Genomic DNA, 144179 nt, shown 5'->3' with positions numbered 1-144179 from the left:
AGAAACCAAACAAAAAAAGAATATGATTTCATTTACAGGAAATTCAAAAACAAGCAAACTAATTTATAATCATAGAAATGAGCAAAATGGTGGTTTCTCTTGGAGGGTAGGCAAGTGATTGGCTGGAAAGGAGCATGCTTTAGTTTGTTCAAAGTGCTATAACAAAATACTTTAGACTGAGTAATTCATAAATGACATAAATGTACTGCTCTTAGCTCTGACAGCTGGAAGTCTGAGATGACAGTACCAGCAGATTTGGTGTCTGGTGAAGGCCTGATCTCTGCTTGTTAAGATGGCAACTTCTTACTCCATTCTCTCATGGAAGTATGGGCAAAGAGCTGCGTTCTAGTTTTGCTTATAAGGGTACCAATGCCATCCTTAACCCTTCCCCAAAGACCCCCCATCTCTCAGTATCACCACAGTGAGGATTAGTTTTCCACATGAATTTTGGAAAGACACAAACATTCAAACCATAGCATAGCATAAAAGAACTTTCTGGAGAGATGGGAATGTTTAGGGCATCGGTTACATGGGAGTATACACTTGTCAAAACTCACTGGCCTGGATGGGGGAAATCTATGCATTTCATTGTACACAGATTGTAAAAAATTAAAAAATTCATGAACTTTATAAAAAGTGGAAATAAACTGAGACTAAAATAATTATATATTCACCACTAGTACTGCCACTTTCATATTAGATTGAGAATACTGAAGGTAAATAAGTCACAGAGGAGTCTGTAAAATCCTAGGTAGTTTCTGTATTTCTGCCTCTTCTAGGAAAACAATAAATATTGTTATTTGTTTCCTTGTTTTTCCAAGAAGGAGGATATTCTTAAGTGCAGTTGTCTACCAAGGTTCAAGCAGGAGCTCATCTTTTCCTTCAAGTGGTCAGACCCTGGCAAAGGTTTCAGGCAACATGGAGACATAATTATCATTTGTGGCATTAATGTTGACTTTTCCAGGATATAATAATAAACCACTCCACTAACTCCTGGATCCTATTAAAGGGGTAGGGAAAACATCCTGCCACCCCCGTACCAGAACTCTGTGTGTGTGTGTGTGTGTGTGTGTGTGTGTGTGTGTACACCTTCAGTGTAGCATTATAGGTGATGTTTTAATGGCTTTAAAACACTGAATTCACAGATGCAAACCTGAAAATATTATTTCAAGTTCAGAAAACAGGCACTGTGCACTACTTCCTATATCTGTAATTGCTTTTGTTTCTTTGACATCACGTAAGATTACTGACTACAATTACCAGAACGTACTAGTAAAAGTTACCACTGTTTCTATCATGAAACTTCTCTTAGAAAGATTACAGCCTTCCATGGGTGGAGAAATCATTTGGTAAATCTTTGTAGAATCTATTTTTTTGTCTGCCAAACTTGTTTAAAATTCTTCTTTTTCTCAGTTTTGATTTAGTAACTTTAGATTTCTGCATTATGTTGTATTTTGCAGGGAGTTATTGACTGTAGCTAAGGAACCGTGAACAGTAATTATTTTGCATGACTAAGCCCTGGTTCACCATTGTCAGACAGGCACTTTACAGTACCACTAGTTTCAAAATTTAGAACAGAACTGTCAAACAAGCAAATGCCTACACCAAAGACTTCTATTTTCAAGCTACAGGCATGAGTTCTATGATGTGCAATAATAGAGTGAATCTTTGTGTTTTTGTGAAAGCTCCTGGTTTGACAGTCCTGGAAACAAAGCCTGTTTCTTTCTGGAACAGATACATCAGTGGTAGCAACAGCACAGATTTTCAAGTACAGCTGAGGTAAGGCATTAGTACTTGGAAAGGGTAACATGGGCACTGAGATTATTAAATATTATTAAAAAGAATTGTTTTGTGGTGAGCAAAGAACAACTTGCCCCAAACTGAGAGCTTCTGAGATGGCTCATCTCAGTTGGACAAGTTTCCAACCTTTAAAGAAATGAAGCTACCAATGTACACTCAGTTAAAATTTTTATGCTAGAAAGATTACATATTAAATTCCAGGATTTCTCAACATTTTACAAAGTCTACGATTGCAACACATTAGAGCAAACATTATTATTTATACGTTAAATATCTTTTTTCAGCACCTGGTACAGCCCACCCAGGAACATAGGGTTAAACAATTTCTATTTCCAAAGTTGACCTTTTATCCTGTTAGAAATTTTTAAAATTACATTTTTTTCAAGTGTTTTCCCTTCTATTGATAACTTGAGCCTCAAAACAACACTTCAGAACAAATATTATCTTGTTTTCATAGATTAGGAAACTAAAGAGCAGAGATTAAATGACATTGAACCCCATGTATGAGGCCAGCCTATGAGAACCAATCCAAAGATGCTATGAAATTAAAGAGGCAGACATATCCAAGATTATACAGAATACAGTTTAGTGGGGACTTGATGGAAGTGCGATTCTGAGAGGCAACAAGACCAGGAGGATGCATGCAACACATATCAGAGGATGGGGGTATATAAAGTGGTCAGGACAAAAGTTATTCCCCCCAAGTCAGAATATACCTGCTTTATCTCAAGAGTCAGTCACACCTCTAGTGCCAGGGTCAGGTATAGGGCTCTACATATGATCTGTTGGTTTAGTCTATCTATAGTATCCTAGAAAACTGTGTGAAAAAAACCAACCAGGTAACTTAGGGGCCGTCATGGTGGTTATGATGCAACATGACTGCAGTCATATCAAGGTGAATCCATACAGTTGGGTGGGATGCCAGTGCTGAATCTCACAGATGGCTCTACCTTTAAACATTAAAATATCTTAAATATTTGAAACATTTCCTTTTTATGGCCCAAGCAATTGTTTCATCTTTCTAGAATGAATGAATAGTAACATTTATGATTACTGATTTGCAAATCAGAATTCCAATTTAATAAATAAAAGAGGTGGGTTCTGTCTTTCCGTTCATCAGACTATGCATATCTACTTAGTAAAGTAAATCCCGTCTTAGGTCAGAAAACCAAATGAGAAATAGCAAATTTTCCAGTACAAAACAAGTGCTTTATCTAAGCTATAGAAGAATTTGGATAATTATCTCACCTTCTGGAAGATACCTGTCAAGTAACCACATAATTACCTCAGTTTCCTAACTGGATTCTCCCAATTTTAACCTCTCTCCCTATCAATATACCCTGCCTCCTGTCCCAGCACTGCCTGTTTAGTTTCCTGAAGCACAGCTCTGGTCAAGCCACTCCTTCACCAAAATCCCTTAGTGGAATCTAAGCAACTTAATGATTTCTATCCTTTCTACCTTCCCAATCCTCTCTCTAGAATGTGTCACTTTGTAGTATAAGATCAAATATTGGGGAACTGGATCATCTTCCTACACGATTTGGTCAACTTCTGGGTTGTCAAAGTCTTGACTATAATAATCAAGATCCACCTGTACTAAGTTACAACAGAACTGGAAAGAGTGATGTTTCTCTTTGAAGGAGTATGAAGGATTTGCAGAGCACCATTAAGCAGACATTTTGAAAATAAACATTATTTTTCTGTAACCTTATAGAAAATTTAAAAAATTCTATCTGGAACACTTAGTAATTTGCAAGTTGGCACCTTTGAAAAAAAAGTAGCTATTAAAATAGAATTTAAAGGGCTGTGGCTGGGGCTCAGTGGTAGAGGGCTTGCCTCACACGTGTGAGGCAGTGGGTTCAATCCTCAGCACCACATAAAAGTAAATAATAAAGATATTAAAAATATAATTTAAATCATTCTACAAGAGATTGAAGGACAAAAACAGATTGGAGGGTTACTAGAGCCAAAATTTTACCAAAAAGAGCCAGAAAACCTTTAGGAATAATTGGGCAGAGGGATAGGAAAGATGAAATTGCTGGTGAATAAGATGAACTTCAAAGGAAGAACAGATGTGACTAATGGAGATTTTCATTGAGTTTTCAGGCATGGTGTGTAATGAAACCCTCCTCCTCTTTTCCCATAGTCTTCAGTAAAGTATACAGTTCTCTAAAGACTTAGGGAATTGATTTGTCTTTGGTGAATTGTGAGAGGTATTGAGTTGGGCTTCAACCAACATGTTGAGAATAGAGAGGGGCTCTCAGGCACAGCCACATCTTGGTTAAACAACTAAATAGAATAAGCACTCAACAGGCTCTGATCACAGTTCCAACTCCTCCTTGGAAAGAAGCTAGCAATAATTCAATTCAGTAACTCAGTAATTGGTGATAACTTGATTCAAAGTGGATTTTTCTCTTGTGCATTTCTCTACTCTATTTTGTCCTGCAAAACCCATGCTGCATTTTGCTGTAGAATCTTTATTGGGAAATCTAAATCTTTACCTGGACACTTGTTCATGGTGCAGTCTATGTATGGAAGTCTACATGTGACTTCTATGAAAAGGTTTTCTTTTCAATATGATCTTAAATGCTGTCTGGCTACAGATGATGTTCTCCATGTCTACCATCTCTTTGTAAGATCAACATCCTTCTGTTCTCTTACTCACAGGGGATGTAGTTTAAAACCCTTATTCTTGGCTGGGGATGTGGCTCAAGTGGTAGCGCAATCGCCTGGAGTGTGTGCGGCCCCAGTTCGATCCTCAGCACCACATACAAAGATGTTGTGTCCGCCGAAAACTAAAAAATAAATATTAAAATTCTCTCTCTCTCACTCTCTTTAAAAAAAAACAAAAACAAAAACAAAACCTTATTCTGACCGGAAGAGTTACTTCCTGCTTCAAAGGAGATCCAAAAATAGATTGTTCAGTTAACAGAGAAGGACACTTTCTTTAACACCACAAAACCTACCTCTCTCACGTTACTATCAGCAATTGCTTAGAAATGGCAAAATAGTTTTTAGTTTATGGGGCCAATAAGAAAACTGTTGGTGTCTTGACTGCATATGGAATTCCTGATGAGTCAGAGAAAGTGAAAGAGGAGGGTCAGAGTCTCAATGTGTTGCTTAGTCTGGAGGTGGTTAATTGACATATTTCCACCAGCTTCCATTGCTATACTGCTCCTCTGACAGTCCTATCTTAAAGTATATTCTTTCTCACATCAGTCTAAAGTCTGTACAATCTAATTGAGCTCCTATTTCTTCTTAATTCTGAAGCTCTTCCCCAATTAAAAGATAATTCATTCTCTGCTAAATTTTTGCAGCAAATATTATTTATCTCTTTTACTCCATGTTTATATATCACCTTGCAATTTGGTTTCTTGTATAATTCAAAATTTCTACTGTACCATCCTAACTCAACATTTAAATATGCAGTATGGCCTTAAGTGGGTTGAAAAACTCTATTTATATATACAACAAAGGACTAAAGGCTCATGAACAGAACAAGCAATATCATCTTCAATGGTTCAGAAAAAGGCAAGAGCTATACTGGTGAAAATAAACAAGAAAATGCTTCTGAAAAACAGCCCTTCTCTGCACCATTGGATAGACAGTTAGAAGGAAGCTGATATGCAAAAAATAATAATCAGAAATACAAGGAGATTGACCTGCATCAAGAAAAAAGTGAAATGCTTATATAGGGAATTCTTCCAAGATTATTTTTCACTGGAGCATGGGATTAATTATTTTGTAGAGTATATTAACATAACTTTAGTCATAAATCCTTCAAGATTTCTAGTTTTGATTTAATTGATTATGACTGCATCCTTCTCTTTGTTAGTCATTAGGTGAGCCTTAGGCAAAGTCATGAAGCAGGCAATAATTTATATGGCAGAAAAGGTCAGCCAGGCTTTTCTCTCACCTATGAAAATATGAAAATGTCTGCAAAGTTACCCTAGATCTGTGTAATAGTCAACAGCTATGAGAGAGCATGGCAGCTACCTGGAACTTGAAGTTGAGCTCAAGAGTCTGGGCTCCTTCCCTGCCTAACTTCTCTTTATGTATTTGTTTAGAACTTTTGAATGTGGCACATATGAGACTAGCCACCCCAAATCCAACCAACAGGGTTTTATTGACTGATGTAACTGCATCTAAAAGAGCTTGAATGGAATTTCATAAAATGGTATTGGGACTGCTCTCCTGTTCTCTTATTTGCTCCCTTGTTGTAGGCTGCATTCCAAGCAACCCTTCCCCTCACCTTTGTGAGATACATCTGTCCTAAAGCACATTACATCACCAGAGTAAGTCTCCCTGACCCCACTTTATTTTAATTAGGTCAGGTATCCATATCTGCAATCAGTGAGATGAAATACATTTGCATGTCTTCCACTGGATGGTTCTATCCCCAGAGTTGAGGATGGCAGGCAACATCATCTAAACACCAATGGGGAAAATTGGGAACAGTCTTAGAAATGGAGTAGGGATCCTTGGCTCCTAACAAGACCATGAACAAATGCCCAGTAAAACCTACTACTTTTCTATGACTCTTTCTTTTCTTCTCTCCTTTCCTTTATTGCTCATTTCTGAACCTGTGTGACTTAGTTCATTTCTGGTATTATTATATGTAGGACCTTTAGTAAGTTATATGGCTTTTCCATATATCACTTTCCCTTTCTCTAAACTAGAAACAGAGATGATAGCTATCTCATGGGGTTGTTGTGATGATGAAATAAATAAACCTGCACATACTAGAAAAAAAGGTAGTCCAACACTCTAACATATTAGTACAAGAACTGACTTCCTTAATAAGACCCCTAAAGCACAAAAAATAAAATCAATTATCAATAAATGGAATGGCATCAAACTAAAGTTTCTTCACAGCAAAGGAAACCATCAAGACCATGAAGAGAAAGCCAACAGAATAAGAGAAAATCTTTGCCACTTGCACCTCAGATATAGCATTAACTTCCAGGATAAATAAAGAACTCAAAAAACTTAACATCAAAAGAAAACCAAATTTCCCAATTAATAAATGGGCAAAGGAACTGAACAGAACTTCACAGAAGAAGAAATACAAGTATATGAAAAAATGTTCAACATCTCTAGCAATTAAATAACTGCAAATTAAAACTACAATAAGATTTCATCTCACTCCAATCAGAATGACAATTATCAAGAATACAAGTTACAATAATTGTTTGTGAGGATGTATGGGAAAAGGTACTCTCCTACATTGCTGGTGGGACTGCAAATTGGTGCAGCCACTCTGGAAAACAGTATGGAGATTCCTCAAAAAACTTGGAATGAAACCACCATTTGACCCAGTTATCCCACTTCTCGTTATATATCCAAAGGAGTTAAAATCAACATACTACAGTGACTCAGCCACATCAATGTTTATAGCAGCTCAATTCACAATAGCTAAGCTATAGAACCAACTGAGGTACCTGTCAACAGATGAATAGATAAAGTAATGTGGTATGTATACACAATGAAGAAATGTATATACATACATATATATATATATATATGTATATATATATATATATATATATATATATATATATATATATATAGAGAGAGAGAGAGAGAGAGAGAGAGAGAGAGAGATATGAATGACTATGACATTTACTGGCAAATGGATGGAAATGGAGACTATCATGCTAAGTGAACTGAGCCAGTCCTAAGAAACTGAAGGCCTAATGTTTTCTCTGAAATGTGGAGGTTAACCCACAATAAGGGCAAGAGAGTGGGATATAAGTGCAGTTCATTAGACAATGGAGAATGGAGAGAATGGAATGAGGAATAAGGAAAGGAAAGAGTAGAATGAGTCTGACATAGTTTTCCCATGTATGTACCTGAAAACAACACAGTGAATCCCACCACGAGGTACATCTATAATTATATCAAAATGGGTTCTGCTGTCATATATAACTAAAAAGAACAAATTAAAAAGGAGATTAAATAAAAGAAAAGAATATTAAAAAAGAAGAGGAAACAAAAAAATATGAATGATATGATGCTAAGGACTTGTTTTAAAGTAATCCTGTGGAGGAATGTGGATGAAACAAGGGTGGCAATAATGGCCTTATCTGAGAAATGGGTACACTGGGGTTTGTTATAGTAAATAAATATGTCAGGTTTAGTATATATACAATAGATAAACATTTATTATAGTATTCACTCTAAAAAAAAAATAAGTCTGGCACAAAGAACTTATTCCATTGTGTTTTATGCACTTCTTTTGAGTTGAGTCCTCCTTCTTTGTCATTTTTTGAATTCCCAGTTTCTCTAAATTATCTTCCTCGGAGTTCACCACTAAACTTTTCCTAATCTAACTTTTCCAGGTTTCTCTGACTTCTTTATTAAAATTAACTCATGCCGATGCAATTTTTATTGGTGCATTCTTTCTGTGATTTACAAAGCTTACCAAAAACAAATAAACAAAAAACAACTCTTGACTCAGATTTCTAGAACTTGTAGGAACTATTGTGAGAAACATAAAAGTCCAGTGGTCCATTTTCAGAATATAGTTTTTAGCCTTAATTGGGATGTAATCAAATTGTAGCCATTTTAACGATAGCCCTTCCCTTTGCTGGTCCCAATTTTAAAATTAGTTAATCGTCTAGATTGTAACTCTGAGCTTCTCCTATTAGAGCCAGGGGCAGAACAGAGTAAGGTATGAAAGCAGGCAGACGGCCCGCCCAGGTGCTCTTGCATGCCCGATTTTCTTTGGTAGCATACTCTTCTGCAGAAATAAAGTCTGCCTTGCCATGCTACTTCTGAGTATGTTTTTGATTCCTTGAGGCATGCCAATATTTCTAACACTATGAAGGTCATCTAATTTAGTACTTTCCAAAGTAGGATACACTGGAAACTTTATTCATTCAGTTAAAGAGAAAATATATTAAAATTGGTTTTTATACTATAAGAAATGAGATGACTACTAGATGAATGGATTAAAATAGTATGTAAACATGATTTAAAATAAGTATATATTAGAGGATACATGATTAAAAAATAACTAAAATAAAAGCATAATCAAAAATGTTGGGAGGCCTATGATGTCATGTACTCCTCTTGCTTTACAGAGGAGGGAAGGGACCCAGAGAAGAGAAACAATTCACCCAAGATCTCAACTGAGAGTGGAAGAACCTGGCTCTCAGTCAATGTGACATGACTTCAGGAAGGTTATATGAATCCACTGGATCCCAGTGTTCTCCTCTTTAAGGAGGAAATAATAAGCCTATTAAATAGGATTGTTATGAGTATTAAGTTAAATGGGAGCATATTTTAAAAGGGTAATAGAGGGCTTGGCACAATGGCTCAATTAGTGTTATTTCTGCTTCACTCATGCCTCAGAGTCAATATCTTTCCACCGAATGATATGTCTTTCAAAAACTGGAGACAGATGTAGTGGCGCATGTCTGTAATCCCAGTAGCTCCTGAGGTTGAGGCAGGAGGATCTCGAGTTCAAAGCTCAGCTTCAGCAATAGCAAGGTGCTAAGGCAAGACAGTGAGACCCTTGTCTCTAAATAAACTACAAAATAGGGCTGGTGATGTGGTTCAGTGGCCAAGTGCCCCTGAATTCAATCCCCATACCAAAAAAAAAAAAAAAAAAAAAGACAAAGAAAAAATAAAAACTGGAATAAATAGTACTGTACTATTTGGTGTGAACAAAGTGATGTGTTACTAGGTAAGATTTTTGCAATTTAGAACAGCTTTTAAAGGATACAGACTTAAGAATAAAACAAACTCAAATGTCAATGTCACAGTATAGTGGTACCTGAGACATGTAGGGGTGAGGGGCTTCTTTGCCACTCCCCCCCCAATCAGTACTAGTGGGTCAAGATTACGGTAAATCCCACCATTCTCTATTACAGGAATTTAGGGGTAGTGATCTATTTAAAAAGAAAAAAGCAGGGACTTTTCCTAAAGATACTGTTTACTTTGTTGCATGTTTATTTAGAGTAATATTTTTAAAGGGGTATTTCCGTTACACTCCCCACATCATCACTGGTTACTGCCACTGATTGTCATACGCATCTGCATTCCTAGCCCTGTAGTCTTTCCATTTCTTCTCAAAAGCCTATGCAAACAATAATAAATCTCCTTTCATATTCATGTGTTCTCTAAATAGCCACTATACCATGTGAACGGTTTGCTTTCAACTTAGTAAGTCTTCCCATCCCTAAATCAAAACTAATTAGCTTTGTTTTTCAAATTGCTGACACTGAGGTTCTTCACTATAACAAACCTGTGTGTGATTAGTGATATAACGGCTGGTGCTGAGCTTGGGCAAATATTTATAGAGTAATCATATTGGATAGGGTTGAATAACCTCTTGGATTAAGCGTGAGCCTCTGCCAGGCAATGCTGCAAAATTGTGCTAATTTAATGGTACAGTCCATTGTTCCGTCTGCTGATACAACCTCTGTAGACACTGATACAAATATAATCAGGGATATTAGGGCACAGTATGGCTCCTTTATTGGCACTCCTGGCAGCAATGCGCCAGAAGAATCCAAATATCACTTTGTAAATATAAATTATGTGATAGGTAAATGGAAGCTCATACAGGGAGAAGATCAAATAGACACACAGGGATGAGCCTAAAGTAAGTAGTCGCTGGATAAATAGTTGTTAGGTTATTAGTATATTAGATATGAGAGGAACCATTTTGCTTTTATTTACTTTCAGAAACAGTAAACAGATTTTAATTAGGCAAGTCAGTTTTAGTGTTAAGGAAGAAATTCTTCTATATAAAGCTGTATTGATATTAGCTCCGGCTTCTGACAGAAATACTCCAAATAAATCAGAAAATATACAGTTAATTCTTCATTTTTGTTCTGTTGGTTTTTTCGTTGCTGGAGACCTAACTCCAGACTTTCACAGGTCAAGCAAGCTCTCTACCATTGAGCCATATCCCCAGCCCCAGCTGATTCTTCATATTTAGTTTTTAACCTGTAATCTGAAAGGAGACTCAGACCTTGGGGAGGAAGAGATGAAGGCCAAAGTTTTTCCAGATGATGCAGTTAAGCAATGGCCGAATGGAGACTCGAAATCCCATTTTTCACACAGCCAGCCCTGCACTTTCTCAATCAGGGTTTAGAGATCTATGAAAGAAAATATCTAAAAGTATAACATTGATATATTAATAACTTTAAGAACCTGGGTCATTTCCTTACAAGTAGTCCTTACCTGTATTGTTATACAATTTCTAATTTAATAAAGTTTATGTATTTGATATGTTTAGATAAAAAAGACCTTGAGCTTTTTATTTGCATTGATTAGTTGCAATTGCACCATTTTTTTAAGAGCAGCTTAGCTATCTTTCTTAGACACTCCAACCAGTTAGCTATATTTAGATGTGAGGAGGAGGCAGAGTAATTCTTAAAGAGTTTTATGTTTCTTACAACTGACTTGACTGACAGTCCTTAAGTGCTATTTCTTTCAAAGCAAATATGACTCACAGCCCTTAGGTACAGTGTGTGCACAGGCTAGAAATATTGATCGGTCCACATCCTAGAAACATTGAAACACAATAAAAAAGAATTTTAATCTAATTCTGAATAATGCAATAGCAAAAACATGAAGAGTACACAATTGACAATGGTAATGTACCTGTAATATTTTATGTCAAGGTTTTAATTTAAACTCCAGAAACAGAAACTGTCTTTCCAGTGCAAACTCACCTTCTTCAGTTTTGCTGTGACAGTTCTAAGAACAGAAGATGCCTAAGAAACTTATGTAAAGATAGAAATAAATATGCATTAGTTAAGTCATTGAGTACAAGTTAACCACTTTGGAACTCTAGGTACTAGCTCAAAATTTAGAAATGAGAGCAACCAGGAAGCAGTTTGGTAGGACTTCCTTTTGGAATTTACTGATAATAGAATGCAATGTTCCTCATTATACCAACACTGGCCACAGTATATGGAAAAAGAGGCAAGTTGCAGAAGGCAGTCTGTAACTCCCAGTCGATAGACTCCCCTTCTCTTGTGCTTGGAACTACTAGGAAGCCCCTTTTTCTATTGCTCCTGGCCAGCCCTCTTTCTGCAATTATTTCTGGTTCCCACAGGAGGAGGCAGAGAATAATCAATACTGCTGTGGGTTACAAAACAGAGTTTCTAGATTTGAGCTCTGGTGGCTCTCACAGCCCCCCAGAGGTGCCAGGAGCTGGATTCTTCTACCTTCCAGCAGTAGTTCAAAATGCTGTCACCACCTTAAAAGTAGTATTTTCCATTTTTTTCCCCCAAAAGTTTAGTTTTCTACAATTAGCTCTGTTACCATTTAATAAATGTATAAAATCCTTTCCTAGGGCCATGCAGATATACATCTACATGATTACATTACAGGGGAGCAGATGTCAATGGATGAGAAAGACATGGGCTACTGGCAGAAAGAGCTGGGGAGTAGGAAGGATGAGACTGACATGTCACCCCAGGGCTTTTTCCGTGGCTGCTGAGTTCTATTTCCCCAGCCTGCCCCCTGTAAATCATTGCCTTAGTCTCTCACCCACACCTTTCCCAGTATCTCTCTAGAGTTTGCTTGGTTTCCCCTGTGTAGATCAGAATATTGATTAGAAAAATGTCTGCTTAGCCTTCCTCTGTAGGCTAAGACTTGCCCCATATGGTGAAATCAGACCAGTTCATAGTCACAGGTAATTTAAGCATTCATATCTAAGAAATTTTATCTCCGTATTAAATCATTTTTTTTTATCATGACAGCATAAGTTCTTTTGAGGCTGGGTTCCTGGTCCCAAGTCATCTCTATTACCTGGGATCTCATGTGATCATATGAACTGTGCTGGCACGGACTCCCCCCGGCCCCCAGGGCTTGGATCCAGCCCTGGTTTCTTGTTGTGCACGTCAAAGAGGCCAGCTCCCAAGGCCTTGAAAGATTTGTGGTGTCTGTTTTCATATTCAGCCTATAACAGTCATGTGGGAACGTCCTGACCTGCTTGGGTCTGATAAGGTTCCTGGTTGAAGGCTTAGTATGAGTCGACAAGGACCACCTGCCCCCCTCCGTCCTTGCTCCCGCCTACTAGTGACTTTCCATTCTATCTGAAAGAAATATATAAGTATGAGCTGAGATAATAAAGTCAGACTCTCCCTGGATGAAGAACCTTGGTGTCCTGTGAATTCTTTTAACCCCGACGTCTCCCGCCGGACTCGGTCCTTTTCGCCGGACGCGGCAGAACTGAATGTTGGTGTCCCACCAAAATTTAAACACTGAAATATATTCAGGATGAAAATAATTAGGTCAAGAAGGTAGAGCTCTCATGATGGGATTAGGGTCCTTATAAGAAGAGACATCAGAGATATGACTTCTTGTTTCACCATGTAATAACAAAGTATCCATCTGCAAACCAGGAAGAGGAACCTGGCCATGAACCAGATTGGCTAGCACCTTGATCTTAGACTTCTCGGCCTCTGAAACTGCAAGAAATAAATGTTTGTTGTTTAAGCCACCCAGTCCATAATATTTATAATAGAACATTAAACTGACCAAGACTTCTAATTTGTGCCCATCCCTACATCTGGTTTCTTGACACCAACTACTGAATATCTATCTGAATACACTCCTCTTTGCATCTCTGCCGGTTGTGCCTTCAACATGCCCCCACAATGACTACCTGCTCCTTCTCTGCTTAAGGTGATTTATATCCTATGAGTTTTTTCTCCCTTTAAGTAATCTTTCAATTTTAGAGTCCCTTTCCGTAATCACGTCCATGTTTTCCCACAGCTAGATTAATACTCTGGTCAGTATTCTATCTTAGAAGCCCTGGGGGGTATCTATGTACACTTGTTCTGTCTTTCTTTGCTCTGTTTAGCTCTATACCCCAGGTAAAACAAGTGCCATATTGAGTAATAAAAATTATGAATGATAATAGTAGCTTCTACTTGTTGACTACCTGCAAGGTATTAAACACTGTGATTTCAAGCATGATTTTAATATGAACAACAACCTTTTCATTTTTGCAGGGCTGATAGCTGATGGACATATGGGTATCCTAGTTGGTTAAATACACCTCCTCATGGGTTGGTAAACAGCCACTGAACCCAGTGTTCCAAGTGCCCCTCCGCTGAATCTCCAGTTTCCTAGGCTTTCTTGCCACCACCTGTCCCACTACCCCATGATCTAGCAATTAAAAGCTTGGCAGTACTCTGGCCAGTATTGATTCTGATTGGTTGCTGCTGTGCTATACTCACTGTCAGTTAGTTTTAATGTTAGCTCCTCACTATCAGTATTATACATCTGAGAATTGGCATTCAAAGAAGTTTACTTACCCATGGTCACATAATTAGTAAATGATAAAGCAGCGTCTCAAATCCATGTCTGCCCGTCTTCATAGACCATTCTCTTTCCCCTATAGTAGATAGTCCATGGACACAGAGAAATGTTTCCCAAACTTATTGATAGTAAGAGTAAGCATTTTGTCAAAATTACCAATTCCCGCACCCCTCCCTCTGGAGATTCTGATTCAACCCAGCCTAGTTCAAGATTAGAATCAATATTTTCAATAGGGTGAATTATATAGTTAGACAAACTTTGGAAACACTACCCTAGGGTGTTTTATCTGGCTCAGAATTTGAAACAGACTAGAAATACTATAATATCTCCAAATAAACATGTAAAGAATTTATCACAATTTCCACATTGTAGGAGAGATTTTCTAAGCAGAATGGAACATATGTCAGGCGGTAGGCCACTCGCTGGCTATTTTAGGTGTGATGGCGAAATTCAAAAGTAGAATCACTGTTTGACAGGTCTGGAAACATCATTAGTAACAATTGATGATCAGAATGAAGCACAACTGCAGTCTACAAATAGGTCAAATGAAAAGGACATAGGATGAGGGCTAAAATGAAAGCCATTCCACAAAACCTAGAAAGGAGGCACTGACTTGGCTAAGAAAATTTTTTTTACTAAAAATGATAACTTTATCTGAATAATACTCATAGATTTGCAAATAATAACCCATGAATAAAGGACCTAAATGTATGGTGCTATCTGGGAAGGCCACTAGTTCTTTCTGCCTAGCACGTCACTGCTGGTCTGCAGCAGTGTTTTTTCTGTTAATGCCTGACAATATGGTCTGACACATAAAGCCTTCTCAGCCACTTTTCTCTCCTGACATTTCCCTCCCATTTCTGATGTTAACAAAGCTAATCATGAAACATAAAAAAATGTGTCCAGGAAAAGGCAAGCATCACATAGTAATTACATATAGCGGGTTTATGATGCAATTCTCTTTCAAATGAAAGGGCTTAGGAAAACAAACAAACAAACAAACAAAAAACAGGGAGAAAGAGAGCAAGATAGAGAAGCCATTATCTCTAGACAGGTTTTACAATGGAAACGGACTCATTAAATATTTCTGAGGACAGCAGAGTCATCTAACTCAACAGAACCTCCTAGATGTTCTTCCTGACATGTAAGTCATCAACGAGCAGGAGAAACCTAGCGTGGAGCTGAAATTTACTACCACAGGACACAGCCCAAGCTGGGTTGGTTCTCTTCCAAGTGACAGACCCTGCCAAAGGCTTAAACACCTGCTGCCGTTATCAGTACACATATTCCCTTAGACAACAGAGAATCAACTCACTGGGTAAACCAATAAGTAAAATAAAGTGCCAAACACACCCTCAGCAGAGACTGATAAAATGAAACATTTAAGTAAATTTAGCTGAATACTTCCAAATGGCACACCTGACAATGTAGAGAATGCACAGTAGTGGGAGCCGTAGGGAGGAAAAAATGTGAGGCTTTTTCTCCATAATTCTAAAAATTCAAACCCATATCTCTCTGCACCTTGATCATTTACAAATTATATAACTTCCTAACCTGAAATGAAGAAAAATAAAACAGAATACAAAGATAGTAATAATGACAATAGCAAGCCTTAGAATTACTTGGTACAAAGGACTGTGAATAAGGAACACTGTCCTCCCCTATTTATTTGGATGAAGCCTGAAGCTTTTCTTCATTTACTTGTTAGGTGGCTTTCCGCGCCCCCCCCCCCACACCTTTCTGGTGCTTAACACATATATGAAAGTCCCTGACTTAAAAGGTAGGGCTTAGCTAATGAGGTGTGTCAACACAATTGGAAGCCCATTTCTAAATGAAAATTGCCCTGTGCTGTGAGCACAATCCCTTCAGGTTGAAGAGAGCATTCATAAAGCAGCAGGGGTAGTTGCCAGTGCTTTCTCTTTGAGAAGGGGCCTGTAGGGTTACCACAGCTGGGGGACAGAGAGGCTGACCTAGAGCTATGGGATAACGTGATAATTCTCCTCAAAATTAGTCATATTTCTCCAGGTTACCTTCCTAGATAGTGAGTAAAGGCAGATATAATCCCTTTCCTAATTGTAAACCAGCACCAGCCTAATTATATTCCCATTTACCCCAGATACTCTAAAATCATAGGCTTTCTGTTTGCTAATTCCTCTTATTCATGGTTTTATGACTCCAGAGGAGGCTTTGGGGAGTAGGAATTGAAAAACAGCACAGTGAGTTAGTTCCACATAGACATTAACTATGAAAAAGTAATGACATGGAGGAAAAAAGAGTGTGGGAAGAAAACAGTCTCGTATTTAGTTTGGACTGATTGCAGTCAAGGCCTTGCTTAGCAAGCACAGAGTCAAACCACAGCTTCAAGAGTACACGGCAGGTGATCGCCACCCAGTCTGCTTTTCTTATCTATTAAATAAAGCCATCTGCCATAAATTCACTCCCCCTTTGTCTTAGAATGTGTCTTATCTTTATCCTAGTTAATATTTAAGATCCATATAATTTTTTAGTGCTTTTATATCAACCTATTCATACTGGCCTAGGGAGAGACCCATGCACTGGAGGTTACTGGGTAATGCTGAAGGTAACCTGGTGTTAGGAGACAGGACGTTAGGACAAAGGGTGAAGATCATGGTGGCAAACAAGTCCGTTCAAGTCCTTTCAGATAATGTTAATTCCAGGCTCCTGTCACTCATTCTTGCTCCAGATGATGTGTGTGGTTTCTGACCACATTAGGGGAAAGATCATATGAAAGAATATATAATGACATGCTCAGAGAAGGTAGCATGTGGTCATGTGTGTGCGTGTATGCGTGTGTGCATGTAGGCGTGTGTGCATGTGTGAGACAGAGTAAAAGAGAGATAACAAACTTAATTCTTGATTGAGAATGAATTCTCCTAAGATAGGTTTAAAGGGCTTTTTTTCTTCTGTGACTTTTGGTGTAAGAAAACAATAAATATCATCCACATTATTGCCAAGATCCTACAACCTTTGTTTCTAGCTTTCCCAAGATCACAACTAATAAAGGGGGTTATGGTACCAATATTAGAATTCGATATCATGAAAGGCCAGGCATAGCTCTTAGTCTTTAGTTGGAGAAATATGTCCAAATATGTCCGTAGCTAGCTCACCAGGTCAGTGCCAGCTCACAAATAGAGGAGGAGTAGGATTTAAAGTTCAACAGGTGCCCAGTGAGCAAGTGCACTGAGAAAGAAAATTCATGCCTTTCCTAGAAATGTGGACATTTCAGATGGAGATGCTTTGGATGATGCCAGAATTTGATCCTCCTCTGCTACCAGTTAGGAATTCAATGGTCAGCTCTTTCACAGGAGGTCCACATTTTACTAAAAACCAACTTCATAAGCAAGCTGAGAACTGGAATGCTGTTCTACTCATTTTTTCCTCCACCCTCACAGCCTGGAAGAGCTCTTTGCATAGATTAAGTACTCGAGCAGCATTGCTTGAATTGGTAATAGAGAGCAAATATAATAATTTTCTATGAAAATTCTTGCTTTAAAGCAGACAGATTGTTTGTATTTTGGTTTTTGTTTCTAGTGCTTCCTTATCCAGGTCATGAAACATTGAGAAATTGAATTTAAATTTGAAAGTTGCTTGGTAAATATGGAATCAGAGAAATGGAAATTGCATGGCCTCAAGAGATGATATTTTCATCAAGCTGTGAGACCTGGTGAGTCATTGCTCTCCACTGAAGGGTTATGTTTGCCAATTTAATCATATATTTGTGTTCCCTTGTCAAGTTACCCTCTTGCTTTTGAAAGCTACTCTTTCCCTGGAAACACATTCATTCTTACCTTACTTTTTATTTCTACAATTTTAAAAATATATATTATTTGCATTTATCACCACACTCCCCCTTTTTAATCTGCATCATTTTTTTTTCTGCCAATCTCTAGAACATTCTCTCAACTAAGTTCTTAATTTTAATGTCTAACTTAGAACTTTTCTTTCTTCCCCTGTTGATGCTCTCAGGACTTGTATATCTCATATACTTAGATACACAACCATCCCAGGAAAGCAATGGATGAAGGGCTAAGTGGACACAAACAGTCTTAGGATATGGTCTTTGTTTTTTTCATCTAGTATCCAGGGCCACCCCCATGAGAGTTAGGCAACTCAGGAGTAAGGTGGACAAGTGCACAGGCTCTGAACACCTACCACTTGGATCACGCCTGCACTGACATTTGTGATCTTGAACAACAACTTATTCAACTCCTTTGGGACTGCTTCTTTATTTACAAAATAAGAATGCTAAAAATTGCCTTTACTTTGGAGAATGGTAGTAAGAATTAAGTGAACTAATATGTTAAATTTCTTTGAATAATCCTTGTCAAACAAAACCCAGTGTTTTTGCTCTTTTTTATACATGACTTTTACAGCTGTTCAATTTCTTATACTTATTTCTCACCCGGCCCAGCCCCCTAATTTTCTACAGGCACAGAGACATCTTATGTACTATCATTATGTGAGTGGTCTTTGTCACCTAATTCTCTAACTCTGTTAATCATGGAAGTGTGGATGTGCAATAATTCTTACTTAGACTCATTTATTTATTCAATAAGTAAATATTCTTGAGTGCCTACTCTGTGTCAGGCTCTGTTAGCATTGCAGATACAAACATAAACAAATAAAAACATGAACAGGAAGATGGCATCTGGCCTCATGAAGCTCACAGAAGAGAGAAGCATATACAGAAACAATGATTTTAAATGGTAGTTAAAAATTGTGATACCATAAGCTAAGTGCCTTCATTTTCTCATTTAATTCCCAAAACAGCCCCATTGGCATTTATTATGATTCTGCCCAATTTTATAGATGTGGTGAAACTAAATCTCAGTAAACTAGCTTTTGCAAGGGGCTGGAGCTGAAGCAGAGAGCACAGTGCTAGGATCGAATCCAGGCCAGTGATACAAGAGGCTCAATACTGAACCACTATAAAGAACTATTCTGTGTTGTACTATGGAGGCATCCCCTAACTCACTCTCTCTGTCTCTGCCTCACTCTCTCTGAAACACACACACACACACACACACACACACACACACACACACACACACACATATACGCATGCACACACAGACACATACATCCACCCCTCCTTACAATCAAATTCTTCCCTCAGGGGGAATATCACCCTCAGTCCCTCCAAAATCACTAATGATCTATAGAGTTTTGGTGAATTACATCTTCCGTTTCAACTGCAGACCCACTAATTGTGAAAGTTAAGCTTAAACAATGCAGTAGAAGAGATGCTTCCCGAGACACAGCAGCCTTACTGGTGCCTTTGATAGCACATCACAGCCAGGCCTGTGGATATATGTGGCCTTAGCCAGGAACGGATAAATGATAGATGATTTGGAGGAAATAAATGACAGGAGTGTTAAAATGTTTTAGAGCAAGGGACATTCAAATAAATGCTATTGGATGATTTATTTTCCAAAAGGTGTTATATTCGCTGCTGAAACACACCTACATGTCTGCCAGAAATGTGGCCGTAAAAAATCTGTGTATAAAAAATGTATACTGTAGTGAGCTGACCTCAACCTTTCATTTACTAAAGCCACCACCTTAGCTCCAAGCACACATTTCCAACTTCCTCCGAGACTTCAACACCTGGATGTCCCACAGCTACCCCAAGCACAATGTGTTCAAACTTCAGCTCATTACCTTCTCTGCAAACGTTTAATATTTGAAAATTTTCAGTTAATGCATCATTTCAACAGTTGCCAATGCTATAAACTTCAAACTTTTCCTAATTGCCTCTGTTACCCCTATGCAGCTTTCCAATTCCAATTCCTTTCAATAGCAAATATGAAAAATTATCCTCTCTATTTCCCACATCTACCTACCCCTCTTTACCATCTGCATTGTGACTCCTGTAGCTCAAATCTTTAACAGGACTCAGTATCATAGCCCACATGTTCTTTTAAAAAAAAATCAGAGTTTAAGGTAAAGGCTAACACTTAATTGAAGGGAAGAGGGAAAGGAAAGAAAAGTGAGGCAGAAAAGGAGGAAAACAAATGTAAGATGATTGACCACTGAACCAGTCACAGCTTTGCAAGGAAACCCAGGCAGTGACTTGCACAAGGCAGAGTAAAGGTACTGCTAGGAAAATCCCATGGGAGAGGAAATGTAAGCAGATCTACTGATCCTGTCTCCCATCTCTTACTGGTACAATAAAGCCATTGGGGTTTTATTTTCCCACACTTCCATCTTACCGTGTGTCCCCAACTAGACAGCCACTGGAGAAGCTGGAGGCTCATGGTATCCACTCAAGTAAGACACGAACACTGAGCTACTGTGGCTTTCCCAAGCCATTACAGAGGATATGATGAAGGTTATCCTGAAGCCTAGACCTAAACAACAGGACATGGAAACAATTAAAGGTATGAAACAGGTGGCTTAAACAGCAGCCCAGCACAGTGTCCGCAGCTGCTGGAGCAATCTGGATACAGGGCAAAACCAATGGTTGAGTGTGGGGTGGAGAAACAAGGGAGACCAGGTTGATCTGCAATGACACAGAGACTGAGTCTAATCAAGATCACTCTGAGCCTCTCAGTTCTGTTCACATCTTCTAATAGTATATGGCCCTTATGAGTGAGCAAGATGCCTTCACTTCTTCTCCAGAGGGGACTCACCAATCCAATCTTTCAAGATTTTGCCAGTTGTCATCTTCAAAAAAGAAGTAAAGCAGGTTAGCAACTATTTGCCAACTTCTTTAACTGATCCTGTAGTAATATTGACACTTATCATCTCTCTCTTTTTCTACACAATCCAGATTTTCCCCACCCTTGTTCAGAACTCCAGCAGATCAGGATTTCTAACCTAGTAGGATGACACAGATCTTCACTCTGAATAGGTCTGAGCTCTTAGTTTCCTTGTCTTTATCAACCTAACTGCTACAATTTTCTATTCACAGTTCCCATAGCATCAAGGGAGGATCCACTGAATCCCCCCCTTTTTTTCAGACTTGTTCCTCCCTTTCCCCACTGTGTAACAGAAGCACAAGTCCCTGAGAGTACCTAGGATCAACTACCCTCCTTTAGAGAAATTCCTTTTTGCCTGCTGATCTACTGGCACGAAATCCCAAAGAAGCAAAGCAATATTCACAGATTTCAGTTCCAAGCTGGGAAAGCTTAAGTTTTCTAGGTAAGAGGCAACTGGAAGTTTAGTGAGAATTGACCAATCTACTTCTATCCCTTCACTCTTTGTCTTACATATTCTTTCTATCAGCACAACATCTCCATATACTGCTTGTAGGTATAGCACATAGATTGTGCTAACTTCTCAGAGGTTGGCCTCATGCTGGTCCCTCAGATGAGCTTTCAAGAAGTTCTCACATCTTTTCAAGCTGATTCTTATGAGTTATGAGGGACACTTAGGAATTCCAGAGGAATAAGCCTGATATTGCACCTCCTTTACCAAATAATGATTCTCCTGGCCCAAAGCTATTTTTCATGGGATACCACATGAAGGGATAGATAGGTTGTATATAAGTTCTGGACTATAAAAGTAGCATGGCCATTAAAAGCAGGAAAGACAAAAACATTTTATTTGTTTTTCTATCGCAGCTATGACAAATTGCTACAATTTAGTATTTTGAAACAATACAAATTAATTAATTATTTTATAGTTCTACAGATTAGAAATCCAACACAGATTTCACTGAGTTTATATCAAGGTGTTAGCAGGGTATGTTCCTTTCTGAAATTTCTAGGAGAAAATCTGTTTATGTTCCCCCTTAAAGCTTCTAAAGGCTACCCACATTCCTTGGCTCATGGCCTCCTTCCTCCATCTTCAAAGTCATCGGTATTAAGCTGTACCCTTCTCACACTGCCATCTCTTTGTTTCTGTCTTTCAATTCTCTCTTTTGGTTTTAAGGACTCCAATATTGACATTGGGCCCAGCTAAAAAAATCCAAGATATTCTATCTTATAGCCAGCTGATTAGCAACTTTAATTCCATGTAAATTTGATTCCCTGTGCCATGTATCCTGACATTGTCTCAGAGCTCAGGAATTGGACGCAGGCATGTATGCGAGAGAGAGGGGAGCATTATTCTGTCAGCCACACTCACACCCAGAATAATGTGTTTGGTTTAACCACATAAAATTGTCATTTATGTAGGATTAAAATGTTCAAACATTGACACATTTGTGCACTTAATTCTAATTTTGGTTCTGATAAGAATGAATTACTGTCCCCCCAAGATGGAAGGGGTTCAAGGTGATTGACCTGCCACCATATAATTGGTTATTCTCTTCAGAAAAAAAATGCTGCTAATCCAAACTAAGTGAATCATTGCTGCTGGAAAATTATATTCCACATCACCAGCAGGTAGATTAGCTACTAATAGGAAGGCCTTGCTCCAGAACCCTAAAGATCTGCCCAGAGATCCTCCTCCTGAGACATCTTTGTTCATCATGATGGTTACCTGCAACACTTCTGTAACTGCTGGGTCATTTGGTCCAAATGGCAGGTGGCTTGTGCTACAGCCTAGGCCTATTGATAGAAGCCATTCATTTACTGTACATGATTATAATCAGGAAATTTTCCAAAATACCTGAATGGATAGATGATATTTGTGATCTTCCAGAGCCAGAAAGGACCATCAAGTAGTGGGTTTCTTTCTTTATTATAAGAGATAGAAGGTGCCTCCTTCTTAGTGATCAGAAGTGAAAGTCCTTTACCAAAGGTTTTCTGACCATGCTCCAGAATGCTGGGCTTCAAGACACTCCACTGATGTAACAGGCCATGAATCTTCTCAGAATTTTTCTTTTCTCTGCTTTGTCAGATATTTTATGACAGCATCTATATTACTTGTGGCCTCTTACTCACTAAGTCCAGTTCATGTGATACCACAAACAGATAAGCAGTGTGACAGTCTGAAGAATGGAAAGATTAGCCAGGTCCCTATATTATTACAGGAAGCAGGAAAACTAAATTTGCCCTGTGCAAAACAGTGAGGGGTATATTTCATTGTGGATCTAAAAGAAAGCATTCACCAAATAGAGTCGCATACCAAGTACCAGAGGTTATGTTGACCTAGCAATGAAGATTCTACATACGACACAGCCACTGTGATTAGGGATCCAAACTTAATCAGTCTCCCCTTTAATCAACGAGATCTTGATCCACAAACTGACTTCAATTTGTAAATTGAGTAAGAGGCCTCAATTTTCCAACATAGCAACTAACTTGTACTTGCCAACAAGTACAACTTGAGATGATTATCCATACAAAAATAGAGTAACACTGTCATGAGCTATTCCCATATCTTACTTTTAGGAATACCATGACTTATGAGCACTACCACAGATTCCTGCAACGTAAAGGAAACCTATCAAAATTGCTTTGCTGCTTTTATTTCCAGTGCTATGATTAATTCCACCTTATCTCTGATTGCTAAGCACTATCAACTTGCTCTTGAAGTTGTGGAATCCCAATATTCTGACAAGAGAAAGCTTAATTCTATGACATACCCTACTGCTAATCACAGTCAGCAGAGAACAACCACCTGTAAGCTTCTCAAAGATTTTCAAGTCATTCTTTATTGCCTGAGTGAAGAACAGGCTCTCTCCTCACCTTGTGCGTTCTCTCTCTCTCTCTCTCTCTCTCTCTCTCTCTCTCTCTCTCTCTCTCTCTCTCTTATTTTTCCTGAAACCCTCTAAGGGACCATAATCAGCTGGTGGGTCCTACCTAAAAAAAAAAATCACTTTACCATTTCCACCTCTATGACCCTTCTCTCACCTTTCTCAATAAGATTTCAAGGAAGTTCTGGCATCTCCAATTTACTTATTATAATGTCCATTCTCATATCAAGCTTCAAAGAGTCATTTCTACAAAATATCACAAACCTAAATAGTACCAACACATTGAGTCAGGAGTTCTGTTGAGTACCTGCCAATGGATTTTTGTCATATTCAGATACTATTCTTCAAACCCCAGGCAAATATCTCAAAATCTATTCCCATATGTACTCTCCCAAAATTCCTGTTGGTACATAACAAGTCCTATAATCTATTTGTCTTATAGGCTTGTCTTTCTGAAATAGGGCTTTTAAGCTTTTACCACTGAGGCTGTGTTGCTGCACTAGACTAATATTGGGAGTCAGGAACTGAAGGGGTGAAATGGCACATCTCCAGAAGAGCAAGCGTCACCTTACATGTCATCTACAAGGCAGCTGAGATCACTGAATGGTGTTCAGGTGGTATGGTCTGAATGTTTTCCCCACAAAACTGACATCTGAAACATAAGCAATAAAGTGTTATTATTAGGGGATGGAGTCTTTGACGACTAGGTCATGGGGGCAGAGTCCTTATGAATGGGATTAGTACCCTTATTAAAGGATCTCAGAGACCTACCTTGTGCTTCCACCATGAAACAACTTAGCTATAAGGTGCCCTCTGTGAACCAGAAAGAGAGCCCTTGCCAGGACCCAAACATCCCAGCATCCTGACCTCAGATTTTCCAGCCTTCAGAACTGTGAGAAAAGAATTTATAATATTTATAATCACCCAGTTTATCATATTTTGTTACAGTATCCCGAATAGACTAAGACATCCGATAAATGAAGACTCTTCTTCTTTAACAAAGGAGAAAGGGTTTCTTCTGCCACTCAGGAGCATTCCAAGGAGCTGTGGAGTTTGCTAATTCTCGGATTTGTCTGCTTAAATGTGCAAGGGTCCTATTTTTTTTTTTCCTATGAGGCATAGGAAACTTTGACATAGGACATCTGACAAGGCTGTCTATTTTGTTTCCTCTGCTGCATTGCTTTATAATAAGATCCTAACCCTGATTTCCAGCACAATCTGCCATGTGTCTGCATGTGATAAGAATCTTCTTTAAAGCTGCCTGTGGCTTTAACAGAGTGCCTTCACTTGGCAAGTTCTCCATTACTGTCAAAAGTAGCTATCCTACAGCAAAATCCTTAGAATTACCAATGCTCTCATATTGGGCTAGTCACCATTTCTTTTCACAGTATCTTGCTTTGCATATACATCTTTTCTCCAATTACATAACAGAAAAAGTTTTTTTCCTAATCACTTTATTAAAGTAATATTGACAGGTAAAATGCTGGACACATTTAGTTTATATAACTCCATGAGTATGGGGATACGGATACACCCATGAAACCATCATCATCAACAAGGACATAGACATAATCATCCCTCCATAGGAGTATGCTTTAAATATTGGGATGTTGCTGCATGCTGTGCAGTATTATACCTTCAGACTAGTGGGAAAGTCAACTTCAAAATACTATCCTGAGATCCTGATTTCTAGACTAACCCTTAATACAGTTGTCTTATTCTATCCCACAGATTGGGGCAACCATGCAAACTAGTGTTCTACTCTGTTGGGAGATAAAGAAAGATAATTCTGTTAAGTAGGAGTGAAGAGAGAGAAAAGTGAAGCAGGAAAGAAAGACAAAGCAAAACTAAGGTGAACTGATTACAATATCCAACAACAACAACAAAAACCCACAGTAAATGGGCAAGACTATATAGTACATCTACTCATAACTTGTCAAAAAGAGGAAGCTATGCATCTGTTGATTCCTCCCTGCCTTCTGTCTCTGACCAAAATTCTATTTGTTAACTCCTCTATGCTTCTGTAATAGATTACTCATCCCTGGGGGAATGGCTAGACAAGACAAAGTTTTCATATACACATGGTTGGTTTACACTATTTAAAGTGCTATGTAGGTTGTGCCAAAGAACCTTGCTCCAGAGAAGGCTGAGCCAATCGGTGATATTGGGAGATATAGTGGTGCTTCTAACAAATGATCATTTCCAATAGAACCTTCTATAACACCACTAACTTTGCATGAAGGGCCCAGGCCTTAAGACCCCAGTCAAAGTTACATCCATTGGGAACATGCGAATGTGATGTAGTAGAAAGAGCACAGAACTTGTGTAATCCAACTTGGAATCGATTGTTTTGCTAGGGTTGTCACAGCAAAGCACCACAAATATGGTCGCTTAAATAAGAGAAACTTGTTTTCTGACAATTCTGGAAACTAAGAATTCAAGATCTAGGTGTTGGCAAGTTTTGAGAGGTATAAAGATGAATCTGTTCCATGCCTCTTCCCCAACTCCTGGTAGTTGAGTGGCAATCATTAATATTCCTTGCCACATAGAAGCATTACCTTGATCTCTGCCTTCACCTTCATGTGGCTTTTTCCCTGTGGTACATACATCTATCTCAAAAATTTCCGCTATATAAGGGGAATACCCACATATTGTATTAAGGGACTGTCCTACTCCAGTATGACCTCATCTAAATTAATTATATCTATAATGACACTGTTTCCAAGTATGATCACAAGCTGAGGTCCTGGGTTTTAGGACTTTAAGCTAAGAATGAGGATGAAGAATTAAATCTATAACAGAATCCCAATGTCTTTGGACACATCTCATAAATTTCTAGGGTCTCATTCTCCTAATGAGAAAAACAACAGTAGTAATAGTACTGATTAAAACAAAAGGAAATATGTCCAAATATAAGATTTGGCCAACTGGCTATGTCAGAGTAGGATCTTGGGTTAAATGTTTGGTCAAAAAACAGAACAGAGCAAGAGAACAAGTGCATGAAATTAGAAAGAAGTAATAAGTTCCTCATTTTACTAAGTATTTCTTTAAAGGGTTAGAGAGCAAAAGCTACAGCAAGCAAGAAAGAAAATAAGTGCCTATTACATAATCTTTCAGGGCCTCATTTTCCACATCTGAAGAATGCTTACGTCCTATGGGTATAAGGAAAACACCTTGAGTGGTAAACTAGCTGTAACTGGAAATACATTAGCAAACGGAGATTAGCAACATTGATTCAAAGTACTTGCAGTTTTATTCCATGCACATCTTTGATTTTACTTTCTTTTGTGTGTGTGTGCTTCTCTTTCATTATACTAGTACCAAATTCAAATTTTTACCTGAATCCATAGGTATTCTGTTCCACTCCAAAGCAATGTAATTTTTTTTAAATGTAGTATATTTTTATAAAAGTTTTATTATGCAAGTAGGGAACAAAAATCTTTAGGATCAAACTCATTCTTGAGAGTACTGGCATTGTACAAACTTTGTATTCATTGGAATAACTGCTAGAAAAATTGTATATTAGAATCCCCAACAAAAGCATTTGCATTATTCACAGTGTTTAAATGAGGCTGCAAATCTCATTACACAATAAATAAGGGGGTTATAATTGTTTTGCATAGTCATTGCTATTAATACTTTTAGCAGAGACTTCCTAAACTTCATTTGAATATTAATAAGGTCCTCAAACACACACACACATGAAAATAAAAGCTCGAAAGAAGACAGATTCTTCAGCCAGTCCTGTGCTCAGATAAATCACAACTCAATACTTCAGCATTTCTACCCTGGATCTATAAGTTTCTCACTATCAACTCCGTCATGGTTTCAATTCTTTCATCATACCAATCATGTATAGTCTTACATTATGTTAGTTGCTATGAGTAAAAAGAGTAAGAAGAAAGACCAAAGGTTGAGTGCATAAGAATCTCTTACAATCAAGGAGGTTGGGAACAACGTGTGCATAAATAATTGCAATGTAAAGCACACTACAGCATAGAAAGAAGGAGATGATGGTGTGGTTAGGTGAGAAAGAAATCACATACTCTGGGTGGAATTGAAAGAGGACCAGCAGAAGTTTGATATAGAAACAGAAAGCCCTTCAAAAAGGGCTTTCAGCAATTAGCAACAGTTTTTGGAAAAGGATCCAGAGACATTGAAGATTGACTAAAGTTGGATATATTTGTGGAGGAAGAAGGAAAGATAAAGTTGCATGTTTGAAACATAAAAATGGTATTTTTTGAGGTCAAAATTTCATTGGAACCAAATTGTGGAAGATCTTGAGTGTCAGAGAAAGGAACCTTAACAATTGAGAGACCTTAGAGAAAAGAGCAGAGATGTGCTCTGTTCTAAAGAAGATTCATTTACTAATTATGAGTCAGATGGAAAATAGGAATAACGGTTGGAAGCTCTTGCAATATTGGGTACAAACCAAGTCCCCAAATCTCTACTAGACTTCAGGCCACTCAACAAATATCTCTTCTTCCATGCATCGATCTCCTATCATCTCTTGCACATTCTTATTTATTCAGCATCCTTTACTAGTTCCTTTGATTTCACCTGTTATCCCTATCTAGTCATAGGGATTCTTACCTTTCCACCAAGAAGGGCAAAGCCTAGCTCAGCAGGTAGGTGGAATCAGTCAAGCTAAACTTGTATCACCATTATGAAGCAAATGCCATTTTCTATTTGTTTGCATATCTCTCCCCACCCCTGCCCAATTCCCCCTCTGATGATGCTCTTCTGAAGGGGAGTCATAATGTTTATCTCTGTGCCTAGGTCCTAGCAAGGCACCTGGCACATCCCAAATGTTCAATAAAAATCAGTTTGATGAGAAAAATTCTTGCCATAGAGACTCAGAAAAAAACTGTATTAAAATCTTTCCTGACCTCCCACTCAGCCTCCTGATAGCATGCAATTAGTGAGGTTGTGGCCTGGGTTTTCCAGAATAGTTACAATGTAAAATAGCTTAAAATTATCTAATCCCTATGATATTTGTTTCATAGAGCCATATTTAACACATCTTTTCAGTTTTCCTTAGGACTTAACCATTCATATTTCTGGGCATATACAAGTGCTTGGGAAATATGTTTATTGATTTATTAGATAAATGTTTTACAAATTTTAATCATCAATGAAACCAAAGAAAACCCTGAGTCAACCCTCTAGCTTCACTTGCTTTTCTCACTAATTTTAGACTCACCTAGCTAAGCAGTGTACTCCCATTCGCTTTATTTAGACAACAAGTCTGACATACCTATGTTGTTCTTATTTAGGAAGGTAGTTTAGACCTGTTTGAAACCCCAACTCTTCAGTTGTACAAGTGTTTAATGGATGACATTTTGATGTCATAAAGCCTAAATTCCACTCCCAGAGCCCATTAGTGCTGCCATTTTCTGAACATGTATTCTATGAAGAGGCATGAAGTTTGGTTAATCATGCACTAACTTCTCTTTACTTCCAATATAATTTCCCTACATGTCAGAACGTCCTGTTATTTTATCCTATGAGTACCCTTCAACCCTATCCTTAGGGAGGCAGATTTGAACCTCTCTCTCTCTAGTATGGGGTGATTGGCCACTCATGAACAAAGCCTCCTTTGCAAAACTTGCCATTTCAGTAATTAGCATAATGGGCAAAACGGGGCTGGTTCAGTAACACCAGATACCTAGAAGTACTTTGCCACATTTATCCAACATAATCACTGGATGCCTGCTATGTATGACACTATATTAGATGCCAAGGGAGCTGCAAGCCTTGGACAGGATGAGGAGTGGGCCAGAATCTAAAAGGAGTTCGTTCCTATTGCATTTGTCCATTTGCATATCCAAATAAAACTTGAAACTTGACCTGATGAGGTGATCTAAATGTCTCTTAAGGCTCATAATTTTCCAAGGCTCATTATACAATTTCACATTAGAGTTTCCAGCTCTTTCAATCAAAAAGTAATAGACCAAAAACAAACTAAGAATATAAGCAATATTTAGATCACCATAGGAAGACTCATCCCCCTCTCAGCTAATTGACTGAACCAGAAAGCCTAATTAGTGCAACAATCACTTCCTGGTGGAAAGCATTCACTGCACATTAGAACAATCTAATGTTAACTAACACTGTACATTAAACCTAGATCATGTTCACTAGCAAGGAAATCATTTTTAATGGAAAGAATTCCGTTTTAATGCTCTGTAATGGGCCATTTATTAGTATACAAGAGGGTCAGAAGAACTAATTAGAGACTATTTGAGCAAGTGTAAGTAATACCGTTTTCCCAGGTTGCCAATTGGGATTCCAAATCCCAGAGCAGAATACTTAGATGCAGATATAGTATCAGATTTTACATGCCTGTGGGATTATTTGACTGCCCCAAAGCTCAATTTAAATACCAGGTTGTGAAAATTTGCTTCAGTAAAGCAAGTTTAAGTCACATTTGTCCTTTTGATTTTTATGGGAACTGAGCAGCTATAAGCCTCCTTAGTTTTTAAAAAATTAGCTCCATGGCATTCTTTTTTTTTTTTTTTTCATTTTATGTACTCAGTATAAACACTGAAAAGCAAAATCTTTCCTCTTCTTCACACTATCTAGTATTCATGACAGTAATTATCTGGATTGCTTAATTTCTGCTTTCTTTCTGTTTGCCTGTAACAAACTTTACCAAAATTCCCTCAATGCGAGACCATTCTAACAGTTTCTTTTTTCAGCAGTTGTGAGGAAAGCTGGGGGGGGGGGGTAATTTTGGAATTTGATAGCAAGGCCCCTGGGGATATGAAAACTAGCTCAAAATGCAAAATGCTTTGTACAACTGCCTCAGGCAAGTAAGGTATACCCCAGCTATGAACATCTGGCTTGCAACTATTATTTACATAATGAACTCATTCTTTCCTACCCTCAGTATTTATTTACCTCAAGATCCCCTGCTGTCTTCCTCAGGGAATGCTCCAGAGTGGAGCTGAGCCACCCAAGCCAATCTAGGCCAGCTGGGAGCCAGAATGACCTCCACTTCCTTATCTGACTCTTCAAAGATCAGGTATATGCTTGCTGCTCACTTCCATCTTTTATGACTTTCTCTCTCACTGTTTCCATTTAAAATTCCTTCTTTTCCTCAATGTACAGACCTGTCCTTTAAGCAAAAATAAAAACTCTTCTTTTCTAGAACCAATCCACTATAAATAGACAAGTGACAAGAAATCAGTAGAGGAAGGAGAGCGGGGGAAAAGGGAATCATGAACTGAAATCAAATTCCACACATGTATGAGTCTGTCAGGATGAACCCAATTGCCATGTATTACTAAAAAGCTTCAATAAAAAAACAATAACAAAAAAGGACCTCACAGAGACAAAAGCTCTAGTGCTCTATCACGAAGCCACCATACTTTCAGTCTTCTTTCTTAAACAGTTTGTTCCTGATTACCTCTTTCTTTCACTTTCTCTGTTTAATTTTGAATCAAAATTGAAACCCATGTAAAAACAGACGATAAAGTCAGACAGATGATAAACCTATATAAAAGGAGTGAGTTTAAGTAAATTTAAAATCTGATAAAGCTAACTTTCTTCCCCTGATTAATCTACAAATAAATAAATACGGTAGAACAACATGACAGTGTGGTTCTGAAATTAAAATAAGAGTGACAAAGCAATATTCATCTAGGACAATCTTCAATAAGAAGAACAAGGCGTGGAAGATTTGTCCTACTGACTCTGACTTTTTATTAGAGCTATAATAGGACAATGTGGTATTTGCATGGGGTTAGCCCAGCAGAATAATGCACAAAAACAATGCCTTGGAATAATCCTATACAAATAATCAGAAACAGAAATTATAGATGAGTAGGGAAGGGCAGATAACGGCAATTCAATTAACAAACCTGGAATAATTAGTTATCCACAATAAGATAAATAGGTTTGATTCTTAATCCATATAGCTTTCAAAAATCAGTTACTAGTTATAGATTTAAGATAAGTATGAAAGGTAAAAATTATAGAAACTCTAGGATAAGATATAGAATATCTTTATGATGGCAAAGTGCAGAGATATTTACCAATAATAAAACCCGCACACCATGAAGCCAAAGGTATATCCCTACATTAACTAAAAATTGTATTTATCACAATATGTTAGGAGTTAAAAAGACAAATCACAGAATGAGAGCATTTTGCTATAGATATTTCTGACAAAGGATTCAATTTCATGGCAAGACAGCACAAATGGCCCTATGTGTGTGAAAAGATGTCCATCCCGATGGGTAATCAGAAAAAAGAAAAGATGCTCATCCTGATGGGTAGTCAGGAAAAATGAAATTTAAAGCCACAGAGATAAAGAGTTAGTTTTTATGAAAATTAAAATGATAAATTTTTAAACTAAAATTCAAGCTCCAAAAGTGAGGGACTCTGACACAAGGCTGGTGATGGAGTAAGTTGTTACTGTCACATGGAAACAAAGTATATCCTGATGTTACTAAGGAAAATTGAACATAGGCATAGCCTATGATCCAACAAGTCCATTCCTAAATATATATCATAGAGAATCTAACTATGAGGAAAGGGGTTTTATACAAAGATGTTCTCAGTAAACAGTAATGATTTCATTGTCCATCAGTAGGACAATGAATGAACTGTGATGCAGTCTCACAATAAAATAAGACATGGGAATGAAAATGAATGCATTACTATTACATGCATTTATACGTGCATGTAACAATATATTAATATAAAGGTATATGCTGCTTGGGAGGGTGAGGGATGAGGATAACACAGTAAAGAGGAGGGCTTAGGGGGCTTCCAAGGCATTCCTAACATGTTGCTCTTAAACTGGGGGCTCATGTGTGTTCACTGTATTATTATTTTTAAAACTACTCAGAAGGGCTTCATATACTTTTATGCATATCATTTGTTTCACAATAATCAAATACCTTTTAAAAGAATCAGAATAGTCAAATTTTATTTTTTATTTATTTATTTTAAAATGATTTTATTTATTTATTTATTTTGCATTACAATTCTTAACCATTATACAATAATTTATCATATTTCTGATCAGAATAGTCAAATTTTAAAACTCAGAAGTTCTTTTCAAACCTTTGTTCAAATTGTTTTAGTTAGGTGGAGAATCATTAGAAATCAGTACCTCTCTGCAGTATTCTTTCAACTCAAATGAGTTGTAGAGCAGAAATAGAGGCCACTCATTGGCAAGTTCAGATCCAGAAATTTTATGAGCGAAAACATGCTCCTTCAGGGTCTCTGCAACATCAGTTTTGCTTACCACTGCATCCCTGATACTTGACCTAGGATGTGACACAGAGTAGCTACTCAATGAATGAAAGTGACATATAATGAAACTGTAGAAAATTGGATACATAATGGGCCCTTAAATTCTATTTGGGCAACCCCCACAAGATGAGGGCTGACTGGACCACCAGCAGTATGGTACTTCTGTATCCAAGCACAAAGAAGAGGAAAGTGAAAAGATGTGCAGAAAATCAACTTCCTCTGAGGAAGCAAGCAGAAAGTCCATACATCACTTTTAATTACATTACTTTGGTAAGTATTTAATCGTGTAATATTGCATTGCTGCAAGGGAAAATGAAAAACCTAATCTCTAGCTAGGTAGTCATTCGCCCTTCTAAACTCATGTGAAAGTTTCTATTTCCACAGAGAAGAAATGGAATAATACAAGACTACACACAGAAATGCAGCCTTCTCTGTCCACCTCTAGCCAAGTCCATCCCTTCACTGCCTCCCTGAAGACACCCTCTATCCTGAATTTGTTGATTATCATTCCTATTCACATGTATTTTTCCATATTAATTATTGGTTATTTTAGCTTTTAACCATGGTTAAAACCATGTTAGATGTATCATTCTGAAAATTCCTTTTATCATTTGACCTTATGTGTTTGAGATTTTTTTCTTATTTTTCTAATCCATGCAACTCTACTCAGCTTACCTACTATATAGTGCTCATTATGTGAATGTCATATAAGCTATTTATATATTCTCCATAAAACTGATAAACGGTGAAAATGAGGTTGCTTCCAAGTTTTCTCCAAAGTCCTGGGTTAAGAGAGAAGCTGTCAGTGATAGTCTAGAATGGGGACAACTGTATTCTGAGCCAAGGTCTGTGATGTGAAAATTCAGCAAACAGCAGATTTGGGAGAAGGAAAACTCATTTTTAACCTCCCTTACTGGAATGTCACTTTTTCATCTTACATTTTAATTTTCCCCAAAGTTTTGTCCTTCTCATGTTCTGTGATTTCCCCCTAAAAAATATTATCTGCATCAGTGAATCAAAATATGTGGTGGGCCGCTATAGGGATTCAGGCTTCAGTCTTCCTTCGCTTGTCAGTTCTCTTTTCTCCCTCTTCTTTCCCTTCTCCGTGGATCTCTATCAAAACCAAACTCCACCATTTACTCACAGGAGCAATTCAACTCTTTCTACCCACGACCTCCACATTTAGCTTTGTGTCTTATCTTTTGAGAGTGGGGCATATCCAAAACCTGAGCAGAAAATTTGAAAAACAATATACAGGATTTGATTAAGCTCTTGCTAAATCTGTTTCCAAAATCTGTGTCTGTTTGTGATGGAATTTTAGGGGTGATAGCAGATGGGAATGTCAGGTTTCCAGTCACAAATGTGAGGGTATCTCTAGGTGTGTGTCTGAATAATTTCCTGGTGTGTCTCCTCTAAGCACGAATAATCACTGATGGATTTAAGTACTTGAGTGTTTCAGTCACTTTCATGCTTTGAATCTCAGGCTTGAGTATAGTTGCCAGAGATAGCACTAATTAATTAATGATATTTAATTTTGCATACCTGGAGTAGGGCCTCATGGATATTAATGCAGATTTATGTAAAAATAAGCAAATTAATACTCCTCTCCACTTCTTTTAATGGGACCAGAGCCCAGTTCTAGATTGAAATGAGCTAAAGTAGACACCTGCCCTTAGGAACTATTTTCTTCAACCAGAGTTGATTTTGATTTGTCTCATAGAGTTAAAAAAAAAATACAACATTCAATGAAAATGCTAAGGCAGTGCGAATCTTTTTTTTTTTTTTTTTTTGGAGGTGGGTACAAAGGGTACAAATTAATTAAAAAGGGTTGGATTCTTCTTACTAAATCATAACTTAGTGTGAAACACAGTCTAGAAATCCTTGTTGCTTCCAGCTTTCTTACAGGTAATCGGCACAAGACTATACTTCAGGCAGTACTCCACTTCTCCTGGGTTTTCTGCAGGATGTTGCTCAAGCTGACTGCCCACTGGCTTGACCAGTACCAGCCAGAAATCCATCCAGTTGTGTGCGGTTGGGACCCTCCTATCCATACCACATAACCATAAAGCCCTTTAAACATTTTAAATATACCACATCTATATCCTAAATCTTAAGACTCCATTGCCTTTTATTATTTGGGAAATAAAGAAGGATATAAAATAATACAAAGCAAATAGTCAATCTCTGGAGACCTTAAAAATAAACTTGAAGCATAACAAGCTTTTGGATTCAGTCAAATGGTATCATGCTTCAGTCACTTTTTGCTCATACACATACCCTTTGCTTTCTCTGAAAATTTAATTAATATTATTGATCAATTAATTATAAATAAGATAGGGGAAGGCCTCTAGAATGTCTGAAATGACTTTTTAGTATAAAACATTTACATTCTATTGATATGAACAGGCAAGATTGAGATGCCCCAAATAACATTTGCAAATATAGTTAGAAAGATTGGAAAAAAGTTGAAAGGGCTTTATAGATCAAGAAGGAGTCATTGAGGGGATGTGATCAGTAAGTGGATTATGAATTAGCAGTAGCAGTCGCATCTTGAACTTATATGGAACTTTCTATTTAATATCAATCATGGAAATTCATTAATAATTAAATATAAAGTATACCTTGGTTTCCTATCTCTGTGAAATGCATGTTAAATTCATCCCAGATGTTCATCTACATTTGCCAACATGCTCTCGTCGATTTGTGCAATAGAATAGTCTTCTTAGCAAAAAGGTAAAGGAAAAAGAAATCTAAATTTTATTGAGTATCTACCCTGTGCCAAGACATACTATATACACTGCATCATTTAATCCCCACAACAATCATATGAGCACTATGTTACTATTCCCAATTTATAAATGAGAAATCAGAGATTTGGAAATGCCAAATATCGTTTTAATGCCTCACAATTGGAAGGTGGGAAAATCTGTATTTGAATTGTAGTCCATCTGGCTTCAAATCCCAGCAAGCTTTCTTTCCTTTGTGTTAAGCCCTCCCTAATGAAAGTTGTATGTAATGGTGAAGAAGTAGGAAGGGGAAATTTTTCCTTATGGCCCTAATCTAACTTTGAGGATTATCTTAATGGGGAATGCTGACATCTATCCTGATAGCAAGACCCATTGGTAATGAAAGCCTTGGGGGAAACTTCTTGGAATTCCAGTCCCTATGTGTAGTTAGGCAACCTGGCTTTGTCTCTTACTACTAAGTTATTCACAGGCAAAGCCTTTCACTAAAATGCTTCTGATTACAAGTGACTTCCAAATGCAAACAAACATTTTAAGTCTATTTAATAGATCAATACAGTAATTCGCTCATGGGCCTCTGAAATCATTTGTTTGGACCTGATGTCTATGTAGTCAGATTGAGGTGTATACATTAGCATGTGCAGGGAATTACACAAATAACTTGCATTGAAAGATGTTAAACCAATTTAAATCGTGCAAAGGAGGGAATAGTTAACTCATTTCTAAGTGACTGGGATTAAATGGGTCATTATAAAGGCATTGCCTTCGATGAACATCACAAAGGAAAATAAACCTTTCAGCCCTAGGATACCCTCCATCACTTATAGATGCTCCAAAATTCAACTGAGCAGAGACTAGGAGGATACCAGTAAAGAAAATCTAATATAAGTTGTAGGATTTTTTTCTTCTTCTTCTTCTTTTTTAATCACTTCTACTTGACAGTGAAAACTCTCCCAAGGGAAATAGCAGAGAACCTGTTGCTTAATTCACTTAAACTCAGTGGACAAAACACCAGAGGGAAACAATTTTGCCTTAATTCCCCAGAGGAGTAGACTCTATGTGAAACTAATAATAATTTTTCATCTCTAATTTTGATGACACAAAAACCAAAGTTACGTACTTATTTGATCCAGTGTTGGATTGGATTCTAGCAGCAACATTTCATACCAAGTGAAGTCTGCTAATTATGTGTACTGGGACACCAGCCAAGAGACCATTACAATAGTCCAAAGGGAATAAAATAAAAAGTTTTAGCATGGATTCTTCCATCAGGAGCAGAGACTTGGCAGTATAAGGAAAATTTCATTACAGTTGAGGTATGACTCATTTGTCAGGTTTCAAATAGAATTCTCTGTTAAAAAAATAAAAGTGCCTTTGAAAAGAGTAAAAAGAAGTCCTTTGCTGATGGATGAATGACTGCAGTATGTCCATAGATACAATGCTGATCACAGAGAAGTCCCATAAACAGTCATTCATTCGTGAATTCAATCATTCAACCAACAGTTGTTTTATCACCAAGCATTTTGCCAGATGCTGTTGATGCAAAGAGGAATAAGACTCAGTTCACACTATATGAAACAGGAGGTAGGGAGAAGAGATACAGATAGATCTTCATAATCTAGTATCATGAAGCACAACGTTATAGCAATGTAATTTCACCTGCCATGGACTGAGGCATGGGAACATCTTTCTGGAGGCCAGAATGCTGGAAATTAATCTTGAAATACAAATAAAACTTAGCCAACTGGGGAGGGCAGTATACAGCAAGTAGGAGGCAGTACCCTGCAGGGGAAGGAAACTAACACCACGTTGTCATGAAATGCAAGTAGTTGGGTGTTGGTGAAGCAGAGGATGCCGAAGAGGACAAAACGGGAAGAAGGCAGATCACGGTGAGCAATGTGAGTCTATTCCAGGAGCAGAGCGAATGAGGAATGGAAGACAGCTGAGTAGAGAAGATATTGTGATGACACAAAAGTGGAGGCAGGAAGAACAGTAGGAAGTGGCTTCTAGTAATTATGGCAAGTATGATAAGGGCCTGAATAAGGAGCGCTGAGGGTAGAAAAGAGGTTATAGTCTGAAAATATTTAAAAATAAAATGTATAGAGCCTATGATTGATGGAATGTAGGAGATGGTGGGGGAGGAAAAATACCTGATCTTCAGACTTTTAAATGAGAAAAGAGAAGAGGGATAATGAAAAGCAACAGAGCCAGGACATAATTTGGAAGAAACCGTGATTATGACATGGAAAGAGAGAGACACTATCTGAGTCATCCTGAGTAAATCATGTCACTTCCCTGGCCTCGTGTTCTCATTTTTACTTTATTAGATGTCATGTAATAACATACCCAGTCTATTACATTTGTTTTCTGGTTTTTACTTTTTCACTAGATAACATATATCTGTTTGCTATACATGAAAGTACCTAAGTACGTTTCGGTTGATTGAATTTCAATCTCAATCTGCTAGCACTGGCTGTGCCATAACTACTTTAAAGTCACATGCCAAGCTAGTTCTATAATGCTCTTTCAGGCCCATCATTTCCCTCTCTTTATTTTTCTATCAGTGTCTAACATACTGAGGCACAACTGAAAGTTTCTGTCCAATCTGATCATCCTGCAACACAATTCTGATATGAATCAGCATTTTCATTACATAAATCTCAATTTTCAGCTCAAATCACTAGGATGTAAGGCATTACATTTCCTGCCATTTGGAATCTTTGACTCAGTCGCAGTTTACCTGAAAGTATGAGTTAGGAGAATGATAAAAATCAAAACATAATTTTGGTAGCTGTTTGTACAGATGGAACAATGTCAACATGGTCTTTCTACTCTCGTTTTTACTATTATGCCCTGACATATGTATTTTTCATTCATTTTACAAATATTCATTGAGAACTGTTTTGGAGCCCTGGGAATGTGTCTATGGTGGAATAGCAAAATCTCCTACCATTATGGAACTTAATCTAGTACAAGGAAGTATTCAATTAAATGTATGTGTGACAATAAGGCAGGGGGCACTAGGGAAGAATAGCATTACCTTAGATTAGGTAGAGGGAAGTGATGGGAGGGAATGGGAGGGGATGTGAGGATTGGAAAGATAGTAGAATGAGACAGACATTATTACTGTGTGTATATATGTTAACTGCATGACCAATATGATTCTACAACATGAACACTCAGAAAAATGAGAAATTATATCCCATCTATGTATGACATATCAAAGTACATAAATACATTCTATTGTCATGTATAACTAATTAAAACAAAAAAAAAGATGTATGTGTGAGAAGGGAAGGTGGATTGGTAGGTATAGAAGGATGGATGGAGAGACAGATAGAAAGAAACAAACTTTGGATATAGTAGGAAATATTGGAATGAGTTCAATGAAGTTCCTGGGATGTGGGACTTTCAGTTCTAAACCCAGAAAATTCCCAGGCAAATTAGATCATCCTCACATGTGGAGTGGGGATATTTAAGACAGGAAGTTCAGTGTAGACCTGATTAAGAAGAAGGTATCTGAGTAAACTCTAAGGGAAGTAAGGAAGTTGGATGTGTGGATATCTGTGAGAAAAGCATTATGGACAGAGGAAAAGAGCTAAGGATAAGTTCTCAGGTGGGGGATGCATGTACATGGCACGAATACACATAGTGAAGGCCTCTATTACAGATGGACAATCTATAAGGTACAAAACAAAAAGGCAAGGTGCAAATCAGAGCAAGAGTCAAAACTAGCATCTTCTACTTCCTGCTTCTCAGAAATTGGACGATTTCAAACTCTTTAGTACTAGCATTATAAATTATGGGAAATCATAAAAAGGACAGGTTTAAATAGTGAAAAGAGAAGGATAAGATAAAACTATTTGTAGTGAATCAACAAACCAGATGAACTTGAACCCAAAACTTATTGGAATTTTTCTTTACTATTGTTTGAGTTGTTTAGACTTTTTCAATATAAATAAATCCAACATGAAACCAATTGATATAATTTACTTTATACATATTTCTGGCACTTAGTTTCTTTCTTGCCTTAATGATAAAATACAGGCCTAAGGAAGACTAAAATACACAATAAATATTTGTTATGACCTTAATGACCCTAGGTTTAATCTATACCAAGACTAGGTCAGCATTTCATAGGAAAAATAGAAACTTGCATTTCCTTGTTATTTTAATTCTTATTGACAGCTTATCTGGATAATTCACACCAAAGAAAATCTTCAGCTGAAAAGGACTCTGTAAAAATTAAAACGATTTCTTCAATAAACTATGCAACTGTATTGAATTTCGTTTTCATTTCATTGTGGACAGAGCTTATCTATTTGGCTAGAATGACTACTTTTTTAAAACCAGACTTACAAAGCCCAAATCTTTTTTTCCTGGTCATTTTTTATTCAAGGATACATTTTGGCCTAACATGCACCAAATCACAACAGAAGTCCCTTTCTTTTCATTTTTTACCACATCCTAAGCAATTCCTCCAAGGACTTCCTCAGAGTTATCTGCAGATGGGAAAGGCAATTCACAATGCAATAAAATTTATAGCTCATAAAATTATGAATAAGCCAAACGTTAAAAAAGAAAAGTTAAACTAGGTTTAAAATGATTTTTATAATATCAACCACATGAATTGACACAGAAAATGAATTGCAAATGTAAGGGAGTGCAACAACTAAATGCTCCGTGTTCTCTGGGTGTTAAATGGAGACTGTCAGCACAGCACAAAGAGATTCAGGAAATAGTCATTGATTTCTCTCAGTAGAGGTGGCCAAAGGAAGTGCCAAAGATATAGTTTGTTTTTTTTTAAGCAGATAAACAGGTTATAACTGTAAGTACAAAGTCAAAAAAAGGAGGAATCAGGAAACATAATGGAAAGATATAAGTCAACCTAAATCAGATCATCACTGTAGGAAGGGATTGAAACCAGAGATGCTTAACCACTGAGCCACATCCCCAACCATTTTTATTTTTTATTTTGAGATAGTCTTACTCATTTGCTCAGGGCCTCGTTAAGTTGTTAAGTGGCTGAGGCTGGCTTTGAACTCACAATCCTCCTTCCTTAGCCTCCTGAGCCACTGGGATTATAGGCATGTATCAGGCCCAGCAAAAAAAAAAAAAAAAAAAAAAAAGGTCGACAGCCAGGAAGGGTTCAAAGCCAGCCTCAGCAACTTACTGAGGCCCTAAGCAATTTAGTGAAAACCTGTCTCAAAATTGACAAAAAGAAAAAAAAGAACTGGGGATGTGATGTGGCTCAGTGGTTAAGCACCCCTGGCTTTAATCTCTGGTACAAAAAAAAAACCCTAAAAAAAGGCAAAAATTCATAATAAAAAGATGATCAAAATATTTTTAAAAAATAAAAAAGCTACAAAGAATTGAACAATCTAAATTGTTCTTTCTCTTTTAAAACTTACAGGAGTTCTTCTTAGAAAGAACTCTTAAAATACATAATATTATTTGAACAGTTTCTATTTCACTTACTTACTTACCATAAATACCTTCAGCCACAATGTCATCAGAACCTGGAAGGGTGAATAAGGAAAACAAATATATGACTACCCCATCCAGAACTTTTGGAGTTCCCACAGGGTTTGTCCTGGGTGATCTCATCTGTTCTATTGGTTGTAATGAGCATTAGTGATTCCCATGTAAACATCCTTATTGCTCAAATTCTTGTGTTCCAGACCCATATTTCTTTCCATCATTATCTGAATGATCCCCAGTCATTTTGACCAGTATGCCCAAATTCAAACAAACTATCAACCACAACCTGCTTTTTCTCTAAATTCTCCATTCCATATCACTCACCCAAATGTGTACGGAGTCTAAGTACCGCACAGCAAGGAAATGAAGTCATCATTTATACAATTCTCTGGGCCCAATATCTCTAGCCCACTCCAGTCAATTAACATATTTAGATATCAGTACTTATGACACCTCAATGGAGTCTCTTTCTGCATTTTCAGTATTATTTTCTTTTGGGTCCATTCCCAGCCTTGCCATACTCTGCTTCCTGTGTCTGGGGTGGAGGAGAGGGCTGACCTCTGCAAACTCTACTTCTGAATCTCCCTTACAAATTGACTCCTATCTCACTGTGATCAATGGGTAGGTCTGGAGAAGGGAGAGAGGTTATCTCCAGCCATATTGCATATTAATTTCTCTCAGTAGAGGTGGCCAAAGGAGACCCAAAGGTTTTATTTTCCATGTTTATCAGGCCCCTATGATTTTCCCCATTATGTTTCTGTAGATGGAGTTCACTTTTTTATCTTTTCCATGTGACAGATTACCTCTTTATTCATGCCCACCTCCAATATCGCCCAAGTCCTCATCTCAGTGGAAGTATCTCAGTGGAATCCCTCCTTCTTCCTGAGCCACTTTGAAAACACCTTTGGTATATTACTTAATGTATCAATGAAACTGATCCCCACCGAAGATATCAATATCTGAATTATTATTAAATCAGATAGGTACATTTTAGTTCTTATCAATTTGACACTTCACTATTTAGTTCTTCCTAAATCTATCAGGCAATCCCACACCTCTCATTTTAAGTTTTTCCTATGATACCACAGAAATAACTTTTTCTTTCTTAAATATTGAAATCCTCCAAGATGCTTTGTTTTGCCCTTGTTTTCACCTCCCAATTAAATAGCCTCAACCACTCCTTCAGTTTCCTCTGCTATCAGTAAACATTCAACTAACTATTCATCTAAATCTTTGGTCACATTTTGCCTCTTCAACATCAGATGTGAATATTCTGAGCATCTGTTTCTGTATCTTCCATGGCTTCTCAAAAGCAATACATGGGAACCCACCAGTTCATCTCTCACTTCCATGCAATCTGCTGTTGCCAATCCCGTCCACTAATCTGTCTCAGGGAATAACACTGTGTGATTTCACCAGTCAAAACTCTAGAAGCCAACTGATTTCTCCTCCTCTACCACAGATATTTAAATCAATCATAAACTTTAGTAAATTTTTCCTCCTTTTAATCTGTACCTTGTTTCCATCCCCAAAATAATGCCCATTAATAGGCCCTCATCACTTCTATGATTAGTTCTATACAACCCATTTTCTATGAATTCCTGTCCATTCTTCCAATTGCTACTAGGAACATTTTTTTTTCTCTCTAGAATGTATTTCAGAACAAAATCTAAAGTCCTCATCATGCCATAAAAGGTCATTCATAATTTTGTTCCATCTAACTCATCTCCCACCACTCCTCCTCTTCACCTTATTCTTGAGTATTATCAAAAAGTGCCTGAAGGCCAGGCATGGTGGTGCACACCTATAATCTCAGCAGCTTGGGAGATTGACATGGAGAATTGCAAGTTTAAATTCAGTGTCATCAACTTAGCTAGGCTGTAAGCAACCTAATAAGACCCTGTCTCAAAATTAAAAAAAAATTTTTTAAAGGACTGGGAATGTGACTCAGTGGTAAAAAAAAAAAATCCCTGGGTTCAATCCCTGGTACAAAGAAAAGTGCCTGAAGTTCTAAACTTCATTTGGTTTCACATAGTGATGACCCTTTTCCTGCTTTTCCCAAATTACACTTCCCTACCTTCCTGGCCCTATCAACCCGTCATCCCTAAGATATCACTTTCTCCAGGAAGTGTTGCACAGTCTTATTAAGGTTACTACATCTATTATCCCAAATCCCCTGTGTGTGTACCTCTAGGAGAACAATTGTCACTGTTTTCTAATTGTTTTTGTACATGTATATTTTTGTACATCCAGACTGTATATTCCTTGAAGGTCAAATCTGAGCCTTTTCCTTTGTGTCCTCCCTACTTTATACAGTATGTGTTAAATAAAATTTCTTGAATAAATGAAGTTAATTATATATCACAGCCATGTGTGTATATGTGGCACATCTGAAATACATAGTACTTATTAGACTAGACTGAAAGTTAAATATCAGGCCTTATTTACTTTTAAGTCTTTACCATCAGGCAGATTACCTGTCATAACAGGTGCTCAATAAATGTTAAAATTTTGATTGCTTCTAATAGGTCTAATTTGAATGACTTGGTGCCCCAGCTTATTGGATAATCATACCAGCTTTCCACTTTTTTTGTCCTAGGTCAAACTATTGTGTAACTCAGTCTATTATTCATTGGAGGACCTATTCTACGTGGGCCCTATAAAACACTTAAAAGTGGGATAAGACTAAGTCTTTATTCTCCTAGAATTTTACACTCTAAATATACACATAAATTCATATGCAAACTTATTATGAGAATCCATTATGTGAACCAGACAATTAGGACCTTACTAGTTCTATGAAATAGTTCACCACCACCCCCCAACCCTTCCTGGATTTAGAGATAACATTTCTTCCATTTGTATATGTTGCTTTATTATACAAAAACTTTTCAAGTCAGGAGCTAGGAAATGAATTAGCAAAAGGTATCTCACTCTATGAGATAACTTGCTCTAATTTCCTCATTAGTGAAAACGACATCATCATAAAGAATATCTGCCAACAATCTGATATAAAAATGTACATGCATCATGAAAAATAATTGCTGTTCAATTACTACTGAATTATAAAGCCGTCGTACAGGTGCAATAATGCCAGAGCCTTGAAAGTATGAAAAACTGCTTAGCTTAGGTAATTACAAGTCTTTGAATAAAGTCCCTAGAATAAAATTTGCAGAGTTTGAAGAAACAATAAAATCAGAACCAAAGAGCTATTTATAACCATATTTTAAAATTTTCTGTTTTTTTCTCCTGTATAATTTTGAAAAGCCAGGGATAATTTTTTAACTTTGGGGTCCAGGAGGAGAGAGGCAGTGGCTCTTCCTCCATTTTCCACTATCCCTCCCTCTCAAATCGGATCCACAGGGACAGTATTACAAAGATAAAAAATTAACCATAGCCATGGTGATTGCATCTTTTAAAATAATTAAAGCTTACTTATACCCTGTGCATAGTTTACATATATGAAAAGTAAAATTTATAGGAAGATGATTCCTTGTAAATTTCCAGAGTCTTTAGCAAGGGAAATGAGACTCAGAGAACTAGAAAGAGTCTTAAATATCATTAAATCCAAAGCCCTTTGTCACTACATAAGACACTGACATCCCAAGAAGCTAAGTTTATTGTGCAAATTTGTGTAGATAAGAACAGGGTCTAAAAGCATTTCTACTACATTATGAATCTGAATAGGCATAAGTTCTACTGGTCCAGCTCAATTTCTACTTTCAAGATACTCAAACTTCAAAGCTCCAGGGTAGATTTTCACCCAGTTGCAATGTTGCAGAAATAACACTGGACTGGCAGCAAAGAGGCATGGATTTTATTGCAGGATGAGCTTTAATTTGTCAGGTTGCCTTAGACCAACCACTTGACTGCTCAGATCTTTAATTAAAATAAGAAGCTTGTCCAAAATCGTCGGTTTCAAAACCAAAACTGTATACACTTGAAATCAGAGGACAGCTGGTCTAAAATGATGAACTTTCAAAATCAGATGCCACCAGTCCTAACTGCATCTAGTATCACCAATCTCCCTCCTTCACATGGAAAGATGACTTCCTTTCAGGGAGACACGATGTCCTCAGAACGTGTCTTAATTATTTTCTAAGCAAATGATGAGCTTAAAAGTGAGGGCTTTGACACTCATCAATACTTTAAATGTATCGTGTTAGGGTATGTCACATGGCACTGCCACCGTAAGCCATTAGTCTTATACTAAAATAACTAGCACAACCTAGGCACAGTGCTAAGCAAAGGAGAAATACATATGAAATTGCACCCACTCTCCAAGAACTCATAGTCAGCAACAAAAATAGGCATACAAACTCATTAATATAATATGCATTAAAAGGGATGTACACAGTGTTTTAAAAGCACAAAGAAGAGTCTAGGTTGATGCAATTCTTATACTGAGGTTTAAAGAATGAAGAGAAGTCCCCAAAGTGAGTGAAAAACCAAACGTTCACAGCAAAAGAAACAGTGTATGATATAGCAGAGAAGCAAGAGCCTGGCACAGCCACAAGACTGTGAGCATGTGGTCCAGCCCAGGCAGGTGGCAGGGGAAGTGCCACCAGTCAGGAACTTGGTCTTAGAGGGCCTGATGCTCCAGGATCCAGCAAAACTTGAACCCATAGTCGTCCAAAAGAACTATTTGCAGACTTTAAGCAGGGGAACACATTGAAAAATTAACATGTAAAAAACAATCTGGAGGTTTAAAAAGGATTAAATAGAAGAGTATCTACCACTGTCTTAGAAATTGAATTGCCTCTAGGTGACATGTGGCATGGGTATTATGTAATGTGGAATCTAGCAGTGAAAGTGGTTGTTTGTCCATCATCTTTCAATCACTTTTATCATGTAAAAGAAAAAGCATCTGTTGAGCATAGGTTTGGCATCAGCCTCCTAAGTGTCAGTCCCTGCTCTGCTACTTATTACTGGTGTTAAGTTCTTTAACTGTAAGAGCCTCAGTTCCTATGATGTTCAAATGTGATCATAAAAGTAATATCTTCTTCATAAGATGGTTTCTAAGATAAATGAATTCATACTTGAGAAAGAGCCTCACCCACCAAGAAAAAAGTACTTAATGTTAAGTATTCTTCTTAATTCATGTTATATTTGTTTTACCTTCTATTTATGGCAAATGGTTTCATTTACAGTAGTAACTTAAAGTTTCCTTGTTAAACCTACTAATTGATTTTTAAAAATCAAAGCATTTTAAATATAACTATAAGAGATGACAAAAATCAGGACAGTCAGAGGGAAAGGAGGACATACAACTATGGAAAATTGATGAAAATGATATGCAAACGACTGAGGTTTGATAAAGAAGCACAACTGGAGATAAAAATGCAAGCCAGAAATGTCACACAGCTCAACCTAAGATGGTAACACAGAGGTGAAGAAAAAGAATGAATTTATGAAATATTTAGAAATTTTAATTGACACTCCTCCCCAACCCCAAAATCTAAAATAGTGGCTGGAACATGTTAGGGACTCTATAAATATTTCCTGGGACAGTATAGAGATACCTCAAAAAAAAAAAAAAAAACTAGGAATGAAACCACCAGCTGAGCCAGCTGTACCACTCCTTGGTATTTATCCTAAAGACCTAAAGTCAGCACACTGTAGAAATGCATGCATACCCATGTTTATAGCAGCACAATTCATAATAGCCAAACTATGGGACCAGCCTATTTATCTGTCAGTGGATGAATGGATAAAGAAAACATGGTATATATACAAAATGGAGTTTTATTCAGGCATAAAGAAGAATGAAATTATGTCATCTGCAGGAAAATGGATGGAACTTGAGACCATTATGCAAAGTGAAATAAGCCAAACTCAGAAAATCAAGAATCATATGCTTTCTCTCATATGTGGAAGTGAGAGAGGAAAAATCACAAGAAAGATGGGGGAAAGGATATCATGAAAATCAAAGGGAGACCAGTAAAATAGAGCAAGGGGTTTAAGGGGAAGGAGGAAGAGAGGGAAAGGGAAAATAATGGGGAACAAATAATTGGCCAAATTATATTGTTTCACTATGTGCATGTATTAATATGTAATAATGAATGCTACCATTATGTATAGTTATAATGCATCAATAAAATATGGAAAAAGAATTTTTTCCTGGGAAAACGTAGATATAATAAACCAGGAAGAAACAAAGAGACATTTCTTCTAACCTGAATATTTAAGTAAGGGGTGAAGTTGTAAACCACACAGAAAACAAGGCAAAGGGAACAGAATGTGAAAGAAGGTAACAAGCTAAGCTTAGAACACCTATTTTATTTTCAGTGAGAAAGCTAGGGGAAGATGTCCATCAGTTTATTGGGAACTCAGGAGATGTGTCTCAGTTAAATATATAAATTTGGAAGCTATGAATTCCATACTCTTAAGCTCTTTATTTTTCCTTCATGATAAAAGAGAAAGAAAAGGGGGGGCCTTAATATAGATGGTATCTATATTGGTAAGGGTTCTCCAGAGAAACAATCAGTAGGATGTGCATTACAGGAAATAATTTATTCAGAGGATTGATTCACGTGATTGTGGAGGTTTGGTGAGCCCACATTCTAACAGGAGAGGCTGACAGAGTGGAGGTTCAGAAAAGAGTGGAGGTTTGAGTCCAAGGAAGATTGCTGGAAAATCAGGAAGAGCCCCTTTTGCAGATGAACTCCACAGGCAGTCTGCTAGAGAAATCCCCCTTGCTCCACAAAGGTGGATCTTCTGTTATATTCAGCCCTCTGATTGGATGAGTCAATCTACTTTACTCAAAATCCAAAAACACCCTCACAGAAACATCCAGAACACTTGGCAAAATATAGGAACACTGTTGCCCAACCAAATTGACACTAAAATTAACCATCATAATGGTTAATTCATCTTACTTACATTGTATAGATACACTTCTACGAAGAATTCAACACAATAGCAAGGTCCAGAATGGTCACTGTATGGTGTGGAAGAAAAACCCTGCAAAAGTACAACAACCTTCAATTTTTTTTCTTCTAGAAATTGAAATCAGGATGCTTTACCACTGAGCTTTTTATTTATTTATTTATTTTATTTTTGAGACAGATTATCACCAAATTGCCTAAACCGGCCTTGAATTTGTAATCCTCCTGCCTCAGCCTTCAGAGTTTCTGGGATTACAGGCACATGCAACCACACCCAGTCAGCTTTTCCTTTTAGTCATCCTCAGAAAAAGGAACATATATATCAAACTGGAGGATTATGAGATTGGAACTCTACGAGGTATTATCATCTAGGGTTAAAATAATTCTCTCTCACACTGGGCACAAGGACAAATGTATAGATACTGCATAATTTTCAGAACCTCTTTATAATAGAAGAATAGGGGTTTACACAGAGAATGTCTTTTCACAAAACAAAAATTAAAGCATGGGTGATGCTGGGACATCCACTGTGGTACCTTCAGGTCTGAAGGACCCCATAACCACCATCACCACCAATTTCTAACATGCAGCTGGTCCCAGGATGAGATGGAGCAGGAGGCTGAGGAGCTGAGCCTATGGCATGTTGCCCACTGGCCCATACTAGTGGAGTTCTGAAGATGGCAGGTGGAAAACTTGTACATGGTTCCTCTTCTATTCTGATAAGCTTGGATGACATATGAAAGTACATACCAGATATACACCACCTAGATGTGATCAGTGCTGCTGACAATTCCTGAGATCTGACCATCCCAAGCAACAGCAAAGGATTCATCAGTGTCTGCAGAATCTCTAGATCCACAGAGCCACGGTGGATGGACTCAAGGTCTTCTTTCTCCTGGTCTTTAGTTCCAACTCCTTTTCCAACCTCGTTTTGGCCTCTACCCAGCACATATTCTTTGGAAGATATAGTCTTAGATGAGGACAGAAAAAGATTGGGAGGTAATGCTGAAACCCAAATAAAACTCTGGACTCAGTTGAGGATTCCTAAAAAAGGCTCAAACACTTTCCTGAAGACCTTGACCTCTCTAAATTGATTTCCTTTTACAGAAGGGCAACCTTTTCCTGCCTCCTAAAGGATAAGAACCAGAGAGGGCTGAGTTTCAGGGCAATTTCATATGGTACTGCTTTATGAATGGTTCAACTTCTAACATGTTCTTTCTTGAGTCATTTCACACATGACTACAACTGCTAAGGGGAGAAGTACAAAGAATCTCTTAGGCCATGCATTGATCCCCTTGGTGGGAAAAACAGTGACACTATGATTGACAGCCCCACCATGAATTCATGTATTAAATGGACATTATTCCCCAAAAGTAAGTTGACACCATGTTGGAGTTGGCCCTGGACAATCTTAGTTGACACCAGTTTTTCAGTAGTAACTACAGGTAATGTACGTTTCACTCACAAAAGTGCCCAAATTTGCGTACTAAATTGCCTGATCACTCTACACAAAGGAAAAATAGAACATGATTGATAAAGTGGGAAAAAGTGATGCTGAGCAGATAAAAATAGCTACTGGTGCAATAAGACTATTAGAAGGAATCAAAAGAAAGTGCTTTGCTCCAATCTCTCAGGACAAAAACTTATCATATAAGAGTCTAAAATCTTCATTCGTCTTTTGGTTTTTGTTTTGTTTTGTGTAGTTTTGATACCAGGGATTGAACCCAGGGGGGCTTAACTGAGTCATATCCCTAGCTCCCTAACTTTTTAAATATCAACATAGGCTCTCACTAAGTTGCTTAGAGCCTTGATAAGTTGCTGAGTCTGGCCTTGAACAATCCTCCTGTCTCAGCCTTGCAGATCTCTGGAATTATAGGCATGTGTCACCATGCCCAGTGGTCTTTTGGCTTTGACTCCAATAAGAAAATAACATTCCTATACTCATGTTCTGAATCATTATGACTTTAACCCAATAGTTCCATCCTCTTGTCTTCCTATGTCCTTGTAGCTAAACCCTAAATGATAAGGTGGTGTTTTGATGCCACTTCTTTAGCTTAATTGGTACCCTCCTGCTTTCCAAAGTAGAATGCTAATATCCACTCACCCAGCTGGAAGGTCAGGGTGAGACCAGATCCAATATTCCCCAAAGCATGTGGAAGCTGGTTGCTATATCCCTAACTGCTGATTAATAATAAGGAAGTCAAATGTTGCCTTTTGATTCTGATTTCCTCTGAGAGTCTGTTCTACAAGCATGGGGTCAACTAAAAGGAAGTGGGGTTTTGTTTAATATTTTCTCCTTTCATTAATACACTTAAATTACTTTCTTGTAAACTCTGCTTGTTACCTAAATGTACTAGCACTTTTGTTACCTAATTAACTTTCTTATCAGAATCCCAACCAAAAATAACAAGAAATGTAATAATGATAAGGTATCCTGCCCCCTCAAAACAGATTTCCTTTTCCATTTTATCTCTTGGTAATGTTCTGGCTTGTTTAATTAAAATATCAGAAATTATTAGACTCAAATTATTTCTTGATCTCTGCTCAAATTCTCCTGAAAAACTGCTTCTTCTGCCTCAGTATTTAAACCTTTATCAGTGTGAGGCAGACGAGTTTCCATACATAGGCAACTGGATTCATGTAATTCAATATAATTTTGGAGGAAGAGCCTAATTTAGTCTCTAAGTAATTAAACAAACAAATCAGATTTGGCTACACTGAACCATGAATGTTCAAATACTCAAGTCTCCTTTCTTGTGCTTCTGGATCATGAAAACGAACAACATTAATGTGCAAAAGCCTTAAAAAAATTTTGCATAGGTATGTGAAATTCAGAGCAACAATCTTACTTATTTTCTCATTAGAGAGATGGGGGTAAAAATCACCAAGTCCAAACCACTAACACAAGTTGTTTTTGAGGAGGGTGGTCATGTCTGTTACACACTTTACAATAACAGATGAGGAAGTGGCCTTACATCTCAGCATTGAGAGGGAGAAAATTGTGAGACATATTGGTTATTTTTCATCGCCAAACTCTGTGAAAAAAATTCAGGTTGGAATCTGCTTGCTTCTGGTGGAGCTGTGTGAGAGATTCACCTTCTTTGAAGTCGTCTGCAACATGATCCCCTTTTGCACCGTCAAACTGGGCTACCACAATTACCAGGCAGCCATTTTGAACTTGTGTTTTATTGGAACTTCGATACTTACTCCTGTGCTTGTGGGGTGGCTGGCTGACATCTTCCTAGGAAGAAATAAACTGGTGTATATCTGCTTATTTCTACACTTCCTAGGTAAGTGCTCCCCTGCTGACTGGGCTGTTTTGCAATTTAACTGAAGAGATTTTGGTTAGACTTTTTGGTTTATGTTACTCTTATCCTGCTCTTAGCACAAAGTGTGATAAATGAAGTAAGAATGCTGTTTCAGTCTATTTCATTCTGTATTTTATTTAAGATGCTGATAAATATGAGTGTGTTAAAGGATGCTTTGATACGTATAGCACAGCATTTATTATATAACAACTATTTCTTTACATGTCTATCTTCTGTTCTTCTTAGAATGTCTTTGTTTCCCACTTAATATTCCAAACACAATTTTTTTTTTACAAATCCTATGTGAAACATGAAATTAATTCACCTCACAAAAAGGATGAAATGTGATGGAAAGTTTTTTGTAGTTCATGTAGAATAATTGGAAGAATTGAGGAATGTTTGCATCAAAAGATAGCCTTTTTTATTTTTGGTACCAGGGATTGAACCCAGGGGGTCTTAACCACTGAGCCACATCCTCAGTCCTTTTTATTTTGAGACAGGATCTCACTAAGTTGCTTAGGGCCTTGCTAAGTTGTTGAGATTGGTCTTAAACTTGCAATTTTCTTGTCTCAGTATTCTTGCCTGTATTTAAGCCAGGTCCAGTGGCCCATACCTATAATCCCACCTACTCAGGAGACTGAGGCAGGAGGATCCCAAGTTTGAGGTCAGCCTGGACAATTTAGTGAGACCCTGTCTCAAAATAAAAAATAAAAAGGGCTGGGATGTAGCTCAGTGGAAGAGTACCCTGGGTTCAATCCCCAGTACCAGCCCCTCCCCTGCCAAAAAAAAAAAAGTCTGTCAATTAACCATAGGGTAATTAAGAAAGCACAGGAAATTATAACTTCTATATTTTTAACTATGGTTATATGCTTTTGAAAATGTGTGCATTGAAGCACTACACTGTGCTTCATTACACAGAGAAACAAATATACCTAAAAAGCTTGTGGATCTTGTGAGAAGTGCTGGGGAAATATCAAGTTGATGAACAGTCTAGAATTTTAAGCTGGAATATTCAAGTTCTTCTTCTTAGACAAGAGTCACTGAAGATATGATGGGCATAACTTTTGAGAAAATGGTTTTCATCAATAAACAGGGTAGCAAACCACAGTTAGAGATTAAATAGAGACCAAAAAAAAAAAAAAGTCTCAGGATGATGCTTTAAGCAATAGAGAAGTATCAAGTCAGGAAAGAACATGTGAAAAGCTATAAAAACTTGGAAACTAAATATAGATACAAAACAATGGGGAAGCCAAATTCATCTCCACAGTTCTGAGCAGAGGAACTTGAGAAGGTGGTTTACTGTTCACTATTTAGCAAGAAGTGCAACTGAAATGCATGTGTCAGGGAGAAAAAGGAAGAAAGGATAACAGATACCAGGTGCTCTACCTATCACAAAATTTCAGACAGTAGCAAATTACCATTCAAAAAACTGATTAGAGCGTGATTCGAACTTGTAAATGTCACTGCTTAAGTTCTGCAAAATAAAAGCCAAGTTGCTGCATGGCAAATATAGACTCAACATTCAGCAAATACTTCTCGTTGACCACTCTGTACCAGTGATGGTCCCAGGTCTGGGAACGTAACAGAGGGAAAAACCGTCAGTTTCTGCTAAAGCTGATTTTCAGGTAAGGGGAGAGAAAATAAACACACAAATAGATATTATGTCAGGTGGTAATAAGTGTTACAGTGAAAAATAGAGCCCCATAAGGGTATGGAATGAAATAGACAGTGACAGAGTTGCTATTTTCTATCAGGGAATGCTTTCTGATAAAGAAACATTTAAACAAAAACATGAATAATTTATTCTGCTTGACTCCATAACAGTCCACTTCAGCAGCATTTGGTAACTTCTTCTTGCTTAACCTGATAATTCCTATCAGTCTAAATTCCAGGGAAAGTCACCAGACCAGAACAAAAAACTTTACTTTTGAATTTGGCAAACAGAAAGCCTATGTCAACTTCATATCCATTCACTTCCTTACTACAAGTTATTTCCTTGTCTTCCCACTCTCAAGTACCATTAGGTTCCAACCTGTCACTAAATATCAGAGGTTCTATCAGAAATGTGTCTTCTGTCTGAATTGCTATAAACTTAGCTCAAAAATTCAGTTTTCTTCTTCTTGACCATGGCCAACTTACTATACAACCAGTTGTCAGTCTGATTCCAGTCCATATGCCATTCTACCAATGACATTGATTTTTAAAAAAGAAAAAATATATATATATATATATATGTACACACACACAGGATCTAATAACCTAAAAAATAAAACCCAAATTTATTAAAGTGTACAAGAAACTTTACAATTATACAAAATTTATCTATGCAAACTTCTTTCTCGATGTGCAACTCCAACATGCTGAACTTGTCCTTAACTTCCCTACTATTCTCTTCTTTGCCTGAAATTATGACCTTCCTTTATCTTTCCACCCCACATTCAACATTCAAAAACTTCTGCTGATCTCTAAGGTCCACGTAGTGTTGCTTACCAGCTTCTCTGTATTCAACTACATGCTGACCATCCCCATTTGATTACATTTACTTCTTTATCATACAATGACTTCTGAATTGCTACCAACCACCACCATTGTGGCGACACACTACTAAATCAGTCAGCATCACTCCAGGCAAACTGGGTTGGCACAAATAACCACACTGAGAGAAAATATGTTTTTCTTGGGGTTCTTCAGCTCCCTCAAGAGAGGCAAGGGAGGCAGACAAAATAGAGAGGAGCATGTTGTGAAGCCCTTTTTATTGAGCGGAAGACACTGGAGAAAGTTCCACCCCAATGAGGCAAGGGGTCAGGTTTCAGGGGGTTGAGTCTAGCTTCATGATGTCTTTTGGTCAGCAGATTGACTGACATCTTGGAAGGCCATGCCCTTTTCATGGGCTGTGTGGGGACCGTGGGCAGAGCGAGCCAAAAGGACACCTACGTCGCCAGCCCAAACAGAGAGGCAACGTCAGTCCAGTCCCCTCCTGTACTCAGGATCATAGTTCACACACACACAGCCCATGGCCGGCCTGTGACACACCATGACTTCTCTGATGGACTTACTTGCTCCTAGAGGAAAGAGCCAGGGACCCCTACCATCTAATGAGATATGGCACATCTTGGTGCTTTAAACAAGACTGTCAAATACATACATGACGAATGTGTGGGACGTGATAGCACATTCCAAAAACGAGAATTTTAGTCAAATGTGTTATAGATTTGTACTTTTGTTATGTCAATTTTATAGCAGATAGAAATAAAATTTTGATCTAACAAAATATACTATGACGTTTTCTCAAAAGATGAAAATAAAGTGCCTTTTTAACCTACACAAAGTACCATATGGACTAAAATGTCTTGTCCTTAAACAAGTGGTTGTTGCATGAAATAATTGATTTTATTATTATATTTGGTTAACTCTTTGCCTACCTGGCCTCATACTGTTCCTCAGAGAAAAAAGAACAATTAGTTGTACATCTGGCTAACCTTGAGAGGAAACATTTCAAACCCAATAAATTAAGGGATCCACCCTTGAAGTAAATCAGTCTGTTACTGAATGATACCTGAGTCCATATGTTCTTCACATTGTAAAAGCCATTGTAAGAAGACAGAAGCATGATACGTCATTTTTGTCTATATGAGAAAACTAAGCACATTAAACAGCTCATAAAATAATTCATACCAAAAATGCTAATGCCAAATTAATTTTTAAAAAAGAGAGAACAAAACTAACATGGACAAGCCATTCTTCACTCATCAAATTGCCAAAAAAAAAATGATGATGATAACTAGTATTAATGCAAGCCATCTCATAAAATAATGGTGGGAGGTAAATTGGTTATATTTCTAAAGAACATTTGTTAGTGGTATTAAAAATCATAAAAATATGAATGCTATGGATAAGAACTTAGGCTAAGGAAATAATCAAAGATGTCTAAAACATTTACATGTCACAATATTTGTGCAGTATTCATTCACAATTACTAAAAAGGGATTTTAAAACAAATAATGACTTAGAAATCATATTGAAAAATATATAAAGTCATTTAAATTTGTTCATATATGAATCAACAGTATAATCTCAAATTTGTTATTTATATAAAACATAACTATAAATATAGCTTATAAAAATATAGTTAATGGTAAAGATTATTTCCAAGTCATGAGAGTATGGGCTTTTGGGGGGGGGGAGATGGTTTCCTGTATTTCTCAAATTTTCTGAAATAAGAATTATTACATTTACAATCTAGTGGGGGGGAGGGGATGCTATTTCAGAAAACCTGATAATTTGACCACTTGCTGATAGGAAGCACAAGAAGAGGGAGATTACATCTGGGCTGCTCTATAACATTGAGCAAGTCACTTAACCTCACTGAACCTATTTTTTTTATTGAAATAAGAAAATCTATTCTCTGACATCACAAAGTTTTTCCAAGAGGAAACAATATAGTATATTAAAATTAATATAAATAAATTGTAAATAAATATAAATTGTAAATAAAACAATATAGTATATTAATATATTAACATAATATATTAAAATTCTTTGCAAAACATAAATGGTTAAACAAATGCCTGTTCATTAAAAAAGAAAAACCATCTATTATGTCACCTATACATGGAAGTGAGGAGGATGCTCAAACCCTCCTTGGCCACTTTATGTCTTCCCCCTCTCCAGCAGGTACCACATCACCCAAGTCCCACTCCTGTCTCTTCAGGTTTCTCACCTCTGTGTGTCAGGAGTTCCATTTTGTAGCTGTGTGAGAAAAAGTAAGAAGAGCATTGAAGGAAGAAAGAGACATAGAAATGGAAACAACAGATTGTGCTTTCCTCTATTATAATATTCTTCTCAAAAGTTTTTAACAAGTTTCTGAGCTATCTGAGATCATCATGTTTCCTATCACTCTATTAAGAACAAATAGCATGTTACAGTGATTTTCTCTTACATGGTGGGTGGAGTGGGGGGTGATACAGACATCCTAATTTTTGACATGATGTTTTTCTAAATTGCTTTAATTTTGTTAAAATCGACACAATTTGCTTACACAGTCTGAGATGTAAAGATAGTTTAAGTTTGGGGTAGGGACAGGAAACAAAAACACAAGAACTCTGGTTAATACACGCAATAGAGGAAAATTTTACACTTACGAAAATCAGGCTATCTCTGAAATTGCAATGATTAACATAAATATCTTAATAAGACAATTATATAATGATGCCACTTTCAGAGGAAAAACCTTATTTGTGCTGAGATTGGTGATTCCATGTTTTTGTTTTTGTTTTTTCTCTCCATACAGGCACTGCCTTGTTATCTGGGGTTGCTTTCCCCTCAGAAGATTCCTACATAGGCTCTTACCACGTGATTAACCACATACCCACCAAGGAGCAGAACAGGCTGTTTCACGTAGCACTGCTAGCCATCTCCCTTGGCACAGGAGGAATAAGAGCCATTGTCTGTCCACAGGCTGCTTATGGTCTTCAGGAGCACAAATCAAAGAAACGAACATCTCTTTTTAACTGGTAGGTAGCACTGGTTAAGAAAAAAAAAAAAATTATGACAATCCTCTCCCTTTTAGGTTTTCTCATTGTTCAATCCTGGTCTCATGTTCGCAGCAACCAGCTGGTATTTGTCCCTGGTTGAACTGGGTACGTGATGGATGATGTCTGGAACAATGCTTCAGTCAATAATCATGGGAACATATGGGTCAGACCAGCCCAGCTAATCCGCCCACTCCCATGACATGTTGATAAATTTATCCTCCAAGTAAAAAGATGTAGAGTGGCTTGATGTGCTGAATAGAATACAGCTTTGGAGCCACAACAGGCCTGTTGGAAGTCTCAACTGCACTTGGTACATACTTACTGACCTTGAACAAATCATTTGTTCTCTAGTTCAGTTTACTCATTTCTGAAGGGAGATAATAATATTTCTCAGGTTTTATTAAAGGCAATATTATGCACATCACCTGCAGAAAGCTTGGCACATAGCAAGTGATCAAAAAATGGTAGCTGTTATATTATTAGTTATATCTACATTGTAATAGACTAATTTGGCAGGGATTATAAATTCACGGGCCAATGCACAGAGGAGATGACAAAATATGGAAGTATTTTATAATTCATTAACATCAACCAGCACCTGTTTCTAACCCAATTCACCCCAAAATTTAAGTGTTTGTATTTCATGAAAAACCAAAATACTTTTCTGTGAATCTTTGTCTTTTCCATTGCATTCATACATAGTTCATTATTTTATGTGTTTTTAAAGGAACCACTTTCTATAATTAAATAGAAACTCAAGAAAAAAAATTGAAATTTGGAACTTAAAGAAGATGAGTTCAGAATTTAGCATAGAATATTTTTGGGTTTTGTTAATCATCATCAGATGTCAAATAGATGGGAGATGCTGCTATAGTTTGGACCTGGAAAGCCCATGTATTGAAGTCTTAGTCCCTAGACCATAATGGAAGGCAGGGGAACCTTTAGGAGGTGGCGCCTTGCAGGGGAAGCAGGTCACTGCAGGTGTGCCCATTAAGGGGACAATGGGACCTCAGCCCTTTCCACTCACTCTCTTTGCTGCCTGGACACCAAGATGTGAGCAGCTTTACTCCCCAGGTGTTCCCTGTCACCACGCCCTGCCCAGAGACTGAAAGCTAACACAGATACATTAAGTCTTTTATTCCCTCTGTTTTTGTGAAATGAATTGCCAACATTTTTCTAAAATATTTTGTCTTTCCATCAGTGTTTGCAATGGTTGATAGCAATGCACAGATAGCATCAAACAAAAATGCTTAAAATTTTCATTTTAAAAGCATCAAATGAGAAACATTTAAAGTAAATATTGTCTTGGTATATGTAGTCATCCAAGCAGTTCCCCTTCTCTTTCTCTCCCTCCCCCACCCGCAATATATTAATATTACAAAGCACTCAGGCCTATTTTGGATTAAGTCCTAATGTCAGAGAAAAATGCCGTTTACTGAAGGTGGAAGGGACTCTTTACTTCCTTATGGCAAATTCTGCCTCCTTGACCTGCCCAAAGGAGAAAGAAAAATCCTTCTTTTTTATTCTATTCGGAGGTTTTAATCCTTAATTAGCAACATCATTTTGATTAAATAAGACTCTGGAGGATTAAGACCGGAGAGCAATCAGTTGTTCTGAAAGATAGCTCTGGAGAATTTATTGTACTGTGGTCTTAGTCATTCAGAGTTGTGTTTAATCAAAGTGACATTTCTCAGTGTTGATTACAAAGGAGACATTATATGAATGAAATATTTCCTTTGGGAAATAGAGGGGACTCCCAATGGGATTATGCTTTAGGGCTTTGAGAAGGAGGACAGGGAAGGGAGTGAAATTGAATTTCTGCCTCTGTGAGGAGCCAGGCCAAATTTAAGATGAACACATCCAGATTTGCTTCTTATTATTTTGTAATTTCATTAGCGTCTCTGATAAAAAGCAATCATGTAGTGTTTTAAAGACTTAAAGTTAAAGCCTCTATACATGTATATAAAGAATGAGAATGTTATTCTTTAATGAGTTAAAAGCCTGGACACGAAGCTCCTTGAAGGTTGAATCCAGTTGCTTTAGCTTTTCTTCTTCTTCTTCTTGGTTTTAACACTAAACTAAAAGACAACCAACGTCTATAGACATCCACTTTCTGCACTTTACAGAAATGCATGCTAAGGCTGTTCCAGGACAAACTGCAGGAGTTGGTGGCAAGATGAACAGAGTCCTTGCTGGGGAGCTGGCAGAATACTAGCTCTACTACTTAGGAGTTGTATGGCCTCCAGCAAGTTCCTTAATCTCTTAGAGCCCCAGGTTCCTCAACCACAAAAAACGAATCGCCTTGGAGGGCCATTGTATTGCCTCCACATACAGTATCATAACAGATCTTAGGTATTAAATTATGATCATTATAATTATTAAGTGATAAATAAGTCATCAGCTAAAATCATTATCTTAACGCTGGGAAAGAGAGAACCTATTTAACAGAAGACCATATTTAAAATGGGCAGTCCATTAGATCATTATCCATGTCTCCAAATCCAAAATGCCCCTAGAAATTACCAGCCTGGAAAATATGATGAATTTCAGTAGTGCCTTTAAAGGACAACACGCCACTTGCATCTATAACCACTGAAAGCTGCATTCAGTCCTATTTCCAGCACAGATGTCAGATGTTCATAGCTGCGAGACCTTTAATGAGATGTGTCATTGCATCCGTACCACCCAACGCTTCCCCGCGATCATGATAAGCAGCCTAGACTGGAAGTCTCAGGCACTGAAAGCACCACTTCCGAGTAAGGCTGCCAAATGTAGGTGAGAAAACCACTCCTAGCCAACATCACCATCTGGTACTGGATCTTCCTCAACTGTGTACCTCATTGAAAGAATAAAGCTGAACTCCCTGAAATCAAGAAGCATAATAACCTGCCAACATCCTCGTGCTCTTATCCAGATCAGAACCTGGCTCTTTCAGCATTTTCCAAAGTCTTAAGTGTACAATTATGAGCCACCACACTGGCAATAATCTAGGTAAATATACCCGCGCAGATTCTTTTCTGGAAGCAAAACAATGGTGTGGATAATTAAGTCTGTTCTTGGCCACAATTTAAATTCTATCACAATTAACCTCCACTCACTTCACATTATTTACTTCACCTGATAATTTGCTTCCTATCTGTACATACAGTCTGTTGCTAAAGGTGCACCAGAGCAAAGCATATATGATTAAAAGCCCAAATAAAATATTGGTGAAGTTCTTGAAGAAGTCTAAGGAATTTATTCATGTCAGAAATCATTAATATCTGATACTCAAATTGGCCCTATATGATATCTGTCCCATACAGAAATCATCGAATTTTAATACTTTAATACTCAAATGCAATATCTTTTATTTTAAGGAGATGACGGAAGTAAAAATGTATTATCCCACAGCATTTTTCCAGAATTCATTTCAATAGTTGCCTGAGCATTATCTAAGAACAGTGATTCTCAGCCCTAGGTGTACATTAGAGCTACCTGAGGATTCTTAAAAAATGTTAAAAAGTCTTTTGATCCATGTATGTGTGATATCTTTACATCCATTCAGATATACTATAATTTCCTTCTTCAGTATTTCACACTTTTCAGTGTATAAATCTTGCCCTTCTTTTGTAAAAAAATTTTTAATATTTTATTATTTTTACACTATTATAAATGGAATTATTAATGAAATTATTTTCTTTAAAAATTATACACACACACACACACACACACACACAGTGCCTAGGCCCAGCCACCAGAGGTCATGATGGTGTTGTTTTGAGGTGGAAACCCGGGGAGCAGGATGGTTTTGGATTTTTAAGTTGCCATGAGACCCAACCTAACTCTCCTGGATCAGAATTTCCTAGGATAGTTGAGGAAATATGTTTTTAATATGTACTATCTTAGTGTGTTCTGGCAACTGTAACGAATTTTCATAGACTTGATGGCTTATAAACAATAAAAATCCATTTCTTAAAGTTCTAGAGACCAGGATGAGATCCCTAAGCCAGCAGGGGTTGCAAATTCGCAGCTTCTTGTGTCTTCACCTGGTAGAAGGAGCAAAAGAGCTCTCTTGGGCCTTTTTGTTTTGTTTTTACATATAAAAGCACATTTAATAGACCCAAATATATTGTCTTATAGAATTTAAAAAGTCAGTAGTTTTTAAAAGTTGACATTTTAATATTTTCACTTTGCAAATTAACCAGATGTTCCTTTTAAACATTTATGAAGATTAATACCACTTATGTTGAATTCAACATACTCATTTTTAACTGTTAACTTGGGCCTCCTTGTTGATGGACTTTTTTTTATTAATTTGTTTGTATGCGATACTGAGAATCAAAGCCAGTGCCTCACACATGCTGGGCAAGCTCTCTACCACTGAGCCACAACCCCAGCCCTTGAGCCTCCTTCTTAAAGAAACTAATCCCATTCAAGTGAGTTCCATTCTATGACCAAAGCCGCACCTCTAAATACCATTACCTTGTGGGGTAAGCGTTCAACATATGAATGTGAAAATAAACAAACATTTCAAGTAAAGCAAGTTCTTCAGGTAATTAAGAAGATGGAGCAGATTTTGAAACCAATTCCATAGCCATAAGGAAAAGGGATTTGCAAACTGGTTCTTGAAATAACTTTGAAAAGAAATGGAACTAAACATTGAGCACAACTACATGCCAGACTACTTTGAAAAGTGCTGATGATTCATAGCATTTAGAAATCTACCTGATAGAGAAATTCTGCATAATCTTGGAGAAGAAAGAGAAACAAAACATAAACCTATGTATATATTCTTCAATAGTAAAGTAGCAATTTATAAGGTACGTGTTAGCCAACAAGATGGAAGTGGTGCATAGAATGATTTTATTAATACTAAAATATCCTGTGACTTGCAAACTCCTGAGTAACCTCTAAATAGCTTTGAAAAAAAATCACTACACCTTCTAAAATTTTTTTGCACTTGTGTTAGCTACCTTTAACAAATGCTACCCTCTCAACTGGAACTTCTTTCTCTGCCTACACCAAACCATAAGCTTTCAGGAAATACACTCAGAACTCCTCTATAAACATAAATAATTTTGGAAACTAAAGAATATTGAGAATAAAAAGACAAAGTCTTTGCATTTCTTATTTCTCTTGTTGCGGCCTATTTTTTTCTTAGCCCTTGTGGATCCTTTTAGTCTTGGTAGGTATGTAAGTCAGGATTTATTATTGTCCATCAATCAGTAAACATGTGGTGGTTAAAAGGTCTTAAATGTAGGAAGTAAGAAAATGATACACCAAAATTGGGGTGTTGGCAAAAGAAGAGGGAGGAAAGGTATAAAAGCAGGTCCAAAGAGTGAGAGAGGTAGGAAGAGTGCCCAACATTTCTCAATTTAAAATATGACTTCTGTTTTTATCTTGCTGCCTATTCATCAAGATCAATAATCATCTTTTATTAAACTGATTTTTCTTTCAAAGCTCTGCTAAAAAAATTCACAGGTAAAAACAAAGAAGTAAAAAAAAAATTCTATTTGCTCCTTGTTTCTCCAAATACATGGCTGCCAGAATATTCTTTGAAGTACAGTGGGCTCAGGGTTTTGCTAAAAGAAGCAATCACCATGAAATCAGTGCACAGGTGTGTCACTGACTCTTCTAAACAGTTCAGTTTTATCCCACTGAAGAGTCACAAATGCCCAGAGAATTATCTCAGTGTTGTTCAACGTAGAACTAAAATACTCGCTCTGAAGTCTTTAAATTGTCCAGTAATACCATGAAGACCAAAAATTTGCAGGAAGTTTTCCCTACTCCTGGATATTTTCTCAGATTAGAAAAGACCACCTTAAATCACTTCTCCTAAAATCACTTAAAATCAATCCAAAGCATGTCAAAGTTATTCAGTCCAGGAAATGACAAAAATATTCATGTGACTGTAAAATTATCACTAAATAAATTAAGTGAATATTTAAAATAAGTTATCTCAAAAGGATGGCTGAGCTTTCTACAACAAATTTTTTTCTTATTTGTATTCAACAACATAAAATCATGAAGACAAGAAAAAATTGCTACTTATATACTACCAGTTATTTGCAGTTTCCAGACTGTATTTAAAAGTAGAGTAAATAAACATATTTTTACTGATGCTTTCAATTTTCCTTAATCACCGGTATTTGTTTTGCTTTAGTGCTTTGCTCTCTGACTTTCTGTGTGAGAGGTGCTTTATACATTCAATTTGCTAGTGAGCTATGAGATGAAAGGCATCTTAATGGTGAGTTGGAAGACAGTGGATTTTTATTTCTTTTCTTTCTTTTCTTTCTCTTTACTGATGACACATATATAATCTCACCCTTAATTATCTGGGGCTTGTCCTGTCCATGGATCAACAAAGACATATATAAAACATGCCCATACTAGGTAATTCTTTCAGAAAATTACACAATCAAATAGGTGGGATGGCATTTGTTAAAATACATTTAATACTTTATGTGAATTCACTCCTTATACATAGATATGCAGCACTATAATTCTTTGGTTTCTAACTACCTTTCCCAAGTCTTAAGTTTTAGAATAATTGTAATTTTTCTTTGACCTTCTTTAAAGCAATTCTGTTTACATCACCGCATGGTGTATAGAAAAGTCACATAGTGTCATCTTGGATTTTCTCAACAGTGCTGAGCTTTAAAAGGTGGGGAGGGGTTCCTAAAGACCAAAAGAACTATAACAATGCTCTCAGCTCCAGCATCTCATTCTCTGCAGCAGAATTCAGCTGCACAGCTTGCAACAGCTTGAAAGGATACCCTGAGGCTGAGCCTCAGGACTCCATCCAGTTGTCCTAGAAAATTCTGACTTTGTACCTCACCTGTATTGGGATAAATAAATTTCCATTAGTACACTACCATAAACCAGTTATCTCGGCATGACCGTATTCAATATTATGTTATGTTCCTATGTCAATTATTCAGAGGAATTTTTAATGTTATGTGTTTGATTTAGTCATTTTTATAACAGATGGCTCATCAGTAATCAATTAGTTATTTAATAGCCATTTATTGTGGACCTAGTTCTGTGCTAGGTCCTATGGAGACAAAGAATAAGGTGTTGTCATCAGCCATCTTGATAATCTACAAATGAGGATCAAAACTGACAAAAGTGAAATAATTGGAGAATGAACATTTGCTTTAGAAGTTCAGAGATGAAAACAAGTAGAATTCAAGAGAGTGTAGAATGAAAGACAAGAGACTTGATATAGAGACATGGAAAGCCAAGAAACACGAAAAGTCATAGAGACAAAAATAAGTGGCTATGTTTCTGGAACAATGAGGAAACTAGTCCAGTTTGACATATCTCCTTTCCAAACATCAACCATGTGTCTGTCCACTTTCAACCCTTTCCTCTGCTGTCACTTTGGTTCAGTTTTCTCCTCATCATTCAGGCTACCATGCCTCTTCTACAACTCATAGAACTCACACAATGATATTTTTTTTCCACTTAAATTCAGATTTTACAGGCCCCCTGCTCAGTTCCCTTCCAATGGCTTATCAATGCACTGAGAATAAAATCCAAACTCCTTTCCATGGCCACCAGGTCTTAAACGACAGAGACCACAATTACCTGTGTGATCTTCTCTTCTGACATTCTATCCCTTGCTCACTAACTCCAACTTCACTGCTTTTTTTTATTCCAAATCAGGATTGAAGAAAAATGAATAGCAACAACACTTGCTTAGCACTACACAGCTTCAGTCTGTATTCTTCACTCAATTCTTTACACAAACCTTGTTTAGACAGTGTGATCCTCATTTTAAAAAGTACCCTGAATCTCAGAGGGCATGAGGTCACCATTCATGTGATTATCAGCATTGTGGCTCAAACCCATGTCTTCTGACCAACATTTCAAAGAGGAAGGACAATATTTATAACTAATGGTATATAAAATGTGATGAGAAGGTTGAATGAAAGGTAATTTCAAATGTTAAAGCCTGTATTAATAAGGAAATTATAGTGTCATAAAACTGTAACTGCAAAGACCAGGAAAGATGTACAAAAAGGACATCCAGCCCAATTACCCCCTCCTTAAGAGGCTACACCAGGACAGATGGCTTTTGCATACCATAGCATGAATTTCCAAAAGTCACTTTAGTTCTCCAAGTCTCAGATGTCTTTTCTAGAAAAGAGGGGAAAAAACTTTTGTGATCTTGGGTTAGGCAAACATTTCTTAGAAACAACCCAAAGCATGATCCATGAAAAAAAAAAACCTAAATAATTACATTTCATCAAATTTAAGAACCTTTGCTCTTCAGGAGGCAATGTTTAGAGAATGAAAAGACAATTCACAGACTGGAAGAAAACATTTGCAAGTCACATGTTTGATAAAGGACTTATATCCTTATATGTATAAAGAACTCTTAAAACTGAATAACAAAAAAGTAAACCACCCAATTTTTTGATGGGCAAAATATTTGAACAGAAAACATCATCAAAGAAGATGCACCGATAACCAATCAGCACTTGAAAAGATGTCCAATGTCACTAGGGAAATGCACAGTACAACCACAAGACACGAATGTAAATTTGCCATACCCAGCATAGAAGGATAAGAACTCTCACATACATGTGCATTACAACTACTTGAAACCACTTTGAAACTTCCTAAAATGAGTCAGGTATGGTGATGCATGCCTGCAATCCCAGCTGCTCAGGAGACTGAGACAGGAAGATGGTAGTTCAAAGCCAGCCTTCACAATTTAGCAAGGCCCTAAATAACTCATATCCTGATGCTAAATAAAAAATACAAAAAAGGGCTTAGGATGTGGCTCAGTGAGTGCTAAGCACCTCTGGATTCAATTCCTGGTATGTAAAAAAAATAAAGAAACAAACAAAACTTCCTAAAATGTTAAATATGTATCTACATAATTCCAGCTATTCTACTTTGAGGTATCTAATCCCCCCAAAATGAATGTCTATGTCTGTACTAAGAATTGCCCATGAAAGTTCATGATAGCATTACTCTTATAATCCATGAGCTAACCAGGAGCAGTGGCACATGCCAGTAATCCCAGGAGCTCAGGAAGCTGAGGCAGGAGGATCTCAAGTTCAAAGCCAGCCTCAGCAAAAGCAAGGTGGTAAGCAACTCAGTGTGACCCTGTCTCTAAATAAAATACAAAATAGGGCTAGGGATGTGGCTCAGTGATCCAGTGCCCCTGAGTTCAATCCTTGGTACAAAAAAAAAAAAAAAGCCATGAGCTAGAAAAGATGTCTATCAACATATGAATTAATAGAAAGTACTATATTTACACAATAGAATACTACTTATCAATAAAAAAGAATGGCCTATTCATAAATACAACAACTAAGAGAATCACCTTTGTGATTCTCAAAATAAACATGCTAAGTAAAAGAAGCCAAATAGTAAATATGGAAAAGGACAATTCAATTCACCTCTCCACCACACTCCCTCCACCACAAAATGTCTCTAAATTGCAATCTCATTGGTGATGACAGAAAAAATATCAGTGGAGATGGGGACACGGTGGTAAGAAGAGGCAGAAGCAGATTAAAAAGTGTATTGATTTTAATTCTTTTTTTTTTAAAGAGAGAGTGAGAGAGGAGAGAGAGAGAGAGAGAGAGAGAGAGAGAGAATTTTTAATATTTATTTTTTAGTTCTCGGCGGACACAACATCTTTGTTGGCATGTGGTGCTGAGGATCGAACCCGGGCCACACGCATGCCAGGCGAGCGCGCTACCGCTTGAGCCACATCCCCAGCCCTTGATTTTAATTCTTGCACTACAGGAGTTTTGTTAAGAAAGTTGAGTCCTAATCTGACATAATGGAGATTTGGGCCTACTTTTTCTTCCATTAGGTACAAGGTCTCTGGTTTAATTCTCAGGTCCTTGATCCACTTTGAGTTGAGTTTTATGCATGGTGAGAGATAGAGGTTTAATTTCGTTTTGTTGAATGTGTATTTCCAGTTTTCCCAGCACCATTTGTTGAAGAGGCTATCTTTTCTCCAATGTACATTTTTGGCACCTATGTCTAATATAAAGTAACTGAAGTTATGTGGATTAGACTCTGTGTCCTCTATTCTGTACCAAATGGAATGGATTTGAACTAAAAAGCTTCTTATCAGCAAAATAAACAATTAGTGAGGTGAATAGAGAGCCTACAGAATGGGAGCAAATCTTTACCACAAGCACATCAGATAGAGCATGAATCTCTGGGATATATAAAGCACTAAAAAACCTTAACACTAAAAAAATAAACCTAACCAATAAATGGGCCCAGGAACTGAACAGACACTTCTCAGAAGAAGTTATACAACCAATCAACAAACATGAAAAAATGTTCAACATCTCTAGCAATTAAAGAAATGCAAATCAAAACTACTCTAAGATTTCATCTCACTCCAGTCAGAATGGCAGCTATCAAGAATACAAACAACAATAAGTCTGGGCGAGGATGTAGGGGAAAAGGCAAACTCATACATTGCTGGTGGGACTACAAATTGGTGCAGCCAATCTGGAAAGCAGTATGGAAATTCCATGGAAAACTTGGAATGGAAACACAATTTGACCCAGCTATCCCACTCCTCAGTTTATACCCAAAGGACTTAAAACAGCATATTACAGAGACACAGTCATATCAATGTTTATAGTAGCACAATTCACAATAGCTAAATTATGGAACCAACCTAGATGCCCTTCAGTAGATGGATGGATAGGGAATCTTTGGTATATACACACAATGGAACATTACTCAGCATTAAAAGAGAATCGAATCATAGCATTTGCAGGTAAATGGATGAAGTTGGAGAATATAATGCTAAGTGAAGCTAGCCAATCCCCAAAAACCAAAGGCGAATATTTTCTTTGATATGAGGATATATATGATTCATACTGGCAATAGGGAAGCATGGGAGGAATAAAGGAACTTCAGATAGGATAAAGAGGAAGGAAGGGAAGGGAGGGGGTCAGGAGGTAGGAATGATGGTGGAATGAGTTAGACATCATTACCCTGAGTACATTTATGAAGACATGAATGGTGTGAAAATACTTTGTGTACAATCAGTGACTTGAAAAAATTGTGCTCTATATGTGTAATATGAAATGAATTGCATTCAAAAGTGTTGAAGAATTTTTAGGAGTGATAGATATGTTCCTTATATTGAATGAGGTAATGATTTCATGGGTACATAATGTCAATACTTATCAAATTATACCTTTATATAAAATATACATATCTGTATATACAATTATATATAATATAATTATATATAGAATAAAACTAATCTATTTTTGTGCCAATACTATACTATTTTGATTACTGTTGTTTTCTCTCTCTCTTTTTTTGTTTTAAGAGCTTTATTGAGATATAAAATTGAACTGCTTTATTTAAAAATATTTATATACATACATATATATAATTGTATATACATATATAAATATATAAATATTTTTAAATAAAGCAATAATTGTATATACATATATAAATATATAAATATTTTTAAATAAAGCAATAATTGTATATACATATATAAATATATAAATATTTTTAAATAAAGCAGTTCAATTTTATATCTCAATAAAGCTCTTAAAACAAAAAAAGAGAGAGAGAAAACAACAGTAATCAAAATAGTATAGTATTGGTACAAAAATAGATTAGTAGAATAGAATTGAATCAGAAAATAGATCTACATTTATATTATCAATTGATTTTTAATGAAGATGTCAAAAAAATCAATGAAGTAAAGACCATCTCTTCAATAAATTGTTCCAGAATAACTGAAATTCCATATAGGAAACAAATTACTCATATCACCGTACTGAAAAAATTCAAAGTGGATCATTAAGTTGATGTAAGTTCTAAAACCGAAAAACTAATTTTAAAATTTGTAATGGAAAATATTTATAACCCAGGTGTAAACTGTATTGTTTACATAGGACACAAAAAGTATGAACCAAAGACCAAAAAAAAAAAATCAAATTGGATTATTTTTAATTAAAAGTTTTGCTTATCCAAAGTTGTCATTGAGAAAATGAAAAGGCAATTTGTGATTATAAGAAAATATTTGTAGAACATATATATAATGAAATATTTGCATCCAGAATATATGAAAAACTTTTACACATCAATAATAGGAAGACAGATTGTACAATTCAACAAAGTGGAAGATTCCATTATGGCTCCATTTTTTCTTGGTATTCCTTTTCACAGAGAAAAGGAAAAAAAATATATTACATGTAACAGAGAAAACAAATATAGGAAGATTCTGGAAGGTAGAAAGAGGACAGATGCTGCCTAGGAACCTTGGAACTTGAGCAAAGATGGCAGTGAGTTTCATGGGATTTTTTTTTTCCTTTTAGCTGGGGCAATGGAGAAGGCTGGACCAGGAGCAACGAACCAGCTGAGACGGACAAGAGCCAGAGGAGAGGGAGAGGGAACTCCCAGAAAAGCCTGTTCCCCTTAGTCAAAGAAAGGGTCCCTGACATAGGAGAAACTTTTTTTTTTGCAATACTTGTCCTGCTCTAGCAAAATACTCTGAAATAAACTGCCCATCCTTCACTGTCCCTTATACTTTAAGCAAAGATGAGGGGGATTCTAGTATTCTACACACACACCTGCAAAAGCCAGGGGGCCGCTGATTTCCCACCAAGGAGGTGTTGGTGGGCAAGTGAGGAGCTGCTCTTCCACCCTCGCCCAGTGGAGGCGCTCTAATGCACCCGCGTGGTGATGGCAGCTGGTTGCAGCAGAGGGGCTGTCTCCATTCCCAACCACCAGGTGAAAGAGAATGTATAAGGTTGGACTGATCTTCAGTCAGCCAGCCATCGGATTCCTCATCTTCCATCCCTTGGTTCCTCTCCTCCCATTGCGTGATACTCTCCTGTGTGGTCGAGGAGACAGTCTTGGTTGAATCCACCTCCCCGCTGTTTCACAGCTGGGCTCACACAGCCCCAGACACAGCACAGAATGCAAGGTCGCATGCACTATGCTCACGTTAAGTTCATGACCACCAAGGCCACCCCTCACCACTGCTCTGTCTCCTTGTGCTGTGAAAACCAGAAGATACAGGAACGTTCATCTCTAAGCTTTAGACATTTTCCAGGCTCCTGAGGGGTATTCCAGTGACTGGGCATCGTCTAAGCTTCTTCAGTTCCTCAGTTAATTCATGTATTTTCTCTCTAAAAAGCACTTTACAGAAAAAGTTTTTTGAGCTCCAATTTAGATACAAGGGTGTATACTCTTATTATATCTATTCTAAAGAGAAATAAAGCAAGGATAATGAAACAGATAAGACAGGTTGATATGTATACACTTCTTAAAAAATCTAAAAAAAACAATATTTGCAAAATCTGGTTCATGCTAACATGCCACCAGTTAATACTTACATTTTAATAAAAGCATTAAAATCAGCAACTGTAATCTGAAGTAACTCAATGCTGTTTTATTTGTGCCTCTCTGTGTCTCCCAGGTTTTATTGGCTCATGAACCTAAATGCAACTGTTGTCTTCCTGGGAATATCTTACATCCAGCACTCAGGGGCCTGGACCCTTGTTTTACTTATTCCTATTATGTCTACACTCATGGCTCTGATAACTCTTCATATGATGTACTGTAACCTCATTTATCAACCAGAAAAATGTAAGTAAATCACAGTCTGCATTGAACTTTTGTTGTTGTTGTTCTTCTCACTATAGCTCCTTAATCTTTAATTTCCTGTAACTTGTTTCAACTTATTGAATTTGAAGATTCTGCTAATTATTAAAATTGATAGCCATAGAGTTTGCAAGAACATCTATAATTTCTCTCTTCTTTTTTTCCTTGTTGAAACAATTTCAGTTTATTGGAATATTTCAAATATAAATAAAAGTAGAAAAGAATCATGTATGAACCCCACCCACCTTGCTCTCAGCTTCAGCAATGATCTCCTCATCTCCATTCACCCTTGTTCTATCCAACCCTGTAATTTGAAGCAAAACTAAGTGTTATAGAATTTTATTGGTGTACTTTAATTATATATGAGGTATATAATACCTCATATATAATTAAAGTACAATAATATATTATTACATATTATATATAATATATATTACATATTATAGGAATGTATATATACATAAAAGTAAAATACACTTTAAAAACAATCACAAAGTCCTTATTATTTGAACACACATACCCACATAAGTATTTGTGGACAGAGGAAATTTCTTTTTTTAATTTTTAACTGATACATCAAACAATAAAAATTGTACATATTTGTGGATACCATGTGATGTTTGATATAGGCCTATATTGAGTAATGTTTAAATTTGTGTTAAATGTACTTGTCTCCTCAAACATTCATCACTTCTTTATGGCAAAAACATTAAAGTCATTTCTTCTAGTTTTTAGAAATGGTCAGTAATTGCTGCTATCTATAGTCACCCTACTCTGCAATAGAGCAACAGAACTTTTTAGTCCTAAGTGTAAATTATTCCCGTTGATCAACCTTCTCCAATCCTCCTTTCCCCTCAGCTCCCCCCAGACTCTGGTACCGTCGACTCTCAACTTCTATGAGGTTGACTTTTTTTTTTTTTTTTTTTTTTTTAGATTCTGCATATAACTGAGCTTGTGGGGTATTTGTCTTTTTGTGCCTGGCTTACTTCACTGGAAATAATCTCCAGTTCCATCTGTGTTGTCACGGATGACAGGGTTTCATTCTTTTCTTTTGCTGCATGGTATTCCATGATATTTGTGTTTCATATTTTCTTTATCTATTCATTAATTGATGGGCACTTAGGTTACTTCCATTCCTTGGCTGTCAAGAAAACAGCTGAAATGAACAAGGGAGTGCAGAAAGAATTTAACACCATCAACTATCTATCTATCTCATCATTACTAAAATCTCTCAGCTTGTTTTAATATTTTTATTAAATATGTTAAATATTTATTAAATGATAAACAATATAAGTATTGGGTTTTTTGTTTGTTTCAAGGTTTGTTCAAATAAAATCCAAATAAAGCTCATACATTCCAAATGGCAAATATGTCCCTTGAGCTATATGTACTATCCATGCATCCCTGTGTCTTAATTTATTTATTTTTTTTAAGAAAACTGAACATTCTGTAGAACCTTTTCTACAGAGTGGATTTTGATGATCACATCCACAGGTGTCATTAAACAAAATTTTCCTCTCCGTATTTCTTGTAAATTTTCTAATAGAACCAGATACTTGATCAGATTCTAGTGTAGTTGTTGTTGTTGTTGTTGACGAAATACTCTAATGATGTCATTACCTACTTCAATCCAGAGACAAAATAATGTCTTTGCTTTTGCAGTATGAGCACAGCGAATAATGACAGCTTTTCCCTAAATCCACTAGTCCATTCAGGAAAAAATATTAGATCTATACTGAATATTAGATCCTTAAACAATACAGTGTAAAAATTCCTTAGAAATTTTCATCTAACAGCACCGAATTTCTGTATCCACTAGATAGAATTTCCCCTCCTCCTCCCAACCCTTGACAATAGCCTTTCTACTTTTTGTTTCTATGATTTTTTAACTACTTTAAATATTTCCTATAATTTTATAGTATTTTTCCCTTTATGACTGAATTATTTTGTCTAGTCTTATATCTTCAAGTTTCATCTGTTTTGTAGCATGTGACTGTATTTCCTTCTTTTTAAGGCTATATAATATTCCATGTATGTATATACCTCGATTTTCTTTATGCATTCATCAATGTCAGTGGACGCCTGGATTGCTTTCACCTCTTGGGTAATGTAAATAATGCTGTCAGGAACATCAGTGTACAAATACTTCAAGATCCTGCTTTGAATTTTGGGGGCTATATACTCACAAGTGGATAGAATTCCTAGATCATGTGGTAATTCTGCTTTTAGTTTTTCAAGGAATCATAACACCATTTTCCAAAATGGCTGCACCATTTTACATTCCCATTAACAGTTCTCCACAATTTCTCTGCATCTTCACTGACACTTGGTATTTCATGTTCATTTAATGGTAGCCATCCTGACAGTGTGAGGTGTATCTCATTGTGCTTTTGATTTGATTTTCCCTAATGGTTAGTGTTGTTGAACATCTTTGCATATACTTATTAGCCACCTATATCTTCTTTGATGAAATGTCTATTCAAGTACTTTGTTAATTTTTTAAACTCAGACTATATGGGGGTTTATTTTTTTTCTATCTTTACACATACCTCTGACCCAATAGAAATTACATAATAGCCTACAGGATGGGAGAGAAATCTTTGCCACATGCACCTCAGATAGATCATTAATTTCTGGGATAAAGAACTCAAAAAAACTTAACACCAAAAAATTAAATAACCCAATCAATAAATGGGCTAAGGAACTGAACAGACATTTAACAGAAGAAGATACAAAATCGATCAACAAACATATGAAAAAATGTACAACATCTCTAGCAATTAGAGAAATGCAAATAAAAACTACTCCAAGATTCCGTCTCACTCCAGTCAGAATATCAATTATCAAGAATACAAGCAACAATAAATGTTGGTGAGGATGTGGAGATAAAGGTAACTCATACATCACAGGCGAGACTACAAATTGGTGCAGCCAATCTGGAAAGCAGTATAGAGATTTCTCAGAAAACCTGGAATGGAACCACCATTTGACACAGTTATCCCACTCCTTTGTTTATACTCAAAGGGCTTAAAATCAGCATACTACAATGATGTAGCCAAATCAATGTTTATAGCAGCTCAATTAACAGTAGCTAAACTGTGGAACCAACCTAGATGCCCTTCAACAGATGAATGGATAAAGAAATTGTGGTATATATACACAATGGAATATCACTCAGCCATAAAGAAGAATGAAATTTGGCATTTGCAGGTAAATGGATGGAACTGGAGAATATCATGCTAAGCGAATGCTAATTCACAATAAGGGCAGAGGGGCAGGGCTGCTAGGGAAGAACAGAGGTACTCTGAATTACACAGAGGGGAGGGAAAGGAGGGAAGGTGTAGGGGGTTAAGAATGATAGTAGAATGAATTGAATATCATTACCTTGTGTGCATATATGATTATAGGACCCCGTAACTCTACATTATGTACAATCAGAAGAATGAGAAGTTATACTCCATTTATGTATAATGGGTCAAAATGCATTCTATTGTCATGTATAACTAATTAGAACAAATACAAAAATTTTTTAAAGAATAGGTTTTAAGAATAAACCCAATTGCCTCTCTTTTTCCAAATCACTATCAAGTTACACAATTTCATTTATCAAGTCTGTGTGTTTCCCAGAGATTTCAGATGTTTTCTTGGTTCCACATTTGCACTTGCATTTCTGGAATTTCCATTGACAATTTGTTAGTCTTTCCATTCATTTTAACTATCCTCTTAATTTATGACTTATTTCTCTTTCACTGTTACCATTATCTCTACTACTTACCTGCACAACTACCACCAAGAGCAATGCAGCACTTCAGAGCTTTCGTGAGTGCCATTCACCAGTGTCACATTGTTTCTGCCACACACCTGGGAGGCAGGTGGGAAAGGCAGCACTGTGTCCTCTTTCAGAGAGACTCCATAGACTATAACAGACTAGCGAGAAACAGGGTGATAGGCCTCAGCTCCTATAGCACCCTGAGCCTATATTGCCATTTTATTTACCATATAATGCTGAAATTGCCTCTTTAGGAATTAGAAATCCTGTGTCTCATAAATAGTTGGAATACAGAAATAGCTCAATCAGTGTTTGTGTTTGTTAAACTGAGTGCATAAATTCAATTAAATGACTTACTCATAGAAAATAGTGGAATTAGAACTCCAGCCTAATTTTTCCTGGGCTTGAACTCATTCTGTTACACTACCTATTGAGGCAGTGAAGCACTGGAAAATATTATCCACAGAAGCCCCTGCCCAATTCTCAGAGCCCTGTGCTCCAGGCCATCACCTAGCCATACGTGTCCTCTCACTAATCTACAAACGGGGGTCAATATGCAAAAAGGTGTCTCTGCCTGTCACGAACAGCAAAAATAGAGAAAACTGTAAAACATTTTTTTTCTTTGGCTAAAAAATCACTTACGCATTCTCCAGAGTGTCTAATTATCAAGTAGTTTAGGTTTTTTGTGAATATAGATGCATACACACACACATTTATACATATACATTGCTTTTAGGTTATAATTTTCAAAAGCACTATTTACATCCATCCATTTGCTTCCCAATACCTTATTTGAAAATATAGTCATCTGAATAAATAAATCTAATTCTTGTTCAAACAGTACATATCTATATAACCAATTATGTTTATCGCCAGTCTATTATAGTCTATATATTACATTTTTATCATATGATAAGGTAAACATCCTTTGCATCTTAACAAGAAAAAAAATTTATTAGCTGTGGGAATAATTAGCATAGAAGTTGTTCATCCATGGTTTTTGTTCCACAAGTCTCTCTACCCGATGAATTTTTGGGATGACTATTTTTGGTTTTTTGTTTTGTTTTGTTGACTATTTCCAAATTATTAGATCATCCAACTATGATGAAGTAAAACTCTATCCTCCCTCTGGCAAAGTATCTGATCCTTATTTTGGCTTCTTCTTTTCTGATGACTAAATTGGAAATTCCTCAAAGCTGTAATTCAAAGCCATAGGTGACCTTAAAGAAATGATTTTTTATATGCTACCTTTTATTTTAAGGTAACTTTTCAAATGTGGACCATGCATTCCATTATGTTTAGCTGTCAAGCACGGCCTTCATTTGCATTTCTTCCCACTGCTATAATTTTGAGAACTGGCAGGTGACCAAAGGAGAAAAAATGTGCATCTACCATCTAGAGTGCAATGTAGGCTTTTTTATTATAATTAAGTAGCATAGATATTCATGATTAGATCAAGGTCAGAGGAGCAGAACATCAGAGCCAAGGACTTAAAGGTACAAAGAATAGAAAAATGGCTTTCTAAAAGTTTTTTTAAATAGTAATAGCTACAATCTTTAAGTTTCGCAATAAAACATTTAAAATAGCTCATCTGTTTTATTTTAAAATGTGCATGCCTGGTGTGTTTGTCGTGCATATTTAAACCAGGGTTTGAAGTCTCAGTTGAATTTTTCATTCCAGTTTTTTTTTTCCGACTTCCCATTTCTGCTCCTGATGCACAAAAGTAATTTGAGATTTATAATGACAGTGGATTTTTTTAAGGCTGAGTCTATATGACACCCAAAATTATTTGTATAAAGGCATGATTTTCTCTTAAGTCTAATGGATTAATCCAAGGAGGTGGTGCAATGCTTAGATGTAGGTGATTTCAACAGAATATCCATCCTGACATTCAGTGGTAACTACAGTTACACATGACAGCTGTCACTCCACTTGGCAGACAGATGACTGTCTCCTCCCTTTCTTGCACTCTCTGGCTGGCTTATTGGTTCCCTCTCAGTCTAGCTGATCAATTTAGATTTATCACTTCACTGATCCCTTTCCCTGATATGACACATCCGGCACATTGTCTATCTCTTCTCAGTCTCTTGACTCATCTTCCTCCTTTGATAAATTCCTAACTGATATGGGCACCTAGTATTCATTTCAGGGATCTTGTCTCTTTTACACACCCGAGTCAGATGGCATTTGGTGTCATCTGTACACCAAATGTTCTGTTTCGTATTGACCTCTCTCGTCACCTTGACAAACATATGTTCTACATTTGATTTGACATTTTGACTTGGTTATCTAATAATTTCACAAACTGAACCAAAACCAAACTCCTGACTTACCCTACTGCAAACTGGCACCATTTTGGTTTACTCCTTAATACCCACTTGATAAGGAGAAAAAAGGAGTCAGCCTCAAATAGTCTCATTTCTCCAACCACTTCCCGCATCAGAAAATTCCACCGATGGTTCACCAGTGCCTCCCCTTCTGCCCATTTCTCTTCATTGTCACCACTGCACTTGTCTATGTCACCTCCATCCCTTACCTATCTCCAGGTTTCTTCTCTTGTCCACTAAAATCCAACATCCACATGGCTACCAGAGTTCCAGAGTAACTGTTAAAAAGTATATGTTAAGACATCTCTATTCTGATTGCACCTTCATAATGGCTTCCCATAATACTGAGGGTGAACTTCAAGCTCCTTCCTTTGGCCTGTATGGCCTAACCCCTAACCCCCTCTTAGACCTCATCTTTTCCCAGTCTTCTTCTATCTCAGCTACTACCCCATTCACTTTCACTGTTCCAGAACCTCTTCCAGATACTTTCTCCTTCATGATGTGCCTGACACATGTCCCTCCAGACCTTTTGACTGCTTTTAGTCATACAGTCCTCAGTTCAAGTGTCATTTACCTAGAGGTTTCCTCTATCCTTACCCCACAGGAGGTCTTTCCTATCAGCCCATTTTATTTTCATCCTAGAACTAGCCTAATATCTTCCTGTTTATAGTGTCTCTCCCACCACAGAGGAGACCAGCAGTTTACACATTTTGTTCACTGCTATATTCCCAGGGCCTAGAATAGTCCCTGGCTCATAGTAGATGCTCAATAACTCTGTTGAACAATTGAGCTATCACACTCACATTTCCTTGGCATCTATCATGTGTAGTTGCTGTGCCAACTGGAGTTTCAAATCTCATCCATACTTAATAATTTCCTTTTTCTTGACATATTATTTTTGTTCCTTCATGACACTACATCAGATATATTTTGTTTAAATAAGTATTTTAAAAGTGTATAGTGAGTTAATGCCAGTGCTACTCAAAACCTGGTCAATGGATCAGGGCTGATCTATAAACTCGTAAATAACAAACATTGAAAGAAAATACATAGAAATACTTATGGAAAGTTACATTTTATGTCTGCTAAATCTCAAAATAAAATATAAGGTATTTCATTCTAATTGTATTTCACAAATATATTGATTAAAGCTTGAATTTTTTAAAAAACTTATTATTTATTTGTTTGTTTGTTTGTTTTGCAGTACTGGGGATTGAACTCAGGGCTGTGCACATGCTAGGCAAGCACTCTACCTCTAAACTATATTCCTAGTCCAATATCTTATTTTTAACATGCTTAAGAAGCACTAATCTAGGCTACCTCTCTTTAGAAATAACTTTAGTAATATTTAATTATTTTTAATAAATTATATTGATTCAGCATGTATTAGGATTAGATCCAAATTGGAGGGGGAGGTGGTACCAGGGATTGAATCAAGGGCACTCAACCACTGAGCTCCATCTCCAGCGCTATTTTGTATCTTATTTAGAGACAGGGTCTCACTGAGTTGCTTAGCACCTCGCCATTGCTGAGGCTGGCTTTGAACTCATGATCCTCCAGCTGCTGGGATTACAGGTGTGTGCCACCATGCCTGGATAAATCCAAATTTAACTTGCAAAAATAGTGATTTTTTTTAAAACACAAAACAAGAAAATGTATGGTTAAAACATTATAGTCAATACAAATCACTGAATTGGTGGCGGGGGCGGGGCTGGGGGCAGGGGTACTGGAGATTTAACACAGTAGTGCTTTATCACTGAGCCACAACCCCAGCCCTTTTATTTTTTTGTTTTGAGACAGGGTCTTGCTAAGTTGCTGAGGCAGACCTAGAACTTGCCATCCTCCTGCCTCAGCCTCCAGAGTTGCTGGGATTACAGGCATATGCCACTGCACTGGACCAAGTTCCTGGATTTTAAAAAATTGTGTATGGAGGATGAATTGGGGAAAATATCCTTAGGAATAATCCTTATTGCAAATAACTGTCATTTAATAATAAAGCCTATTTGAAAATATAAAGTAATCTGGATCAATGCTAATAATAACCCTACTATCTATGGCACTGTTTTGCAAGAGTGGAGCAGAGAACGGGTTGATGAGCAACAGAGACAAGATTGTAAGGAAATGTCAGGAAGTTAAGCCTCCTATTCCAGGCCCATTCAGATTTAGTCTCTCCACTGTTCATCAACATGTTCTCAGTTCTCATCTTACTTAAACCTTAAGTAAACTAATTGTAATAGCTAGGAAAGTCTCAGAGCAGTTCTTTCTGCAAAAATAAAAAGCTGCCCATTACTTCTTTTCTAAGAGACACAAATCTCAGTCATTCACAGATACTTCTATCCCCTTGAATATATCAGTCCCTGGGCCTTCATCTATGTCTGGCAGTCATGATTAAGAAGAAGTAAAGACAACCATAGATATAAGCCTATCTCCTGCCAGCAATTATCCTGACATACTTCCATATTACCTAGACACACCTCACAAAGGCCACTGAAGAGCCACAACTGCAATCATTCTTGGTCACTACCAATTTGGACTGGATTAGATTCAGTGACTTAGAGGTGAAAGGCTCCATATTCAATTACCAGGCCCCCAGCTTCCTCAATTAATCAAAGACTGACATAATGAGTCTATTACAACTCTTAAAGAAAAGATCAGATCAAATCAACATAACCAACTTCCTAACTATAAAAAGAAACATTAACCAATATTATTTATTTGAATACAAAGCCCAAGACTCTATGGTATTTAGGGATCCTGTTAGAATACATTTTATCAAGAATTTTATTATATGAGAGCAACTATGAACAGAGCAGGGAGGAAGAGTAGGAAGAAAAGAGTAACATTAAACAGAGACATGAGATGGGAGGGAAAGGGAGAGAAAGGGGAAATTGCATGGAAATGAAGGGAGACCCTCATTGCTATACAAAATTACATATAAGAGGTTGTGAGGGGAATGGGAAAATAAACAAGGAGAGAAATGAATTACAGTAGATGGGGTAGAGAGAGAAGATGGGAGGGGAGGGGAGGGGGGTTAGTAGGGGATAGGAAAGGTAGCAGAATACAACAGTTACTAATATGGCAGTATGTAAAATTGTGGATGTGTAACCGACGTGATTCTGCAATCTGCATTTGGGGTAAAATTGGGGGTTCATAACCCACTTCAATCTAATGTATGAAATATGATATGTCAAGAGTTTTGTAATGTTGTGAACAACCAATAAAAAAAAGGAATTTTATTATAGGAAATCTGAACGCAGTCAAACTGACAATCAAGCTATATTTGGAACTCCTATATCAGATTTCTTTGGGGAAATCCAAATGTTTTCACATTTATTATACTATTTTTCTTGGAACATAGTTTGGTGTCTATGTAGTTCGTGTAATGATTTATCTGGTCAAAGGGAGCGCTGTGAAAAATTGTAACAATCACAATGACACAGCTGAACTGCTAACCGTATGGGGGTATCTTATCTATCATTGTATTAGGAAGTCCAAATGGATTTTTTTTAAAAAGGCAGTATCTGAAAGATCATAAAAGAAGCAACAATTAAGTTTCAAAACATCTGAGGCAATAAAATGCTTCTATACTAAAGCAACAGCCATATAAACCCAGGGGAAACTACTGGAAAAGTCAAAAGCCAACTTATCCTATCTGAACTTTCAGTAACACTATCGACATTCATAAAGTTGTTCAAGAGTTCAAAGTTTAACCTCGTGTCTGATATTCAAGGATAAAGTCAAAGCAAAGAATACATTTCCCTTCATCTCTGTGTCAAAATAAGAACCACCCTCTACCTGCCAAGTAAAGTGAAGATTATTTATATAATGATTTATATTTTAAAAAAATAGTACTGGTTCTTTGTGTTGAGGATGTAAAAGAAAGTTCAGGTTATCTTATTCATTAATGAGTTAAAGTGTGAGACTTCTGAGAGACTCTGAAATCCTTTACTTTGGTGTTTTCTTTTGTCACCTTTTTTCCCTATTTAATATGTTCCCATTGATCTTACCTTTTTCATTTTTTACATCAGCTGTCAGGCACCACCCTGGGCTGGTCATCAGGATGCCAGAATCCTTGTCAGGAGCTTGTTCCTTTGAATGAAACCCCTTGGGTGCTGAAACCTTTTCAGTCATTTTGCCCTTCATCCTTCTAATTGTCATCCTTCTGATTGATATCTGGGAAGATTGAAGAACAATTACTATGCTGTTACATAACATCTCCAATTATTTGCAGGTCGCTCCCTCCTGGCAACATTTGGGGTGTTTGTTAATGCACTGAAAACATACTGCCTGCAATATTTTCATCTTGGTAGAGATGTGACAGACTGGTTAGACCATGCCAAGGAAAAAAATGGCGGCCACTACAGTGAGCTCCTGGTGGAAGACACAAAACCTTTCTTCACCCTTCTCCCTCTCTTCATTTTTCAACTAATATACAGAGTGTGCATTATGCAGGTAAGAAGGATAATGAATACTAATGCAATAAAAATAAACTGATTGCTTGTTACCATTACAACTAGACATGTGCTACTTGTAATGTTACACTGCATCAGGCAGTAATTCCACAAAAGTTTCTATTCATCAAAGGCTCCGATTTCAAGAGCTAGGTGGGGTCAGCAGAAGCATCTCTGAGGAACTCCTTGGCATGTCCTTCTTTTGGAGAACTATAAATGTCTGTCAGTAGGTGCAGACAATATTGCAGAGAGCATAGTCAGAAGGCATAAGAGACGCACAAGAAAAAACAGATCCATAAGCAATTACCAAGCTTCCCTTTAGCCAAAGGTTTGCCTTCCTCCTTCATTAAATCTTTAAAAAGTAGCACTAATAAGGAGCTAAACTGACTGATTTGAGTCCCACCTCCACTGTCCTCTTAAGTAGAAGGACTAATGAGCAAAGGATGCTTTCCCCACCCACTCTGTTAGTTCCATGGGGGAATTAGTGCCTATGCTGTGAGGAAATCAAAGAGAAAACACTAAGCCCAAAGTATCTTTTATAGATACATGTGATTTTTACAAATTTTTAATGTAGTTATGGTCAAAGGCTATGTTATTTATGGAGAAAATTAGATGATTTACAAAAGTTTCTGAACCAACTTGGGACTTTCTCCACTGCTGACCCCCAGTTGGAATTTAGAAGGCTAAAAGGGAGCTATAGAGGTCAATCATAGAACAGTAGAGCTGCAAAGAAACTTAGAGACCAATGCACTAACTGCTTCATTTGTTAAAAAGGAAACAAACTCAGAAAAATTAAGTGATTTTTGATGGGGAAATGGATGTTAAGTTACAGTGAATAGTAGTGGAAGGAACAGCAGAAGGGACCCTCTGAGTCTCAGAACAATCCCTGCTCCTCTAAACTGGGTGTGCAAACTGATACCTTCAGGCCAAATTGAGTCCATGGCCTTTTTTTGTACATCATGCAAGCTAACGAGATTTTTGTATTTTTTTGTGGTTGGAAAAAATCGAAAGAATGTTTTTTAGCATGTGAAAATTATATGCAATTTAAATTTCAATGTCTGTAAATAAAGTTTTATCAGAACATTGACACACTCATTATTGATTTGTTATATCTTTCTCTGCTCGTGCACAAAAACAGCAGAACTGAGTAGCTGCCAAAGAATCCATATGTGGACATATTTACCATCTGGTCCTTTACAGAAAGTTTGCTGACCCTTGGTCTAAACAATGCATGAAAGCTAGTCTGATTTAGGAGAATTCAACCTCTCTCTGGATTCTATATTAGGAGCAGAGACAAGAGTAGAATATAGCAAAAATATTATCCATGTACATTTATATCAAAAAACAGCTTATATTAGAGAAATTAATAACTGGTTACTAAGTGGCTCATAGCTAGCTTCAAAACCTTCTTTGAAAATAGCACAGATAACTAATTCCTTATCTACATTATTAATGATAACTAATATTTTTTCTACTGTTGAGCCTTCTCTGTAAACCTTTACATATTTTCTTATTTACATAGATACAATAAACTTTGATAAATTAACTTTAAGCATCTCACCAAATCTAGATTCCCAGTTTATTGCAAAGGACAACCACTAATATTTATTGATCACCTAGTATGTATCATAGCTTCCAAAGATGTTTTTTTAATATCTAATTTAATTCTCACAGTCAGCATACCTGGCTGAAATTATTATCATAAATCTGAGGCTCAGAAACACTAAGTAACTTATAACTTGGACATATATCAGAATGATCATCCTCACTTGGGGCTGGTATTAAGCCCGTGCTTTTATACTACCCACAGTGGCTCTCTTACACTGGGTTAAAAATCCCCAACACAAACTCTATAGGTTCCAAAATTATATACAGTAATGTTATGCTAGAAACTTCAAGGAAAATGTTAGACCTTACTTCTGCAGAGGAAGCTCTACAAGGATAGGCTGATACTAGACTTTGCCCCCAGATGAAATAATCACCAGTACAAAGGCAATCAAACTACCAAGAATAAAGCATCAGAGAATTCCATATTTTAAATTTAGTAGCCATTATTGACCTTCAGTTCCAAGGCATACATTTAAAATATGTTGATATTAAGGCCAATGAGGTTGCCATTTGACATTACTGGCCACTCAAAGGTGAAAATGAATCTCTATTGACAGCAATTATTTCTGAATAGTCAGAGGCTTGTATGAAATAAAAGTATTTAAAATTTTAAAAGGGGATGATTTCAGAACTTGAGGCAGAAGCAGAAATGATTTCAAGCTTTCAAGACACTGGAGCCTTTTCTTAGATTAGGCAATATATTAATATTGCTTCACTAAAGATTAATAGTACATTTGCCACATTATTAAGTTAACAGGTTTCTGTGTCTGTGATTCATGCCGATAATAACTTTATTCCTATTAACAATAATTCTCATTTCAAATCAGTAACAGAAACTTCCAAGTTATGCTGGGAGCCTTTCAGTCTTAACGCTGTGTGCTGCCAACACTTCTTTTTAAAAAAATACATCATTCATTTCCCTCTAATCGAGGGACACATGCTTAATAATTTTCCTGAATTAGGCCAGAACTAGATGATATTCCCTTCACTCTTGCCTCCTGTACCTCACCAAAACAATCTTTGCTTATTATCCCAAGGATCAAATTAAAACTTCGAAGATAAATTATCACCAGGTTATGTTTTATGTAGATAGAAAAAAAAAGATCAGTGAAAATGAGGCTCTTTCCCATGTCTGGGCAGTTAACGTAGCCAGAGACTCATTTTACAATTGGTGGGCTTGTTAAACAGCTGTATTGCCTCTGACTCTGATTTTCCTGAAATGTTCTCGAACTGCACAATTGATTAGACAGAACTTCAAATGAGAAGTTCTGATCTGGGTGTTTGAGAAAGGCTGCTCTCCCAGGACAACTAGGTAGGAGTCCAAACGCAATTCCTACACTGAAAGGAAAAGTTAGGACCCTGTCTCAAAAAAAAAAAAAAAAAAAAAGGAACAGTTTTGAGAATCCATTCCTCAAAAAGACCTGGTTGTCTTTTCTCCATGCCACTTAGGATCTTTGTGTGACGCCAGGAACTAAAGATACACCATGTGCCACTAACTCATGAACCAGAAAATAAGAGATTTGCTTTCATGTGACACAGTGCCTTAGTTCTGATATTATAACTTACCATGAGGCTTGGCATACATGAAGAGGCTCTAAATTCGTATTAACGGATTCAGTTAGCATTGGGACTATTTTAAATTTAAAAAAAAAACTCACAATACATGGAGGGCTGGGATAGAGCTTTTTAAAAAAGATATCTGTTACTTTATTATGCAGACCTTTTCATGTAGTCCTCTTTGTGGTCTACTAGTGTTATGAAATTCATTTAAAAGGAGATCACAAATGCAGGAGGATTTATCTTCTTTATCCTAATGTCATTAGGCTTATGATTAGAAACAAGTTCAATTCAGAAATCCTATAAAGAAAATCTACAAGAAATAATGTATAGCCACATTGGTTCCTTCTTGGGAAAACCCATTCTTATCTATTTTGCCATTAAACTATAGGTTAAAGAATCTATTCTAGACTCCAGTTTTTGCCATCAGGGTGAAGATTAACATCGTTAATACTTTCTATGATATTTTTGCTTTAATGTTTGTGATAAAAAACTTATTCTGCTTATTTGTAGAATTTAAGTGATTTGATTTCTTATGTGTCATCCTAAGCACAAAATTAGGTCCACCAGAACTTCATATAGGAAAATTAAGAAGATAAAGTAAGTGACAAGAGTTTTCCATAAAGAATCAGTAGTATTGTCAGTTGACTAAACAGAGCTCCTACTGTCACAGATAAAGACCCTTTATCAGCTCATAATTAGGACCATGAAAAACTGGGGAACATCCAACTCATCTGTCACAGAGTACGTGCAAGGAACAGGCATCTTACGCTTTGTTCAAAATTAAACCACTGTCTTAATGCACGGCTGCTTCCTCCCTTCAATGTAGATTCCTTCGGCATATTATCTGCAGACCATGAATTCCAACCTGAATCTGGATGGATTTCTTCTGCCAATTGCAGTAATGAATGCCATCAGCATCCTACCATTATTAGTTCTGGCTCCTTTTATGGAGTACTTCAGCACCTGCCTGTTTCCCTCTAAGAGAGATGGACCACTTCTGTCAGCATGCATTAGTAAGTACAGCTTCCCATTTAAAGTAAACTGTTTGCAACTTCTTTAAAAAAGAGAAAAAAGCACTCTGCTGAGATCTAAACTAGCTACATGCTCTTGAGTACAGTCAGATTTTCACAAACTGCAAAGAAGGTAAATTTATAAATGATAACATGCAGCTTACCAAATCTGTACCAGACATCCTCATCTCCTCTTGTAACCTCCTCAGAATTCACTATTGATAGAAAGAGATGGTAAAATTTCCAGTATCACTAAATGGCCTATCCTTCTTCAATAAGGCAGTTCTTCCTCCTAAGTCAACACCAAATATGTTCTTAAAAATGAACACAGACAATGGATTCAATTTTTTTAAATTTCTGAGCCAGTAGCAAAATTCATTAAAAATTAGTATTATGGGACTGGAGCTATTACTCAATGGTAAAGATCTTGACTACATACACGAGGACCTAGGTTCAATCCCAGGCACCACTAAAAATAAGAACAGAACAGAACTAAGTATTGTGATACCTAACTTCAATATAGTGCTTCTCAAAATGGTAACATCTACAGCAATGATTTTCAAGCATTTTTAAGTGAAACAATTGAAGTTAGAATATCTTAGGACACAATCAATAAATCATAATTTTTTTTTTCTGATGGCAGTGGGACAGAAGGAACTTCAGTCCATTCTGATCACATTGTCCTCTGCCTAACAGTGTTTCCTCAGGCACAAGTGCTGGTTCAGTGAAACCAGAATCAGGGATCTGAGTCTTGGGCCCTACTTTACCACTGATCTGCCATTGAGTGACTTTGAATGACCTAATCTCTCCTGTATTTAGTTTGTTTATTTTTTTCCCTTGTGGGCATAGCCTAGATAAATATTGGGTTCCTTTGTTCTGTAAGATATTTTAAAGCACTCAGGATGACATTAGTGCCCATAAACAGTCCTTAACACATAGTGAAAGCTCTGTCAATGTTAGCCATTATTACGAGCCATCATTTGTAGGGGACTCATCTAATTGTTTGATGGGCATAAGCAGAAAGCAAAGGGAGTTTGAAACTCTTAGGAAACATCATGCAATGATAACCAAACATCCTCTACTTGAGAAATAATTCCACTGAGAAAGTCAAGGTTGGGAATGTAGAAGATTCTCTTCTGGTTAACCTGTTTTATTATTATCATTACTAGATCTTTATGGTTATACCCAGAACCTGTTTTCTCTCTCTCCCTCTCCCCGCTGCCCATAATCAGTTCTGGGGAATAAACCCAGGGCTTCACAGATGCTAGACAAGTGTTTTACCCCTGGACTGCATTCCCAGCCCCTTACTCTACTGTGATGTCCATACAGTCTTCTGGTTACATATACTTCCTGTTATTTCTGTTTACAGAAGTTACATTTTAGGGTGTGTGCTTCCTGGTGTTTATTAAAACTATCAACAAGATATTCCAGATCACACCCACTTCTGCATATTTAAAATAATATCTATTCTTAAAGGAGGGTATTTTTTTCTGGATAAAGTAAGAGTTATCTAGTATATTGTTCAATGTTGTTGATGAACTAAATATTCCCCTTAAAATTGGTAATAAGACCTGTTGCACAGGAAAAAAGAAAAACTAGACTCACTTCAAAGAAATTAAGCTATGTTCCACTGGGTACTGAATACTAAATTCAGTTGTTTCTAAGCCTGACTTGATTCATTCATCATTTGCATACTTGTTCATTTATTTGCATAATATTTTGCTATGGGAATATAAAAGTGTGGTGATATGCATCTTTTAAACTAGATATTTGCTTAAGTTTTCCATATTCTGGTTATGATTATAGAAGATTAACAAGTTTTATCAGGACATGAAAGTACAAACCTAGGGTACTTCTTGATACTAATTTACATAATTGAATTAGTCTAATATTAAAATTTTCTTTCACTTTGAACTCAAGTGCCTGAAAATGTGGGTGAAGTATAGAAGTATATAAATTATGAATGAACATATATTTAGGAGTTCCTGGTTTGAACCTCTACAGCTTCGTATGCATATTATATTGAACCTCATGATAAACCATCATTTAATAGACCGAGGATCACAAACACAGTGTCATTTGAATTCAGGCATTCTAGTTTTCTGTGGCCATTTTATTATCATCATTAAAAATTAGTCCACCACCAGCTTTACCTTACTGTTACATTCTAGAAGTTGAGTTATCAATGTTTACTTGAGCTCTGTACTGCCCTTTCCAATTAGCACAATGACAGTTACTCCTTATACTTCCCTGACCTTCCATATTCAGTCATTCCCCTTCCATCACTGCCATATTTAAGGGAGGCAGATGGTAAAGACAATGCCAGAGGCTAAGGTTTGACATACGGAAACCCAGCTCAAACCAAGCCTGAGAGATGAGGAAATCTCACCCAGTTGGTCAAACTACAAATTTCACAAAAGAAAAACTAAAATTTTTATTTTCTTTATATGGTTCATAAACAATGCAAGGAAAGAGGGGTTTCTGATTCAAAATATGACATTCCCAAGTTCTTCATCTAATAAATCAAAAGTATGCCAAAATACCAACTATTAAAAAAAAATCTCTACAGCCTTCCAGGTCTATGAAGCCAAAGATTTGATATGCTCAAAGTGTTTTATCCAAACTTTATTTTCCTAATACTATGCTTACATAGAATTAAGGTCAACCTCAGTTTAAAAATCTAGAAATAGTGATATCATTGTGATTTATCCTTTGTCATAATTGGTCATACTTCATTTTAGCCTTTTTCAATTAAAAATGTTTACACCGTGAGTATTTCCTTTCCTTAACATTAATTAAAATCCTGCAGCATGTGGCATTCAGCAGCTAGTGCTGACATACGCAAATATTAATCTGACTAAAATTAGCCTAATTAAGACAGTTATTAAGTCTTACACAAAGCAGAAATGTACAACACAGTGGGTAGCAATTACTGTGGCTCTTAAACATCATTTAAATTAAAATGCAGATGAAATATATTCAAATATCTTCAATACCTTCTTTAAAATAATCTGAAAACTCAAATTCTAATTAAAAGTCTTTTATGACCCAGGTTAGTCAAGATGTTGATATCTGACTACTACTACACATCCTACTACTTCTAATAACTGACTGTCACATAAAGTTCCATTTGGGGTTGAAACCAAAGTAATTGTAGATGGAAAACTGAGTCAGGGATCATTGAAATTATTATTATTTCAGGAAAAATTATGTATTTCTATATAGTTTTCAAACTATATAAGGTTTATACCCATGGCAAAATAATTGATAGAAGAAACTATCAAGAAAAGATAGTAACTTATAAATATATCTAGCCCAAAAAAAGTTATTTGGTGATAGAAAATATTAACTTTGAAACCCTACCTCATCTTAATTATTCCTTTTTAAATAAAAGCACATTAATGTTCTCAGTTCTAAAAGTTAACATCAAATTGGATTTAAATTTGAGATGAAGTAGACAATTTCACATAGCACCTGAAGCAGTACTTTATTCCTTATAGAAATACATCAGTGTATCTAATCTCTAGGTAAATGAGCTACTTGTTCTACATTCATAAATTAAAATACTAAGTAGAGCTAAATTTCCTGAAGTAAGTTCCAATGATCTAACAAGAAACAAACTAGAGTAAATAGCTCAGATCAAATATAGAAACACACTGCTAATAGGAAAAAAATTTAAAAAAAAAAACATAGGCCATTCTAACAGTGAACGATAAATATCTTCCCCAAAGGCAGCAAATGCATGTGACAATAAAATCTTAACTGCCTCTTTAGAGTGACTTGGAGACAACAGTGTGTTCTTACATGAGCCAATTTCCTATTCCAGAAATTTTCCAAAATTATAGATCCAAAGGGAATTTCTCAAGTACTCAACAGAATATCATATATACACTTGTGAACTTACGTATCAGAGACTCATACATCAGACTACTCATAAAAACCTCTTAGTTTTCTCAGTGAATAAGTTTAGCCAATATCTAAAGAATCTTAATATATCCACTTTTTAGTATTAGATTTTGCTTCAATACAAGATGGCAAGCACAACCTTAATGTTTGAATGAATTTGAATTCTGACTTTCTTTTATTTCATTGTGGTCTAATTTGAAAAATTATTGCATGTTAGGGTTATAGAATAAACTATAAGAGCTTCAGAACTCTTAGAGGCTTGTCTGCAACCACCTAGCCAATATAAAAACATACATTATTTATCTGAATATAATGTCTCCTTTGGAACCATTGTGCTTTATCCTGTAAACACAGATCTGTAAGAGGTTTAAAATGTGTGCATTCTGATAAACTGCACTATGTCTTGGATGTGTTGTGATCACATACAAGTTAAGAATTAAAAATGGATCATATTAAATTTAGGATGGAAGAAAACTTTGCTTTGAATTTTTAAAAAGTCATTCTTCATTGGCACCAGAGTACAATAGCAAATAAAAAGCAAACATTGTTAACTAGATTATTCAATATTCTTTGCCCTAAAATATCTGGGTAAATGAGTGCTATGATTCAAATGTTTTTGTTTCCTCCAAAATTCATGTTGAAACTTAATCCCGAATATAAAAGTATTGGGAACTGTGGACTTCAGGAGGTGACTTACAGAGATACATCTGTGTATCTACCAAGTAAGTTAATCAGATTAGGGGCCTGAAGGTTTATTCCTTTTGCTTCTCACCTTGTCACATGAGAACAGAGTCTTCGCCTTCTGAAGAAGGAGGCAGCATTCCAGGGGCCATCTTGGAAGCAGAGAGTAGAGTTCCCAGTCTGCAAAACTGTGAGAAATAAATTTGTATTTTTCATAAAATAGGCATTTTGTTTTCGTAGCACAAATGGAATACAATAATTTAAGGATATGTTTTTTGCTTGAAATTGGAGAACAATCTTTTATTGGACTTTGCTCTATCAGGTTTGATAATGCTCTATGATAAAGCAGTCCTCAAAGTTTAAGGTGTACAGAAATCATCTAGATATCTAGTTTTCATCTAGATTCTGATTCAGTTGTCCTGCAGGAGGTAAGAGGAACTGAGATTCTGCATGTCTAACAAGCTGTCAGGTCATACCTAGAGTCTGGTCAGTCAAAACACAATAAATGTCAAGAACAGAGGAAAAGGGCAGAAGACTGCTCTCGTGGGTTTCACACAAGCATTCAGGAAACAGTGGTCTAAGTAAAACCCCACTATTATCAGGCCAGAGGTAAAATTCAATAACAGTCAATAAAGCCAATGACTAAACCAAAAGGTAGTTAATCATTGTGACTCATGGACCAGTTCTGGTCTACTGTCTGTTTTTTGTATGATTTATAAGCAAAGGATGGTTCTTATTAGTGAACATTTGCTATTTATTTGGTGATAGAAAATATTAACTTTGAAACCCAACTAAATGAAATTATCCTCTCAAATAAATTACTATTTTGAATATAATTCATAAAAAATTGAGAAATTTATGTTCTTTCCTAATACAGAAGTACCTGCTTATCTTTGATTGATTTTACCTTTCATCCCACAAAGTTTAAATATTTACTATTGGTCACTTATAGAAAACAAAAATTATAGCCCCAGATATAAGTTATTGCTAAAAATGCTATAAACTTTCAGGGACAAAATATAAGCTGTTTTGTATAGCATAGGTGATGATAATAAAAAACAAAAACTGTGTGATTTTTTAAAAAATCTAGATTGCCTTTAATTACTTAGATTGAGGGCTGACTTAGAAAATAGTCATATAATCTAAATTCTAAGAAAGTTTCCCCTCCATAATGGAATTAACCCAGGGTGTGACACATGCTATGTACACACTCTACCACTGAGCTACAATCCTGGTCCTCAAAATCTAAAGAGGAATCCAAAGACTGAAACTTAAATTACTATTGAGAACTCCAGCCCTCTTTTGATACTGATCCCTGTTTTTATCAACTCTTTTCCTAACTAGAAGTCTCTTCTTTGTATCCATGATGTTCTAAAATTTCATGTTATTGTACCTTGATAAAGATCTTTTTCAGTCACCATACTGTTGACTCATTTGGACTCTTTCAATCAGAAAAAAAAATATATTATTTTATAAAAATAATTTCCTCCCTTCTACTTTGTATTTTCTTTTTGAACTCCTATTGATCAGATGTTGGACCTTCCTAAAATAACCCAACAAGTCTCTTAATATTTTCTTTCCAAATGGCAACAAACATTTGTTTTTTGTTTCTTTGGCTAATTGGTTGTTTTTATTTCCTTTTTGTTCTTTTTTTTTTTTGGTTGTTTATCTAATTTCTTACATGTCTTTGACTTGATCTTCCAAATGGTCTATAAATTTTTAATTACAATATTCATATTTGGTTTCTAAGTTTTCTTATCATTCCTTTTTCATGAAAATTTATTTATATTCATATTCTCTGAAAATATTAACTACAGATTATCTCTAATTCCTCTTTGTCTTTTTCATATTGAAAACTCTTCTCAAGTATCTGATGATCTTCAGTTGTCCATTCATATGGTTTATAACAGAATAGTATGACCAAGAATAATATGACTATGAGGATAATTGTATTACTGTGGATAGTATGCCCAGGGACAGAGGTGGAAATTATCAAAAGGTGGGCTTCCCTGTAAAATCATTTTTCAGGGAACCAGTCATGTTATTGTAAAGGCAACTAGGATTATGATTTTTAAATTTCTCTCTCAGCAGTTTAGGTTGTAGCTTCCATTCATATTGATAAATCAGTTCTCTTCCTCAAATAATATATGGAGAATTCTTTTCAAGGAGTCATTCAGTTTATTGAGAGAAGATCCCTTCAATCTCCTGATTTGAGAATATTCCCTAGTGCTGAGAGTGAGGAATGTGTAGGTAAAGTGGGGGATTCTTCAACATTCAGAATCATAATTTGTTCCTATTCCCCATTTTCAGCCTAACCCTTCCTCCTTGAGTCCAAGGTCATACCTAATTAAACTCCATAATTTACAGTCTCATCATTGTAGAACTAGAGATTTGGGAATCTTGCTGCTCAGTATGCAGAATTTCAACCAGTCCTCCCACTTTTCCTTAAGTGTGTTATTCCCTACCAGTGTAAATGGCATCTAAAAATTATTTTCAGTTGTTCATTGCCTAATATATAGAAATATAATTCAGGTTGTAGGCTGACTTTGCAACTTGTAACATTGCTAAATTCACCTATTACTTTTAATAGTATTTGTTTTTTACATTTTTAAGGATTTTTTTTCATATGCTATCATGCATCACATATAAAGACTAACTTCTTTTTCTTAAAAAGAGTAAAGAAAAAGAAAGAGAGAGAGAGAGAGAGAGAGAGAGAGAGAGAGAGAGAGAGAGAGAGAGAAACTGAGAGACTCTTATCTCCACTTTCTGAAGTAGCCAGGGTCTCCAAGTTGTAAGCTCCTAAATGATTGTTTAAGGTAACTAGGATTATGATTTTTAAGTTTCTCTTTCAGAAGTTTAGGTTGTAGCTACCAATCAGTTCTCTTCCTAATTAAAAAAAAATGAATCTCCTGTCCAGTGTTTTCTCTTTCTGATATTTTACCTTTCTAAAATTTCTCTACCATCATTTAACTGGTATTAGGGGAAGGAGACAAAATTGTATGATCACTCAGCCATCTTAACTAGCAGTCTTTATATCTATTTAAATATTGGAATAGACATAAAAATCTGTTGGTTGTAGAGCAGAATCTTGAAACTCTCCCAAACTTTCATAGCTCTTTCCAACATGCAAAGAACCTTCACCATTGCATCTCAGCTCATACCAAACTCTGCAAAAGATATCAAGGACTCTGAAATAAAGTGACTTGACCACTGACAGTCACACACCTAGTGTGAATCATACTCAGCTCTGTTGGTAGAGACAATTCAATCAGAAAGATGCTTTGCCATCTCTAAGTCCTAAACCTGATTAATCATGAATTGAAGAATATAATTGTTGGAGAACTTTTTCCCTTTTCTTAACTAAAAATAAAAATCCTCCAATGTCTCATTGTCTTGATGAAAGCATTTTAAAAATGCCTCTAAATTTTGTAAACAAATTATATAATGCACTATCATTTTAATTGTTTACCTTTATGTCAAAAGATAAGTAGAAATGGGAAAAGTATTGAGTTGTATATCCATTGTCTGAGATCATTCAGCTCTTACACTTTGAGAGGAAAAAAAAAAAGGCTCAGTAACATAAGTACAAATCAAGGCAACAACTCTAATTTCACCAGACTTCTTGTCTTTGGCTAAACCCAACGGTGGTTGTCGAAATATTCTCCCTCTGTTGTCTCTATTTCATCCCTATCCTCTTGTTCTCCGATATCTATCTAACTAGTCTATCTAAGTTGCAAAATCAAGATCATATAGTACATATTGCCTCACATTCACCATTCTGTTCCTCAGTCTTCTCTATATTCTGAATATATATATATATATATATATATATATATATATATATATATTTTCCTTTTAAGGAGCTTGTTTTATTCCTTGCTATCATCATCCTCTTGGAGCTCACTATCCTTCTTCTCTCTTGTCTTCTTTAGGACATTTCTGCATTATTTGTTTCTTGCTCTTATATCTTTAACCTTTTCTCATCTCCACTGGCTCTTCCTCTCTGCATAAAAACAGAAAGGAGTCTTCACCTCTTACAAAACAGTTTCTTGTCATCCTGCTAAATTGTTAAGCAATTGTTAAGTGTTCTCCATTTCTACACATCTAACTTCCTAGAAGATTAGATGACACAGACTTATACACACTCACCCCCACTCTTACTTCAAACCCTTGCTTTATGATTTCATCATGGGAGTCCTGTTGAATGTAAATGGTAACCAATAGTCCACTCATCAGCACAGCTGGCTTGTCATATGTTTCCTTATCTTCTGTTTCTCAAGATTTTGAATTTTGTGGTCATTTACTCTGTGTGTGTGTGTGTGTGTGTGTGTGTGTGTGTGTGTGTGTTTTACCTAAGGTGGACCAAGGAACTTGTCTTGGTAGTAAAGTAGTAAACAAAACAAAATCATTTCCAATCAAATCCAATCATTTCCAACTTGTGTTATCTAATCTTCTAGGAAACTTCCAAACAAGTAACTGAAATAGGCATAGTATACATGAACACATTAAAAGCATTTCATTTCAAATTATGGTAAATATGGTGGAAAGATGGATATAATGGGGAGAATAACAAGCAGGATCTAATTTAGATTATAAAGTGCATATCTGAAGGACAAATAGGCATTAGACCCATGATGAGTGGGAGAAAATGTTTTACAGGTAGGAACAAATTAAAGTCCCTAAAGTCAGGAAAGTCTAAGATACACAAGAAAACAAAGAATATCAATGAGGCTGAAATATGGTCAGAGAAAAGAAAGTGGGAAGCAATTAGAGAGAAGTAACAAGCAGAGGTAAGATCATGTAGGCCATGTTATGAATTAGGGATGTCCTCTGAATCCTATGGAGACCCATAGAAGGGATTTAAGCAGAAGAGTTACATTTCAATTTGCATTTACATGGGATCACTCAGACTGGGTGCTTGATAGGTTAGACATGGACAAGAGTGGAAGCAGGAAGACCACTTAATATGCTATGGCACAGGGCAATAGTCCGAGAAGGGCAATAGCTGGGTCAAATGGTGGTTCCATTCCCATCTTTCCAAGGAATCTCCATATTGCTTTCCATATTGGCTGCACCAATTTGCAGTCCCACCTGCAATGTACAAGTGTACCCTTTTCCCCACATCCTCACCAGCACTTGTTGTTGTTTGACTTCAGAATGGCTGCCATTCTTACTGGAGTGAGATGGTATCTTAGGGTGGTTTTGATTTGCATTTCTCTGACTGCTAGAGATGGTGAGCATTTTTTCATGTACTTCTTGATTGATTGTATATCCTCCTCTGAGAAGTGTCTGTTCAGGTACTTGGCCCATTTGTTGATTGGGTTATTTGTTATCTTATTATCTAATTTTTTGAGTTCTTTGTATACTCTGGATATTAGGGCTCTATCTGAAGTGTGAGGAGTAAAAATTTGTTCCCAGGATGTAGGCTCCCTATTTACCTCTCTTATTGTTTCTCTTGCTGAGAAAAAAACTTTTTAGTTTGAGTAAGTCCCATTTGTTGATTCTTGTTATTAACTCTTGGGCTATGGGTGTCCTATTGAGGAATTTGGAGCCCGACCCCACTATATGTAGATCAGAGCCAACTTTTTCTTCTATCAGACGCAGAGTCTCTGTTTTGATATCAAGCTCCTTGATCCATTTTGAGTTAACTTTTGTGCATGGTGAGAGAAAGGGATTCAGATTCATTTTGTTGCATATGGATTTCCAGTTTTCCCAGCACCATTTGTTGAAGATGCTATCCTTTCTCCTTCTCGGACTATTCCCCAAAGACCTTAAAAGAGCATATTATAGGGATACAGCTACATTGATGTTCATAGCAGCACAATTCACAATAGCAAGACTGTGGAACCAACCTAGATGCCCTTCAATAGATGAATGGATTAAAAATGTGGCATTTATACACAATGGAGTATTACTCAGCACTAAAAAATGACAAAATCATGGCATTTGCAGGGAAATGGATGGCATTAGAGCAGATTATGCTAAGTGGAGCTAGCCAATCCCTAAAAAACAAATGCCAAATGTCTTCTTTGATATAAGGAGGGCAACTAAGAACAGAGCAGGGACGAAGAGCATGAGAAGAAGATTGCCATTAAACAGGGACAAGAGGTGGGAAGGAAAGAGAGAGAGAAGGGAAATTGCATGGAAATGGAAGGAGACCCTCATTGTTATACAAAATTACATATAAGAGGAGGTGAGGGGAAAGGGAAAAAAACAAGGGGGAGAAATGAATTACAGTAGATGCGGTAGAGAGAGAAGATGGGAGGGGAGGGGAGGGGAGGGGAGGGAGGATAGTAGAGGATAGGAAAGGCAGCAGAATACAACAGACACTATTATGGCAATATGTAAATCAATGGAAGTGTAACTGATGTGATTCTGCAATCTGTATACGGGGTAAAAATGGGAGTTCATAACCCAGTTGAATCAAATGTATGAAATATGATATGTCAAGAACTATGTAATGTTTTGAACAACTAATAAAAAAATTTCAAATCAGAAAAATAAATAAATAAATATGCTATGGCACATAGTCTGGGTTAAAAATGAGAATAGTTTAGTTTAGAATGATGGCAGTGGCCATGAAGAGAATCAGGTCAATTTTCCATGTATTTTAGAAATAGAATCTACACAACTTAATGATATATTTGGAGATGGAGGGAAGGAAAAGGGACTCCTAATAGCAAATCTAAAGGATGTGAAGGAGTCTGGGAAGAGTGAAGGAGAAGCACTCAAAAGTTCTGTTTGGTATGTCTTCCTCCTTGAAACCTTCCTTCAGTCTTTATCTTTCTGATGTTTTATTTCACTAGTTTTATTCTTTTTGCTTGTCTCAAATGCAATTGCTTAGATATTCTCCTCTCTACCTTTTCAATCCTCTCTTTTTTTTTAGAAAGAGAGAGAGAGAAAGAGAGAGAGAGAGAGAATTTTAATATTTATTTTTTAGTTTTCAGCGGACACAACATCTTTGTTTGTATGTGGTGCTGAGGATCGAACCCAGGCCGCATGCCAGGGGAGCGCGCTACCACTTGAGCCACATCCCAGCCCCAATTCAATCCTCTCTTGATTTCACCTGATCCTAAAGTCTCACTGTAGTCTCTGGCCATACCCACCTGAATATGCCCAAACTCTTCTAAACTTCCACTCTAAGAAAATGATGTAATTAACCTTTCTTTGGATTCAAGCCATCTCCAGAGCTATGGTTCATATTTTCAATTGTTTCCTAAGCATTTCTATCTAGAGAACCCCTTTGTACCTCCAGTTAAACCCCAAATTAAATTTCTTTCTCTTTATCTACTTGTGGATCTCATTTACATTGGCAGTATCATCTCTGCACTCACCAAGACTCTTCTCAATATTAGCATCTGCCTCCTCCTTCCTCCTTGCTTCACTCCTATGGTTTCATAAGTGGACTCTCCCCCACTCTGTTTCCACCTTCCTTGTGTTTCCCTGAAGTACGCAGAAGTCTTGATTGTATCTCAAGCCCCTTTTATACTTTACAAGATTATTCTTATAACCTCCTGTCTTCCCACCTCCAATGTCATTCCCATTCTATCAACCAGCACCTGACCTTGAGAGTAATCATCCTAAATGGCAAGGCTCATCATTTCACTTGTGTCTAAAATCTTCAATGATTCTATTATCTTCAGAGTAATTTTTAAATTCCTCCAAAGTGTATTAAATGCCTCTATGATCTGACCTCAATCTATCATCCCCCCTGATTCCCAAATAACTTGAGCTTCTCACCATTCTGGAAATTTGTATGATACTTTCACAGCTCTGTGTCTTTGTTTGTGCCATTTGTGATGCCTTCACCTTTTCATATGGAAACTCTTCTTTCCTTAAAGCAAGGGTTTTTCACCTCTCCTACTAGAAATGAGTCCTTTTTTTATATTCCCCAAAACAGTATATGAGTCTGCAATGACTGAGAACAGACTTTCCTTTTATATACACTACTGTGCCCAGCATACTACCTTGCATGTAGCAGCAATGGAGTAAATATTAAATACTAAGTGACATATTAGTATTCCTTCTGATGAGTTTATAAAGTGTTAAGTAATAAAGATAAATGCAATTTGTGAGGAATTTTATCTTAAAGGTGATAATTTATGAGATTAATATTTTTATGAATCCTATACAGAAGAACCCAAATGTCTGCTTCTCTATGAATGGGTCTATACAGAACTAAATTTAAAATAGTGATAAGTAAAAATTTCCTCAAACAATTGTTAACTGTTATTCTTTTTTAAATACCTTTCATTTCTTGGGGACCCAGCAAAAAGCAGTCTTTGTGGACACATTTAAATGCTGAGATATAATCAAAAATTTACCTACCAGTTTCTCTATCAACCAAAATAAACAAGAAGCTATTTAAACATTAGATTGATTTTTCTGAATTGAAAGCTTTGCCTTATCTAAAATTTTATGCAACTTAGCAAAATGTGACTATCTCTAAATTTCAAGTAAATTCCATCAAGCCAAAGATTGCCTCTGCTCCAATGATAGGATTAAGTCCAGTAATATGAATGAAGAATTGAGAAATGGAATGGTCAGAGTAGATACAAACTCTGTAACAAAACCCCTACTCTTTTGCAACCAAAATGTCCTATATAATACCTAAAGGCAAAATAAAAGGAAGAGCAAGAGTGTGACCACTGTATGAGTAACTGCCAGCATTTATACATTTCTCTTCACTAATTATCCTCTTTAAAAATCATTTCTAAACAAAAGTGTCTAGCCCTCAATTCTGGATTAGCTGCTTTACTTTTTCTGCAAATATCAAAGGACAGAAAACTAAGACTTATATGCTTTCATGTTATTTTGAAATGATTTTTTAAATATTAAAACTGTGTGAAGAGATAATTTTATTATAAATTTTCCCAAAGTCATTTTGATTCAAATATATATCTATTTTTTTTAAAAAAAATCTAGAATAATATATTTTACCTGGAGATAAAGTTTTAAAACTATTGTTTTACCTTCAATTATAATGGTTATTAATTCCTACCAGGAACCCTTATAATACCAGAACATCATCTTATTTAAATCTCACAACCACCCTACAAAGCAAAGCATCATTGCCCCATCTCAGAGCCAAGGAAAATGATACTGTCTTTAAATATCTGGCCTGAGGTCACATAACCAGTGAGTCAGGCAACGGAGAGTGAACTCAGCCCTTTCAGAGGCCAGATGCTAAGCACTAGGTGACCAACCGTACAACAGTTAGCTGAGTCAGGACATTCCCAGGGCAGGGCGTGGGGGAGTGTTGAGGAAACATCGCTTAGTGTCAACATGTAAGAAATACTATGGCCTATTACACTGATTTCTAGCTCTTCTTTAATTTTTTTAAATTGTTTTCCTTTAGTTGCTGGAAATCTTTCTGCTGTGTTGTCTGTGATGGTAGCTGGCTTCTCTGAAATACGCAGAAAACACTTTCCACTGCTGGAACAGCCTCTTTTAGGCCAAGTTCTGCCTGTCTCCTCCATGCCCTGTTTCCACCTGGTTCTTCAGTACGTTTTACTTGGAGTGGCTGAAACTCTGGTAAACCCTGCCCGTGAGTAACAATTTTATCAACTCATGTCAAAGACACTGGACTTTACACAGAGCACTTGGCGACAGGAACAACTGAAGTGGCAGGTGATCTATCACTGCTAGAGATTTCCCCTAGCGCTTCAAACAAGCCTATTTAACACCCTCATTGAAAAAAATATATATTTTTCTTCATTCCTCTACCACACAAATAATAGATATTTATTCTGCTTGGATATAGATGGAATGAAAGATTTGCTAAGCTGATCAGAGGCAATAATCATTTGGTCAGATACAGGACAGGAAGAGGCAAACTGCTAAAACCTAGGAGACCACCTTGGCAGGCTTAAATGAAGACTCTTGTTTCAGCCCTTCCCTCTTCCCACTTCCCTCTTCCCTCCCTCTTATTCACAGATAAACTCATACACAGACTCCCTCTAAAAATGACATTTTAATGTATTTTGAGAGTGTATAAACATGCAAATGAAATGAATACTTGACCCAATTTTCTTGATAACTCAATGTCTTTAAATTAAATTATACTAGATTAAATGTGATCACTAGTTTAATAAAATAAGTTTATTAAACATCAAGGGTTTCTGTATTATCTAGATTGCTTATATCAATTAAAGTATCCACTTTAAAATTTGTCACAGCGTTTCAGTAACTTCCTGTTTTAAAATGTGCAGTAAAATGTGTCTATGTGTGTTTGTGTGTGTGTACGTACATCTACCAGTGTGACCTATCATGACTTGTGTTTATATTTCCTTATATTTCTCTAATTGTAACTCCAGCCCAAGTTATTCTTTACTGAGAATATTTTTATAACTTCTGTCTTCCTACCTCCAGTAACTCTCTCCTTCTATCAACGAGTTCACAACCTTTTAGAATAATCATCTACAATGACAATTCTAATCATTTCATTTGTGCCTAAAATCTTCAATGGTTCTATTTTCTTCAAAATTATTTCCAAATGCCTTGAATACATATATTTAATAAATGTTCATTTACACTCAGATATTCATGTATATGACACCCAAACAATTCATTTTAAACAATCAAAATAAAATTAAATTTGTATAACTGTAGTCACAGATACATAGGTGCATCACCCTCTTTTTATCATGCTAAATCATTTTATTCCATATGTTTTACATAAGTTATTTTGTGACATTCTGTGATAGGAACACCATTTTTTAACAATGCAAGGAATACAAAAGGAGGGTAATTGACTGCCACTATGCAAACTTAGTGATCTTCCCTGATGCTGTTTCTAAAAGACTCTTGGAAGTAGTCAGCCAAGATTTTCTGGGCTACATGTGGAGTAAGATAGGGAGTGAATGAATACAGGAGGAAAATCCTAACCAGCTTAGCAACAGTGACTCAGCATACTCACCACCATTGACAGTTAAAAGGCACATCATGTAATACAAGTCACTCAGTCCATCCTCTTTCAATTACACATCAGGAAACTGCGCCAACTCTGTCAGATTTCTCTGCTACAGGGGACATGAGCCAGAGTACAGAAGTCTTGGTTTGATTTCCAGCTTTTCTCTGTCTACCTTGCGACCTTGGGATCTCACTTAATCTCCGAGGTTCTCCTTCAGATCTTTAAAATACAAATAATGACCATTCTTCCTCAATATCACAGCTATAATGTTTGGATCTTTAGTGTTCTGAAAAGCTCATGTTTTGAAAGCATTATCACCAATACAGCAAGGTTCAGAGGTACAGCTTTTAAACAATGATTAGAGCATGAGAGTGTAACCTCCTTAGTGGATTAATGATTTGAATGGAGGTAACTATACGTAGAACATGGCTGAAGGAAGTATGTCACTGGGGGCATGGCCTTGAACTATATCATGGGATAAAAGTCCATGGGAATGAGAGGCCATTCCTTGGAAATCAAATGGTATACAAATACAATTACTCTCCTGGGGGCAGTGCAGTATAATGGTTAAGCTCTTTGGTCCTAAAGTTGGACAAATCTGAGTTCAAACCCAATTCTGCCACTGACTAGTGGTAAGAACTTAGGAAAATTATTTTGCACTCTTGAGCCTTTTTCATCCATAAAATGAGGAGCTATTCAAAAGACTAGTTCAATATTTCATATGAAGCAAAAAGAATAAACAAACCGTACTTGGTAATTACCAGTTGTCCTGTGAGTCATTATTATTATCTTTTACATGATCATCCTATCATTTTCCAACCCTTTGCTGTTTCTTTTTTTCTTTTCCTTTTTTATTTTATACCTTAGTTGTGCTTATCAAAATTTGAAATTACCTTATTTGCTTTTGCTGTGTTACTTCCTCTCACCAAGAAAACAAAGGCTCCCTCAGGCAGGATGCTTGTCCTCCTGGCTCGTACTCATATTTCTTTGTGTTTCTCTTTCCTGAAAATTACACATACAGAGTAGGTTATCAATAAATATATTTTTATTAAATAGGCCAATGAATGAATGAAATCTGCAGCAATTTCTATATTGTACTGTATTTTTTTAAACTATTGATGATGTCCTACACCGTTGGCATTGAGAAAGAAAGCATAGTGGATCAGTCCATAAATGTCAGTGGACTGCCCTACCAAGCCATGTGGTCATTGGAGATAAGCTACAAGAGAAATGAGAAAAAATTAGAAAACTTTTCAAACTATGTGTTTTGTTTGTTGTAGTTTGTAATCCAGCTGTCTCATTACCCGTGTTTGCTTATTCGAAAAATACTAAAATGTGCTTAATGCTGCTGTGGGAGCCTTAAACACATCCCTAAAATACAACGAAACAAAAACAAAAAAGAAAGCAACAAAAAAAATTTTGTAGAGCTTGTGATATTTTAATGGTTAAGTAGTGGAGAGTAGTTGGAGAGATAGAAGGTGGTAATCAGGGCAGGAAGAAATTGAGATTATGGAGTGAGCAGTTACTAATTCAGGACATGGGTTGGCAAATATTTTGTAAAATGTCAGATAATAAATAGGCTTCGCAGGCCAGTTTCTATTATGAGTATTCAACTATGTCATTGTGGTTCAAATGCAGCCATAGACAATGGGTAACAAATTGCTATAGCTGTGTCCCAACAAAACTTTATAAAAAATAAGTGGTGGGATGGATGTTTCTTGGCTAAATTGGCTGGCCCTGATCTGGTGCACAAGGTACAGTCTGTAATTATGCATGTAAATTGAGTGGAAGCTAAAGGGGTAGAAGACAATGACATTGGAGGTCAAAAAACCAAGGAACCAAGACTTGGAAGCCTGAAAGTTAGATGATTTCTATATGTTAAAATAGCCAAGAATTAATGCCAGAACAATACTAGAGAACACAAGACACAGAAAGGATCTGGCAACTTTGAGAAATAGAGGAAAATGTCCCAGATGGTAAACGACAGCACAAAAGAAAGGTAATACATAATACATTCTGATAACACAAGATTTAAAGCTGGAGTTTTTTAGAGATAAGAGTCCAAAAGTGATAAAGGACAAACTTCCATTTTTTAAAATTGTAGTATTTTTCCTCTACATGTTCAAAATAACTTCATGAGCACAATAAACATATCTTTATTGTTTAAGAACAACTGGAGTCAAAAAGAATCTCAGCAATGAGTCCCCAGCACCAGGTGCCTTAGGAAGGTAGTGATGGCCCTATATTTTGTGGTCTGCTTATACTGTTATATAGCATCCTTGCAAACAGTAACCAGCTACCACCTGGAGGCACATTTCTAGCTCCTGTTGGCAAGAAAAACAGCTTTCACATATGCTTTGAATTTTTCTTATTGTGTCCTCACAATAGAATAGAAATTTCAGAACAGTGACAGACTTATTGATAATATCTATATTCTAATGGGCTGCAAGAAGTTTCTTGTAGCCTAAAAAATCAAGTTAATGATCACTAAAGTTGAAAAAGATCAGAACATGCAAGTAGATGCCTGAAAATGGAGATTTGAAGACTTGAAAAACTAAGTCCTATAAAAGGGAACTGGAGACTTTCAAAAACGACTAAAATGACACCAAAGAGAGATTAACCAGCAGGCAGAGAGCTGGCAAAGTGTGTTCATGAATTATACACCGCACCAGAAGTTCTAGCAAGAGAAAAGCATAGGATTAATAATTAACCAGCAGAGTAATAATGTGCTTGTACGTTCTGCTTTTTCTCAGAGAAAGAAATAGACCTACTTACTCTTTCTGTCCATTGTTTGTCTCCTCATATTTATAGAGAGGAAAGTTCATAAGCCACATCTTTTCTATAGCTGTGAATCAATTATTTCCAAGGCCCCCTTCAGCATACTGTCATAGTCCCATTTGGACCTTCCTGAAAATACTCCAGGGCTTGGCTTTAGGCTCCTGCTGGTGATTTGCACTACACAAGAGCTGTGGGGCTTGCCACAATATTCGAAGACCTTCTCCACTGTATTTTATGTAACACCCTTATTACCTTCATCGGCAATTGCTGTGAGATTGAATGCCTTCTTAGCACTGCCCTGTGTAAGGTGCATTCTTTGGCTCTCTGCCCTTCCAGAGCTTAAAATCTAGGAAAGATAAACCTATAACATTTTCCATGCTCAGCCCAGTGCTCAGCACTTTTCCTGGATCCCAGATAGGGACTTCCCTAAATGTTTATTGGGATGAGTAAAATAAATACATGTGGAGGACACACAAAATAAATCAGAAATGTTCCATCAATGCAAGAAGGAACATTAGTACATTTGATTGTGCATTCGTACGTTCATTTAAAAGTGCTGGGCAAATATGGAGTTTTCCCAGGGGAAAGGACAGGTAAACCAGGGATGAGATATTCCTGAGAGGAAAGGGAAAAGATAATAAGGTTTATTTCTTCTTATAGACAAGGAAACTGAAGGCTTGGTGTTTACAGTACATCTGTTTTCTATTATCTTTTCTTTTTTAAAATGAGCTTTAATATTTATTATGATCTCATTGTAGGAAAATTTGCAAAGCACAAGAGTAAGAAGAAAATTAGAAATCCAATCATTCAACACTCAAAGTTAAAACTGTTAATGTTACTTAATGTATTTCTTTACAATTTTTCAGCATAGATACAATAGAGAGAGATTAGCAAATAAAATTCATATATACATTTTACAGTTTCAACTATTTTCAACTCATGATCAAACTTATTTTATCTCTATCCTCATTTCCATACCTCCTTCCTCTCTGTTGCATTATTTTAAAGCAAATCTCAGCTGTCATAGTATAATAAATTTTTAAATTTGCATCCCAAAGATTGCCGTGCATATTTTAATATGGTTATGTTAATGTGGTATATACAAAATCATATATATTTATTTAGTCTATTTCTGATTTAAAAAAATAATAATTTTAGTTCACATTTTTAAAAACTTTCTTCCATAATTTTCTTTAAGTCAGTTGCCACCACCATTACCAGTACCCCAACCATGATTTGAGAAGAAGAGATAACCATTTGGAGACCTCATGATTACGTTATCGTCTCTTTCTAGATACCCTCTTCTTAAATGGGATAACATATGGTGCCTAGCACAAGCAGGAGCTATTTGATTTGTTAAGATTAATATTGTTATATTTTTAATCCTCCTTCACTATCTACAAGTTAGCATTGTACTAAGTGCTCTCTGTAGCTCTGGATAGCAGGTAAGTCTCACAGCACCTCGCCAAATGAGTAATGACATTATTCCCATTTCATTGAGGATGATGACATCGAAGCGTGGAAAGTTCAAGTAACTTACTCAAATCACAGAGATACTAAATGGCTGACATGAGATTTTAGTGAATTCTTTTTTTTATTCCAGAGCCTATTCTTTTAATCTCTATGCAAATTTTATATGATAGATTCAAATTTTCCACAAAGAATCCAATGGTTTATATAGAATCCAATGGTTTATATAGAATCACAGAATCATACATCTCATACATTGTTGTCATACCACCTAGTACAGATCTCATGTCAATCCAAAATTTATCAGAAATATTTAAATTGGAGAGAATTGGGTAAGTATAGTAGGACTCACAACTACCAAGTTATCAAATTCTCCTCATAGTTGTATAAGGGAATATTTTTGCCATATTTTATTCATTGAAGACGTTTGTAAGCTGTATCATATTTTACAATAGTAATCTTACAGTTCAACCTAAGTTTTGATCTTATTAGAAAATTTTCTTTAATGTACAATCAATATTAATTTGAACAGTACCTATGAAAGTGTTTTAGGGAGAATGTTCTAAATTTTGATCCTCTCTTTTTCTCTCAGTCTCCATAATAGCACACAGATTTGTTCCAAGAACCATCAGAGGAACTTCTATGAATTTTTTGACACTGTTCAATGGATTTGGTTGTTTCACAGGGGCACTGCTGGTGGAGTTGGTTTATCTCATCTCAGAAGGTAAAAAAATAGGTTTATAGTATGCGTATGTACATTGATTTGATGACTAAGGAACTGGGAGACAAAACCTTAAGAGGGGAGCTTTGCCAGTGTGGTCTTTTTTTAATTGATCCACTTTGCAATTAAGATAGAATTAAGATAGGGAATAGACTCTGGCTGTATTCATTAATTTCTGGGAATTGTTTTTCTTTTGATAGGAGGAGGTAATTACAGAATGTCACTTCCCATGAGACCCTGTCTGCTGTCTTTCTTTAGTGTATTCTAAAACAAACTGGTCATTGTATTCGTATTAGGTCTTTTAATGAGGCCATATTCAACCATGCCTCATAGCTGTCACAGGCAACCCACAGAGAAGTCAGCATCTGTGCACATGTAGGAGGGTAGGGTACTTGGATGATGTTTTCCTTGTGATTAGCTGCAAACTTTGTCTGTGTCACCAAAGAGAAATCATGAGTTAAATAACAAATGATCTTGGAAATTTTTTTCAGGTAGATTTTTAGACAGAAACAACCAATCGGAAAAATTCAGATGCAAATATTTGAATTCTACTCTTAATTACACATGTGGGTGAAAAAATAATTCAGACATGATGACAATAATGATTAGTAGTCACAGTGAAATGCCTTTGGCTGTATTTTAAATTCAAAGACTTATTTAAAAAATGTTTTAAAATGTCACTGTAGCTTGTATTTTATTTTAACTTACTTTTGCTTATTTTATGTAAAATATCACAAACTTATTCTTTTTTACGTTCAAAAATACTTCTGGTTATGCACTTAAACAATGTAAAAAAAGTATTGGTTTGTGTTCTCTTAGAACAAACTAATTAAATACACCTGCTTTCAAATTAGGAAAAAAAAATAACTTCTGTGCATGAGAAACCCCTCTTAACACTCCTAATGCTAACTCTCCATTCAAAAACTTTTTATCAGGGACTCACTCCTTTCCTGCTACCATATTGGGCATAGGGCATACCCTGGCAAGCAAAATAAAAATTTCTGAACCCATAATATATTCCCAGGAGTGCAAGGAAGCAATAAAATTGAGAGTGCTGAATATGGGTAGGTACAGTGCAGTTCAGGGGAGAAACCTAGCAATCTTGATTGATGTCTGAGATCAAACCCTGGCTTTTAATTAATTATCTGAGAAATTTACATATTTAATATTTATTATATGCCAAGCTCTCTGCTACACAGAATGGTGTAATATATGGTTGAAATTTCTCAAAGATCTCTCAAACCCAAACTGTCATAACTAACTGGAAACTGCAGCAAGCTTCTGGCCTCTGATGATCAGATCCTTTGTATATGAACAAGAGACAAAGCACAGCATTAAGATTTTATAAAATAACCTAGAAAGATATCACCTATATCTATATCTAAAACATTTTAGGTGTTGAACATGTTTCCTTTACATAACTCAACAAAGATGTTTTCAAAAATTTTATCTTAAATTTTTTCTATCATCGAATCATGTTTGACATATTCTAAAAGAACTGAAAAGTCAAAAATATTACTACCAGTTTACCTTTATATAAATCTAAGTTTTTCATCTGTATGCCAAAAGCAACTTACTCAGAGTTAGACACTTCATAGGTTAAGTCCTCCCCCAAACTACCTTCCCTTTAGCTATTAGACATAAATTTGGAAGTCCCCATTGTTAGTGAACCTAAGTTCATTTATTCATAACTCAAAAGTGTCCAATGCATGGAGAACAGATTAATAAAAGGAAAAAGATTTGTTTGTTAAGCCATCAAGACCAAGAATGGTGGACTAGCATTCTGGAAAGACCCTCTTAACCTAACCCTGATTCCAAGCTCCTTTTATCCCAAGGAGGAAATGATTGAGAAAATCTGATAACCCATAATCTCCCAGTTTGCATCAGTCTTGAAGGTGAAGGAAAGAACTCAGGAGAGTCTGGGGTAAAAACAATCTTGTGCTACTAGTTTGAAGGATTGAGAGCTGCATACTCAGGGAGGCACCATCTTTTTCTAGTAAAGGATCACCATAAGCATGGCTACACTAGGGCGGTCATCACTTCTGACCAATTGGCTGTGTCTGGGGTGCCTCCACCGACCCCCTCAGGTTAGACAGTTTGCTAGAATAATTCAGAGAACTCAGAAAAGCACAATAATTATGATTTAATTTTATTATAGCACAAGAATACAAATTGGAATAAGCCACATAGATAAGCACCCAGTGCAAGGCCTGGGAGGGCTCCAAAGCTTTCATTTTTGTGGATGCAGTACCCTCTTGGCACATCACTTTGTGACAATAAGGAGAGTATTGCTAACCAGGACACTCACTGAACTTCAGAGTCCAGCTTTTGTTGAGGTTTTATGGAACAGGCACAACTGATCGAATAATTGGCCACATGGTTGAACTCAATCTCCAGGCTCTTTTCCTTCCCCAGAAGTTGAGCTGATATCATTAGGCTCAAAGTCCCAACCCTCTAAAATCACATGATCAGTCTTTCTGTCCGAACTGCCCTTATTTCAGGTCATCTCATTAGCATAAACTAGAACTAAGGGCTCACTAGCATAAATTAATAGTTAGGGGTCTAAGGGACCTACGATAAATAACAAAGACATTCTAATCCTTCAAGAAACTCAAAAGATCCAGCATTTACCTTCCAGGAACCAGGTCTGGCAAATTCTTACATATAGTTTGTTCTTGCAAAAACATTTCATTGAAAACCTAAATTTTTATTGAGAATCTGCACAGTATGGTAATACGCTCTTACAGGCATTATTGTGTCTATGACAACAGTTTTGTAGAGGTAAGACAGTTATTCTTGTTTTTTCAATATAATAATTAAGGCAGAAAAAATAATAATAAAGTGCTCCACTCATCCCAACTAGTATCTGACAGGTGTGACTCCCTCAGCACACCAAAATCAGGCAACTATTAGAGGTCCTCAAGTTAAAATGGCATTTGTTACTTCTACAATATAACCTCCTTGGGTAGACTTATGCACATGACAGAGCATTGATAATTATATATATATATAGCATCAAGTTGGACAGACAAAAGTTTAAATAACGTTCGCAGAATTCGTTGCCCATGAAAGGAAGATTACCAAGGACACACAGTGAGGACATCTTAGAAAATGGGATGTGGGTCTGGCACCAAGGCACATGCCTACTGTAATCCCAGCGGCTCAGGAGGCTGAGACAAGAGGATCACAAGTTCAAAGCCAGTCTCAGCAAAAGCGAGGCACTAAGCAACTCAGTGAGACCCTGTCTCTAAATAAAATACAAAATAGGACTGGGGATGTAGCTCAGTGTTTGAGTGCTCCTGAGTTCAATCCCTGATACTTCCCAAAAAAGAATGTGGGACATTTCTAACCTTGTTCTTAAAAGAACACCATTTTGGTTGCTACTAATGGATTTACTTCTTCTTTTACAGTTGTTTTTTTTTTTTCTGTTCATAATAAAATTGTGTAACATCAAATCATATCCCAGGAAATTGCAATGTTATAGTTGTTGCCTTACAGATCATCTGGTCTAACACTGTACCAAAAAATAGAAGATGTACTAACATCCTCTGGCATCCATAAAAATTCTTTAAGATATAACATCTGTTTGTCCTTCTATTGATAATATTTATTAGAATAAATCTAATTTTTTACCACATAGCAACTTTTCAAACATTTGATAACTGTTCTTAGAAATAGCATGGTATAGTGGTTCAAAGAATAGGTTCTGGAGTCAGACCACCTCAATGTCAATAAAGTCTGTTTCCATGTAACCAATGATAATATATAATTCACTTTGTGTTTTCCTAATTCAGTGATTAATGCTCATAGTAATTGCTCAGTCAAGATTGAAATCTATTCTACAAAGTCACCCTTATTTTTTCATATTGCATGATTTCCTGATTTTTCAGTCACAAAGCCCCTCCATCCATTAAACAAACAAGTTGCCTGTATCTTTCTTAGAATATGGTTTCCAAAATCAAACACAATACTCAAGATAGGTACAAACAGGATAGATGTATAACTTTTATCAGCCTAGACACTCAGACACACTGTCTCTCAGAATGTTAACAGAGATTGTGTTGATTTTTTCAGTAGTTACATCACACCATCAGGTCAATTAAAATGTGAAATGTTTTATTATTATTATTTTGCAGCTGTTCTGGGTTCAGCTCCACTCATCACAACGTTTTTTTTTCTAATTAAATGCAGGACTTTATCTTCTTCCTTAATAAATGTCAACCCATCAAACTAAATAACAGACATTTTGAAACTTGATTCTGTCATCCAGTGAATTACTAATCTTCTTTGCTAGCTTTGTGTTATCTGCAAATTTAGTAAGCAAGTCCCTAGACTTCTTCCAGGTAATTGATAAAATTGTTGAATTGGACAGGACTGAAAATAGAACCTTATGGAAAATTCCTACAGACCTCATTGCAAATTAATGACAATCAATTAATTCCCGTCTTTTGGTTGTAATCAGCTCCCAACTCACCTAATTACTCTCATTCAGCCCACACACTTCTCAATCATTCCCTAAATGACATCACAGGAGACTTTGTCATCTATTTTTCTGGGATTGGAATATATCTGTGTTTGTGACAGTCCCTTTAGCCATCACAATATTGTTCCTCAAGAAAGGAAAGGAGGTTCATTTCAATAATCTGATTCTCAGAATCCTGTACAAGCTTGTAGTGACTAATTAGGATCCCTAAAAGAGAGTGACCCTTTGACAATAAATATCACTTTGGGGTAGGTCATTATCTCTCTAAGGTTGTTTTCTCTTAATGAAAAAAAAAAGGGACAAGGCTCTTTACTTTTTTCAGAAATGATAAAAGAATAACATTAAAGTATTTTAAAACTTCAATGCCAGACTTTTTTAATATAAAATTAAGTCATACATTAGAATGGCCCACTTAGCTTAAAACAGTCTATTCAGTCAAACCACCAGCCCAATTTTTTAAACAGAACTGATCATAATGAAACCAACACTACAAGTCTATATTTAGGCACCCTACCCCCTCAGCATTCCATTTAGCATTTAGGATATTTTCAACCTTTAAGGATTTATGTCAGCTGAGCATGTCTGCCTGAGAGTGTGTGTGAGTGTTGGTGTATGAGTGGAAAAGAAGATCAGCTATCACAGTCTCCCAGTCTCCAAGCTACATTAGTCATTTTTAGCACCATGATGGAGAATGGTGTGAATGCGGTAAATTCAAAAGATTTCTCAAAACTTGACTGTGCAGACAGATAACTGTTAGAGTGACATTTTCAGTACAAGTGAGAAAACTGATCCTTCTGGGATCTCTAACTCTGAGTGCTTTAAAGGAGAAGATACAAGACTAAACCCATCCTCCTACACTAATCATTTCAGGAATAGTTTATCTAAAAGTAGCAATGCTAATATAGGGAGTGAAGAAGTCAGTCAAACTGCTTATTTCGACTGTATCCCATTAGCAGCAAGATCAATTTTCTTACACTCATGACTTCGAACTTACCTTTTGACAAAAATAACAAAATAGAACTCAGTGAAAAATGACATCTTAGTTATGGACGTGCAGATGATGGAAGCATCCAAAGAAAAATGTTTAAAAGAAAAAGGATAATTGGGCAAAAATCAAGAGGTCAAGAGGTAGATCTCCTTGTCCCTCCTCCTTGGAATTCAGGAGAGGCACAAAGAATTTCTCTGTTTAATTCAAATAAAGAACATTTTAAATTAAAAATGAGATCTTTTAAAATGCTCATTTAACATCTGTGAGTATTAAGGCCAGTGACAGCCATGTCAGCGTGAATCACTGAGTCACTCTTGAAACAGAAATTTGCAGTTGCAGTTAACTTGAAAGAAGACAATATTTATGCATCTAGAAAAAAAATGAATTTCATGGGCCCATGCCTATTTTCTCAGAGAGATGTTTCTTCCAATTCAGATCTATCACTCAGGTCCAACTTCTTATGGGTTTTGAGACTGCAGATTTTTAGGTTCAGAGAAGAAAAGCAGTGGCCTGCTACCCAGTAACCCACATTGAGCCAGGAACATGCCTATTTGTTTGTCAACTGGCTCAGCGACAGCATTCCTGGAGCTAACTGGACAGGCCCCCAACAACTCCCACTGGCAAACTCTGCTCATGACCATCAGTCAGAATTAGACCAAAGTCTTCCACACACAATGATGTCATAGGCATGATGTTTTGGTATGTTGTATTTTGGCGTGACACTTTAAAATTCTTCAGAAAAAAAAAAAAAAAGAATGTATTCTATAAATCCGAAGCTCAGTTGTCCTGCTCAAATTTAATTCCTGGTCCAGACTGGAATGAGATGCTGTGAAGCAGTACTCTGAGATTCTTCAGAGCCTCATGGACCCATGTCATTAGTAGAGCCTCCTTCTCTATATGGCAAATTTATAAGTCTAGGTAGCTTAGATACACATGCATATCCACACTGAGTGCCTAGAAATGGTATTGAACATGAAACAAGAAGGATGTGTGGTATTTAGTGTGTCGAGCCTAGGTATGATATATTTCTGATAGAGAGCACATTTAACAAGGCCCAGAGGTAGAGAATTGCTAGATGCATAAGGGGAAATCAGAGAAGGCTGATTTTTTTTTTCCAGTAAAGGAGAGAATGCCATGAAGTCAATTTGGGGAGTTAAAGAAAAAATCATGTGGAATGTCCGGCTTACAGGCATTTTTAAAAATTTTTGAATGTAATAATAAATCATAAAAAACATTTTAGATGAGTGATATGTTCAATTGGTGTTTTAAGATCTGTGGAGGTAGTATAATTTGGAAGAAAAAAAAGAATGATTTGGGAGAAGCAAGAAGGGTGTAATTGAAGCAATTTAGTCAAATCTAAGTGATAAACTGAGAGGGAGAAGGCATGTGGAGAGAAGTGAATGGGGATAAGCTCTATTTTAAAGGTAGAATAAAAAGTGCTTAGTGATTTTTTTAAATATTGTATTAGTTGTTGATGGACATTTATTTGTTTATATGTGGTGCTGAAAATGTAACCCAGTGCCTCATACATGCTAGGCAAGCACTCTACCACTGAGCCACAACCCCAGCCCCTTAGTGATGGTTTTGATAGTTAGGATGCAGTAGGATGCAGGAGGGAGGAGGTGGCACCAAGGAAGCATCTCAGCTGCCTTGAGTAACTCACTGGGTGGGCAAAGATTCCATTTACTAAATGAAGACTAGAAGAAGAATGGATTTTAAAATTTGTCACTCATTCACTTTTTCGCATGCTAAGTTTGGCATAACCACAGAACATCTAAATAGAAATATCTGGAGCTCAGAAAAAAAGACCTTGATTAGATACATAAATATGGAAACCTTTGGCATAAAAATGAAATCATAAAACTAAATAAAATTACCTAGTGTGGATATTAAGAATGAAGAAAAAAGAAGCCCAGGGCTTAGATCTGAAATGTTCGACATTAGAGACTGAATGGAGATGAAATAGCCTGGTAAAGAAAGACAGCAGCTGGGGAGAGGGCGTATGCTGTATGTTACATACACACATATGTATATTTACATGAGTATGTGTGTGTGTGCACACATGTGCGTATATATGCACATGATGCATTCACACAGGTAATGTGTATGTGTGTGCACTAAATATAAAAGAAGATTGTCTCAAGCAGGGGATGGTACATGTGTCAATACTACTTGAAATCAGTAGGATGAAGAAAGTGTCCATAAAATTTAGCTACATTATGGTCACTGATAACTTTAGTAGGAACCATTCAATGGTGAAATGGAAATGCAAAGATTGCAGTAGGCTGAACAATATCTAGTAGTAAGGAGATAAAGACATCATATTCAAGTAACTCATCTGAAGAACTTGGGGCTGCAGAAGACTTAAGAAATGAGTGGTGGTTAGAAAGGGATATGGGTAGGACTGCTGGATTTAGCAAATAAAAATAGAGGATGAGTGGTTAAATTTGAATTTAAGACAAACAGTGAAAGATTTTTTTCAGTATTTAAACATGTGCCATGCAATATTGGGAGCATATACAAAAAACTATTTATGAAGTATTTAAGACATGCTAAATATGTTAATCCACCGTAACTCGCTATTATTCTGAAATTCAGATATAATTGGGAATCCTGTATTTTATCTGGGAACTTTATGTGTGGGTTGAAGATATTTCTTTATTTTGGGGGAGATGCCTGAGTGTATTTAACTGATGATAATACATGATATATATGGAGAAGTTCAAAATGCAGGTGAAAGAAGACAGAACTGATGAAAGCAGGAACCTAAGAAAGTGGACAGGGAGTTTTGTTGGGAACCACCCAAGAGAGATTGATTTTTATCTTTTTTCCTGCACTGAAACAGAAGACAATAGAGAAGGTGGTACAAATGCAAAGAGATACATAGTTCTAATACTGGGAAGAGGCTGGAGTCTCCCTTTGAAGGCCCCCAACCCCCACCTCCCTTTATGAATATGCAGTAATCTACCTGTGAGAGCAAAGGGGATGAGGAAGAGGAGTGGGAGAGCAGAGAGTGGTGGACTTGCTGAGAGCAAGAAAAGATGATTTAGAAGCCAGGTGTCAAGATTGGTGTCAATGTTGAAAGCCCAGTTGGTGTTGGTAATCATGAACAGTGATTCCAAACTACTGAAAGCATGATTACGCTCACTGATATTCAGGTGCTTGAGGCAAGCCAGAAAATGTCTTCTAGATTTTAAAATGACACAAGATAAAAGGCATGAACTCTATACTTGAATTAAAATCATTTGAGAAAAAAAGGCTATTTCCCTCCAAATATGCAAAAGATGAGAGAGGCTTTCTTCTAAAATTCTGAAATTAATAAGTCTTTGCTATTAACTAAGTAGAGTTGCAAATGAAGGACAGACTGTACTAACAAGCAGCTCCTAGGCAAAAAAAAATCAATTTTAGTTCTGTCCATGAAATTATTCAAATTTAATATTTTACTATTTTAAATAACTCCACTTAAAGACTGATTTATTAATTCAGCCTACAAATACACATTGGGTTCCTACTATGTGCAAGCACTGACTAGATACTGAATTAATAATGCCAAGGCTGATGTTTAATTAACAAGAAGAACCTTATAGAAATATTTGACACTCAAATTAATATCAGATATATTCATTTGACTAATGCTATTACAATTACAGTTCATAGCTAATGGCATTATCGGGCTATTATCACAAAGCATTACCTCTCTTCTAAAACTCATTTCCATGATAATTCATTGAAATCATCATGAGAACACACTATCTTGATGGGTTTTTCCCTCCCAATGCTCTTCAAAAGAATGAACTCACCCTTACAAGAAAGCTTGTTATGGCAAATATCATCCACGCTTGTACTCTCTGCACTTCAGGTGAACAATGCCTAGTGATTTCTGTCCAATTTTGAAAGACACAGTGTCCCCTCCTGGAAACAGCAACCTGACTGCATTTTTATCCACAATTCCCAAGAACTGAAAATGCAAATTGAAGTCGAAATGCAGACATTATGATCCAGAGCAAAGTATTGAGCATGTGTGGATCTAAGGCCCAAACTCAGCTCATCCACTCATTCAACAAATATTTATTCTGTCTCCTTTATATGACTTTAGGCAAACAGTTCAGCTGCTCTGTGCCTCTGTTTCGTTGTCTGTAAATTAAAGGTAATAATAACGTGAGTTCTTATTAGATAAATATGAAAAATTGGAGAAAAGTCAAGTTAGAATTCAGTTGTTAGGTATTATTTCCTTCAGGTATCATGAAAATTAATGTGTTTTAAAAATTAACTCAGGTAGGAGAGCTATGAATCTCAAATGAAGCATTTAAATCAGGTTACTGAAAGGAGGAAGGAAAGAAATTAACATTTATTAAGTGTCAGTTATATGCAGACCTTGCTATATGCATTTCACAAAGATATTATTTCATTAAATCGTCACAATTCTTTGGGGGTAGATACTTGTAGCCCCAATATATCGAAGAAGAGAATGAGCTCAGAAAGTTATATAACTTGCCACAGTTATATAGCAATGGTGGGTTCCTGATTCCAAAGCTCTTTTTACTACCCTAGGTTTATTTCCCATGGTGCAGAAGTATATCCACCCTGGAGAATGACTAGTACTTCTTTGTAATTGCACACTTCTTTGCTCCCAAGCAAAAAGCAATAGTGAAGTGAAAGTGTGCTTAAAATAAAGCAGGATATAAAACCCATTTCAATTTTGTGTCAACAACTTTGTGCGTTTGCAAGGTTACCAGCTCCATGAAATTACTTTTTTAAAAAATCTAATGGGCCAGGTGTGATGGTGTATGACTGATCCCAGCTGCTCCGGAGGCTGAGGCAGGAGGATCAGAAGTTCAAAGCCAGCCCCAGCAACTAAGCGAGGTCCTAAGCAACTTAGCAAGATCCTGTCTCAAAATAAGATACTAAAATGGCTGGGGATGTGGCTCAATGCTTAAGCACCCTGGGTTCAATCTCTGGTTTTAAAAAATAATAATCTAGGGCTGGGGTTGTAGCCCAGCGGTAGAGCACTCACCTAGCGTGTGCAAGGCCTTGGGTTCGATCCTCAGTGCCACATAAAAATAAATAAATAAAATAAAGGTATTGTGTCCAACTACAACTAAAACATAAATATTTAATAATAATAATAATAATAATAATAATAATAATAATAATAGATCTGTGAGAAATAGTTGCACATGTGTCCAGCTATCATTTGAAGATTTTCCAAGAGACATATTTAAGATTTTTCTAAGTTATATTACATTCAAAATTAAATAGTAGTTAGTGAAAAGGAGGAAATATTGTATTTTCCTCAAAAAAAAGAGCAGAAATTTGTTTTGAATCAAAAATTAAATGGGATAGCCCTTAAAAGTATGCCATGCATACTTGAGGTTTTTGGTAAATCTGTGATTTATATAGAGTGGTGTCTCATTGATGTTAGTGAATCACTGATGTTAGGGTTGGTGGTAGGAGAAACCAACCCTCTTTGTCATTTCAAAATTAATCAGAAACGATTTTTGGAAGTCAAAGTTTTCCAGTATGTTTGATGAATTGGCTTTAAATTTATTTTTTGCTGTAAATGTAATATATGACTAAATATATCCAAATAACAAAAGGGGAGAGGGGAGACTTTGAAAAGATAAAGGCCAAATTATGATTTGGGTAAATTTTCTTTCAATATATTTCTATTTGTGTATGTGTGCATGTGTGTAGTAATTAAATTTATATTTGTGAAGATAGATTTTAAACTAAATCAGGGTCTACATAAATCCTGCTGAATGCTCATTCAACAAATTTATATCAAGTCCCCACCTTTCATTCTTCCCTTAAATAATTTTGTGAGCATACAGTCATGACATTCAGAACTACAATTCTGAAAAAGGGAAAAAGTGTCTCTTTTGATAATTGTGTTGTATATATCATCACTCACACACACACACCTCCTTATGGAAAGTTTAGGTTGTTTCCAATTTTTCAATCTTATAATGTTACTTAGGTGACCCTTTTTTGATATTGCCTTTAGGTACCTCACTTGTTTTTTCCTTAGGTTAATTATCCTAGCAATGGGATTATTCGTTCTGTGAGGATAATAATGTCAGATGATAGGGAAGTAAAGCAAAATTGTTTTCTTAAAGCCTGCATCAATTATGTTGCCATTTTGATGGAACACTTGTTCCAAGGTATTAGTTTCAGCTGAGCATAGTAATGTTTTGATCTTTGTCATCAAATTGGCAAAAATGATACTCTATTGTTACTTTAATTTGTATTCTTTAAAATGTATAATTGAAATTTTTATTTTTTTTTAGAATATTTGTATCTTTTCTCTTTCATGAAATGCTTAGTCATGTCTTTTGCTCACTTTTCTTTTGGACTGTTCATGTTTTTTTCTTATGGTTTATATGTGTGTCTTATGTCATATTTATTGCTAGTAGTTTTCTGGTTTTGACTCAATATTGTAATTTTATAGACAAGTTTGTTTTACACAGGTTCTGCTGATATATGTCATCAAATCTGTCAATATTTTTCATTGTGATTAATTTTATTTCATTCATCACTGGTTGTGGAACTTTAATGGTTTAACATTTTAAATTTAGTTTTCTTTTCCAAGTGAATTTCATTGTGATATTAAAGCAAATAACTTGTTTTACAATGTAATTGGTATATGTTGTGAAAAGATGGTTACATCATAAATATCCCATAACTATAGAATGAATGGAATTAAATTAAGCAATTAGTAATATATCTTTTAACATGTTGTTCCTATGTTATCTTAGAACTATTTCAGGACTATTCTGTTCTATTCCCTTTAGCTGTCACCTGACTTTAGCTTAATATCATACTCCTTTTAATTATTATAATTTTATGATATATTTCATATATGGTATTACTTTTTTGAACTTTTTTATTGATTTGAAAAATGACAGCGAATGCATTACAATTCTTATTACGGGTATACAGCACAATTTTTCGTATCCCTGGTTGTATATAAAGTATGTTGACACCAATTTGTGTCTTCATACATGTACTTTGGATAATGATGTCTATCACATTCCACCATCCTTGCTAAACCCTTCCCCCTCCCATTCCCTCCCATCCCTCTGCCTTATCTAGAATTCATCTATTCCTCCCATGCTCCCCCACCCCACCCCACTATGAATCAGCCTCGGTATATCAGAGAAAACATTTGGCATTTGTTTTGGGGGAATTGGCTAACTTCACTTAGCATTATCTTCTCCAATGCCATCCATTTACCTGCAGATGCCATGGTTTTATTCTCTTTTATTGCTGAGTAAAATTCCATTGTGAATATATGCCACATTTTTTTATCCATTCATCTATTGAAGGGCATCTAGGTTGGCTCCACAATTTAGCTATTGTGAATTGTGATGCTGTAAACATTCATGTGGCTGTGTCTCTGTAGTATGCTGTTTTTAAGTCTTTGGGGTATAAACTGAAGAGAGGGATAGTTGGGTCAAATGGTGTTACTAATCATAGTTCTCTTTATGGTTATTTTTCAATTATTGATACCACATTCTATCTGGTTTATACTTCCAGATGAATTTTAGAATTATTTTTATCAGTTTTACCCAAACTTATCTTGTTTCAATAAAATGAAAATAAAACTTTTTTTACTTTTTAAAAACTAAACTCTTTACAATATGTTATGTGTGTGTGTGTGTGTGTGTGTGTGTGTGTGTGTATCTCCTGTGTCTTTATTTTGAAGTAGTGGGGTTTGCACTCAAGACCTTTCTCATGCTAGGAAAGTGCTCTACCACTGAGTTTTATTCCCCACCTCTATGGCTTTATCATGTATTCAATATTCTTTTATAATATTTTTCTTTAGTTGTAGATGGACACAATAACTTTATTTTATTTATTTATTTTTATGTGGTGCTGAGGATCGAAACCAGTCCTCACACAAGCTAGGCAAGGATTCTACCACTGAGCCACAACCCCAGCCCTTATTCAATATTCTTCAACTCAGTTCAATAAATTTTCTTTTTTTCATATGTATCTCAGAATTTCTTGTTGATAATATTGCCGGAATTTTATGATCGTTTTTTCTTTTGCAATTAGTGTTTCCCCTCACTACCACTTGCTGGGATTATCATTATTATATAGTGAAATTATTAATGTTCATGTCTTCATCTGTACAAAATTTTTTAAACTTTCTTAGCAAATTTTAAGGGTATGTAAGTTGATCTCTTCAAGTTTTCAGCAAAATTTTCTCATCTTTAAATACATATAATTTTTATCCTTATTTCTAATATATTTTCCATATTTTATTGGTGCATTATAGTTATACATAATTGTGAGATTCCTTGTTACATATTTGTACACTCACACAATAGGACAATATAACTTGGCCAGTGTCATTCTCCAATATTTCATCTTTCCTTGCCCACCTGATTCTGCAATCTGTATTTGGGGTGAAAATGGGAGTTCAAAGCACAATTTGAGTCTAATGTATGAAAGATGATATATCATGAACTATGTAATGCGATAAATAATCAATAAAAAAAAATTAAAAAAAAAAAACAATATTTCCTCTTCTGCTTTGCATCTCTATCAGAATTCAAAACTCCAGGGCAGTCACATTTTATCTTCTTCAAAACCTTAATATGCATCTTTAGTATTTTTATATGAAGTATATTGTAGGTTTATAAAGGTATCCTAAAAGATGTGCTTTATCATAAGAAATTTCTTGTTTTCTGAGATTTAAATAAATTAAATTTTCTTGGAGGCTTCTTAATTAGCTCTTGAGATCACCTAATTGTTTTTATTATTGAATCTATCATTATTGTATGTTTAATTAATAGGTTTTTTTTCAATATTAAATCATTGTTTTGTACATGCAAGGGGTAATATTTGGTAGCAATTATGATTATTTTGCTGTGTTCTGGAAAAATCCAGATGAAATACCCAGTTTTTCCATGAAACTTAAGAGATACAGTCAGGACCTAATGTCTCCTTGTTTTATTTTTAATTGATTAATAATAATTATATGTATTTAGGTAGTACAGTGATATTTTGATACATATAGACACAGTGGAATGATCAAATCGAGCTAAAGAACATATCCAGTACCTCACATACTTATTTTGTGTGTGTGTTAGGAACATTTAAAATTCCCTCTTATAGTTATTTTTAAATATTCAATTCATTATTATTAACTATAGTACCATGCTGTGCAACAGATCTTCAGAACTTACTCTTCCTGTCAAAATGAAATTCTACCCTTTGACCAACATGTCCATCTTTCTGTATCTTTCCGTCTCCCACTGAGCCTCTAGTAACCACCAGTCTATTCTCTGCTTCTGAGTTTGCCGTTTTTAGATTCTATATGTAACTGAAATCATGGAATATTTGTCTTTCTATGCCAGGTTTATTTTGCTTAATACAATATTATATCCTCAACCTTGTAGTTGCAAATATCAGAATTTTCTTAAGGCTGGATAGTATTGTGTTATGAATGTGTAACACATTTTTTTTTAATTCGTTCATGGGCAGGTTAGTTGTTTTGGGGTCTTGGCTGTTACAAATAATGCAACAGTGAACATGGGAGTACAGACATGTCTTAAACATACTAATGTCAATTCCATGGTAGTGAGATTTCTGGATCACTTAGTAATTCTATGTTTAGTGTTTTGAGGAACCCCCTGACAGTTTTCAGTAATGGCTGCACTTATTTACTTTCCCACCAACACAGCCTCACCAACCCTTATCTTTCATCTTTTTGGTAATAGCTGAATCAGTGACAAAATACCTGAGATAATCAACTTGTAAGGAGAAAAGGTTGGCTTTGTCTCAGGATTTCAGTCCACGGTCATTTGACTCCAGTGTTTTTGAGTCTGTGGCAAAGCATAGCATCCTAGTGGGAGCCCATAGCACAGGAGGCCTGTTAACCTCATGGCAGCTAAGAAGCAAAGAGAGACAAGAAATCTGCTTGCCAATATCCCTTTTAATGCAAATGCCCCAGTGACCCACCTTCCCAAGGTTCTACCTATTCCCAATAGTGCCACCGGCTGGTAACCAGGCCTTTAAAACATGGAACTTTGGAGGACATTCCAGATCCAAACTATAGCAATAGCCATTTTAACACATCTGAAGTGATATCTCCTACGGGCTTCAGTTTTCATCTTTCCTGATGTTGTGACAACAGGCCTTTTTTCTTGTATCTGTTGGCTAGTGTATCTTTTGTGAGAAATATCTATCCTTTGCTTCCCCCCCACCCCCGGACCCTGGGGATCGAACTCAGGGCCTCACACATAGTAGGCAAGTATTCTACCACTGAGCTTCAATCCCAGCCTTTTAGCCCATTTTTTAAAAATTGAGTTATTCAATTTTTTGTATTTCTGAGAATTTTGGAGTTCCTTATGTATTTTAAATATTAGCCCTTTATCCAACATAAGATTTGCAAATATTTTCTCCCAATCTGTGGATCTGTGGATTTGTATCTTCACTCTGCTAAGTCCTTTTTGTTTGTTTGCAGTTTTTTGTGTTCTTTGGCTGGTCAGAAGATTTTTTAGTACAGTGAACCCATTTGTCTATTTTTGCTTTTATGCCTGTGCTTTTGGGGTCATATCCAAGATATTATTGTCCAGATCAGTATCACTGAAGCAGCTTCCCTTCCCTTATTAACACAAGAAAACATAGGTTTCCTTGTATTAATTTTACATTTCATATCTTAGTTTAAGTTTTTAATCCATTTCCAGTTGATATGTTGTGGATTAAGTCTGATTTCATTCTTCTGCATGTGGTTATTCAGTTTTCCCAGAACCACTTGTTAAGGACTGTCTTTTTTCTATTGCCTATTCTTGATACCTTTATTAAAAACCAATTGTTTGTAAATGTGCAGGTTTGTGGGCTCTGTTTCTGGGCTCTGTTGGTCTATGTGTTTGTTTTTATGCCAGTATCTCATGTTTGGATTACTTTAACTTTGTGGTATATTTAGAACAAACCCTCTAGTTCAAGTTTGCTTTAGCTATTTGGAGTCTTGTGGTTCCATATGAATTTTAGGATTGTTTTTTTCCACTTCAGTGAAAAAAATACCATTGGAATTATGATGATACACATCTTTTGTCAACAGACTTTCTCTTTTTTTTTATCCCCCAGTACTGGGGGTTGAACCTAGGGATATGCTACCACTGAGCTGCATCCCCAGTCCTTTAATTTTTGTTTTTATTTTGAGACAGAGTCTTCCTAAGTTGCCTAGGTTGATACCAAACTTGTGATCCTCCTTTCCTCACTCTCTTTAATAACTGTGATTTACAGGCATGTGCCATTGTTCCTGACCTAATGTCTCATTGGAAGATCATTCTTTATGACTTTTCCTCATTATTATTGGCTATTAATTATTTTCATTTCTTCTTGGCTTAATTTTGGCAATAAATATTTTCACAAATAATCACTCCATTTCCATAATATTTGATACTAATATTGCATATTCATAACCAAACCTTGTTGTTTCCTCTGTATTTTTTTTTGTCATGTATCCTGATTGGATTTTTCAGTTTTATGTATTTTGTTATATTTTCTTTCAATGATTCACTAGCTTTTAGAACTATTAAATTTATTTTAATATATTGATTTGCTTCTCTCATGTTTATTTCCTTCCTCTTATTTTCTTTAGATCTACAATATTTATTTTTAAATTTTTAATCTTAAATATTTAGTTTATTCATCATTATTCTTACTTTAAAAATGAAAACCTGAACTGGGTATGGTGACACATGCCTATAATCTCAGTGACTATGGAGGCTAAACCAGGAACATAGCAAGTTTGAAGCCAATCCGGGAAACTTAGTGTGACCCTGTCTCAAAATAAGAAAATAAAAAAAGTTGGGCATTTAACTCAATGGTAGAGCAATCCTGGGTTCCATCCTCAATACCACAATAAATAAATAAGAAAACCTATGTGCCTTTAAATGTATATCTGAGCAAAATTTGCATCTCTAAATTTGTAAATCAACTTTTCTCATTTTCTAACTACTTTGTGATTATAGATCTTATTTATACTTTAACCAGTTTGTTATTGGAGAGCCATGTCTTTAATTTCTAGGAGTTTTTGTTTGCTATTGATTTATTTCAGATTTTATGAAAGGGTATATTCTTTATACTAAACAATGTTGTGTTCTTTAAACTTTTATCAATCACGTTATTCTGATTTTCCATGTTATTAACTATTTGCCTGTTACACCAAAAAACTGACAGTGTGATATAACCATTCATGAGAATTGATTTTCTATTCTGTCCTATATTTCCAAAAGATTTTGTTTTGTTTTCATTACTTAAGATATGTCCATTAACAAATCTTTAATTCAGATTGTACTTTATATCAATATAAAAAGTTCCCTGGGGTCCCTTTGAATTGTTTTCCCTTTGAATTAAACTTTACCTGAAAGCTATAGGAGGTGGACCTAATTAGAGAAAAAGGTTACTGGAGGTGTGACCCTGGAAGGATATAAGGGTATATCTTGTTCCTGGCCCTGTTTTCTCTTTCTCTCTCTCTCTCTCTCTCTCTCTCTCTCTCTCTCTCTCTCTCTCTCTCTCTCTCTCTCTCTCTCCCCCCCCCCCCACCTTCTTGTACCTCCTGCTTCTAGCTGCCATGAGCTGACAGATGGAGCCATCTGACCGAGGACTGGAATATCTAAGACCATAAGCCAAAATAAATCTTTCCTCCTTAAATTTACTTTCTCTGGAATTCTGACACAGCAATGAAAACATACTAGTTTTTTTTTCCTTCTTTTTCTTATGAGTTCCTCTTCCTTATCATTTTTAGTATTATTTTAACTTTGCCATTCTGTGCTAGGATTGTTTCTTGTAAGCAGCAATAATAATATGTATTATAGTCATTTTTATTTCCCATATTGGTCTTGTTTCTATTGACTCCTCTTCAAAAGGAGAGATTTACTGAGGCCAAGTTTATCAATTGGAAGTGTGTCTAGATATTTTTGTTGGTCTACAGTGAATGTGTGCCACTAAAGCCCAAGTTACTGTAGCAACTAAACTGCTTGGCTGAAGTGAGAAGTCTAACCATAGCACCTTCAAGTTCCCTAACACTGCTCAGATAGAATGCTTGTAGACTACAGTGTCAAGCATTACTGGCTATCTTATCCACCCAGAATTCATACCTACATTTTAATTCTGAGTATAAAACCTCCTTGATGGAGTATACCCTGCCTGTCTTCTGTTCTCATTGCTTCTTGTCCTGTGGTTTCATGAGAGTTGCTTTCCCTGATGTAGAAATATTTGGTGCTAGGTAGTGGTGTAGAGGAAGAGCTAGGAATACTCCTTCCTTCTTTCCATCAGAAAAAAAAAAATCAATAATTATGCACCAGAGTCATGGCTACTAATATTCTTTCTAGAACTGACCTTGATTTCACCTCCTATTAGTCCACTTGGTAAGGAAGGCACTCCCCACTGCTCCCCAAATAGGTTGAGGTGGCTGAAAACATACTTCTGAACTGGACATAAGTGAATTACAGCAGTTTACTGGCCATATATACTCACATTAAGGGAGAAGAGGGTACAGCTTGCCATGTAGGATCACATGGGGGTGGTGCCCAGCAACAGTGTGAACCAGCAGGGTGCACAGGGTGCAGGTTTTGCAGTAACAAAGAGATGTGGTGAGCCCTGATTCCTGCAGGAGGACATGATTGGTTTGTTTGAATAATCTTAAGGGCTGGCAGGGAGGTGAAATCTGTCAGCTTGTGGCCTAGGTAAACTGCAGCTGATCTGGCTAAGAGGGGAACTAATCATGTGGGAACTTTCGTTCTGGATGGGGAGCCTATGAAAGGAGAACTGGGAAACACACAGTTAGGCCTCTGGGGCTCTGTGAGGCTGAGACACTCAAAGCAGAACATGAAATTTATGGCCTTAAATATAGGGCATACAATCAGAGTAGAATACAATGTATTTCCCTTTCATATTAGCAATGTCATGTTTTTTTCAGTAACATAGCGTGTGTGGGCCTCCATGCATGTATGTTTCTCAATCCAGTTTTAACAACTGTAAATGTAATGTAAATTTCTTCAAAGCCCACACAGTTGGTTGAATGTGAGTCCCAGGATTTGTATTGTATTGTACTGGGTGTTTAAGAAAGAACTTGGGTAAAGCTATTTCAAAGACTGCCACCTGGACATTTTTAACTGTGGAGCTAAGAAAAGTCATAACAATGGCAATTCCCTTAGTAAGGGACTATCACAGTACCTTTGTTGTAAGGGCGGGAAGATGAGGGCTCTGTTGTGTAATACCTCGCTTTACCTTTCTGTGAGTCAGTCTATAAAATAAAAGAACTGGTCTAGAGAATTCTATGGTCTGTTTATTACTAAAATGGCCATATAAGTTAAAATAAATAGAAACATTTTAGTTTTATCTAGTCTAATGCTCCAGAGTATTAGTATCATGTCCCTTTCTAATTAATTTCTTCTCTTAAGCAACTTGGAATGCCCACTTCCAGGTGCATGGAAATTTCTAAAAAGTGATTTTCAATGAACACATAGATAAAGCTGAGTAAGTGCTATTTGGGGGAATTCTGAACAATGCCAAGTATTTTACCCAATGCCAAGTATTTCACCGGTGCTCTGCTACCTCAACAGTCTAACACTCATTACAAACTAGCAGTTTACATTATTAACACGGAACTAGGGATTACTGTGAGCATTGATGAATGAGCCACCAGACTCTTATGTGGGCCCTTCTTTCTCATGCTGTCCCTTTCCTGTCCTCAAGAGCGGTGTTCTAGAAAGTTGAGTTAGTCTCATTCAAGACCTAAAGTCTTTGTCTCCTTTTGCAAGAATGCTCCTGGTTTCAATCAGCTACTAGAAATGTCGATGAAAAATGGCACAAATGTGAATTACGACAATAAAAGTTTATAAGCTACTAAAATAAAGTTATAGTACCTAAGAGCTGAGTCAACTGACAATGTTAAATGGAACATTTTACAACCAGTCCTGAGATAATGATAAAAAAAAAAAGGCACACAGAACATGAGGAAAGATCCAACAGAAAGCGAGCCCAAGATCGGGCTCTGATTATCTGATTTTCGTGTGAGCTACCTCTAAAAGGGACGGGGTAGGGGGGTGATAATCTAAGTTTATGGAGTGCATCCGCTGGGTCCAGCCCTTGGCAACCATCATCTCTTCTACTTCTCATAGCAACTCCTCAAAGGAGGTATTGGTGTCATCATTTTAGGAGAAACTGAGGCTCAAATGGTCCAGTTACTTGCTCAGTAACAAAACTGCCCAATAATAGAAGCAAGATTTGACTTCAAAATCTCTCTGCCTGAGACCCCATTTTATACCCCATATTCCTCGTCACATAGATAATACCCGTATAGGTAAAGCCAAGCTCTAAGAATCTCTGTCCATCTTGCTGTTAGTGTTTGTCCCATGCAATTAATTCAAACAATGGTTCTCTTTACTGTGGAGTTCACCATGTAAGTTAGCTCTGTAGACAGTGTCAGGTTATAGCTGAATAAGTAAAGAATATGGAACCAGAGTGAAGACCAGCACTGCCAAGACAGCTGAACACTAAAAATGATATCAAACAAGGAATACAAGAGCATTATCAGGAATTTGAATAGGTGATATGGCAGTCTTCCATTTTATTTCCTAAATAACTCCTCTCAAAAAGTGTTTTGTGTATATCTTTAAATTTCTACCACCTTTCTCTAACCTTGCTAGCATTATATCCTTCTGTCCTGTCACCCCACATTTCATATACCAAGTCACAGTGCTTTTATTTGTGCTTGCCACGGTGTCCCCCCAGTGACAGACGCAAGAGTGTTGGCATGCCAGTGGATCTGGTATTGTCTCCTGAAAGGCTGGTATTTGCTGTAATTGCACAATCTCTTAGAAATATTATGTTTTACCTTTAAAGATCTTACAAAATTTATATTCTTCTCCCTCATCTGACTTTGTTATATTATAAAGATAGTCTTTTCAATTACTTATTATGGACCAAAATTCATGCTCCAAGAAGAATTAATGTCATGTTAATTCTGAAGCTTCACATACTCTGTGCAAACTCCTCTTACTCTAGCCAGAGAAACACGGTGATAAAATGGTATAATCGCATGACATGCAAAGTGCTGATGTGAAATGAAAAGGACAGAAATATGATTGGGATATTAATTCAAGAGAAAAAGAAAATAGGACTATTTGAATAGGCTTAGCAGGATAGTTTAGTTCTTCCTGAAAATAAGTGGAATGTTATCTCACCTTATCTTGACCTCTACTCCAACTCTCCCCATTTAAGTGCAACCAAATATTTGGTTCCAAATATTTGTGCATGCGCGCACGCACACAGGCACACACACAAGAGCCACCCAATATCCAATACACAGGTACATAGGGAAATACTCAAACTGCTCATTTAAACACCAGATGAAGGCATCATGTCAACACAGCAATAAAACCATAAATTTCCTTTGTAATGGCACCAAATTAATAAAATGGGGAAGTAGAACTTGCATAATAGCTCTAAAACTCAGTACCAACTTTTATTTATGGGTCCAAGACTATAATGGACACAAGCTAATTTTCATGGTTGATCCACAATAATGGTCGTTGGGAAGTTAAATGACAGAAGAGAAACAGCTTTAAATGGGAAATGGCACAATTAATCACAGCTGTCGTGCTTATGCACTTGCTGGCTATCAACCTTGAACAGAGCATTTAACTCAAATCCCACTCAAACGTTTGCACTGTCAAGGAAAAGACCAAGAAACAATGGCCTCTCAGTTGCTACAGCGCAAGTAGCAATCCACAACCCATTTGCCAAAGATGGCACTGAAGGTCCAACCTTTTAGGCACAGACTGTTTGTTGTGGTCCTGGACTCCCCTTCCTCACCCATTGTAGGAGCTTTTCCTTTAAAAAGGCAACAAAATGCCAAAATGTTGACATTTCAATGTTCAAGGTTGACCTGTTTCTGCTCTCCTAATGCATTTTTTTTAAATATTCCACCCATTCAGAACTATAATTGAATTAAGTTCTCTCAGTAAGGATAAAGTTTGTACTTACACATTCTATAATATTATATATCTGTAGTATAGTTGTTAATACTAGATGTCATTGCTATTTCTGAAGTATTGCTTTAAATTGAGTGTTGCATATGTAATACGTATAATATATTGAATAGTAATGTATCAGAAACCACTGAAGATATGTTGAGTGTGTATATAGATACATGTAGATATAGAAAATGGGAAGAAAATTATAGCAATTATTTAAATCAATATTCAATATTTAAGAGCAAACTAAAGCAATTGCCTTGAATCCTGAATAAGTTTGTATATACTCAATTTGACCTTATAAGCAAGAGGGGATACTTTATTAGGGGGTATTAAATTGAAGAAATTATTCATTGAGTCAAAAGAAAATCTCCATGTCAATCAGCAATTGAAGTAATTTGACATAGGTACATTGTATTATAAAATAATCCGGGATTTATCTAAGTTGTTAAAATAATGTAACACCTATCATCTACCTGCATTATCTCACTTGTCTAACAATTAGCAAATGCCACAGACTCTCTAATCATGAAAATTTTTTTTCATTCATTCAATATATATTTACTAAATAATTGACATGTGCCAGACACTGCTCTAGATACTGAAAATATAAGGATAAATAAGACAAACATGCTTCCTACAAATTAATAGCATAATCAGGATTACCTTCCAAACCCAGGGTTTTGTTTTTCACCTCAAAATATTTGGGGTGCTTTGCTTATCATTTTACTGTTAATTACAGAATTAAATGAATGTTGACAATAAAGTCTTAGATGAGATTTTTGCTTCGTAGATATTATTGAAGCGAATAAAGCTCTATGAATTGTGGAATGATAAAATATTCACAGAAACGTACAACTCTGCAGTTGAATAACAATTACATTTGTTCCAAACAGGCAATTGGTTTCCAAACACATTAAACAAAGGCAATTTAGAAAGCTTCTTCTTCTTGCTGGCATCATTAACATTGTTGAACGTCCTGGGATTCTGGAGTGTCTCGCAAAGGTAAGTAAGTATGTGGTAAGATGGACAATTTCTCAGTCCACGAAATATTAGTCCAGGAACCATCAGTGAGCCAATGGGAGTCCAGTAGGCCATGAATGGACATATCAGCACATTATAGAAATTTAACAGATTGTTCAGAGCAAGAAATTTCACTTTAGACTCCACTTTACCACCGATCCTCCTAATAAAATAGTGCTTTACTCAATTCTAAAACGCATTATAAAATAAGACTTTGATCTTCATTACATAGCAGCACTTTAAAATTAGAAATAATCATATTGATAATAAGAATGAATAAATCATTACCATTAAAAGCAAATTTTACTAAACAAATAGCTAGGAATCTAATGATGCTTGAGATTTGGATCCCATTCAGGCCTTTAAATCAGCAGTGACCATTTCAAGGTCAATTGAAAATGGTGCAAAAATCTCTTAGCCAGTCACCTGAGACCATTCAGTGACTGCATATGCATCATCAACCATCCGGTCATTGTCTTTCCATGTCCCACATATTCTTGGATGACTGTGTACTCTCTAACCTCTCTGGGTGTCTGTTTTCACACATGTAAAATAGAAACAATAATATCAATCGCTTCCGGGTTTTAGGGAAATGAATTTTGTAAATGGGTTAAGCGCAATGTCTGCCACATAGCAGGAACTAAGCACTTTCCTTCCTTTCCTCCATTTATCTATTGAGTCATAAATGATCTCACTTGTCATCACTTCTCCCTTGCCTAAATCCTTCATTTCTAAATCTCTTTTGGAACATTAGCTTCATGGAGGTAGTATAGTCAACTGAGTGATGAAAAGCCAGTGAGAGAATGAATGCTCACAGAATGACGTCCATGCTCCTGCTCTCATGGAGCTCATGGTCCAGGGTGAGAGGTACTTAAACCCCATGCAAGGTGGAATGGGCAACAAAACTAAAAGCCTAAGGCTCCCCAGATTTCTGCATTTCTTACCCTCCAACGTATATGAGTTCTCAAATTGTTCTTCTAGACTATATAATTTCCTTAAGTGTCAGTCTCATTTTTAGATTGAAAATGAAATCAGAGAATCTGAGGGTTACAGAAAGATCTGACAGGAATTTCCTCAGCTTTGCAGCAAACCAGATTCAGTAATGGAGACTGAAATTGAAGGCAAAGTCTCTTTCCTCTTCATCCACCATCTCCAAACTCATTAGGAATGTCTATCTGTCAACTCACACAAATCTGCACTGTCTCTCAAATTCTCATTCTCTATCCTTCTGTACGATTTGACCTTGTCTTCCATGAAGTGGTTTAGAAGGTGGTTTCCAGAGTCAGCTTAGTTAGATCCACTTCCACAACTTATCAGCTGTATGAACTTCAGGAACTGTTTAACCTCTCTAAGCCTGGGCTTCTTTGTTTGTAAAATAGAAACAGAAAGAATAGTAATTGTAAATGTTAGTAATGATAATAATAGCCTCAGATTTAGCCTTGTACTCCCCTCTTCCTCCCTTTTATTCTTCTCCTAGACCTACACTGAGGTGTGAGCAAGAGGACCATGATTTTGGTCAGATAGAACTTGCACTGGAATCAGAATCTATTAGCCCAGGGATTTATTCATTCATTCATGCATTCAACCAAAATGATAAGCATTGTTCCATGTATCAGAGAAATGGAGTTAAACCAAGCAAAGTACCAGCCACATGAAGCTAACATGAGTGCTCAAATTAAAATATTCAAGTGTGATTGTTCAACAAATGAATTCCTGGAAGGAATTGAGAGATAGAGAAGGAGATAAGAATAAAAATATACCAGGCACTGGAGATTGGAGGAACCAAAGTTAAAGTACTAAGTAATAATGTAGAGTTTATTCAAAAATGAGTCTAATTCTTTCAAGATCGCCTCCATCTCCATCTACTTTCTTTTCTCCTACATATTTTTAGGGAAGAGATGGGGGTGGGTGGGGTTAAAAGAGAAAAGAAAAAAAAGAAGAAGAGGAGGAGGAGAGGAGAGGAGGAGGAGTAGGAGGGGAGAAAGTAGGAAACAAAGAATGAAGGACAATTAATTTTCCGTGTGTCAAGCATATGGTGTCTTAGCATGCTATATACATACAAACAACTTCATTTAATTTCCAACACCTCCCTGTCACATAGATCTTACCACTGTGTAAATATAAAAACTAAAATTCAAAGACAAGTAATCAAATTTACCACATTCTCATACCTAGGACTCAAACACAAATTTGGTTGTCTCCAAAGCCCATTCTTCTTTACTCCTAAGGGTATAGGAACTCCTTCTAAGTACCAGACAAGAGTGACAACTCCTAACTCTTGTCTGTTAGGGGAAAACTAGTCCCTTTAATTAAAGTAACTACACTCATTACCACTTGTTGATCAGCAGCCCCACAGGAAAAGAATGAGTGTTGCACAAGAAGAAAGAAGAATGCAGAAAATTTGCCTCCAAAGAGTAATAGGTAGAACCAACTATGTCATTGTGAAAGCATGCACTTCCCTGGGGACCTATTGGCCATTGTGATTGGACACACCAAGTCAGAAGTTAGCCAAGAGCCCTATGGAATGGAAGGGGGTGAGATGAGTGTCCACAGTGAGGAGGGCATGGTTCCAACTTATTTCTATACTATTATTGTCAAGCACTAGTGAATCAGAGGATGCAAAGAATGAGGAGATTCACCACGTCCCAGGGATAGTATTAGTGAAACATGTTGTTTATAAGTCAGGATTGATCTCACGACACTTCCTATCACAATCCAATTTTTATCAAATCCAAAGATTTACCTGTTCAGAGCCAGGTAATTGTGGCAAATCTATCAAAAACAGAGCAGTCCTGCTGAAGTTAGTGGATTCATTATGAAACAACATCCTTACAAATATGCAGGTGACCTTAGGTCTGAATTAGTACCGAAAGGTGCTCCTCCCACAAATATCCATGGGATACAAACCTAGTGTTAATCCTAAAACCCAAGTAAGTTTTTCAGGGTCACTGGGACATCACCTCAAATCCCCAGCAGAATACAGTTAGAAATTATCCATGAATGTCAAGCCAGAATTACCTCTTACATGAACCAAAACCAAAGACAAAGAGAAAACAGCCTCTGGCCTCCTGCTCTCTATATTAGAGTTCTCTTCAACCACATCTGACACAGTGCAGTGGTGACATGTCATACTTGAAGCTAGCCTGTTTGGGGGTGAAGGAATGAAGCAGATGAAATGTCTTTTCCCTGCTGAAAAGTAATATTAGGTAAATATACTTAACGTGCTTAATGTAAAAATTCATCCCATATTGGATGCTAAAATAAAAATAAAGGTGTTTGAGGTCAAGGGGCAAGAGAGCATTGATTTTTATAACAATGACACTGTCCCTCCAGTGTTGTAAAATACATCTAAAGGTGCTATTGCTGCACTTATTTTGTCAATGATAACAAGTAATTATCTGTGCATAACCTGTAACGATTATTGAAAGCAACATAAATCAGAGAGAAATAATCAGAGTTATTCAGGTGGTATTCGTTCTCCTGAAGTTATTTTTAGCAGTATATTGAGAAGGAAACAAAGGTACAATTAGTTTTTGAAATCTTCTCGTATCAAAAATCGATCTTCTGTTTGGTTTTGGTCTTGGTAATCCTATGTATATTTGATAAAATTGAACTTCTAGATCATATTTCTTTGTTTCTTGGATAAATATTTATTGAACATCAGCAGCATATTAAGTCCTGGTCTAGGCACTAGGAATACAGTGGGCAATATTAGATAATTTTAAGACCAGCATGCCATACAAAAAGTCGAGGATTTAAAATAATCAAGTACTGGTTTTAAAGCCAGGCTCTGCCTACTACTATTTATATAAACCCTAAAAAAATCTATTTAGCCCTAAGAACTTCAGTTTTCCAATCTGTGATGTGGGGATGATTCCATACCTCCCTGGCATGGTGTCTGGTATTTACAAGACACTCAGGAAAGGCAAGCAGTTGAGGGTGGAAGAATGAACATTCTAGAAATATAGTCATGGATCCCTTCTTTGACAATGGTCTAAAATAGTCAAATAGTCTCAACACCATATTTACAAGTCCTCAGTGCATCTCATAAGTCTTTATGGGTGCAGGCAACGTTTTCCCTTGCTGCAAAATGTTAAATGTCAAATCCAGAAGGTCAACAGGGTTCCACAGTCTCACTGGTAGCATTGAAGGGGCTCAGTGCAGATTATAAGAGAGCACCACCTAAAGGTCCTTATGAGAGCCTTAACGTGTACTAAAACTCCTCCTGCCATTTTATAAAAAGACTGTTCTGGTGAACAGCACTCTTAAATAATCATCCCGTTGTGCCAGTATCTAGGAACCCATCATAAAAGGTAGACAAGCACAGGAGGAAAGCAAATGATTTATCAAGTCATCTACATCTGGTCCTAAGAAAAGCTTTCTTTCTTTCTTTTTTAGATATTGTAATCTAAATCATTTTAATGCCCAGAACATCAGTGGAAGTAATCTTGAAGAAACACTTCTCCTCCATGAAAAGTCTCTGAAATTTTATGGCAGCACACAGGAAATTTCTTCAAGTATTGATCTTTGGGAGACAGCCCTATGAAACTGTATTTGACTCTACCTGCCTTATGAACACAGTATTTGTTGTTTTTTTCTTCAGTTGAACATTTGTATGCATTTTAGTATGAGAGATAATATGTAGGAGAACAAATCTATGAATATTATCTGTGTACTTTATTTAAAAAACAATTATGACCCTTCTAGAAGTTAACCAGTATGCTTGTGCATTAACATGCTATGCATTAATATTAATAAAGTAATTTCAAAGTATAGATAATTCCTCTCATCAGAAAATGACAATTTCCTATATGCCAATAATATTTTATAGCTTTTTACGATGGTTCAGCCACTAAAAGCAACCTGTAAGATATTTTTAGAGTTTTAACGAGTCATTAGAAGCAAAATAATAGTATGTTAATATTCTTTCTTTCAGTACATTTTTTAGGCCTTTATTGCTGTTCAGGTGTTATGACCATATACTATATAAGACTGAGTAAAATTTATGTGTTTTTCTGCTATATTGGATCTTGATATAACACTTTCAAGATAAAACTTAAGGAAATTTTCTCTGAATTCAAAATCAATGTTACTAAAATGAGGTCTTTAACAAAGAGAGACTATCTACACACTGAAGAAGTTGAAAGATCAATATAGATGATAGAATTATTAGGATTAGGGGCTGGAGATGTGGCTCAAGCGGTAGCGCGCTCGCCTGGCATGCGTGCGGCCCGGGTTCGATCCTCAGCACCACATACAAACAAAGATGTTGTGTCCGCCGAAAACTAAAAAGTAAATATTAAAAAAAAAAATTAAAAAAAAAAAAAAAAAAAAAAAAAGAATTATTAGGATTAAAGAAAAGAGAATTTATGGAAGGTCAAACGAGTGCTGAGAGGAGGGTAAATGACCAAGTAGAGACACTTACAGGGATTCCCTGACCCAAATGACATCATTTGGTCTCCACTGCTACAAATCAAATGCATTTGGAAAAATCATCTTCCAAAAGGATTTCTTTTTTTTTTATAATCAAAGAAATTTGGACACCCTTGTTTTAATCAAAATGGCTCTCCTCTTTGTCACAGTGTTTATCAAAGTTTGGTTGAAGGCTGCCTGCTTCAGGTAAATATTTCTTGGCCCTGGACAGACTGCTTTAACCCACGTCTTCTTCAGGTTGAGGTCCTGGAACTGGTGGGCAAAAACACTCAAATCATTCTTATGCTCCCTAAAGTTTGAGAGGCACTGCTTTCCAGGATGGTTCATGCTGGATAGAGTAGGAGGGTCTGTCAGCTGATTGCAAATGATTCTGCAATTAAGCACCTCCCCTGTGTATACATAAAATATTTTAAATCTGTAGAATAAAAGATTTATTCAACTTGATTAGGTATGATATGCATTTTTAATTGCAAAAGAGCAGCTGTAAAGCACCAGGTGTTTCTCTTACTCAAATTATTTTTTTGTTGTTTGCTTGTTTGTTTTGAGGACAAGCAAATAGACTCTTGCAGGCATAAATTCTTTCCTTGCTTTTAGAATCCTTCTTTGTTTAGCATTTGTTCCCTGGCAAAGCAATGAGGCAGACCCCTAATATGCCTTAGAAGCTTTCCTTACTGCAAAAGGTTAAATGCCAAGTTTGCAATTTGGGTTTAATGAACACCCAAAAGATCAAGAAACCTCTGGACACCTCATCTCAGTACAAATGGGAAGCTCTAACAGTCTCACTCCCTCTTAGAAAAAGAATCTGCCTTATTTTGTTACCCCCTCCCCCACCCCAATTTGCCTTCATCACCTTAATTTCTTAATTTTTTTTTTACAATAAAAAAGTGCTCATTATGCTTTCGCTCGCCCTTTGAGATGAAAGATCTACAGAATTATAAAGTTGACCCAAAGCAAACACCAAAAGAGCTTAGAATTCTCACATTGGGGTTGACACTTGTGATTAGCTAAATTGCAGTAACTACACATGCTTCCATTCGGAACAGGATGCATTCACACAGCAGTTTCTTCTCTAGTGCCTAGCAACATTATCATTGAGCACCTGGAATAGTTTAGGCATTAAGTGTAATTGGTTTTGCTTTACATAAATCTGTAGCTTTGTAAATAAGCGGAGCATTTCAGCTTCTATATAACACCAATTAACTTAAAGGGATGCGTTGTTTGCAGAAGCCTGCTGGGCTCCGTACTGTACTTCTCTGGTAATATGCTCAGTGGCGGCAAAGTTCTGTGTCCCTGCAGTGTTCTATTTACTCCAGCCACTTGGTGCCAAGGGTCTATACCAGCCACTCATTTGCTCCAGTTTTCAGTGGTGGTGAAAGGTTGGAAAAATGCAGTCTTCTCTAAGAAGCTCCTTCTGTGCTCTATTTCTGTCCATGAGTGGGACCTGAAAGGCAAGATTTTTGAAAATTTTTTCTGTGACCCACAGAGCACAGGTCTGACCCCACTGGATCCTGTCCACAACTGACAGTGACATCTCTTTCCTCTTCCTTTTTTTCTTGTAATACTTGGATGTAGCAAAAAATTACTGCATTGAGCCTGTGTATACAAAATGACGAAAAACATATTCTTATTACATGAATTTATCAGTGAAAATGTTTCTATCAGTGTGACTTTTTTCTTAAGAGCACAAAATAACACTCAGATTTGTTCCTGGAAGGTGGGAGATTTTTTTTTTTTTCTCCAAGCTCTTTGGATACTTCCCCCTTGTTATCTCTGTACTCAGCTTAATCCCTTATCTCTCATATCCCCTTCAGGTAATCTTGATTTATAGCATTCATTCCACCCTGGCCAACCTCTAATTCCCTTGGTTTCTGAGTGTTTTATCAACTCTCAGAGTAACAATAGCACCAAACAGTTCATGATTCCAATAAGTTTCCTATTAATAATATGTGATTTACAAATGGAAGGAGAGAGAACAACTTCTTCTGAAAACTGTCAGAATTCCTTGTTCTGTGAGAACAGAGCTTCTGCATTGGTCCCCTGGATCAATCCGGCAATGGTCATATACCATCTTTACCGCAAAAGAAGCCAGTGTACAATTACTGGTCACGGGCTTATGAGTAAAAGCTTCAAATAAAATCAGCTACCAAGTGATGACAGCACACAGGTGCTGCTAAATTCAGGTCTGCTTGTAGAGAGCAAGGAAATTAAAGGAATCACTAATAACAGCAGCTCATATCTATGTCACCCTTTACAGTTTACAAGTTGCTGTCACACACATATTATCACGTTTGATTAGCACCAGCACTCGGGGAGGCAGGCACATTTTAGCATGCCCATTTGGTAAATGAGAAATTGCAACTCTGAGACAGTAAGTGATTTATCAAGAGTTACAGAGAAAGCAGGTGACCCAGATAGGACCTGAACCTTGGTCTGCCTGCCCCTCAAGGGCCAGCTCCTTCTACAAACAACATTCATAATGTCACCAGTACTGGATCATCTGCAACCACTTCAGAGCAACTCTCTCTACATCATCCTAAAGGGAATGAGAATGGGAAAAAAAAAGATCACATCAAAGTTAGAGACACTAATAAAATGGTTAATAAAAAAAAAAAAACAATCATCTGTCTGATGTCTCTTTTCCCCCACTCACCTTGCCCTTTGGAGCCAGGCACCATTCTCCTGTGAATGCACCTCATTGAAAACCCACTCAAAATGACCACATTCAGAGATGGGTCCCAACACAAAACTGTTCTTTCAGCTCTCCTTTCATCAAAATGACCTGGGCGTACTACAGTTGGTTCTAAAGTTCCTTGATAAAGAACAATTTGAATGAAATATATTTATTCCAAAGTATAATTAGTAGTTGTGAAAATTCTCATACTACTTACTAAGCCTGAGATGCAGTTCTACTTCTTGGGTATTTTAGCTCATTTAGCCATCACAATAACCCTGAGTTAAGTGTAATTACTAGCTCCACCTTACAGATAAGAAACCGAAGCACAGAGGTGTTAAAAACATTCCACAGGTTATGAAAGCTGGGTAGACAAAGCCAGAACACAAGGGCTCTGGCTGCAAAATCTGGGAGCTAGTTCCCTCCACCTAGCTGCCTCTCAGCATAACTCTTGTCTACAATAGTTTTTTTAGATATTACATGCTCAGGGGAATTTTAAGGGAGACAACTTAGCACAATGGATTTCATTATTTATCTCTCAACACATAAGAATATGACTTACTCCATGAAAAATTACTGAATCAAAATGATGATTCTCAACACTCCCTGGGTGTGCCCTTTCTTCCCCTTTCATAAATAATGACTTGTCTCTTATTTATACACAAAGACACAACTCTATATAGCAGTGAGCAGGTACATTTACTTAAGAATTGTTAGATGGGTATTTTTCCATTGTCCCACAAATCTCAATGTAAACCATCTGTTTCTTGCATAAAACAGTCATCATTAGTCAAGATGGGAAGTGGAGGTCAACAAGGCTGTTTCCTTAGCACCTACACAGGCACTCCCCAGGATCCTTTCAGCCCTGTTTTCCACCAAGTATAAAATGGTCTAGGACAATCAAGGATCCGGATGACAAGACTCCCCAGTCCCTCTCTCTGGCTGTGTGTCCCACTAAGGTCATCCATAGTAAAATATATGCTAATCAATACCTGGAATCATTTCCCCAGTTGATGCACTGTCATTAGCCCACTCAGAGACCTTACTAACTATTAAATAATAACAGCACCCAAACTCTAATCTATCATCCATCACAGACAGGTTGGAATCCATTTACTGGCTGAGAATCAGGTTGTTCTGAAGCCTGCCAACCCACAAGTGACCAAATCGCATGTAAATAGAGTAATGAGTCAATAGCCTACGACAAGTGTCTATTACCATGGTAGCAGCAAGTCAGGGACATATTTCATGACATTTATGCAAAGAGCAAGGCAACAATTTTATGATTCTATCAGGGGAAAAAAAGGAGAAGAATGAAATCCATGGGAGGCAGGAATTTAGCAAAAATCAGGGGGAGGGTGTTTTATCATCTAAGATACCACCAAGAAAACATCAAGAACAGTTTTAATTTCCCCCAAACAATCTATCGTAGTAAAATGAGAAAGTGAGTGGAGAGGACATGCTGAATTTTAAAATAAGGGAAAGAGTTCTCTTTCAGAAATGCCAGAGGGGAAAGTGCACACATCAAATGTGAGTGTAGTCAGTGGCCATCTGGAAACACGGATTTCAACTGTCGTGCAATGCCTTGCACATAGTAGGTGCTTTGATTTGCAGGCATTGATTATGACCCCCTTGTGTATAACAGACTGATTTTTTTCCCTTTCCCAAGCCTCTCTTAGAGTTATACTGTTCTGACCCATTTCCATGGTGTGTCCAGAGATGCAGACTTTCTTCCTTCATGCAGCTAGTGCAGTTCTGCCTTATTCCGTTGCAGCCAACCGTGGCTGAAAGACAGAACAAACAAGATGGACAAGTGTGGCAGTGAATGAACCGGTTTACTGCAATTAGAAGTTCACGGAGAATAAATTATCCTCTAGTTCAAGCTGTCCAGCAGTAATTCTCATTAATAATAACACTTCAACAACAGTCTGCTTCCCACAACGACAGTGAGTGCGAGAAACTTTATCACTACTCTTGAAGCAGGAGTCGCATCCCAGACGGCTAGCGCAGATTGCCATATGCAACACCCTAGAGAAGGTTTCAGTTACAAAGGAGCTCGAACGTACCACCGGCCATGAAGTTCACCAGCTAGTTCACAAGCTTTCTCCTCTAATTCACGCTAAATAATAAGTGAGTCTTCACATTAGTAAGTCTACTTTCCCAAAATCTCTTTTCTTGTCTGGGTAGGGACACCTCTTTCACTAGTATTCTGATTTCCTATATTTGACCTTGAGATTATAGAGAATATGGGTTGTTTGAAGTCAGAGATTTTTGTAGCAATATGTACAGAGTTGTAAACAGTATATACTAGAAAACTCCATGTGGGACTCTTCATGTTGTTTCTCTACTGGGTCAGCTTCAAGTTTCTTCAGAGCTTGGTGGCTGGCATTCATGGGCAAGTGATGCAAGAAAGAAAGAAAGCCAGGCAGAAAACTTATTGCCTTCTATGACTCATTCAGAGCTATACAGCATGACTACCCTGCTGTATTTATTAAGGCAATCATAAAGCTCTGTCTAGATTTAAGTTTGAAACCTGGTAATATTTCTGGACTCCTTTTCCCATAACTACAGGGTAGTCATGCTGTATAGTGTGGGGAGTAGACACCATCTCTTGCTGAGTAGCAAGATTCTAGAATCTCATCTACAACAGAAATGTTTCTGTGTACATTTTAAATTTAAAGATAGATAGTTATCTGCTAGACAAATAAAGGGTAGGGACAGAAGCATTCCAGGTAACCTTAAGAAGTAGCATAGGGCTGGGGTTGTAGCTCAGTGACAGAGCGCTAGCTTAGCACATATGAGGCACTGGGTTCGGTTCCCAGCACCACATAAAAATAAACAGAATAAAGTCATTGTGTCCATCTATAACTAAAAATTAAGAAAAAAATAAGTACCATAAGCAAAAGACCAAAGTGAGAAATAAACAGCATAGCTTATTCTGGGAATGGCAGATCATTTGGTGTGACTGCACCACAAGAATCAAGGGCAGAGTAGGATGACAGATTTGTATTTTCAAAAAGACCACCTGGTCAAAATGTCAAGGATAAACTGGCAGGGACTAAACAAGCCTTGAAGAGCCTAGTTAGGTGACTACTGCAATATCAGTTAGAGGTAAAGAGGTATGGGATTAGATTGATAGAACATAGAACAGAGATGAGAAGGAAAAAAGATGAGATTCAAAGATAGAATAATCAGAATAAACCATATTTTGGATTTCCACTGAGCATTTAATTATCGCATGTCATTTTTTCAATAAATCCCTCTCATTATTCTCATGTCATATGTAAGGAAACTGAAACACAGAGATGTCAGGCTGCTTGCCCAGGGAAAGCCAACATTCAAAGAGCCTAGCACTGAAGGCCACACAGTTAATCACAAAGCTGTCCTGACTGGATGTGCTAGCAACGAGAAAAAAGGAGTCCAGGAATATTACCAGGTTTCGAACTGAAGCAACTAAGAGACTGTCCATGCTACTTAACTAGGTAAATAAAATCAGAAAGACCAGAAAGTGAAAAAAGTGTGTTTGTACATAATGAGTTTGAGGAGTCTGTTGAAAATACAGTGATTTACTCTGCCCTGTTTAGTGATCTATACAAAGTGCAAAGTTCATGCAGAAATGAATTGCAGTCATCAAACAGTTACACTTAAGAAGAACCTTAGGGAACATCTAGCCAAATTTTTATTTTTATAAATGAGGAAGTCTAAGTCCAGATAGGCAATGTGACCTATCCATAGGTAAACACCTGTGTAATTAGTAAAACCTCAGCTTTCCTCAGTCCAGCTTAGTAAAATGTATATTTCCCAAAGAATTATTAGGGAAGAAGAAAAGTATCAATAGTCAAATACTGGCTTTAATAAATTTAATTTGGTTTGATTTCTGTAGGACTTCTCAAGAAGCCTTATTATGTGCATTGTAAATTGTTAAAAAGAAAAAGACTTGGTGTTTAGAGTCTTCTAAATTCACTGCACCACTTCTCAACATTGGTGTTTACTAGATCCTGGGTAAGTGCTGGTAGGGTGGAAAGTGCGTAGGCCTGAGAATCAGACAAGACAGGATTTGAACTAAGTCTTTACCAAAGAGTAGCTGGGAAGCCTTTGACATGTTATTTAATCTCACTGAGATTAAATTAATTTCCACATCTGCAAAATAACAGTAAGAATATATTCTTCCAAGGATTTTGCACATCAACAAATATACTAACATATATGGTGCAGACCTTCAGACATGGAAATGGTCAATGCCAATGAATCACCACCTATTTTTCCTTTCTCTTCCATCATCAAATATTTATTGGATATCATCTATAGGAAGGATGGGAGTTAGAAAATATTGTTGCTTAATCTTAGACTTAGGGCAGATTGTTTAACTATCGTTTTGAAATTTGGAACTTCTTAAACTGGGGCAAGTACATACATTCAATGTTTTTTATATAGAATTTCTCTTGTTTAAGTTTTGACAATGGATCTTCCAAACATTAATTTCTCAAATTCTTCGTGGGCATATACTAATTAATATATTTCTCATCATTACTTCAGAAAAATGAAAATCATTTGTCTTTCCCATTTATTTTATGCCAAACAAAATTTTTACCCACTAGTAAGATTCACCTTGATATCAAACCCAAATGCATCCATTTTCAGACCAAAAGAGATAAAGAGGCAGAATTTTCATTTATCTGAACAAAAAGTTCTCGATTCTTCATAACAAGTGTTTACTCCATGGAATTGGAATTCTTCCTTCCTTTCATAATTGAATTGTAGATGGAGTTAGAGCATACCATAGACAATCACCATATAAAAGGCAAAGAAACAAATAGGTCTGGATTACACATGAAATCTTTACATAGGGTTGTTCTTTAAAACAGTGGAATCCCTGGTAGAGTTAAATTATTTTCCTCTTTAAGGAACAGAAGTTGTTAAATTCACCAGTACTCCTGCCTTAGCATCTTAATAAAGAATAAAATGAAGTCTGCTGATTCACCATGTTTGCTAATGGTTATGTACTACATTCTCATTTGGAAGGCAGAGAGCAAGTCAATAAACAGTGTACAGGTCACCTACTGCGAGCCCAGCCTTGGAAAAGGAAGTGTGTGGGATGCCAAACTCACTGTAAAGACATGTAAAATCTCTTGGCAGATAGAATATTCATTAATTAACAAAGTCAAACATAATATGCATAATCAAATGTTAAAATGTATGTAAAAGAAAGAATATTAGACATTAGGTTTCATCTGACACACACCTCTGTTTTAGACTAAGCTTTTTGATCTAACTAACACTGCAGAGAAAACACAGGGGATGTAGGAACATGTTGAGTGACACCACAGGGATGCAATCAACAAAATCGAGACATAAGGAGACTCACAGGATAAAAAGTTCAATTTCTGTCAGAAAGAAAAAAAAGAGAGAAGATCCATCTTTAGATTGCAAGAAGGTTAAAAATAATATTAATCCAGTCCAATATTGGGACTTATTTAAATCTTGATTTTGTAAACAAATGTTTAAGATCAGGTAAATAAGAACACTAATAATATTTGAAAATATTAAGGAATTATTGTTAATTTTTATGTATGATAAAGACATAGTGATTATTTTTTAAAGAATCCTTATCTTTTAGATAGCTACCTGGAAATACTGTTGGATAAAAATGCCATGATGCCTAAGATGTGCTTCAAAATAATTTGAAATGTAAGGAAATGGATGAGAGTTTACATAAATAAAAACTGGCTATGAGCTGATAAATATCAAAGTTGGGATTTGAGTACATAGAATTTTATCATGCTATCCATATTACTTTTTGGTGTGTTTGAACTATTCCATAATAAAAAAATTTTAAATGTGTTACAAATGCTATCAGTGCATCTATGATATATACAATTAGTTGCTTAACATATTCTTCTTGATAGTCCAATTTTTTCATTTAATGTTTGGAAGATCCAATGTCAAAACTTAAACAAGAAAAATACCATATAAAAAACATTGAATTATGTACTTGCCTCAGTTTAAGAAGTTCCAGATTTCAAAACTAGAGTTAAACAATCTGTCCTAAGTCTAAGATTAAGCAACAATATTTTCCAACTCCCATCCTTCCTATTGGCTGTGCCTCACTGTAATGAACCCAAATCAATAAAGATCAAGTATTGAATGCATTTGATAAATTTTTTTCTTGCTTCTAAAGACATATAATAACTTTCTGGTTTTGGAATCAGATGAAAGGAAACTGTGTATTTCAGACTACTAGTATCTTCCTTGGATTTTGTTCTTTCTCCTTAAAAAGAAAAGTAGCTTCTATATACAGCTGAATTGGATAAGAATGAGGTTTAAGCAACTAGAAATAAATATTCTCACACACACACTCTCCACACACACACACACACCCAGGCCAATCATAAGTAGTTACTTCTGTGCAAATCTAGTTAACTAGATTAAAGATATGCTATCTAGAAATATAATAGGGAAAATAAAAAGAAGAAAAGGGAAGGAAAAAAGGTATGAGGATGGGAGGGAAGGAGAAAAGCTACAGAATGCAGAACACTTTAGTTTAGAGGGTTTGGTGCAGCTGCTCTCATAAACCCATGAAGAATGGAGCCAATTGTCCATTAAAGATTTACCAGCCATTCCTAATCTTCATTGTGCAAAGAGTGCATTGGAGATTTCTCTGTATTATTGGTGAGGAGTACTCCTTCTTTCAAAGTCATTTATAGCCACCAAGGAATATGAACTATAAGAAATGGACTGTTGGTTATATAACCAAAAATCTACATATGATTACTGGCTTTGTTATCTCGAAAGTTGTCCCAAAGCACTTGAACAGACCTTAAATTTGGGCAAAAAAAATTATTTTGAGAAAGTATCTAAAAA

General features: G+C 36.4%; 1 protein-coding gene across 1 annotated transcript; it reads left to right on the top strand.

The window, feature by feature from the left end:
- Positions 1–51006: 51006 nt before the first annotated feature.
- On the top strand, positions 51007–133760 carry SLC15A5 (solute carrier family 15 member 5; the record flags this gene model as incomplete). Its single annotated transcript, XM_081311249.1, has 9 exons — positions 51007–51367; positions 56676–56898; positions 70346–70515; positions 80858–81078; positions 85072–85258; positions 99201–99389; positions 105595–105726; positions 129088–129196; positions 133613–133760. The coding sequence occupies 9 exons, from the start codon at positions 51007–51009 to the stop codon at positions 133758–133760; spliced, it is 1740 nt and encodes a 579-aa protein (XP_081167375.1).
- Positions 133761–144179: the final 10419 nt, after the last annotated feature.

The sequence above is a fragment of the Spermophilus citellus genome, assembly GCF_964194105.1.
Source record: "Spermophilus citellus genome assembly, chromosome: 10".
Lineage (NCBI taxonomy): Eukaryota > Metazoa > Chordata > Mammalia > Rodentia > Sciuridae > Spermophilus > Spermophilus citellus.
The sequence above is the reverse complement of the archived record's forward strand: the minus strand, read 5'-3'. Positions and strand labels throughout refer to the sequence as shown.